A 142,209-nucleotide genomic window follows, 5' to 3' on the forward strand; every position below is an offset into this window, starting at 1 on the left:
TCAGCAAAGTTTTAATGGAGTTTTATTTCTGTTGCTTTTCTGTTTTAAAACAAGTCTCCAGCTACTTCAGTTGTTGAGGAGAGTTTTACTGTGAAGCTCCAGAAATGTTTTGTGGACTATGAAACTTCACCTGACTTTACATCAGCACGAGGGAGGAGATGATGACTGAGTGTTTGTTTTGTTTGAGTGAACTGTTCCTTTAACTGTATTTCCAACAAACCACTTTGGTGTTTGTGTTGACTGAATATGAGGAGGGAAGCTGGGGATTTCTTCAACATTAGTGTTTTTGTGTGAAATGTTTTGTGGACTATGAAACTCGGGGGCTGAGTTACACTCTTCATCACAGCCTGTTTCTTCCAACACGTCTGGAGCGGATCTTTATTTGCTTGTGTTGGAGGAACTGCAGAGATGTTTCACTGCTGCTGATCAGGTCGCTCCAGGTCAGGAAGAGAAGCAGCTTTTACACATGAACAGTGAAGCTGAAGCTGAATTTGAGGCTATAAAGTTGATTTTTTTATACACAGTTAGTGTGAAGACAAAGTGCAGACTTCATTAGTCATAGTGAAATATGTGGTTTGTACCGGAAGTGGCGCAGCTTCAGGCTGAGGAACAGAAACAGGTTGTGATGAAGCAGTCAGGGTGTTGAGGAGTGTGTGAAGCTCCGTCACATAGAGACATCATCAGTGTGGTGAAGTCCTCAGAGGACATCGACAACTATGGAGCTTGTTCCTCTCGTGTGTCTCTGTCTGCTGAGCTGCTCTGGAGAAACGTCTGCTGCTGGAGACGGTAAGAAAACTGATCATCACTCACTGAGAGTTTTTAATTCTCACTTTATTTCATCTGAACAGCGGAACAATGTGGAAACATGCTGGATGTTACAGTTTTTTTCCAATTGCTAAAACACAATTTTGCAAACTAGGCTGGTTTCATCAAAATACTTAACACAATTCACAAAACCACACACCCAAACTGCAAAATACCTCATATATCCTGCAAAATGAAGCACTGCAGCCAAAACTACATATAGCATTGTCAAAATCAAACTTTTGCACCAAATGGCACACACTTCATTCATATTACCAGATTTTTGTCTAACCAGCTACACACGGTTGGGCATAATGAAATGCACTCTCATCTTTAGTATGCTTTGCCATAATACTAAAATAGTCCAAATTGTTCACATGCACAGAAATATTTGCAGATACACACACACGCTGTTGAAACATTTATTTATTTTTCACCAAACAAGTCAGTGCAACATATGCACAGCAGATATATTTACACTGGAGTGAACAAAAATATGCTCACAAAACAGCAAACTGAAAAAGAAAATTGCAGAAAAAAGAAAAATAATTAGGCAGCATCTTGCCGGACAGCTGGGTCTGACCACAACGCCTCGTCCACATCACAGGCAATATCTTCCCTTGCCAGACATCGAGGGAAGAAGCGCCTTGAGTGCCTTATCCATCCCTGAGCCGGTCGTATACCTTCCACCGCCATGCCGAAAAGAACACTTCTATGGGGTTCAGAAATGGAGAGTATGCTGGGAGGTATTGCACGAGAAATGGAGGGTGGTCAGCAAGCCAGTTTTGGACTGGGGCTGCACGACGGAAGCTCTCGTTGTCCCATACTACAACGTACCGGTTTCTTTGATGGTCTGCATCATTCATGCGCTCTGGTGGTGTGAGAATGTTGTGGAGTCTGTCCAGAACTGAGAGAGTTTGGGCTGTGTTGTATGGTCCAAGGTCGGCAAGGTCTTCCATTGTTGTTGTAAAAAAAACTGGTGTTGCTCAACTGTGGTCTTTTAGTGCTTGTTCCTGATTGAAGTGGTAACAATTAACAATTGTTTGGCCAGGTGGCACATATATTGGCCAATTAGCTCATGTAGTGTCATTTTGAATGGTAGACATGTGACTTTATGTCAGATTGTTGTGTCTTATGCAGAGAACCGTGTTCAGTGCATTTAAAAAGTGCCAATTTGAATTGCAAAATGTGTCTAAAGCAGAGAATGTGTTTAATGCTTTGGAGACTTGAGAAGAGGTTTTGCTCTCTGTGTGTCAGTTTAAATATTCGTGCTATGCATGTCATTTTAGAGTGTTAGCTGGAATCAGCTGCTTCCTGCTTTAGTGTGTACAAATACCTGCTCAGCACGCTGTGACGTCACACATGTACCCTGATAATCAGCACACATTGATAGTATTGATTGGATTGATGCTCTATAATAGGGTTTCTCAACGGGGGCATTGTGGGGGGCGCTGGGAGCGTGAGGCACGAATGGCGGGCGCCACAACTTGGCTTGTACAAAGTTCATTTGAACTCTACATGTTAAACTTTCATGGTTTCCCAACTTTTTTAGTGCAAATAACCGACCTAAATAGTCTACGTTATGGGTGTTTCAATAAATTCTACTGAGCTACATGTTATGAGACCGGTGTGTGTGTGTGTGTGTGTGTGTGTGGTCGAGAGAGGTGAGCCAGCGAGAGTAGAAGCGGTCGAGAGGAAAAAGTGTATCTTAACGTTCAGATAGGCTATAATTTAATAAAAATAAAGCTGCTGTCTGAGACCGAGAACCCGAGTCTGCTCCCTGACCACGATCGGACGAGCCGAGCAGGAACGGTCTCCATAGTAACGCCCGTAAACAATAAATAAATCAATAAATAAAGCATGTACAGTCCTATATAGTCCCCCTATTTAAAATAGGCTTTTTTTCTTCTTTTTTTCCTTGGTTCATGTCAGCGTCAGTCCTCAGACAATGACCGTTGCTTTTCAAATGTTTATAAGCCTAGAGCGCATTAAACGCACGGGCGATTTCTGTTTTTTTATTGGTTATTGGTTTTATTGTTCACGTGAAGTGTGCGTGTTGTTGTCATCTCTGATTACATTAGCCTACTAAAACTAATTTTCAACAAATTCTGCTGTGGTGGTTCTTTCTTCCCAAGTTACACCTGGGTTTATTTTCAAATGTTGTGATATTGTGAAGTGATATAAACGTTAACCACTTCTATTCAGACTTAATATGCAATTCATTCATCATCCTCAAAGGCTGTGTGGCCTTTCTCTCAGTAGAAACACCAGTTTGACTTAAATTCTATCTCACAGCTCTTTGCAGAAAGATCCTAGCAACTCAAGAGCTCAGGGTCCCAATACAACTGAAATAACATGTTGTTTACCAGTTTCTCCAGGCATAGTGTTGAGTTATATACAAACATGACCTACTATATGTGTCAAAAACATACATTTTGGAGGCAAAGTTTAAATTAAAATCCATGCTTTCATTTCCTATAAATTGGCCAGATTTGCTCAGCTGCACATCATGTTGTTGGGGGCGTAAATACAACTCCAATCCAATAAAAACAGGGACTTTAAAGCAAACAACTGGCTTCCCTCATCATACAGTTTAGAAACATTATTTTAAGGCCGAAAAACTGCCTAGTGTTGCTTTAATCTGAAAAGGTTATAAAACAAACTCTGTGCTCTCCTTGAGTCCGGGGGTTTATTCCTCCAGAAGCTCTGTGCTCTGCCCACAGCTGTCTCCTCCAGAGCTCCACAGCTCCAGCTGCTGTCTGTCATTGATCTGAAACACCAGCATGTCCCTGCGCTCCTCTTGTCTGTTTGTGCAGTTAACCGCACAGCTGTTGACACAGATGTTTGCATTAAAAATGATCTGAACGACATCAACACCACAATCAGGCCGGGAGGTGAAGATCAGTGACGGCAGTTAGCTGAGGTGAAGCCCAGCAGACAGCTCGTGGGTACCTGTCACTCAAAGAGGCCACACCCCTGATTATGTTTAACTTTAAGCCTTGAATATAATTTAAATGAGTGAGTTATATAAAGATGCTCTTCCACACAGTTGTCATGAAGGGATAAATTAAGTAGAGAGACCAAAACTGTTTTTTTACACGTTTATTTCTGCTGTAAAGTCGGACATTGTAACATGAGCTCTTATGGGGATTGACTCACTTTTGGAGCCTCAAGTGGCCATTTGAGGAACTGCAGTTTAGGTGCTTCAGTTAGCAACATGTTAGCATGCTAACACACGATTAGGCCTTAAAATAATATTGCCATATTTTCAGGATATATCTTGATATTTTCGAATACCTCTATATAAATACTGTGACAATATTGTAGAGATGACTATTGATACTTAAACAATCAATCTTATCAATAATCATCATTAAAAGTGGATATAATGACTAAAGTATTAGAACAAACAGAACAGTCTGGTAAGTTCAGAAAACTTCATCACTTTACTGTAATACAGCCTTTAAAAGCTCTTATGACATATCATGATATAATGACATCATCAGCTGACCATACACAGTTTAGTCTCATATCACAATAACAATATAAAACTGAAATGTAGCCCAGCGCTAGTTAGCATGCTAAGCCTCACAGAGCCGTTAGCTTAGCTGAAGACTTTCAGATTTCTCCAATAATAAATCAGAGAAACATCAGTAAACATAATTCTGTTTAAAAAACATAATTCCTCTGACGTGAAGCTTTAATCTGATGTCCTTAGAAAGTACAGTGAACATATTTGAATTACAAAGTTAAAAACAACCTGTGTGTTCAGCTGAGGAACAGGATAGTTTGGTGGTTAGTTGTGTCTTTGAATCCAGTCCAATAAATCAAACATTCAACATTGAGCTTGTTGTTGGTGAGTGCTTTCATTAAACAGTTAAAGATGTCCGCTCATTTACTGCTGCGACTGGTTCAAGAGTCCCAGATGGACTTTTGTTAAGTGGTCAGAAGACACATCTGGCAGGGCCTCGAGCCCACAGAGCTGCAGCCACATCTGGAGAGATGACCTCTGTATCAAACATGCCTGATATCAGAGACACGCTGCAGATTATGTCTCTCTGTACAATGAAATTTCAGCCGTCTTTAGTAGATGAAATATGACTTTTACACAGTATTACCTGTCTGTTTCAAAACAATCTAACATGTGTTTGTTTTGCCTTTCAGATCAAGTCTTAACCTCTTGGGGTTCATTTTGATTTTGTGCGTCTCTGCCTCTTAATATTTACTCATTTTAAACTGTATAATACAAAGACCACAAGGAGCTGATACATGTCCACTACATCACTGTAAAGCAAACACTCTGAGGTTTATCAGGTGTGTTGATCTGATTTAAAGCTCAGAGAGAGTTGAACTGGTGAATGATTAAACAGAGAAAAAGTAAAAGTTTTATTTTGTTTGTTTCTTTCATTTCATTTTTTAAATTAAATGAATAAGTTATAATCTGGGCCATCAGGCTGAAATTCACAGGATCTCTCCCTCAACTTGTCTCAAATGTCTGAACCAAATTTTAGGCTGACAGACAGAAGAGGCGCTGAGATATTTTAGAAAGTGCAGTACAGATTATCTCCAGCAGATGTCCACAGAGCTCTCTAAAACTTCTCCAAAGTTACCAAATGATGATAATAAATCCCTTTAAGATGCTGAAAAATGTCCCTCAGTGTTAAAGTTGACGATAAAAAGATGTTGTGAGTGTTTAAATAAAGATTTACATATTTATTATCATTGAATCATGTCTCCTTAAACATATCGATAAAGTTTCTCTGTTATGTGGGTGTCCCGCTACCACAGGAAGTCCGACAACACTCACTTCCATATATGGTCACACAGGTAATTTAATTGGCTGCTGACTCAGAGTGTTTTCACGGTGCTGACTTACCATTGGATGAGAGCAGCTGTCAATAACACACATGTGGCGCTCGCGCAAAGATGCTGTCCTGTGATTGGCTGATGGAGTTAAAAGCCCGTTAGGTTCGTCCCTTTAGGTCGTAGAAATATGCTGATTGGTTGGTTTTGTTCCGGGGCGTTTACTGATTTCAGAGATACTGAACATCATTGGTCAAATCTTTTGTCGATACTTTAAATTGATTAAAATGAAGTTGTTTGGAAAGTTTGACGAGCGGCGCTAAAAATAAACGAGGGACACAATCGACTTTTATTGTGGTGGTTTTAACTTCCGCTTCCGTTTAAACGCGCTGGATTTAATGGGTGGACTTTTGTCTTTAAAACGAGCCGCTGTTCGTCTATAAATGTCTGTTTTTACACCTATAAATACATTTTAACTGCGGCTACACAGGCTAGCGAGTAAGTAGCTAACTGTTTACTGCCGTAAAGTGAGACGCTGCTGTTGTGATGTCGTAAATCTTTATCTTAGGTTCCTAAATGTGTTGATAAAACGAACATGTCAGCTTTCAGATGAGGTGTAATATGTGTGTGTTGACTTCTGTCGTCAACATGAAAATATGTTTTATGTTTATTTATTAACTTTACACGTAAATATCGGGTCGCGTGCATCCTCCGCACCTTATAACATTAAGAGACAGAACAGGTGAAAAAGCAGGTGAGTCCTGATTCTGATGACGTCACTCTCCACCTCTGCAGGTGTTTCTGTAAATGTCTTCTCAGGCCTGTCAGTCTGAACACTAACATCTGTGGGCCTGAACCTCTCTGTGTTGAACTGACTGGGATCACTCGTCACTTAAAGGTGGACACGTTTATTATATTATAGTTATACAACAACATCTTTTAAGTCCAAGAAGCCTGTGTGTTATTTAATCTAATGCTTTTATTCAGATTGTCTAATTACATGAAGAAGTAAAATAATTAATTACTGCATTTCCCAAAAAGCCTCCATATGAAGTCTTTTTACTGACGTGACAGAATAATGTAATCTACTTTATTAATGTAGTTTAGTCCCAGGTTCATTCTGGGTTCATGAATTTTAACTTCATGTTTAATATTTATGTCACGATCCTTCTGAGTCCCAACATCACAATATTCCTTTTATTCTTTTTTATCTCAGTAATGATCAAATAGTTTCGCTGTGAGCTGAAAGAAGCTCTTTCTGAAGCAGCAGTGACATTTGACGCCTCTGACATCATCAATATACTCGTCATCATCAAACTTCACCTGATATTCTTCACCTGACACGAGCTCTGACACAGCGGCAGCCATCATTTGGTCTTTTTGAGGTTCCCTAACTCAGGACAACAACTCCTGCACACTGTTGACCTCAATCAGGAATTAATTTAATAATGTTTTGGTACAAAGAGCTTCATCAGGTTCCATCAGGGAAATGCTGAATGCTTCAATGTTGCCTTTTGTTTCCTCCTTAAGTGTAAAGATACACTGAACTAGGTTTGTTATATTATTTTTATAATCATTAAAATATACTGAAAACTTTTAAGTTGGCTCTAAAACAAACTGAAATAACTTTTTCTTATTTCTTTGTTCAGAAAAAATATATTTATTGCATCACAGATATTTTAGTATCACAGGAAAGATGCAGACTCATCTTGTGACAATTCAAAATAAGTCAGGAAATCAAATAAATAAAACAACCCAGTTAAATCTTTCACAACCTTCTCTTGGCAGAAGTTCAACTAACTTTCTGGTTAATTTTTCTTTCAGGCAGCATAATTAAAGTAGTTCTCACTAACATGTGACACATCAGGTGTGTTTACCTTTGAACACTATGTTTTATATTTTATTACAATCTTTATAGTTCAGTTTAACAAGTTGACTGTATTTGTGTGTCTGCCTCAAACTGGAAACAGTTTAAAATGTTTGAAATATCGTCCCATAAAATGATGCTGGAGGCTTTTATTGTGTTTTTCTCTTCACACTGTAAACTGTATACAAGCAGAGTGTGGATGAACTAAATCCCAATGTTACATTAATAATGCTGAAACTGTCTCTTTATAATCTGTTGTTTATAATGTGTTCACAGGTTTAGCTCCAGAGCCAAATATCAAGATACTTGCTCATACAAAGGACCAGGCGCTGCTGCAGTGTGAAGCTCGTGGCACTCCACGTCCTACAGTTGAGTGGAAGGACAGTGATAATATCATTCTTCCTGCTGAGAAGCCACAGACCTCAGAAAGAGAGGGTCGTTCATACATCACTGTCAAGACTACTGTGACCAAGACTGACACCTATCGCTGTGTAGCTACGCAGGAGGAAAAAAGCCATCAGATTGCTGCTGTGATCCCTGTGTATATCCAAGGTGAGATTCTTCCTAGTTGTGATTTAACATGTAAATAATTTCAAATGTTTTACATCACACACACACACACACGCACGCACGCACGCACACACACACACACGCGCGCGCGCACACACACACACACACATGCTGATGGTTGTACACTGGGTGTTTGTGTTGAATAAACAAGTTTTCAGGATTAAATAGAGACAGAAAATAACTTTGTGTTCAGTCTGAATTCACCTTTTAGGAGCATGAACATCATTAATTATTGTCTTTGTGACGATGAACAACGTTTATTAATTATTAACACTATATGTGCTGTATGTGATACGCAGTTAGATTCCCAGTATTACACTCACTCTCTTTACAGTAAATATGTTTCAGAGGAAACATCTGAGGACAGTTATGAAGCTCATTGAGAAGTTTTGTGCATCATGAATCTCATAGTATCAAACTGCAACACACACAAATCTTTATTTTACTTTATATTCATCATAAAAGTGAAGTTTGAGTCAGAACAGTTGTGTTGGATTGCATCAGATCATTAATGTGTGCCTAATAAAGTGGCCACAGTGTGTTTGTTAGTCTGTGTGTAATTATACATGACTACAATATGAGCACATACACTTGATTCATGTGTTCATTTAGTTAATTAATCAGAGAAACTGTGTTCACTGAGAGAGAAACACATCTGAGCTCTGTCTCCTCGAGTCACACTGGTGCTGCTTCTGGTTCTGATGCCACAGGATCTTCATCACTAAATCTTTGTCTCAGTGACATAAAGAATGATGTTGGTACCAGCTCAGGTCCACTGAGGAGCTCAGACTGAAAGTTGTTGTGATATACCATATGTAACTCAATGTTTTGAATTCTTCTCAAAAGCACTTCATAAATGTTAGGACGGAGCCACAAAATCAAATATCAAAATATGTTTGACCAAACATGCACAACAGTGATATCAGTATTGTGGGGATGTTCTGAAGGATTTCTATACATGGAGCACATCAGGCCCAGGTGTGTCCCATGCTGCTGATGAAGCTCCCAACAGGTGTGCAGCCCTGGAGACAGAAAGCACAGCAGCAGCAGAGTGAAGCCGTCAGAGAGGCCGTCACTGTTAGCTCTGTTTAGATTAGAGAGATTAGAGAGAGACTTTATTAATCCCAGTGACAAACTGCAGCGTTACAGCAGCCGAGTTACACATGAATCACACAACAAACAGCATGAAGACACTCAGACAGGAAGAGAAGAGTTTACTCACTGATGACTTTATTATTTTATTTCTCAACTACAAACTGAACTCACACTGAAAACTAGGAGCAAACTTTAACTCTGAATATACACAATGATAGTTCCTGTAATAATATGAGATCATGGAGGCTTTGAACTGAGTTTTACTGGACAGTTAACACTTGTCATTAGTACCATTGTATTCAGGCTGTAACTACGAGTCTCCAACATTAATTATCAGTTTATAATTGTAGTCATTGTGACTATTAAAGCAGCAGAAGCTGATCAGAGATCTCCTGAAGGATTTGATGCTGAAGGATGAATTCAGATTCAGAAATCATGAGCAAACCTGATGTTTCACAGCAACATAAATGATCCAACTCTTCAACATGTTCCTGAAATAAAACATGGATCCTGCTGTGATCTTTAGTGAGCTTTTGTTAGCTGAGACAGAAGAATTGTTCTGATTATATTATTTAACATCTGTGTGGAGAGATGTGAAACTGTGTCTCAGTCTATATGTGTCTGTAAGAATCTCTAAATATTGATTCTGTTATTTTATTAATGAGTTAAAGTATATTTATGTTTAATAGTCGGAGCTTCAACAGACTCGCGCTTCATAAAACCTGCGACTGTGTGTTGATCTGCTCCCATCAGGCCCAATAACTGTGGAGCCGACCAGCACCAAGAAGCTCACAGTGATTTTAACCTTCATGTTTCTGGACAGTAGTCAGTGGTGGAAGAAGTACTCGGATACTTTACTGAAGTGACAGAAGCAGAAACACAAAGTAAAAATACTCTGTTACAAGTAAAAGTCCACCTGAGTAAAAGTGTAAAAGTATCAGTAAAAGTGTTGTGAAGAAGTTTTATATTTTATCAGATGATCCTGTGTTTTTACTGTCAGATCAAAGTGATGAATGTAACTAAGTCCATTTATTTCTTCACTGCTGGGACCAGAACCAGAAGCAGCCTCTGAGCTGTGGAGCCCAGCAGGAGGAAACTGGACCTGAGATCAGAGCTAACATCACTGTTCCTGCTCACATTCATCCCAGTGGAGTTTTCATGTGAAACAAGTTCAGGTTTCAGGAGCAGACTCACCTTTAGTTGTTCTGTGTGAGCTGTGAGGTCCAGTCTGCTGTTTATCATCTGCACTGACACTCTGACTGATGCTCTCACTGTTCATCTGTTTCAGGGTCGTCTGTTGGAGCGATTGTTGCTGCATGGATTGTTCCTGGAGCTGTTGCGATTGTTGCAATTGTTGCTCTAGTTGTGGTTGTAATCATACTTGTATGCTGCATACCTAGAGGTAAGTAGTTGTTAGTATTGTATCAACATATTATATAACATTCTTGGCACTCTTCTTAGTGTTGTTATTCTTCAATGTGTGCTTCACGTCACGGGTTGCATCACACTAAATTGTAAGAAGGGTTAGTATCAACATATTAATGATGAACAGACACCACAACTCATTCTTTATATGTATCTGATGTTCAGAGTCTTGACAGTTGTTTTATCCTCTCTGACATTAATCATTCTGTGTGTATTTACACTCAGAGTAGGATCAAGACTTTTGGGAGTATAAATTTGTTTTGTTTCCTTCTGATCCAGGTTCACCACCAGTCAGAACCAACAGACAAACAGACGCTGAACTGAGCCCAATTAACCCCAACCCCAATTAATTAAAATTACCATTACAATGCTGGATGACGGTGAGGATATCTTGTCTGGACTTATTTCAGGTGGAGAAGTAAAACCTGGTTTTAACATTTAAATGAATCTGAGGTTCAGGTCAGGATTGGGGTTGTGGTAAAGCAGATAGTTGTGATGGCAGCAAAGGAAGGTTGTTTGGGTGACGATGTGCATGTAGCTCATTCTGCCTTCATCACTATGTCCCATTACCACGGCAACAATCTCTCCCTGAACCGTCCTCATGTCCTGAACCTCATCCAGATCATAGACAGTGAGATCACAGCATGTCTGCTCCCTCAACTAACGAGCTAACTTACAATTAATATACAAAATATACACATATACAGTCCTCGCCTTTATCTCACAGCACTCAGTCACAAATAGTGTCCAAGTCAAGTGTAGGACACAGAATCCTGCCATTAGGGACCTAATGAAACCAGAACAAGACCGTCCAAGTTTTATATAAGTGTTCAGAGCCGAGGGGCTCGGACCAAAAAGTGCCGTCACAAGTAGCTGGTTCGATCCCCGGCTCCTCCCGTCCACATGTCCAAGTGTCCTTGAGCAACAGGCTGAAGCCCAAACTGCTCCCGATGGTCAGACCAGCACCTTGTATGGTAGCTCACTGCCATCGGTGAGTGAGTGAGTGAGTGAGTGAGTGAATGGATGAATGAGGGCAGCAGTGCTGTATAAATGCCGTCTATTGACCAAATATTATCAGACTGCTTGTAGCGCTTAAAGCTCCTGACTGAGCTCCACATGTGCTTTAAAACCATCAGACTTCACTGAACTAAAGCCTGCTGTTAACACTGTCAGTCAGTGTGAACACTTTGTAGCTACAAGTAAATATAATGTGACTTATATTTTATATTCTGGTTGTTGGTATTATTGGACCATTATCTGGCCCAAAAAATATTTCCATGTTAAATCAGAATTATGAGATAAAAGAAGTAAAGATTATGACATAAAACGTCAATATTAGTAAATGAAAAGTTCAAAATTATGAGAAAATGAAGTAAAATGAATCGACATAATTCATTAAAAGAATCAGAATTATGAGATAAAAACTCTATCTCATAATTATGATTTACCATGGGAACATTTTATTTTTATGAAGGCTTATTTTATTTTTTATATTTCTATGCTTCTTTGTACTTGTTAAGGTTCTGATCCAGAGTCTGTCAGGTCCATTTACACACTGAACTCTACACTCAGTGTCCAGTTTATTAGGTGCAGCAGCTGAAGCTAATGCAGTCTGATACAACAGTCGTGCAGTAAATCCTCCTTCATGAAGGTTTAATGTTCAGTTTGTTGTTAAAGATTCGACTTCATGATCAGTTTGGAGGCTGCAGTTTGTGCAGCTGTTGAACTGTTGTGTCTTATTCTGGCAACTGTTTTTATTATTCATATTTTAGTTTGAGCCGGGTGTCCCTGATAAACTGGACCCTGAGTGTTTACTGTTGGTGACTGATGTTTGAATTGTGGCTCTCAGAGTTCATGTATGTTTCTGTTGTTCACTGATGATGCACTTGTAGTGTATCAGGTCACTTCAGGCAGCGCTTCATCATTTCTATACAAACGTTTGAATAAAACTGCCATGAAAAATGAAAAATGCCAAAACTGTGTGTTGTGACTGTTTCTGATGTTTCTGTGTTCAAACTGTGATCAAAGAAATAAAAGTGATTTTAATTTCTGGGTGTGATTCTGAGATGATCTGTATTTTACAGCAGCTGTCAGGATACCAAAGAGACAACAGAGCAGATAAATCCTCTTTAAAACAAGTTTCTAGAGACAGTTTACCTCCCTGACAGCTTCATGAATGGAGATTACAGCTGAATGTAAAGAAATCCTCATGTCTGTGTGACGAGGCCTGAGTCTGTGAGGAGATAACATGATCCAGACCTGCTGACGGCTGCTTCTTCTCAGGACTTTGTCAGCAGGATTGAGAACAGGGACTTGATCTTCTGCTGCCAGAGGTAACAGCTGTTGATGAGGTCAAAGCATCTGAGAGAGAAACAGCTCCATGTTTTAATTACTATCATTTATTTATTCTCACAGCTGGAGCGTTAACTGTTCATGCAAACCAAACATCTCCTGTTGCTGCTCTGCACCAGGTGTCTCTCTTCATCAAGCAGCCACAGGAAGTGAAACCTGTCAGAGACATTAGCGCCACCTGCTGCTGTTTGACTGAAGTGTTTTGAGCTCCTTCTGTTTGTGTGTCAGGTTGAATGATGACAGGAGGAATCTCAGGAGGACAAACACACTCAGTGAGGCTGTTTTACACTTTTATGGAGAGCTGATTGTGATGTGTGTTGTTGTGGCATCATTACTGCTGCAGATGTGTGTGTCTGAGTGTGTGTTTGGTGTTTGTGCCTCACACAGCTCTCTTCTGGAGAAGAAGGGTGATGTTAGCTGAAACACAGAACTGACTGAATAACTGTGGCTGATGAAATACTCTGACAAACAAAGGCTGCTTTCAGAAGACTTCAACAAGTACATTTGACAAATAATTCATTGATCCTGTTTGAATTGTGTCATGAATCTCTCATATGATGTTTTTCAGTTTAAAAGATAATTTTCCAAGTCAGTAAAGTTTCAGTTTGTCATTAAACTAATTAAATATCAGACGTCATTATAAAGACTACACAGCCAACAGTGTCGTTAGTGACGTCGTCTCGTAACTTTAACATTGTAGAGCTGCTCACAGAACTGAACCAGAACCAACTCTCTTTTTTACGAGCTCTTCTGAGCCCAGTTGGCTCCATGTTGGTGTTGGTGACGTGTGTTGATGAGACGATGTAGTTCACTGAGCGCTTTAACACAAAAGTACATGAAATTTTACTTTATTAATAATAAACTGCGATTTTAATGTCTTGAAAAAATGTTTTTCATTGACAAATATGTTGTTCATGGCACAAGCGGGATTAAAGGTGTATTTTACTCTTGCCATTGACCACAGAAGAAGAAGAAAATCAGAAGAAGGAAAATAATAATAGAAGAAAATCAGAAGAAGAAGAAGGAAAATAATAATAATAAGAAGAAAATCAGAAGAAGAAGAAGAAGGAAAATAAGAAGAAGAAGAAGAAGAAGAAGAAAATCAGCAGAAGAAGAAGAAGAAGAAGGAAAATAAGAAGAAGGAAAATAAGAAGAAGAAGAAGAAGGAAAAGAAGAAGAAGAAGAAGAAGAAGAAGGAAAATAAGAAGAAGAAGAAGAAGAAGAAGGAACAGAAGAAGAAGAAGAAGAAGAAGAAGGAAAAGAAGAAGAAGAAGAAGGAAAATAAGAAGAAGAAGAAGAAGAAGAAGAAAATCAGAAGAAGAAGAAGAAGGAAAATAAGAAGAAGAAGAAGGAAAATAAGAAGAAGAAGAAGAAGAAAATCAGAAGAAGGAAAATAAGAAGAAGAAGAAGAAGAAGAAGAAAATCAGAAGAAGAAGAAGAAGAAGAAGAAGAAGAAAGAAAATAAGAAGAAGGAAAAGAAGAAGAAGGAAAATCAGCAGAAGAAGAAGAAGGAAAAGAAGAAGAAGAAGAAGAAGAAGAAGAAGAAGAAGAAAATCAGAAGAAGAAGAAGAAGGAAAATCAGAAGAAGAAGAAGAAGGAGACTGAACAACAACACAGATCATATTCACCTCCTCCAGCCTAAAAACGTCTTCTGAGTGAGTCCATCAGTAACAGAGAGAAGTGGAGACTCCGCGCTGCTGCGGACACTCACACTGGAGGTTAGTGACGCTCAGTCAGCTGTGGCGCGTTAACGCTCCGCCATGTTGGACTGTACACACATCAAAGTGAACGGGGGAGCTGCGTCTTTCTGGATAAAAAGTACTGTAACGTTTACATTCCTCAAACTACTTCAGCGAGCCGGTTTCATACTGAAGGAGGTGTAATGTACGTGGAGTAGAGACAAGTGTTGTGTTACTATAAACTCGGTAGTAGAGAGGAGTGTGAATGACTAACATGGTGGAAAGTCACTGTCAGAGGGAGATAGTGGAAACTGTTTTGTTTCTTGGTGTCTTCCTACTTGTTTTAAATGTCTTTAAAATGCTAATTTAATGTCTTTAAGTGTAGTTTTATGCCCCTGTAAAGCACTTTGCCTTGTGTCTCTTGTGAAGTCATGAAAGTCTCAGTTTGTTGTTAATAAAGTAAAACCTCATGTAGTTTTGTGTTAAATTGTCAGTGAACTACATCATCAACACACGTCACCAACACCAACATGGAGCCAACTGGGCTCAGGAAAGGTCGTAAAAGAGATGAACATCACAATAAATCTGCTCATATTGACTTATTCCAACATGGAACTTATTCATTATCAAACATTTTTAGTTATGGAATTATTATTATTATTATTATTATTATTATTATTATTATTATTATCAACAAATACAACTATTAAGTATTATTTTAGGAAAGTTAAGGGTGATTTGCATATTGTGTAAAAAAAAATTAATAAAAATAGTTTTCTTTAATACAAATTGCTCCTTTAATCACAAGAACAATTCACATTAGTTCTTAAAAGTTCTTTTACATCCTTTGATCCTGGTGTAGTTTAGTTAAATTTAGCTTTCAGTCCATGTCATTATTTATAATGCTTTAAAAATTGTGATACTGAGTTTAGCAAACCTACATTTTAAGTGTCCCAGATTATCAAAACAAATTCAGACACATTTTTTATTTTTCTTTGGCACAATGCTCACTGATGGATGAGGCATATCTCCTCTGGGTATGATATGTACATTATTTCTTCTGGTGTGAACTTAAAACATGTTAAGGGTTTCAGAAAGGTATCATGTCTGTTTGCCGTGTTAGATTGATATCACGATATGTCCCTAGAGTCAAAAGTTCAAAAATAATGTCCAAGATTGCCAAAATTCACCTGCAGATATTTGTTATTAATGGATTAAAAGTAAAAAAAAACAGACACCTGAAAATCTACTTAAGTACAGTAACAAAGTATTTGTACTTCGTTACTTCCCTCCTCTCAGTGGGCCGACACCCAGACAAAATATGACAGCTGCAGGCCTGGTGATGACGCTTTTATTCTGAAAGGTTTGTACCGGAAGTGCCGCAGCTTCAGGCTGAGGAGCAGAAACAGGTTGTGATGAAGCAGTCAGGGTGTTGAGGAGCGTGTGAAGCTCCGTCACATAGAGACATCATCAGTGTGGTGAAGTCCTCAGAGGACATCGACAACTATGGAGCTTGTTCCTCTCGTTGATGCTCTATAATGATGTGGCGTCTTCACTATTGTGTCTGTGTGTGTGCGTGCGTGTGCGCGCGTTGTCTCCTTCCTCCTCCTTCAGAAGCTGGAACCAGAATTCTGACTTTCTGTCTGAACTCGAGTTGATTATAAAAAATATGTAGCAGCTCGAGTCCTGCTCGAGTTTCTTCAGTTGGTTTGTGGTGGGTGGAGCAGGGCTTTATGTTTGATGAGATATTACATACAGGGCTGACGCTACCATCGAGGTCACTGAGGTCGTGTCCTTTTCTGGGTCTTTGAAAATCTTAATACATTTATTTCTTTGGTAAAACTTTATAAAATCTATCACATCGTTAAAATAAACAATTATATATAATTAAAAACGGCAAATTCATAGTTAATTAAACTTTATTTAACAGTTATTTCACTGTTAACAAGCAATGAAACGCTTTATAAACGACTTATTAGCAATTGTTTATTGTAATTGATGTTAATAATAAATACTGTATGGTTCATTTATAAACATCATTTGGATGAATTGCAGCTGATGTTTTTAACCTTTACTTAATAAATGTTATATTACTGCTACTGTTATATTGCTACTATTATAAATATGCACCATGTATTGTGGAAGTCAGTTGTCCATATTTAAAGTTAAATTAAATGAAACAAGCTGACAGTGGACAGTGACATGTAGTAACACTGGTCTGGTCCTTTAAACATTCAATTCAATTCGAAATACTTTATTTAATTTAAGGCACGTGGAGTAGTTGTACACAGATACAAACCAGTCAGCACGTTAAGTACACAGCAGGTTAAGTACTCAGACAAAAAACAAGTAACATAGAATAAAAAGACTAAACAAACTAAAGGATATTTACAGTATTTACATGATGTGCAAGGTAGCATTGAGGTAGGTTGGGTTGTGCATGAAGCTGCTCGCACACATGGAAACATGCTGACACTTACAACACTTACTGCACCAAGTGTGTGTATTTTTCATGTGGCAGCCTTTATGTACCGTGTATTTATACTCTGTACTGTGTATTTATACTCTGTACTGTGTCCTGCTCAGAGGCACAGGATCCATTTCAATTCGCAGAATGAGTTTATATATTAATTCATTATTTCCTCTGTATCCACAAATAGGAGAAATGGATGAACCCTATGTGTCTACGGCTATACGGGTCTGTTGATGCCGCCTTTATACTGAAAGGTTTCTTACCGGAAGTGTCGCAGATTCATCCTGAGAAACCGAAAGTGTTTTGTGATAAACCACTCAGGGTGTTGTCGTTTGTGCGAAGTTCCGTTTTTTAGAGACATCATGTGGTGAAGTCCTCAGAGGTCATCGACAACTATGGAGCTTGTTCCTCTCGTGTGTCTCTGTCTGCTGAGCTGCTCTGGAGAAACGTCTGCTGCTGGAGACGGTAAGAAAACTGATCATCACTCACTGAGAGTTTTTCATTCTCACTTTATTTCATCTGAACAGCGGAACAATGTGGAAACATGCTGGATGTTCATCAGCTGCTTCCTGCTTTAGTGTGTGTGAAACACCTGTGCACTGTGACGTCACACGTAACCTGATAATCAGCACTCATCGATAGTATTGATTGGATTGATTACAGAAGAATTACAGCTGGATGATGCCGAGTTTTAATCTCGAGAAAGTCCAACAATATGACGTCATCACTGCTGTGTGTGTGTGTGTGTGTGTGTGTGTGTGTGTGTGCGTGTGTGTGTGTGTGTGTGTGTGTGTGTGTGTGTGTGTGTGTGTGCGTGTGTGTGGGTGTGTGTGTGTGTGGGTGGGTGTCGGCTCCTTCCTGCTGCGACACTAAACGTTTCTAATAAACTCTTGTGATGAACTGAAACCTTCCGGATGTTGTGATATTGTTGATATTGTATGTTTTGTGATACTTTTCTCGGCGGTGAAGTTAAACGTGTGTGTGTGTGTGTGTGTCTGAAGCCTCCTGAACAAACTAAAGTTGTTCCTGTAACTTTTTAAGATTGTTGTTCCTAGTTTGTTGTTCCGGGGAGCGTTTTGAGTGTGACGCACATGTAACCGTGTAGTTAATATACAGTAACGAGTGTAACGCTGTCACCGTCCGCTCTGTGGTTTAGTTACGGACCCTGGACTGTCTCCTGTAGTCCTCTGTGTTATTCATGTTCCGGGGTGAAGCGCTGTGGACCCGGGAATCTGTATAACAGACAGATAAACTAGAGGAGGAAGTAGCGGGAGCTGTTTTCCACCTCAGTGTTTATCAGCTGATTGAGGAGCGTGGACAGCTGAGTCAGTGTGCATCAGTGTGGACTCTGCATTAACGTTACATTACATAGTAACGCTGAAGCTGCGTCTGATCCACATCTTCTTATTGAGATATTCAGTAAGAAGCCTGCAGGTGGCGCTGTTCAGTCATTTTCAAGCCAGTTCATGGACACACGTGATAAATATGGAGGAGATGAAGTGAGAATGAATTATACAGTGACACGGTCTGTAATTGGTTCACAATCAAAGTTTTGATCATTTTCAACTGTAGCATTTTTTCTAACGGTCCTTGCTCATGGTGAACTGATGTTCAGTCTTATTTCTATTCCGACCTATTTGCTGTGGTTCGACCTGCTCAGTATTAAAACGTCTCAAGAAACCGACGCTCCAGTATGACAGGGGACATCACAGGGTTTGATTGTCCTGACTTTTATTTATTTGTACTGTAGCATTTATCTCCTGTTCACCTAAAAACCTTTATTCTATTTGTGAAAATAGAAAAAAGGGCATTTTCACTGCTTTTTACACATCTAGACCACATTAGACCAGGTCCAGATCAAAAACCACTCTGGTTAAACTGGACTACTGCTGTATCTTCTCTTTTTTCCATCTCTGTTTTACATGTTCATAAAGTAAAGTACATTTCCCTCCATTCAGCAGTCAAAGAAGAGAGTTACAGTACAGAACAGAGAGTAAAAATAAATCCACGTCTTTAATCTGAAAAGGTTATAAACCAAACTCTGTGCTCTCCTTGAGTCCGGGGGTTTATTCCTCCAGAAGCTCTGTGCTCTGCCCACAGCTGTCTCCTCCAGAGCTCCACAGCTCCAGCTGCTGTCTGCAGTCTGTCATTGATCTGAAGCACCAGCATGTCCCTGCTCTCCTCTAGTCTGTTTGTGTAGTTAACCGCACAGCTGTTGACACAGATGTTTGCATTAAAAATGATCTGAACGACATCAACACCACAATCAGGCCGGGAGGTGAAGATCAGTGACGGCAGTTAGCTGAGGTGAAGCCCAGCAGAAAGGAGGTGGTGCTTGTTAGCAACATGTTAGCATGCTAACATACTGAAGTGATATGAATGACATGGTGAACACATTATCTGCTATCCACCAGCATGTCAACATTATGAGCATGTTAGCATGCTGACGTTAGCATGAGAACTGGGCAATATGACCTTTAAATAATATTGCAATATTTTTAGGACATATCTCAATATTTTGAACCCAATACCTCGATATCAATACTGTGACAATATTGTACAGATGACTATTGATCACAATAACAATATAAAATTGAGATATAGCCCAGTGTTAGTTAGCATGCTAAGCCTAACAGAGCTTAGCTGAAGACTTTCAGATTTCTCCAATAATAAATCAGAAACATCAATGAACATAATTCTGTTTAAAAAACATAATTCCTCTGACGTGAAGCTTTAATCTGATGTCCTTAGAAAGTACAGTGAACATATTTGAATTACAAAGTTAAAAACAACCTGTGTGTTCAGCTGAGGAACAGGATAGTTTGGTGGTTAGTTGTGTCTTTGAATCCAGTCCAATAAATCAAGATGAATGAATAAAACTACAACTTCTCCTGGTGTTATAAAGCTGAAGAGTTTCCAGCTGAATACATTTTGTAACATTCAAACACAAGGCTCAATAACAAACCTAATAAACTATACTGTAAGCTTAAATATACTTAAAATATGTCAGTACAAGCACGACACAACCAAAACTATTATGTCAGAGGAAACAGGTGTTGAGTTATTGTTGTGGTGTGTAAAGTTGTTATCTGACTTTGTTTCCTGATGACTCTGCATGTTAACATACTGAGTAACACATGTTTTTATCTTCCAGGTGTCAGAGTGGTCGTGGAAGAAGACCATGATGCTGTTTTACCCTGTTCCCTCAGCACCAAGGAGGACATCACAGTAAAGACCTTTGACTGGAAGAAAGACGGTCAGAAGGAGGTGTTCTTTTATAATTCAGGCATCTTCACAAGTCAAGATCAGCAGTTCATAGGTCGAGTCTCACATTTTGAAGATCAACTGAAGAACGGCGACGCCTCCATAAAGATCACAAAAACAAAGATGGCCGACAGTGGGACCTACAGCTGCGATTTCCCAAATCTTCAGCCGAGACAAACATTCAGGATTGAGCTTGTTGTTGTTGGTGAGTGCTTTCATTAAACAGTTAAAGATGTCCGCTCATTTACTGCTGCGACTGGTTCAAGAGTCCCAGATGGACTTTTGTTAAGTGGTCAGAAGACACATCTGGCAGGGCCTCGAGCCCACAGAGCTGCAGCCACATCTGGAGAGATGCTGATTCAGTGTTGTCGTCAGTCTGGAGCCTGTAGTTTGTGTTAGTTTTAAATTGCATTGTTGGTGTAGTGTGTTGGGATACTGAGAGGTGTTTCTAATATTAAGTCCACCCTAATTTGAAAGAATTGATTGAGCTTGATTAAAATATTTCTTAGTAACACAGTTCAGTCCTGATAACACATCAGGTGTGTTTCCTTTGACCATCCAGTCTTTCCTTCAGTCAGAATCTGCCTCAAACTGGAAGAAGTTAAAAATGTTTGAACTTTCATCCAGTCAAACAACGCTGGAGGTTTATATTGTACGGAGTACGGATCCACTCAGTGGACACTTTATTAGGTTCACCTGTACAATCTATTAATTGCATCAGATTCAATACATCTTTATTTACACAGAGTAAATTAACGAGACAAAGAAATTCAGTTTGACGTCCAACCAGAGGTGTAAAAAGCAGCTGTGAGCAGATTGTGTACATACAGTATGTACAGGTGTAATAAAGAGAATAAACTGTGAGGGATGAAGACACTAAGATATAAACAGTGTGAACACGTGCAGCAGCACAGAAGGCAAAATATACAATGCAGGTATCAGAGCAAAGTAACGTCAGTGAGATGTTATATAGAGAATAAACAGCTGGAGGTCTGATATGAACACAGTGTTCACACTATAGATCACATATATACAGTATGTACAGCAGTATAAATATGTTTATGTATATATTGTAATTTAATACAGCAGCTCTGCCACTAATTCTGTTTTTATGAACTTTATAATGTTCAGTTTGTGTCGACTTTGTCTGAAACGTGTAAATGAAAGTGTGTGTTTATTACTGAGGTCACAGTTAAAGGTGGTGTTGTACTGAACTACATCACACTGAGAGGTGTTTCTGTTTTTTTGTCCTCCCTGTTCACAAACATGACGGGTCAGAACATTAGAAACACCTCTGAATATAATACAGTCCAGTTCAACACCGTCACTAACTACGAGCTCAGCGATAAAGATTTTATTTAACTAACACCTCGATGACAGCGTCGACAGAAACTGAACATTAATTCATCATAAAAGTGAAGTTAAAGTCAGAACAGTTGTGTTGGATTGTTTCAGATTAGAGCTGCGAGGTACGGCCTGAAAGTTATATCATGATATTTTTCTGCCACATCCTGATATACGATATGTAACTGGATATTTTAAATCTTCTCTAAAGCGCTTCATAAATGTTAGGATGGGCCACAAAATCATATATCACAATATTTTTGACCAAATAGGCCCTACTGTGATATCAGTATTGTGATAATATTGTAGAGATGACTACTGATACTTTGACAAAATATGAACACAATGAGATTTATGATCAATAATCATCAGTAAAGTGGATATAATGACTAAAGTATTAGAACAAACAGAACAGTCTGGTAAGTTCAGAAAACTTCATCACTTTACTGTAATACAGCCTTTAAAAGCTCTTATGACATCATGATATAATGACATCATCAAACTGAGATGTAGTCCGGCGCTAGTTAGCATGCTAAGCCTCACAGAGCCGTTAGCTTAGCTGAAGACTTTCAGATTTCTCCAATAATAAATCAGAGAAACATCAGTGAACATAATTCTGTTTAAAAAACATAATTCCTCTGATGTGAAGCTTTAATCTGATGTCCTTAGAAAGTACAGTGAACATATTTGAATTACAAAGTTAAAAACAACCTGTGTGTTCAGCTGAGGAACAGGATAGTTTGGTGGTTAGTTGTGTCTTTGAATCCAGTCCAATAAATCAAGATGAATGAATAAAACTACAACTTCTCCTGGTGTTATAAGGCTGAAGAGTTTCCAGCTGAACACATTTTGTAACATTCAAACACAAGGCTCAATAACAAACCTAATAAACTATACTGTAAGCTTAAATATACTTAAACTATGTCAGTACAAGCACGACACAACCAAAACTATTATGTTAGAGGAAACAGGTGTTGAGTTATTGTTGTGGTGTGTAAAGTTGTTATCTGACTTTGTTTCCTGATGACTCTGCATGTTAACATACTGAGTAACACATGTTTTTATCTTCCAGGTGTCAGAGTGGTCGTGAAAGAAGGCGATGATGCTGTTTTACCCTGTTCCCCCAGCACCAAGGAGGACATGACAGGAAAGGTCTTTGACTGGAAGAAAGACGGTCAGAAGGAGGTGTTCATGTATGTTTCAGGCACCATCACAAGTGAAGATCAGCAGTTCAAAGGTCGAGTCTCACATTTTGAAGATCAACTGAAGAACGGAAACGCCTCCATAAAGATCATAAAAACAGAGATGGCCGACAGCGGGACCTACAGCTGCATTTTTCCAAATCTTCAGCCGAGACAAACATTCAACATTGAGCTTGTTGTTGGTGAGTGCTTTCATTAAACAGTTAAAGATGTCCGCTCATTTACTGCTGCGACTGGTTCAAGAGTCCCAGATGGACTTTTGTTAAGTGGTCAGAAGACACATCTGGCAGGGCCTCGAGCCCACAGAGCTGCAGCCACATCTGGAGAGATGACCTCTGTATCAAACATGCCTGATATCAGAGACACGCTGCAGATTATGTCTCTCTGTACAATGAAATTTCAGCCGTCTATAGTAGATGAAATATGACTTTTACACAGTATTACCTGTCTGTTTCACAACAATCTAACGTGTTTGTTTTGCCTTTCAGGTCGAGTCTTAAAAGACAGAACAGGTGAAAACATCACAGGTGAGTCCTGATTGTGATGACGTCACTCTCCAGCTCTGCAGGTGTTTTTGTAAATGTCTTCTCAGGCCTGTCAGTCTGAACACTAACATCTGTGGGCCTGAACCTCTCTGTGTTGAACTGACTGGGATCACTCGTCACTTAAAGGTGGACACGTTTATTATATTATAGTTATACAACAACATCTTTTAAGTCCAAGAAGCCTGTGTGTTATTAAATCTAATACTTTTATTCACATTGTCTAATTACATGAAGAAGTAAAATAATTAATTACTGCATTTCCCAAAAAGCCTCCATATAAAGTCTTTTTACTGACGTGACAGAATAATGTAATCTACTTTATTCATGTATTTTAGTCCCAGGTTCATTCTGGGTTCATGAATTTTAACTTCATGTTTAATATTTATGTCACAATCCTTCTGAGTCCCAACATCACAATATTCCTTTTATTCTTTTTTTATCTCAGTAATGATCAAATAGTTTCGCTGTAAGCTGAAAGAAGCTCTTTCTGAAGCAGCAGTGACATTTGAAGCCTCTGACATCATCAATATACTCGTCATCATCAAACTTCACCTGATATTCTTCACCTGACACGAGCTCTGACACAGCGGCAGCCATCATATGGTCTTTTTGAGGTTCCCTAACTCAGGACAACAACTCCTGCACACTGTTGACCTCAATCAGGAATTAATTTAATAATGTTTTGGTACAAAGAGCTTCATCAGGTTCCATCAGGGAAATGCTGAATGCTTCAATGTTGCCTTTTGTTTCCTCCTTTAGTGTAAAAATACACTGAACTAGGTTTGTCAGTATTATCCAGAAAATAAGTACAATTCATAATATTATTTTTATAATCATTAAAATATGCTGAAGAACTCTTAACATGTCTCTAAAACAGACTGGAATCACTTTTTATTTTATTTTTATTGAATCACAGATATTTTAGTATCACAGGAAAGATGCAGGCTCATCTTGTGACAATTCAGAATGAATCAAGAAATCAATATGACTGTACGTTATTGAGCTAGACATCTTCAATTGAATACATTTTATTCATATAACCCAAAATCACAGTCACATTGCCTCAGTGGGCTTTACAATCTGTACGGTGAAAGACATCCTCTGTCCTCAGACCCTCGATTCAAGTGAGGAAAAACTTCACATATTGAGAAAAAAAACCTTTTAACAAGATGTTAGAAACCTCAGGAGGAGCTACAGAGGAGGATCCTCTCTCAGTAATAGATGTCACATGTACAGAAACAACAACAAAATCACAGTTTACAAGTTGCACTGACAGAATATCTGATACAAATTATAATATGTAAAGTGTGTGGATCCAGGAGACGACTGAGCAGGACGAGGCATCGAGCCACACGACCTCCTCTCCATCATGGTGACCTGGAAGAGGGCAGGACACACATAATAGCAGTAAAACAGAGAAGATCAGAGTGAAGAGGCATCAAATGTTACAGAAATACAGATATAAGGAGAAGAGAGCAATGATCCAGCAGAGCCCAGGGTGTGACAATCCAGATCCATCAATATGTGAGGCAGCAGGAGCCAGGAGAGGTAGATGTTCCCAGGGGCCTGTGGTCCATCAGAAGAGAGCCTGAGTGAAAAGAAAGGAGGAGGAGGAGGAGGAGGAGGAAGCTGTAGAGAGTGAGAGCGACACAGCTTGCAGCTTGTGTGGACAGAAAACAAAAACAAAAGTTAGAGAAATGTGATGTTAATCAGAATAAACAGATTGTTTCTGGTCGGCAGGACAATGTGAATTCTAATACTAAAGGTGACTCATCGAGACTGAGACCGACCCACTGAAGAAGCTAGCAGTCGAAGTCAAGGACTATTTAAAGGTTAAGTCAAAGAAGCGAGTTTGAGTTTAGATTTAAAGGCGTCAATGGAGCCAGATTGTCTGATGTCAGCTGGGAGGTTATTCCAGAGGAAGGGGCCCGACAGGAGAAAGCCCTGCAGCCAGCTGACTTCTTCTTCACCCTGGGAACCACCAGGAGCCCTGAGCACCTGTTCAGACTGTAACTGCAGCACTATGAACCATCTGAAGACTTTAAGTGCTCTCACACTGCAGACCCTAAAATAAGGGATTGTGATTATCCAGCCTAGACGAAATAAAGGCATGAACCAGGATCTCTGCGTCAGCCGTGGACAAGAAAGACCTAATTTTACTCCTAAAAAAATGTATATTCACATTTATCCCAATAATGGTCATTCACCATTATCAACTTATCAACTAGAGTTTTTATAGCAAACCACAATCAAAGTCTTCTGTCCTCCCGTCCCTTCACTGGACCAACCTTTAGGGAAGAAAAGATCATTTAATTTAAAAACATTAAAGCGATGCACCAATCATACGTACGTAGAGTCAAATGTAAGTGCAGCTGGATCCTGTTAGAAACAGTTGTTTCTGTTGGAAAAGTTCACGTCACAGAGTCAAACAAGCTTTGGAGCTTCAGTATCATCTGCTCATCTCTTGGTGCTTCTCAACCGTGTTGTTTGTGTAGATACTGAGAAGAGTTTCTAATGTTCAGTCTGCCCTCGCTGACATTAAACACTCTCATGTTTAAATAAATGAAACAACCCAGTTAAATCTCTCACAACCTTCTCTTGGCAGAAGTTCAACTAACTTTCTGGTTAATTTTTCTTTCAGGCAGCATAATTAAAGTAGTTCTCACTAACATGTGACACATCAGGTGTGTTTACCTTTGAACACTATGTTTTATATTTTATTACAATCTTTATAGTTCAGTTTAACAAGTTGACTGTATTTGTGTGTCTGCCTCAAACTGGAAACAGTTTAAAATGTTTGAAATATCGCCCCATAAAATGATGCTGGAGGCTTTTATTGTGTTTTTCTCTTCACACTGTAAACTGTATACAAGCAGAGTGTGGATGAACTAAATCCCAATGTTACATTAATGATGCTGAAACTGTCTCTTTATAATCTGTTGTTTATAATGTGTTCACAGGTGCAGCTCCAAAGCCAAATATTGATACACTTGATCATACAAAGGACTGGATCCTGCTGCAGTGTAAAGCTCATGGTGATCCACCTCTTACAGTAGAGTGGAAGGACAGTGCTGATAACACTCTTCATGTTGAGAAGCCTCAGACCTCAGAAAGAGAAAGTCGTTCTTACATCACTGTCAACATTAATGTGACCAAGACCGACACCTACAGCTGTGTAGCTACGCAGAAGAATATCAGCCATCAGATTGCTGCTGTGATCCCTGTGTATATCCAAGGTGAGATTCTTCCTAGTTGTGATTTAACATGTAAGTAATTTAAACTGTTTTACATCACACACACGCACGCACACACACACACACACACACACACACACACACACACACACACACACACACACATGCTGATGGTTGTACACTGGGTGTTTGTGTTGAATAAACACGTTTTCAGGATTAAATAGAGACAGAAAATAACTTTGTGTTCAGTCTGAATTCACCTTTTAGGAGCATGAACATCATTAATTATTGTCTTTGTGACGATGAACAACGTTTATTAATTATTAACACTATATGTGCTGTATGTGATATGCAGTTAGATTCCCAGTATTACACTCACTCTCTTTACAGTAAATATGTTTCAGAGGAAACATCTGAGGACAGTTATGAAGCTCATTGAGAAGTTTTGTGCATCATGAATCTCATAGTATCAAACTGCAACACACACAAATCTTTATTTTACTTTATATTTCATCATAAAAGTGAAGTTTGAGTCAGAACAGTTGTGTTGGATTGCATCAGATCATTAATGTGTGCCTAATAAAGTGGCCACAGTGTGTTTGTTAGTCTGTGTGTGATGATACACGACTACAATATGAGCACATACACTTGATTCATGTGTTCATTTAGTTAATTAATCAGAGATACTGTGTTCACTGAGAGAGAAACTCTTAGTCCTGAAACACATCTGAGCTCTGTCTCCTCGAGTCACACTGGTGCTGCTTCTGGTTCTGATGCCACAGGATCTTCATCACTAAATCTTTGGCTCAGTGAAATAAAGAATGATGTTGGTACCAGCTCAGGTCCACTGAGGAGCTCAGACTGACAGTGGTCCTTGTCTCACAAACAGCTGGAGGAGTGAGTGCAGTCAGTAGTGTAGCAGTGGATGAGTGAAGATGTGCTGTGTGGATGTTGAGCTGTAAAAACAAACCAAAGGAAACCAAAAGCCACGACACAAAGATGTGTGAGCAGATGTTCTGAAGGATTTCTATACATGGAGCACATCAGGCCCAGGTGTGTCCCATGCTGCTGATGAAGCTCCCAACAGGTGTGCAGCCCTGGAGACAGAAAGCACAGCAGCAGCAGAGTGAAGCCGTCAGAGAGGCCGTCACTGTCAGCTCTGTTTAGATTAGAGAGATCAGAGAGAGACTTTATTAATCCCAATGACAAACTGCAGCGTTACAGCAGCCGAGTTACACATGAATCACACAACAAACAGCATGAAGACACTCAGACAGGAAGAGAAGAGTTTACTCACTGATGACTTTATTATTTTATTTCTCAACTACAAACTGAACTCACACTGAAAACTAGGAGCAAACTTTAACTCTGAATATACACAATGATAGTTCCTGTAATAATATGAGATCATGGAGGCTTTGAACTGAGCTTTTACTGGACAGTTAACACTTGTCATCAGTACCATTGTATTCAGGCTGTAACTACGAGTCTCCAACATTAATTATCAGTTTATAATTGTAGTCATTGTGACTATTAAAGCAGCAGAAGCTGATCAGAGATCTCCTGAAGGATTTGATGCTGAAGGATGAATTCAGATTCAGAAATCATGAGCAAACCTGATGTTTCACAGCAACATAAATGATCCAACTCTTCAACATGTTCCTGAAATAAAACATGGATCCTGCTGTGATCTTTAGTGAGCTTTTGTTAGCTGAGACAGAAGAATTGTTCTGGTTATATTATTTAACATCTGTGTGGAGAGATGTGAAACTGTGTCTCAGTCTATATGTGTCTGTAAGAATCTCTAAATATTGATTCTGTTCTTTTATTAATGAGTTAAAGTATATTTATGTTTAATAGTCGGAGCTTCAACAGACTCACGCTTCATAAAACCTGCGACTGTGTGTTGATCTGCTCCCATCAGGCCCAATAACTGTGGAGCCGACCAGCACCAAGAAGCTCACAGTGATTTTAACCTTCATGTTTCTGGACAGTAGTCAGTGGTGGAAGAAGTACTCGGATACTTTACTGAAGTGACAGAAGCAGAAACACAAAGTAAAAGTGTAAAAGTATCAGTAAAAGTGTTGCGAAGAAGTTTTATATTTTATCAGATGATCCTGTGTTTTTACTGTCAGATCAAAGTGATGAATGTAACTAAGTCCATTTATTTCTTCACTGCTGGGACCAGAACCAGAAGCAGCCTCTGAGCTGTGGAGCCCAGCAGGAGGAACACATTGGTGAACACATTATCTGCTATCCACCAGCATGTCAACATTATGAGCATGCTAGCATGCTGACGTTAGCATGAGAACTGGGCAATATGGCCTTTAAATAATATAGCAATATTTTTAAGGACATATCTCAATATTTTTGACCCAATACCTCGATATCAATACCGTGACAATATTGTACAGATGCCTACAATAACAATATAAAAATGAGATATAGCCCGGTGCTAGTTAGCATGCTAAGCCTCACAGAGCCGTTAGCTTAGCTGAAGACTTTCAGATTTCTCCAATAATAAGTCAGAGAAACATCAGTGAACATAATTCTGTTTAAAAAACATAATTCCTCTGACGTGAAGCTTTAATCTGATGTCCTTAGAAAGTACAGTGAACATATTTGAATTACAAAGTTAAAAACAACCTGTGTGTTCAGCTGAGGTACAGGATAGTTTGGTGGTTAGTTGTGTCTTTGAGTCCAGTCCAATAAATCAAGATGAATGAATAAAACTACAACTTCTCCTGGTGTTATAAAGCTGAAGAGTTTCCAGCTGAATACATTTTGTAACATTCAAACACATCTGTGAAACAAGATGTTGGATACCTCAGGAGGAGCTACAGAGGAGGATCCTCTCTCAGGACAGACAGACATGTAATAGATGTCACATGTACAGAACAACAAAATCACAGTTTAAAAGTTGCATTGACAGAATATCTGATACAAATTATAATATATGTAAAGTGTGTGGATCCAGGAGACATATGAGCAGGACGAGGCATCGAGCCACACGACCTCCTCTCCATCATGGTGACCTGGAAGAGGGCAGGACACACATAATAGCAGTAAAACAGAGAAAATCAGAGTGAAGAAGCATCAAATGTTACAGAAATACAGATATAAGGAGAAGAGAGCAATGATCCAGCAGAGCCCAGGGTTTGAAGATCCAGATCCATCAATATGTGAGGCAGCAGGAGCCAGGAGAGGTAGATGGTCCCACGGGGCCTGTGGTCCATCAGAAGGGAGCCTGAGTGAAAAGAAAGGAGGAGGAGGAGGAGGAGGAGGAGGAAGCTGTAGAGAGTGAGTCAGCGACACAGCTTGCAGCTTGTGTGGACAGAAAACAAAAACAAAAGTTAGAGAACAGATTGTTTCTGGTCGGCAGGACAATGTAATTTCCGACCCACTGAAGAAGCTAGCAATGGAAGTCAAGGACTAATTAAAGGTTAAGTCAAAGAAGCGAGTTTGAGTTTAGATTTAAAGGCGTCAATGGAGCCAGATTGTCTGATGTCAGCTGGGAGGTTATTCCAGAGGAAGGGGCCCGACAGGAGAAAGCCCTGCAGCCAGCTGACTTCTTCTTCACCCTGGGAACCACCAGGAGCCCTGAGCACCTGTTCAGACTCTAACTGCAGCACTCTGAACCATCTGAAGACTTTAAGTGCTCTCACACTGCAGACCCTAAAATAAGGGATTGTGATTATCCAGCCTAGACGAAACAAATAAAAGGCATGAACCAGGATCTCTCAGCTGTGGGCAAGAAAGACCTAATTTTACTCCTAAGAAAAAAAAATGTATATTCACATTTATCCCAATAATGGTCATTCACCATTATCAACTTATCAACTAGTGTTTTTATAGCAAACCACAATCAAAGTCTTCTGTCCTCCCGTCCCTTCACTGGACCAACCTTTAGGGAAGAAAAGATCATTTAATTTAAAATCATTAAAGCGATGCACCAATCATACGTACGTAGAGTCAAATGTAAGTGCAGCTGGATCCTGTTAGAAGCAGTTGTTTCTGTTGGAAAAGTTCACGTCACAGAGTCAAACAAGCTTTGGAGCTTCAGCATCATCTGCTCATCTCTTGGTGCTTCTCAACTGTGTTGTTTGTGTAGATACTGAGAAGAGTTTCTAATGTTCAGTCTGCCCTCGCTGACATTAACACTCTCATGTTTAAATAAATGAAACAACCCAGTTAAATCTCTCACAACCTTCTCTTGGCAGAAGTTCAACTAACTTTCTGGTTAATTTTTCTTTCAGGCAGCATAATTAAAGTAGTTCTCACTAACATGTGACACATCAGGTGTGTTTACCTTTGAACACTATGTTTTATATTTTATTACAATCTTTATAGCTCAGTTTAACAAGTTGACTGTATTTGTGTGTCTGCCTCAAACTGGAAACAGTTTAAAATGTTTGAAATATCGTCCCATAAAATGATGCTGGAGGCTTTTATTGTGTTTTTCTCTTCACACTGTAAACTGTATACAAGCAGAGTGTGGATGAACTAAATCCCAATGTTACATTAATGATGCTGAAACTGTCTCTATAATCTATTGTTTATAATGTGTTCACAGGTGCAGCTCCAGAGCCAAATATCAAGACACTTGCTCACACAATGGACAGGGCGCTGCTGCAGTGTGAAGCTCATGGTGATCCACGTCCTACAGTAGAGTGGAAGGACAGTGCTGGTAACACTCTTCGTGCTGAGAAGCCACAGACCTCAGAAAGAGAAAGTCGTTCTTACATCACTGTCAACATCACTGTGACCAAGACCGACACCTATCGCTGTGTAGCTACACAGGAGGAAAAAAGCCATCAGATTGCTGCTGTGATCCCTGTGTATATCCAAGGTGAGATTATTCCTAGTTGTGATTTAATATGTAAATAATTTAAAATGTTTTCAACTGAAATTTTAACTTTAAAAATTCCTTTATAGAAATGATGAGGTTGGTTCATCAGTCACCAGAGATTTGAGAGAGAATGAACTTTTATTAATTATTAACACTATATGTGCTGTATGTGATATGCAGGTAGATTCCCAGTATTACACTCACTCTCTTTACAGTAAATATGTTTCAGAGGAAACATCTGAGGACAGTTATGAAGCTCATTGAGAAGTTTTGTGCATCATGAATCTCATAGTATCAAACTGCAACACACACAAATCTTTATTTTACTTCATATTTCATCATAAAAGCTACAACTTAGCGTTGTAAAGATAATGTGTAACAGTAAAATACAACAATAGGCTAGTGATCAGAAGGCTGAAGTAGGACCAAAGGAGGGAGCAGACAGAGACTGAGTTTTGCTGGTAGATGATACCATGTATTTTTAGCAAAATAGTGAAACGACAACCCACAACAATAAAAGTGCGATTATATACAGTGAAGCAACAGATCTGGCTAAGGACAGACAATTAAGGTAAGTTAACTTCAACCACTTGCATATGCACAATCAGATAATCGGGATTCAGAATCACATTCATAAACAGATATATGTGAGTCAGCGATGCAAAACCCTCCCAAATGCTTGGTTCGCTGCCCACCCACAGTTCATGTGAACCCACGTCTGGGTTGGGGAACTGAGTCCAGGGGGAATGAGTAGGAAAGTGTGTAGGGGAAGGTGTGTGTGTGTGTGGTGGGCAGTGGCTGAGCGAGTGGGGTGAGAGTTCTTTTCCGGGCTACAAGGAGCCTCCTATCGGCCTGGCAGGAGGGATGCGACTCATTCAACAATCTGTCAGTCCGTGGGCTCCTGTAGCTCGTCTCTCATGCAGCTTCCCCACTGCTCTCACTCTGAGACTGAACCACAGCGGCTCAATACTAAAACGCAGTTGATCGCGCCGACCCACATGACCCCGTCACGTCACCGCCAACGTCAACGATGATTGGCCCAGGTGAACCAGATGACCATCCCACGAGATTTGGGCATAATACCGCGAGAGTTGAGAAGTAGATTCCCCGTGAGTGAGGGATTTTATCACCCGGTTACACACTTCATAAATGTTAGGACGGGCCACAAAATCATATATCTCAATATGTTTGACCAGACAGGCCCTACTGTGATATCAGTATTGTGGGGATGACTATTGTTACTTTCACAAAACATTAACACGATGAGATTTCTGATCAATAATCATCATTAATGTGGATATAATGAGTCAGTGGGTAAAGAAAGTATCAGAACAAGTAGATCAGTCTGGTGAGTTCAGAACATGACGTCACTTTACTGTAATGAGCCTTTAAAACCAGGAGCAGACAACAGTTATGATATATCACCATGTGAGAATATCAAATATCTAAGACAACATATAGTCTCATATCATGATAACAGTATATATTGTATATGTTGCTCAGCCCTGCTTTAGATTGTACAGGTGTTCCTATTAAAGTGGCCACACCCGAGCCCTGTTAACAGAAGGGGACAAGCTTTTAATGACCCTGTGTTTCACATTTCATGACACATTTTCTTTATTATTTAATGTAAATAGACGACAAAGTTCACATGACGTCCTTTAATGTTTTTTTAAGCACAACAAATGTGTAAAAGTTCAGGAGCTGCTGTAAAGTCTTCACTGTTGATGTGTTTCTGTCCTGATGTGAGTCAGAAAAAGTGTTTCAGTTGTAAATAGCTACAAACTCTTTAAGGAGAAGTTAGAAAAGTTGTACTTGTCTTGTTCTATCTAACGATGTAACGAGGTGTAATTAAGGCTTCTGTTTCTCTGTTCTTCATGTTTCTCTCCTTCTTAAACACACTGTAATCCTCATGTACAAGCAGAGAAGTGATGAACAGGAAACATCACCATGTTTCATTTATAATCCTGTAATTGTTCTTTATAACTGAGTCAGGTGAGATACTGTTCTAGTCGTGTTGTCTCACAAACAGCTGGAGGAGTGAGTGCAGTCAGTAGTGTAGCAGTGGATGAGTGAAGATGTGCTGTGTGGATGTTGAGCTGTAAAAACAAACCAAAGGAAACCAAAAGCCACGACACAAAGATGTGTGAGCAGATGTTCTGAAGGATTTCTATACATGGAGCACATCAGGCCCAGGTGTGTCCCATGCTGCTGATGAAGCTCCCAACAGGTGTGCAGCCCTGGAGACAGAAAGCACAGCAGCAGCAGAGTGAAGCCGTCAGAGAGGCCGTCACTGTCAGCTCTGTTTAGATTAGAGAGATTAGAGAGAGACTTTATTAATCCCAGTGACAAACTGCAGCGTTACAGCAGCCGAGTTACACATGAATCACACAACAAACAGCATGAAGACACTCAGACAGGAAGAGAAGAGTTTACTCACTGATGACTTTATTATTTTATTTCTCAACTACAAATTGAACTCACACTGAAAACTAGGAGCAAACTTTAACTCTGAATATACACAATGATAGTTCCTGTAATAATATGAGATCATGGAGGCTTTGAACTGAGTTTTACTGGACAGTTAACACTTGTCATTAGTACCATTGTATTCAGGCTGTAACTACAAGTCTCCAACATTAATTATCAGTTTATAATTGTAGTCATTGTGACTATTAAAGCAGCAGAAGCTGATCAGAGATCTCCTGAAGGATTTGATGCTGAAGGATGAATTCAGATTCAGAAATCATGAGCAAACCTGATGTTTCACAGCAACATAAATGATCCAACTCTTCAACATGTTCCTGAAATAAAATATGGATCCTGCTGTGATCTTTAGTGAGCTTTTGTTAGCTGAGACAGAAGAATTGTTCTGATTATATTATTTAAAATCTGTGTGGAGAGATGTGAAACTGTGTCTCAGTCTATATGTGTCTGTAAGAATCTCTAAATATTGATTCTGTTCTTTTATTAATGAGTTAAAGTATATTTATGTTTAATAGTCGCAGCTTCAACAGACTCACGCTTCATAAAACCTGCGACTGTGTGTTGATCTGCTCCCATCAGGCCCAATAACTGTGGAGCCGACCAGCACCAAGAAGCTCACAGTGATTTTAACCTTCATGTTTCTGGACAGTAGTCAGTGGTGGAAGAAGTACTCGGATACTTTACTGAAGTGACAGAAGCAGAAACACAAAGTAAAAATACTCTGTTACAAGTAAAAGTCCACTTGAGTAAAAGTGTAAAAGTATCAGTAAAAGTGTTGTGAAGAAGTTTTATATTTTATCAGATGATCCTGTGTTTTTACTGTCAGATCAAAGTGATGAATGTAACTAAGTCCATTTATTTCTTCACTGCTGGGACCAGAACCAGAAGCAGCCTCTGAGCTGTGGAGCCCAGCAGGAGGAAACTGGACCTGAGATCAGAGCTAACATCACTGTTCCTGCTCACATTCATCCCAGTGGAGTTTTCATGTGAAACAAGTTCAGGTTTCAGGAGCAGACTCACCTTTAGTTGTTCTGTGTGAGCTGTGAGGTCCAGTCTGCTGTTTATCATCTGCACTGACACTCTGACTGATGCTCTCACTGTTCATCTGTTTCAGGGTCGTGTGTTGGAGCGATTGTTGGTGCAGTTCTTGGCCCTCTTCTTGTTGTTATTATTCTTCTAGCTGTGCTTCACTTCAAGGGTTGCATGACACTCAATTGTAAGAAAGGTAAGATTAAATATTGTATCAACATTTCATGATGAACAGACGCCACAACTCATTCTTTATATGTATCTGATGTTCAGAGTCTTGACAGTTGTTTTATTCTCTCTGACATTAATTATTCTGGGTGTATTTACACTCAGAGTAGGATCAGGTCAGGTGGGACTTTCACTTTAACTTTGTTTTTGCTTCCTGCAGACAAGAAGAAGAGTGTTGGAGCAGAACTAACTCAACTGAATTCATCTGATCCAGAAAAGTAACCTGCTTTAAGTGTGCTGTGAAGGTTTCTGCTGTGTGTGTTTCCACCATGCTGGATGATGTTGAGGACAGTTTGTCTGGTCTTCTCTTATTTCAGGCAGTTTGCGGATTAAAGCTTGGTTTTTAAGTTTAAATTAATTTCAGGTTCTGGGTTAAGGTTGTGTTCAGGCAGATAGTTGAGATGGAAGCGAGATAAAATAAATGAAGGCTGTTTGTCGATGTGCATGTATCTCATTAACACGACCTCAATCTGTCCCTGAACTAAACCAACTGTTTTTATAAGACGACCTCATAATCTGAACCTTATCAGAAGTATTGAGAAGAGTATTATAACAGCATGTCTGCTCGATGATCTACAGAGCTAATTCACAATTAATATACAAAATATACACATATACAGTCCTCGCCTTTATCTCACAGCACTCAGTCACAAATAGTGTCCAGGTCAAGTGTAGGACACAGAATCCTGTCATTCGGGACTTAATGAAACCAGAACAAGGCCGTCCAAGTTTTATATACGTGTTCAGAACCGAGGGGCTCGGACCAAAAAAGTGCCGTCACACGTCGGTGGTTCGATCCCCGGCTCCTCCCGTCCACATGTCCAAGTGTCCTTGAGCAACAGGCTGAAGCCCAAACTGCTCCTGATGGTCAGACCAGCACCTTGCATGGTAGCTCACTGCCATCAGTGAGTGAGTGAGTGAGTGAGTGAGTGAATGGATGGATGAATGAGGGCAGCAGTGCTGTATAAATGCCGTCTATTGACCAAATATTATCAGACTGCTTGTAGTGCTTAAAGCTGCTGACTGAGCTCCACATGTGCTTTAAAACCAATAATATTTGTGTTGTTGGTATTACTTGGGATTTATGGAAGCCCCCAAAAATATTCCCATGTTAAATCATAATTATGAGATTAAAAAGTAAAGATTATTACATTAAACATCGTAGGTATTGGATTAAAAAATGAAATTAGTCAATGAAAAAGGTCAAAATTGTGAGAAAAAGTCAAATATGAGATCAAAATAATTAAAATCTGAATCATGAGGAAAAAGTCTTATTTGATAAAATCTTGAAATTATAAGGTTTAAAAGTAATAGTAAACAAATTCATTATAGGATTTAAAAAAATGTGAGATTCAAAAAAACTCTTATGAGTTAAAAAGCGAGAATTTTCAGATAAAAATTCATAAATATGAGAGAAAATTGAAAAAGGTAAAAATTACGCATTAAAAAATATATAATTTTGAAATAAAAGAGTCGGACTGGTAAATAAAAATTCATAAATGATAGATAAAAATAAAGATAAATCCTATTTGTGAGATAAATTTGACTTTTTGTCTGCTAGTGATGACTTAAACTCACAATTATGATTCATCTCATAATTATGATTCATCTCATAATCGTGATTTGCCATGGGAATATTTCATTTTTATGAATGCTTAGTTTTCATTATTTATTGTCTTCAGCTTTCAGAAATGATCTTCTGTAGGGACGAGTCTGTCCTGCTTCTTTGTACTTGTTAAGGTTCTGATCCAGAGTCTGTTACACACTGAACTCTACACTCAGTGTCCAGTTTATTAGGTGCAGCAGCTGAAGCTAATGCAGTCTGATACAACAGTCGTGCAGTAAATCCTCCTTCATGAAGGTTTAATGTTCAGTTTGTTGTTAAAGATTCGACTTCATGATCAGTTTGGAGGCTGCAGTTTGTGCAGCTGTTGAACTGTTGTGTCTTATTCTGGAAGCTGTTTTTATTATTTTATTTTAGTTTGAGCCGGGTGTCCCTGATAAACTGGACACTGAGTGTTTACTGTTGGTGACTGATGTTTGAATTGTGGCTCTCAGAGTTCATGTATGTTTCTGTTGTTCACTGATGATGCACTTGTAGTGTATCAGGTCACTTCAGGCAGCGCTTCATCATTTCTATACAAACGTTTGAATAAAACATGAAAAATGTCAAAACTGTGTGTTGTGACTGTTTCTGATGTTTCTGTGTTCAAACTGTGATCAAAGAAATAAAAGTGATTTTAATATCTGGGTGTGATTCTGAGATGATCTGTATTTTACAGCAGCTGTCAGGACACCAAAGAGACAACAGAGCAGATAAATCCTCTTTAAAACAAGTTTCTAGAGACAGTTTACCTCCCTGACAGCTTCATGAATGGAGATTACAGCTGAATGTAAAGAAATCCTCATGTCTGTGTGACGAGGCCTGAGTCTGTGAGGAGATAACATGATCCAGACCTGCTGACGGCTGCTTCTTCTCAGGACTTTGTCAGCAGGATTGAGAACAGGGACTTGATGTTCTGCTGCCAGAGGTAACAGCTGTTGATGAGGTCAAAGCATCTGAGAGAGAAACAGCTCCATGTTTTATTTACTATCATTTATTTATTCTCACAGCTGGAGCGTTAACTGTTCATGCAAACCAAACATCTCCTGTTGCTGCTCTGCACCAGGTGTCTCTCTTCATCAAGCAGCCACAGGAAGTGAAACCTGTCAGAGACATTAGCGCCACCTGCTGCTGTTTGACTGAAGTGTTTTGAGCTCCTTCTGTCCTAATTTTTAAGTGACCCATATTATCAAATCAAATTCAGACACATTTTTTTTTTTTTTTTTTCTTTGCACAATGCTCACTGATAGATGAGGCATATCTCCTCTAGGTATGATATCTACATATTTTCTTCTGCTGTGATCTTAAAACATCTTCAGGGTTGCAGAAAGGTATCATGTGTGTTTACTGTGTTAGATTAATGTCACAAATGTCTCCAGAGTCAAAAGTTCAAATAATGTCCCAGATTACCAAAATGTACCTGCAGATATTTGTTATTAATGGAGACAAAGTCAAACGTCCCTCAGTGAAGTACAGACACCTGAAAAATCTACTCAAGTACAGTAACAAAGTATTTGTACTTCGTTACTTCCCTCAGTGGGACAACACCCAGACAAAATACGATGGCAGCTGCAGGCCTGGTGATGGCGCTTTTATTCTGAAAGGTTTGTACCGGAAGTGGCGCAGCTGCAGGCTGAGGAGCAGAAACAGGTTGTGATGAAGCAGTCAGGGTGTTGAGGAGCGTGTGAAGCTCCATCACATAGAGACATCATCAGTGTGGTGAAGTCCTCAGAGGACATCGACAACTATGGAGCTTGTTCCTCTCGTGTGTCTCTGTCTGCTGAGCTGCTCTGGAGAAACGTCTGCTGCTGGAGACGGTAAGAAAACTGATCATCACTCACTGAGAGTTTTTCATTCTCACTTTATTTCATCTGAACAGCGGAACAATGTGGAAACATGCTGGATGTTCATCAGCTGCTTCCTGCTTTAGTGCGTACGAGACACCTGCTCGGCGCGCTGTGACGTCACACGCACCCTTGATGATCAGCACTCATCGATAGTATTGATTGGATCGATTACAGAAGAATTACAGCTGGATGATGCTGAGGTTTAATCTCGTAATGCTCTGTAGTGATGTCGTCATCACTGCTGTGTGCGTGTGCGTGTGCGTGCGTGCGTGAGTGGGCGTCGTCTCCATCCTGCTGCAGACACGCACAGTTTCACAGAAAACCTCGTGCAGACATGAAACCTTCAGGGCGGATTGGCCATTGGGAGTACCGGGACTTTTCCCGGTGGGCCGATCAATAATGGGCCGATGGCCGCCCGTTTTTTATTTTTTATTTTTCATTTGTTTATTTATTTTTTGCTTGCCTCGCCTCTCCATGGTGTCTCTCCCGGCCCACAGAGCTCCGCTGCAGCCTGCAGACACAGCAGAGGCCCACTGGCTTGTCGGTCCAAACAATACCTGGCCCAGTGGCCCTCTGATAGGCTACAGAGGCCAGGAGTCCCACCCACGCATGTTCTGGACCCCCCCTCGTCCAATCACCTTCAATGACAAGCAGTCATGATGAGAGAGGGAGAGAAACAGAAAACCTCCAGCACTGCTCACACTGCAGGAGCCTGCTGATGTTTGACACTCAACAACAGGTCCAACACTGATGTGAGCAGTTATTAAGGAATGAACCAGGAAGGACCAGTTAATGACTCGTTAATGATAAACTATATAGTAGATAATGAGTGACCACAGGACAGACTGGGAGACACGTTATCGATCAATCATCAGCTGATGATGAGTTCTTGATGAGGTTCATTACTGATTAGCTTCGGCTATATGCTGTAGTGTAGAGACAGCTGGAGATATTAAATCCACAACTATCAGATACATTGATATTGCGAAGACATTAATATTAATTAGTTTTATTCTGCACCAGCTGCAGGTCTTCTGGTTATATTCCTGCTTTAACTCACTACATTATATCCAGCTTATTTCCCACATCACATGTTTTCCATGTTGGTGTGATCATATAATCACTCTGACACTATTGTTGTGTTGTGTTTTCCCTTTTAGATCGACCAAAGCGCTCTGTGATAAGAGACAGAACAGGTGAAAACATCCCAGGTGAGTCCTGATTGTGATGACGTCACTCTCCACCTCTGCAGGTGTTTCTGTAAATGTCTTCTCAGGCCTGTCAGTCTGAACACTAACATCTGTGGGCCTGAACCTCTCTGTGTTGAACTGACTGGGATCACTCGTCACTTAAAGGTGGACACGTTTATTATATTATAGTTATACAACAACATCTTTTAAGTCCAAGAAGCCTGTGTGTTATTAAATCTAATGCTTTTATTCACATTGTCTAATTACATGAAGAAGTAAGATAATTAATTACTGCATTTCCCAAAAAGCCTCCATATAAAGTCTTTTTACTGACGTGACAGAATAATGTAATCTACTTTATTAATGTAGTTTAGTCCCAGGTTCATTCTGGGTTCATGAATTTTAACTTCATGTTTAATATTTATGTCACGATCCTTCTGAGTCCCAACATCACAATATTCCTTTTATTCTTTTTTTATCTCAGTAATGATCAAACAGTTTTGCTGTAAGCTGAAAGAAGCTCTTTCTGAAGCAGCAGTGACATTTTAAGCCTCTGACATCATCAATATACTCGTCATCATCAAACTTCACCTGATATTCTTCACCTGACACGAGCTCTGACACAGCGGCAGCCATCATATGGTCTTTTTGAGGTTCCCTAACTCAGGACAACAACTCCTGCACACTGTTGACCTCAATCAGGAATTAATTTAATAATGTTTTGGTACAAAGAGCTTCATCAGGTTCCATCAGGGAAATGCTGAATGCTTCAATGTTGCCTTTCGTTTCCTCCTTTAGCGTAAAGATACACTGAACTGTCCATCAGTGCTTGTGCCATATGAGCACTGCCTTCCTCGGCTCAAAGACCCGCCCACTCTGTGAAGCATGTGAGTGCTGCCAGGGCGAGCCAATCAGAGGCAGCGTAGGCTTAGCATGTCATGATGTGTTTCATGCTTTTTTTTTTCAAAGAAAAACAAAATTTATATTTTTTATAAAAAAAAAATATTTCAGGTTATTGGCCAAAACTGTAGTTTGTAAATTGAGTAGTTAAACTACAAAAAAATACGCAACTACCAGCAAATTACAGCAAATTGTAGTTAAACTAGTTCAACTACATGTAGTTTAAGTCTCCCCAACACGGACTATTTTTTATAATCATGAAAATATGCTTAAAACTCTTTCACAACCTTCTCTTGGCAGAAGTTCAACTAACTTTCTGGTTAATTTTTCTTTCAGGCAGCATAATTAAAGTAGTTCTCACTAACATGTGACACATCAGGTGTGTTTTTACCTTTGAACACTATGTTTCATATTTTATTACAATCTTTACAGTTCAGTTTAACAAGTTCACTGTATTTGTGTGTCTGCCTCAAACTGGAAACAGTTTAAAATGTTTGAAATATCGTCCCATAAAATGATGCTGGAGGCTTTTATTGTGTTTTTCTCTTCACACTGTAAACTGTATACAAGCAGAGTGTGGATGAACTAAATCCCAATGTTACATTAATGATGCTGAAACTGTCTCTTTGTAATCTGTTGTTCATAATGTGTTCACAGGTTTGGCGCCAAAGCCAAATTTGAGGACACTTAATGCTCGACCGACCTGGTATCGGCTGCAGTGTGAAGCTCACGGTGATCCACTTCCTACAGTAGAGTGGAAGAACGGTGCTGGTCACACTCTTAATGCGCAGCCGCAGATCTCATTAAGAGGAGGTCGTTCATACATCACTATCAAGATATATGTGAACAAGTCCGACAACTACAGCTGTGTAGCTACGCAGGAGAAATACAGCCATCGGATTGCTGCTGTGTCCTCTGTGCATATTGAGGGTGAGATTCTTCCTAGTTGTGATTTAATATGTAAATAAGTTTAAACGTTTTAAACTGAAATTTTAACTTTAAAAAATTCCTTTATAGAAATGACACACACACACACACACACACACACACATGCTTTTTTTATACTCAGCCTAGTTAAATGTATGTATGTATGTACAGGATGTAGTGCGACACACAGTTGAGCTTGTTGTTTACTACATGTGTTTGTATCACTGACACAGTTGAACTCTGATAACACAAGAGGAGCACATGTTCATTATTTTATAACACATTTTTATGTTATTTCAGTGTAACAGAAAATGAGTTAAAGTATATTTATGTTTAATAGTCGGAGCTTCGACAGACTCACGCTTCATAAAACCTGTGACTGTGTGTTGATCTGCTCCCATCAGGCCCAATAACTGTGGAGCCGACCAGCACCAAGAAGCTCACAGTGATTTTAACCTTCATGTTTCTGGACAGTAGTCAGTGGTGGAAGAAGTACTCGGATACTTTACTGAAGTGACAGAAGCAGAAACACAAAGTAAAAATACTCTGTTACAAGTAAAAGTGTAAAAGTATCAGTAAAAGTGTTGTGAAGAAGTTTTATATTTTATCAGATGATCCTGTGTTTTTACTGTCAGATCAAAGTGATGAATGTAACTAAGTCCATTTATTTCTTCACTGCTGGGACCAGAACCAGAAGCAGCCTCTGAGCTGTGGAGCCCAGCAGGAGGAAACTGGACCTGAGATCAGAGCTAACATCACTGTTCCTGCTCACGTTCATCCCAGTGGAGTTTTCATGTGAAACAAGTTCAGGTTTCAGGAGCAGACTCACCTTTAGTTGTTCTGTGTGAGCTGTGAGGTCCAGTCTGCTGTTTATCACCTGCACTGACACTCTGACTGATGCTCTCACTGTTCATCTGTTTCAGGGATGAGTGGATGGATGGTTGCTCTCATGGTATTCGGCCTCATTTCATTTGGGTATGCTGTTCTGCTTTACATCAAGCTTCGCATCAGACACATGTGTGCTGAAGGTAAGATTAAATATTATATCAACATTTCATGATGAACAGACACCACAACTTATTCTTTATATGTATCTGATGTTCAGAGTCTTGAGTTGTTTTATCCTCACTGACATTAATCATTCTGTGTGTATTTATACTCAGAGTAGGATCAAGACTTTTGGGATTTTGTTGAGTATAACTTTGTTTTGTTTCCTTCTGAGCAGGTTCAACACCAGTCACAACCAACGAACAAGGAGACACTTCACAGGGAACCCTAATTGATAAAAACCAGTCAGCAACAGTTTGAGTCTCAGTTGAACCAGGTTTTTAACAGGTTTAGCTCACCTCCTGCCACCCCTCCGACACCCCCCCACATCCTCCTCCTCCTCCTCCTCCTCCTCCTCCACTGAAGACATCTGTACCAACCCCCGCCCAACGGTGACTACAGGCCAGGTTAAGAGGCAGCTGGAAAGACTACATCAGCGAAAGGCTGCAGGCCCTGATGGCATCACACCCAGGATCCTGAAGACCTGTGCCAGCCAGCTGTCTCCTGTACTGGGACATCTGTACAACCTGAGCCTGAGTCTGGAGAAAGTCCCAATGCTGTGGAAGACATCCTGCTTGGTTCCAGTCCCCAAGAAGTCGAGACCATCCGACCCGGCAGACTACAGACCAGTCGCCCTCACATCTCATGTGATGAAGGTCCTGGAGAGACTGGTCTTAGCCCAGCTGAGGCCACAGGTGAGGTCGTTTCTGGCCCTTTTGCAATTTGCCTATCAGCCTCATTTAGGAGTCGATGATGCTGTCATCTACCTGCTGCAACGAGCCCATATGCACCTGGATGGTGGAGGAGGCACTGTGAGGATCACATTCTTTGATTTCTCCAGTGCTTTCAACATCATACAACTTCTGCTACTGGGTGAGAAGCTGCAGGTGATGGGTGTTGACGACGCATGGATCTCCTGGATTACTGACTACCTGACAGGCAGGCCACCGTTTGTCCGTCTGGGCAGTGTCCTGTCTGATGTGGTGGTCAGTGATACAGGAGCTCCACAGGGAACTGTGCTTTCTCCCTTCCTCTTCACCTGGTACACCACTGACTTTCAGTACAACTTTGAGTTGTGTTACCTGCAGAAGTTTTCTGATGACTCAGCTGTAGTCGGGTGTGTAAGAGAGGGAGAGGAGGGGGAGTACAGCACACTGGTAGACAACTTTGTTGAGTGGTCTGAACAGAATCACCTGAGGCTGAATGTCAACAAGACCAGAGAGATGGTGATTGACTTCAGGAAGAAGAAGATGCCTTCACAGCCACTATGGATCAGGGGGAGGTGGTGGAAGAGGTGGACGACTACAAGTACCTGGGAGTGGTGATCAACAACAGACCGGACTGGAAAACTAATACCGAGGCTGTGTACAAGAAGGGGATGAGCAGACTCTATTTCCTGAGGAAGCTGAGATCCTTCAACGTGTGCAGCGAGATGTTGGAGATCTTCTACCAGTCTGTTGTTGCCAGCGCCATTTTCTTTGCTGCTGTGTGTTGGGGCAGCAGCATCAGAGCCAGCGACACTAACATTAGTATTATTACTAACCCTAACCCCCTAACACTAACAGACTTGATAAAATCATCAGGAAGGCTGGCTCTGTACTCGGTCTCAGGCTCGACTCTTTTGAGTCTTTTGTCTCTACGAACTTTATATGTTTTACACTGTTCACTGTTCTGCACCTCATCTGTTCACTGCACCTTATATTTTATTTTGCACCACAATCAATACTGCTTATTTTATACGTTTTTATACATATTTATATATATATATATATATATATATACATTTTTTATATTATATTATTTTTTATTATTATATTTTATATTATATATCATTGTGTTGTCATTGTCTCTGTGTGTAATGCTGCTGCTACACTTTAATTTCCCAGCTTGGGATCAGTAAAGTCTATCTATCTATCTATCTATCTATCTATCTATCTATCTATCTATCTATCTATCTACTGTATCTGTCTGTCTGTCTGTCTGTCTATCTATATATCTGTCTGTCTGTCTATCTGTCTGTCTGTCTGTCTGTCTATCTATATATCTATATATCTGTCTGTCTGTCTGTCTATGCTGGATGACGGTGAGGACATTTTGTCTGGTCACTTATTTCAGTTGGAGAAGTAAAACCTGGTTTTAACATTAAAATGAATCTGAGGTTCAGGTCAGGATTGGGGTTGTGTTGAAGCAGATAGTTGTGATGGCAGCAAAGGAAGGTTGTTTGGGTGACGATGTGCATGTAGCTCATTCTGCCTTCATCACTATGTCCCATTACCACGGCAACAATCTGTCCCTGAACCGTCCTCATGTCCTGAACCTCATCCAGATCACAGACAGTGAGATCACAGCATGTCTGCTCCCTCAACTAACTAACTAACTAACAGTCCTCTCCTTTATCTCACAGCACTCAGTCACAAATAGTGTCCAGGTCAACACAGAATCCTGCCATTGGGGACTTGATGAAACCAGAACAAGGCCGTCCAAGTTTTATATAAGTGTTCAGAACCGAGGGGCTCGGACCAAAAAAGTGCCGTCACACGTCGGTGGTTCGATCCCCGGCTCCTCCCGTCCACATGTCCAAGTGTCCTTGAGCAACAGGCTGAAGCCCAAACTGCTCCTGATGGTCAGACCAGCACCTTGTATGGTAGCTTACTGCCATCGGTGAGTGAGTGAGTGAGTGAGTGAGTGAATGGATGAATGAGGGGCAGCAGTGCTGTATAAATGCCGTCTATTGACCAAATATTATCAGACTGCTTGTAGTGCTTAAAGGGGAAATACCGTTTTTTACAACCTGGACCTTATTTCTAGCATAAAATACGATCATTTACTCACCCAGATAACTTTGGTGTCATTTGAAGTCGTTTGGACGAAATTAGATCCAGTGTAGCGCCGCGTATATCCATATAATGCGAGTGACGGGGCACCGAAGCGCAGCCTCTATTAGCATTATCTGCCACGAAACTAGTTCATTTGACCAATGTTTTGTTATGATACGCTCGTGCTATTCCCCTCTGAGTCCTGTTACCAACATCCGGGGTCTGTAGGTTGACCTAGCCGTTTAGCCTAGCCGCAGCCGTTTGTTGTTCTTTGGCCAGCTGTTCCCCTCTCTCTGCCTCCGCATCCTCCTTTCAACGAGCTCCTCATCCTTGTACTCTGGCTGAAAACGGTAAGGACGTCCATCATAAACAAAGTCATCGTCCACCAGCTCAGAATCGGAAAAATATTCAGCCATGTTGCAAAAAACTAGCAGTAGCAAACTACAGGTAAACAAGCCGGCTGTCGCGGGTGCGAACAGCTTTCAGAGATGACATCATCCAGGTCAGAGGTTAGTAGGTCAACCTACAGACCCCGGATGTTGATAACAGGCAACTCAGAGGGGAATAGCACTAGCGTATCATAACAAAATATTGGTGAAATGAACTAGTTTCGTGGCAGATAATGATGACACCACAGTTATCTGGGTGAGTAAATGATCGTATTTTATGCTAGAAATAAGGTCCAGGTTGTAAAAAACGGTAGTTCCCCTTTAAAGCTGCTGACTGAGCTCCACATGTGCTTTAAAACCATCAGACCTCACTGAACTAAAGCCTGCTGTTAACACTGTCAGTCAGTGTGAACACTTTGCAGCTACAAGTAAATATAATGTGACTTTTATATTTGTTGGCATTATTTGGGACGAGCCTGTATTGGTGCTTAATTATGTTTCCAGGTGCTCAGGCAGTCTGTCAGGTCCAGTTACACACTGATGTTTCTGTTGTTCACTGATGATGCACTTGTAGTGTATCAGGTCACTTCAGGCAGCGCTTCATCATTTCTATACAAACGTTTGAATAAAACATGAAAAATGTCAAAACTGTGTGTTGTGATTGTTTCTGATGTTTCTGTGTTCAAACTGACTAGTAACAATACAGGTGTACAAATATCGATCTAAGAATTAAGCCAAAGAAGGAAATAAACAGATTAACAATAAACAAATAAATAAAATATAATAAACAAATAAAAAGAAGAAATATCTCGGTGACAGTTCTTGTAATCCATGAAAATTGCAATTATAATTGTTGTGACAGATTATTGGTTAAATATTTTTGAGTGTATTTTCATTATTGATATACATTTCTCATTTGTAATTAATTTAAGAGACTTAAAATAATAATCAACCTCAATCAAAAACAATTTAAATGATGGTGAAGAATTCTGAAATTTTCCTAATAAAATATAAAGGTTGGCTATAGTACATAGTTTCTTATCTTTGAATTCAAAATACGTAATAATGTTCTTCCCCTCAATGTTGATTTTATGTTTTGTTTGACGTAATATATATGGACTATCTTCATAAAACAGGATTGTACAAAAGGATTAGACGTAGGTCTTAATAACAAACAGTGGGGGCAGCAACACACCATAGCTGTGTCCAGTCTGCCTAACTACAGAAGAAGAAGAAGAAGTAGTAGAAGAAGAAGACTGAACAACAACACAGATCATATTCACCTCCTCCAGCCTAAAAACGTCTTCTGAGTGAGTCCATCAGTAACAGAGAGAAGTGGAGACTCACGCTGCTGCGGTTAGTGACGCTAACGCTCCGCGGCCGCCATGTTGGACTGTACACAAATTAAGTGAACGGGGGAGCTGCGTCTTTCTGGATAAAAAGTACTGTAACGTTTACATTCCTCAAACTACTTCAGCGAGCCGGTTTCATACTGAAGGAGGTGTAATGTACGTGGAGTAGAGACAAGTGTTGTGTTACTATAAACTCGGTAGTAGACGAGAGGAGGTGGGAGGTCACTGTCAGAGGGACTTCAGTGAAGTTGGTTTGAAGTTGGATATTCGACAGACATTCGGGAGAAGACGGCTACAGCGTGTACCGACTTCCTGTTTTCAAAATAAAAGTGTGGGATATTTAAAGCAGAGATGCTGTGTTTAAAGCTATTGAGAAGCTATTCAGCTAAAAGGCTAATATTTACATGTAGCCTAAAAGTTAATGAAAATTATGAACAGATGTAAAAACAAGAGGTGTATCTCATGCAGCCAGTGTAGTTACATGATCCCACACTGATTTTGAGTCAATTGATCACATGACCTGGAAGCTATTGAGCTAAAATGCTAATATTTACATATAAACATTAATAAAAAATATTGAAAGATGTAAAAACAAGAGGCGTATCTCATGCAGCCAGTGTAGTTACATGATCCCACACTGATTTTGAGTCAATTGATCACATGACCTGGAAGCTATTGAGCTAACATGCTAATATTTACACGTAAAAATTAATAAAAATTAATAAAAAATATTTAAAGATGTAAAATGTAAAAACAAGAGGCGTATCTCATGCAGCCAGTGTAGTTACATGATCCCACACTGATTTTGAGTCAATTGATCACATGACCTGGAAGCTATTGAGCTAAAATGCTAATATTAGCATTTTCTGTCTGTTCTATCTGTTCATAATTTTATTAATTTTTAGGCTATACATAAATATTAGCATTTTAGCTCCATAACGTCTCAATAGATTTAAACACAGTATCTCTGCTTCAAATATCCCACATTTTTATTGTGAAAACAGGAAGTCAGTACACGTTGTAGCAGTCTTCTCCATGTGTTTACTGTAAAGTCTGTAATACGGGTGCACTTGAAATGTCCAACTTAAAACCAACTTCACTGTAGTGTCAAACTGAAATAGTGGAAACTGTTTTGTTTCTTGATGTCTTCCTACTTGTTTTAAATGTCTTTAAAATGCTAATGTTATGTCTTTTAGCTTAGTTTTGTGCCCCTGTAAGGCACTTTAAGTTGTCTAAATGTGTTATGCAAATAAATATTACAGCACCTCAAAGACAAAATAAGTTCTAGTGACAAAGTGGTGAAATAACAGTATGACATGTTGGCATGATATGGTAGATAATTGGGAAAAAGTGGAAAATACAAATAGTATGTAACCTAAAATGTATCATAGTATAAAGTGAAATTAACAGAACATGACTGAGTGTACGTTCTGTCTGCTGTTTTTTCAGCCTCACACGGAGACAAAATGGCCTCCAGATTAGAGGAGGATCTCTGCTGTCCCGTCTGTCATGACATCTTTAAGCATCCTGTTGTCCTGTCATGTACTCACAGCTTCTGTAAAGACTGTCTGAAGAACTGGTGGAGAGAGAAACGATCACGGGAGTGTCCAGTTTGTAAAACAGTATGTTCAAAGGGAAAACCACCTGTTAGTCTGGTGTTAAAGAACCTGTGTGAGGCCTTCTTGTTGGAGAGAGACCAGAAAGCTTCAGATGGTCTCTGCAGTCTGCACTCTGAGAAACTCAAGCTCTTCTGTCTGGACCATCAGCAGCCGGTGTGTCTCGTCTGCAGGGACTCAGAAAAACACACCAACCACACATTCAGACCCATCGATGAAGCTGCACGACAACACAAGAAACTTCAGGACACTCTGAAGTCATTAAAGGAGAAGTTAAAGGTTTTTGAAGAAGTTAAGGTGGAGTTTGAACAAACGGCAGAACACATTCAGCACCAGGCCCGACACACAGAGGGTCAGATCAAGGAGCAGTTTAAGAAGCTTCACCAGTTCCTTGTTAATGAAGAGGGGACCAGGTTGGCTGCACTGAGGGAGGAAGAGGAGCAGAAGAGTCAGATGATGAAGAAGAAGACTGAAGCTCTGAGTAAAGACATAGCAGCTCTCTCAGACGCAGTCAAAGCCACAGAGGACGATCTAAAAGCTGAAGACTTGTCATTCCTGCACAACTACAAGGCTGCAGTGGAAAGAGTCCAGCAGCGCCCCCTGCTGGAGGATCCACAGCGGCCCTCAGGAGCTCTGATAGACGTGGCCAAACACCTGGGCAACCTGAGCTTCAACATCTGGAACAAGCTGAAGGAGACGGTCTCCTACACTCCTGTGGTTCTGGACCCAAACACTGCTTTTCCACAACTCCTCCTGTCTGAAGATCTGACCAGTTTGAAAAAAGTAGAGGAACAGCAGCTTCCTGATAATCCAGAGAGGTTTGACTCTTCCTTTTACGTCGTGGGCTCTGAGGGCTTTAACTCAGGGACTCGCAGCTGGGATGTCGAGGTTGGAGACGGTCATTGCTGGTCACTGGGTTTGTTAGCCAAGTCTGTCCAGAGGAAGGGAGTGGTAAAGTCGGGTTTATGGGTACTGATGTTTCATAATGGTAAATACATGGCACGGTCACGACCAGGTCACCTCACGCACGTCTCAGTGGAAAACCTCCGGAGGGTCAGAGTGGAGCTGGACTGGGACAGAGGACGGTTGTCTTTCTCTGATCCTGACACCAACACACACCTACACACCTTTAGACACACGTTTACTGAGAGGATGTTTCCCTTCATTATCGCTGAGGGCGAAGTGAGGATATTACCGTGTGAGATCCGTGTGACAGTGGAACAGAGCAGTAACAGATGAGTATATATCCAACAGTGTTTGGTCTTTAGTGACGTATTTCATGTTCTGGAGCAAACTGGAAATAACCACAGAACTTATTTCAGGCAAAAACCCACTCAAAAAAACCCAATGACTTTGAGGTGAGGGAAGAGGAAGTACACAAATCTTAACTCAATCTGGGTTTTAAGACTCATTTCTGTGGCTCTGTTGAGTCTAAATCTGCCCCCACTGGGAGCATGACTTGATATTTGCCATCTCAGGTGACCAGTGAAGTGACTCCACCTGGTGGATTCCTCATCGATGTGTCAGACACTGTTGTAGTGCCAGGCGTGTCACTTCACCAAAGATAAGTATGTAATGAAAGGATATTTTCGTCATTGAAGCGATTCTGGTGACAGATTTCCAGCTGTTTTAGACTTTGGTCCAATATATCTGCATTGTTGTTCTACAAATACGTTTTATCTTTGGTTTGTTGAATACATCGCCAACAGCTGAAAACTCAAGGAAAAGATTTACTTAAAAAATGTTACTGTGTCAGAATAGCTGATAATGTCAGATATTTACTTTCACTGGAAGTGGACATGTTTGATTCACTGGTTAATGTTGCCTTCGGTCTTTGATTAAAGATACTAATGCAACATTGTGCGCATTTCCTGTATCCTACATCTTTTGCTGTTTGTGGTCCGGTCTGAGAAACTACTAATTTCTTTGTGGTTCATAACTTGTTTCCGTCATCAGGAGGAGGCAGGAAGAAAGCACAACAAAATGTTCTGTTATGTTTTCTGTTTCTGATCTCGCACAACCTGAAACCAGAGAACTAACACACAACTGCCATGAAGATGTAAAATTAGGGAGCTACAAATGGGAGACACAGTAGACTGTGCTTTATTCATGGTATTTAGTAAAAAGCGAAGCTTTTGTTTGTTTGTACTTTTATTCTTAACCTGAACATCTACAGTGTCTTCTTGATGCGTCCACTAGGGGGCACCAGCCGTTGAGACGGTTGCTGAATGTTGCAGGTGTCCATAAGCACAAACAAACTGCGCAAGGTGTCGAATTATAGCACGACCCCGCTAACTGTAGATCATAACTAAAGTTCTCTTTCCAACAGCGCTGTACAAAGTGCCCACAAGTCATGCTTGAGTAAAAGTAAAGATGAATCTTTAAATATTACTTTGGTAAAAGTGAAAGACATCCATACAAATAGCTCTTGAGTAAAGTAAAGTAGTAAAAGTCTGAAAGTATCATATTAAATGTACTTCAGTGTCAAAAGTAAAATTAAAAGACATATATTTACATGTATGTATATAGTATGGGTCGATCGATTATCGTTCTGGACAATTATCGGATGCAATATTCTGCATTTTTGTGATAATTGGAATATGTTTTTTTTTTTCTTTTATCAGGTTGTTGATAAAATAATTTAATTTAAACATGCACTCATTAGCACTCAAAATTTAGTGAGAGGAAGTGTAAAGTAGCAGAAAATGGAGATACTCAAGAAAAGTACAAATACTCCAAAATTGTACGTAAGTAGAGTAGTTGAGTAAAAGTACTTCCATCACTGATTTTGAATGAACAGGGTTGTGTTAACCCCACTGAGTGAGACGAGGGCGACACTAGAGGCTTCTGGGTAGGAGTCCCCTGCACCACTCATTAGATTAAATACAAGTTAATTCAAAGCTGTTTCAAAACGTTTCCTGTAAACTGAATGTTTGATGCTGTCTCAGCTCATTAATAAGAGGTTGGACCAACATGTTTAACTAAATATCTTAAAAAGTTTCAGTTACGGCTGAAAATGATAAGTTTACCAATGTCTCACATCTCCATGATTTAAATCAACGGCCAGTTTTCTACCCAGAAGACACTGTTGTTACCAAGACGTCACCTGATTCGGTCTAGGCAATCTACTTCCTGTTAACAGCATGAGCACGCTGAATGTTAATGGCCATGAGATATGTGTTTTCAGGTGCGTTGTATGGACAGAGATAACTTTTTTTTCCAAACCCTGTTTATAAAATGAATCGTGTACGTGTAGATGAGGCCTGAGACAGACAGGTGGGAAGACCAAACAAAAGCAAACTTTATTGAACAAGCTGAATTAACATATGAAACAGAAAGAAGGTGGGAGAAGACAATGACAGGAAGTACAACGCAAAACATGACACAAGGATAAAACCTTCAAATAAAACAGGAAAAAAGATGACACCAACACCCTGATCTTCTGTATACTTTTAAAATGCATGAAAACAGTTGAATGAAGCCGATGAATTGTTCGCTGTGATGGATTTATTGTACAAAAATAACCAAAAATCTATGGGAAGTTTTTGGAGAATGCACGTCAGTAATTCAAAGTACACACTTTATGTTGTTAATGGGCTAAAACATTCAAAAACACTGATACATGGTCCTTCCTGCTGATCTTTGTACTGTTACAGAAGACATATTTCATTTAATCGACCTTAAAATATCCTCAAAAAGTCTGTTGGGTTATGATGTCATCATGTAACACTGATGTCATGGATCAGAGGCTTTAGGCGGTGGGGAAGATCAGGAAGCCGGTGAAGATGTGGCTGGTGCTGCTCTGGCTCGTGACGATGCTGTTGTACCTGGTTGCCTCCAGTGAGACCGTGTCTCCGACCTCCAGGTCCAGGACCGCCGAGCCGGAGGTGACCAGGAAACCTTCGGATGTGTCACACATCGTCATGTGACCGTCGCCTCCCTTCATCAGCCTCAGACACACCTGGAATAAGACAACAAATACAGCGAGAAGCGCAGGCATCAGGTTTTCAGTGTCGCACCTCGACACAGAAAGAGACATCGACATCCACTGAGGGGTGAGGGTCCAAGTGTATTTTACAGAAATACAGAAAGTGCCACAGAGTATCGACCGCTGGTTAAATCCAGCTCTAGAAGACAAAATGAAGCTAATCGACATGATGACATGGACTGACAGATCCACAGATCAGGTACAAACTCTTCAGACTCACTCTGCTCCGTGCTGAAACGTGGTAACTGAAGAAATAGATGCCTTTGACGACACACGTGAACGTTCCGTTCGTCAGCAGTTCCCCTTGAAACTGTTGATCCAGGTCGGGCAAGATCTGCCTGTGGGAAGAGCACCAACACACTTTGAGTGTTTCTGATGTAGTCCTGCATGTTGGATACAACAGAAGTATTTACACAGCACTGACCTGTTGAAGTTCATGGCAGCGTCGACCTCTGGTACTTGAGATATCATCCGTTTGTAGGAGAAGAAGGATTTCTGCTGGCTTGAAGGGTTGAAGGGTCTCCCCTTCTCCCCCGGCCGGCCTCTTTCACCAGGACGCCCCGCTAGACCCACGTCACCCTTCATCCCAGGCCGTCCCGGGGGGCCCAACGGACCTGCCTCCCCCTTCTGGCCCCTGACAGGCTGACCGTCCTCACCTGCTCACACAGAGAAGCACTCACTACATGTCAAGAGGGAGTTTGAGTGAACTGACACTAAACATCAGGGTTTTATGTAACTGTAAATTGAATGTCAACAATGTTTTTGTAATAAAAGGAGAAAATTTACGTCAAGCTCTCCCACTGTGACTAAATTAAACAAATAGATGAAACAACATCAAATGAATAAAACATTTTCACCAATTTGACAACACGTGCCGCAAAACAGACAAATAAATACAAAAGATGAAAGGTGAACATGTTCTTTTAATCTGCCTGTGTTCTGTTTAAAAAAAAAAAGTTTTTCACTAGTTTTGTTCTTTTCAGAGTGGGGAACAAATGTCATGTGTGACACAGAGTGACCTTTTTTTTTCCATGAGAACATTTTTCTTCATGTGAAAAAAATGCTTTCACAAGAATTATTTAGTGTTTTTTTCCTGTGTGTGAAACTACGGAAGCCCTGAGGGGCAAGTGGGATTTTTCTTTTCTGATGCTCCATTTTCTAGGTTCTAAAATTTTTTTTTTCATGTGTCAAACCGAGTGGAAAAAAAGGTTTTCACAAACACACAACACTTTCATGCGTGGAAATGTTTTTTTATGAGAATTTTTTTTTTATGTGTCGACCCGAGTGAAAAAAAATGCTTTCACAAGATCTGTTTTTTAGTTTCACACACGGAGAAAAAACAAAACAAAAATTCACAGGAAAGAAAAAAAAAATTTTGTTTGTATTCTAATTGTTTCTCTGTGTGTAACAGAGTGGACATTTTGTTTTTTCATGAGTGTCGAGTCCAGTGGAAAATAATGTTTTTCACGAGAATTCTTATTTTTTTACTCTTTGTCTGTGAAACTGTGGAAGCCCTGAGGGGCAAGTTTGTTTTTTTCTTTTCTGGTGCTCCATTTTCTATATTTTAAAATATTTTTTTGCATGTGTGAAACCAGGTGGAAAAAATGTTTTCACTCTGTTTGACCCATGAAAACATTTTTTTTAGAACTTACTGGGCTTCACACATGAAAACATTTTTTTTTTCATGAAAAGTTTTTAATTTCAGTCTGTTACACACAGAACAAAAAAAAAATGTGGACTCACACACGACAATTTTTTCTCACTAATGCATGTCATGCAATGTCAAAGAAAAAAAATCGTGAAAAATCTTTTTTCCACTCGGCTCAAACATGAAAAAAAAATCCAGTAACAAAAATGTTTCCGACCGGTTTCACACATAAAAAAATATGTTAAAACTTAGAAACTGGAGCACCAGAAAAGAAAAATCATACCTGCCCCTTTTTTTTCCGAGTGAAGAAAAATGTTTTTCACAAGAATTTTTGTTCTGTGTGTAACAGACTGAAATAAAAAAAATTCTTTATGATCAATATTTTTACGTGTCGAGCTAAGTGGAAAAAAAAGAGTTTGGGTTTTTTTTTCGCTGTGTGTGAAACTACGGAAGCCCTGAGAGGCAATTATTGTCTTTTCTGGTGAAAAAATTTTTTCCTGAGAAATTTTTTAATGTGTTGAGCCGAGTGCAAAAAAATGCTTTCACAAGAATTATTTTTTCTGGTTCTCCAGTTTGTACGTTCTAAGACATTTTTTTCATGTGTCAGAGTGAAAATAAGTTTTTCATGAGGATTTTTTAATTTCCTTAAAAGTAAAACTCTCGCCAAAATGCAAACTAGGCTATTTTTTGTGAATGTACCCCAGTCAAACCTTCACGTAAAAGCTTAAATACGACGAAAAAGCCACTTTTAAGATTTACCGTAATTTCATTTTCGGGTCAAAATCATTTTCAATTGCGTGCTCGGGGCAACATTACGGTAGCATCAAAATCAATATTTTTAAAAAAATTAAGAAGACTCGACATAACATGAAACTTTGATCGTAGCATCACCAGGGTCTCTACACATGAACAGGAGCATTGAGAACATCATTTGTGTACACAGAGCTTACTAAAAAGAAGGTTTTTGAACAACTCATGCTAGCAGTAGCTTGCTCCGCTCGTCGCCGTCCTGCCAGTCGAGAAGAGTCGATCCCCGAGTGCGACGCTTTAAGGAGCTTTCCACCTTTACTGTCCTCCACGGTGCACTCGAGGATCGACGCTCCACTTTAAAAAAAAAATGTTCTTCCCACTCTGTTTAAAACAACTCCCATGTGTGAAAAACAAAATTGGTGAGAATTTTTTTCCTCCGTGTTCTAATTTTTTTTCAGTGTGTAACAGAGCGAACATTTTGTTTATCAGGAGAATTTTTTTTTTTTTTCTCTGTCTGTGAAACCACATGAGCCCTGAGGGGCAAGTGTAATTTTTTCTTTCCTGGTGACCCATTTTCTAGGTTCTAAAATTTTTTTTTTCATGTGTCAAACCGAGTGGAAAAAAAGGTTTTCACAAGATTTTTTTGTGTGTGTAACAGAGTGGGAAGAACACTTTCATGCGTGGAAATGTTTTTTTATGTGTCGACCCGTGTGAAAAAAAATGCTTTCACGAGATCTGTTTTTTAGTTTCACACACGGAGAAAAAACAAAACAAAAATTGACATGGAAAATTTTTTTTTGTTTGTTTGTATTCTAATTGTTTCTCTGTGTGTAACAGAGTGGACATTTTGTTTTTTCATGAGTGTCGAGTCCAGTGAAAAATAATGTTTTTCACGAGAATTCTTATTTTTTTACTCTTTGTCTGTGAAACTGTGGAAGCCCTGAGGGGCAAGTTTGTTTTTTTCTTTTCTGGTGCTCCATTTTCTATATTTTAAAATAATTTTTTGCATGTGTGAAACCGGGTGGAAAAAATGTTTTCACTCTGTTTGACCCATGAAAACATTTTTTTAGAACTTACTGGGCTTCACACATGAAAACATTTTTTTTTCATGAAATGTTTTTTATTTCAGTCTGTTACACACAGAACAAAAAAAAAATGTGGACTCACACACGACAATTTTTTCTCACTAATGCATGTCATGCAATGTCAAAGAAAAAAAAATCGTGAAAAATCTTTTTCCACTCGGTTTCACACATAAAAAAATATGTTAAAACTTAGAAACTGGAGCACCAGAAAAGAAAAATCATACCTGCCCCTCAGGGCTTCCGTAGTTTCACAGACACAGAAAAATAAAAAATTATCATGAAATATCGTTTTTTTCCGAGTGAAGAAAAATGTTTTTCACAAGAATTTTTGTTCTGTGTGTAACAGACTGAAATAAAAAAAATTCTTTATGATCAATATTTTTTACGTGTCGAGCTAAGTGGAAAAAAAAGAGTTTGGGTTTTTTTTTCACTGTGTGTGAAACTACGGAAGCCCTGAGAGGCAATTATTGTCTTTTCTGGTGAAAAATTTTTTTCATGAGAAATTTTTTAATGTGTTGAGCCGAGTGCAAAAAAATGCTTTCACAAGAATTATTTTTTCTGGTTCTCCAGTTTGTACGTTCTAAGACATTTTTTTCATGTGTCAGAGTGAAAATAAGTTTTTCATGAGGATTTTTTAATTTCTATAAAAGTAAAACTCTCGCCAAAATGCAAACTAGGCTATTTTTTGTGAACGTACCCCAGTCAAACCTTCACGTAAAAGCTTTAATACGACGAAAAAGCCACTTTTAAGATTTACCGTAATTTCATTTTCGGGTCAAAATCATTTTCAATTGCGTGCTCGGGGCAACATTACGGTAGCATCAAAATCAATATTTTTAAAACACTAAGAAGACTCGACATAACATGAAACTTTGATCGTAGCATCACCAGAGTCTCTACACATGAACACAAGCATTGAGAACATCATTTGTGTACACAGAGCTTACTAAAAAGAAGGTTTTTGAACAACTCATGCTAGCAGTAGCTTGCTCCGCTCGTCGCCGTCCTGCCAGCCGAGAAGAGTCGATCCCCGAGTGCGACGCTTTAAGGAGCTTTCCACCTTTACTGTCCTCCACGGTGCACTCGAGGATCGACGCTCCACTTTAAAAAAAAAATGCTCTTCCCACTCTGTTTAAAACAACTCCCATGTGTGAAAAAAAAAATTGGTGAGAATTTTTTTCCTCCGTGTTCTAATTTTTTTTCAGTGTGTAACAGAGCGAACATTTTGTTTATCAGGAGAATTTTTTTTTTTTCTCTCTGTCTGTGAAACTACATGAGCCCTGAGGGGCAAGTATAATTTTTTCTTTTCTGATGCTCCATTTTCTAGGTTCTAAAATATTTTTTTTCATGTGTCAAACCGAGTGGAAAAAAAGGTTTTCACAAGATTTTTTTGTGTGTGTAACAGAGTGGGAAGAACACTTTCATGCGTGGAAATGTTTTTTTATGTGTCGACCCGTGTGAAAAAAAATGCTTTCACGAGATCTGTTTTTTAGTTTCACACACGGAGAAAAAACAAAACAAAAATTCACATGAAAAAAAATTGTTTTTTTGTTTGTATTCTAATTTTTTCTTTGTGTGTAACAGAGTGGACATTTTGTTTTTTCATGAGTGTCGAGTCCAGTGAAAAATAATGTTTTTCACGAGAATTCTTATTTTTTTTCTCTTTGTCTGTGAAACTGTGGAAGCCCTGAGGGGCAAGTTTGTTTTTTTCTTTTCTGGTGCTCCATTTTCTATATTTTAAAATAATTTTTTGCATGTGTGAAACCGGGTGGAAAAAATGTTTTCACTCTGTTTGACCCATGAAAAAAATTTTTTTAGAACTTACTGGGCTTCACACATGAAAACATTTTTTTTTCATGAAAAGTTTTTAATTTCAGTCTGTTACACACAGAACAAAAAAAATGTGGACTCACACACAACATTTTTTCCTCACTAATGCATGTCATGCAATGTCAAAGAAAAAAAATCGTGAAAAATCTTTTTCCACTCGGCTCACACATGAAAAAAAAATCCAGTAACAAAAATGTTTCCACCCGGTTTCACACATAAAAAAATATGTTAAAACTTAGAAACTGGAGCACCAGAAAAGAAAAATCATACCTGCCCCTCAGGGCTTCCGTAGTTTCACAGACACAGAAAAATAAAAAAATTATCATGAAATATCTTTTTTTTCCGAGTGAAGAAAAATGTTTTTCACAAGAATTTTTGTTCTGTGTGTAACAGACTGAAATTAAAAAAATTCTTTATGATCAATATTTTTACGTGTCGAGCTAAGTGGAAAAAAAAGAGTTTGGGTTTTTTTTCCGCTGTGTGTGAAACTACGGAAGCCCTGAGGGGCAATTATTGTCTTTTCTGGTGAAACATTTTTTTCATGAGAAATTTTTTAATGTGTTGAGCCGAGTGCAAAAAAATGCTTTCACAAGAATTATTTTTTCTGGTTCTCCAGTTTGTACGTTCTAAGACATTTTTTTCATGTGTCAGAGTGAAAATAAGTTTTTCATGAGGATTTTTTAATTTCTATAAAAGTAAAACTCTCGCCAAAATGCAAACTAGGCTATTTTTTGTGAATGTACCCCAGTCAAACCTTTGTGTAAAAGCTTAAATACGACGAAAAAGCCACTTTTAAGATTTACCGTAATTTCATTTTCGGGTCAAAATCATTTTCAATTGCGTGCTCGGGGCAACATTACGGTAGCATCAAAATCAATATTTTTAAAAAAATTAAGAAGACTCGACACAACATGAAACTTTGATCGTAGCATCACCAGGGTCTCTACACATGAACAGGAGCATTGAGAACATCGTTTGCGTACACAGAGTTTACTAAAAAGAAGGTTTTTGAACAACTCATGCTAGCAGTAGCCTGCTCCGCTCGTCGCTGTCCTGCCAGCCGAGAAGAGTCGATCCCCGAGTGCGACGCTTTAAGGAGCTTTCCACCTTTACTGTCCTCCACGGTGCACTCGAGGATCGACGCTCCACTTTAAAAAAAAAATGCTCTTCCCACTCTGTTTAAAACAACTCCCATGTGTGAAAAAAAAAATTGGTGAGAATTTTTTTCCTCCGTGTTCTAATTTTTTTTCAGTGTGTAACAGAGCGAACATTTTGTTTATCAGGAGAATTTTTTTTTTTTCTCTCTGTCTGTGAAACTACATGAGCCCTGAGGGGCAAGTATAATTTTTTCTTTTCTGATGCTCCATTTTCTAGGTTCTAAAATATTTTTTTTCATGTGTCAAACCGAGTGGAAAAAAAGGTTTTCACAAGATTTTTTTGTGTGTGTAACAGAGTGGGAAGAACACTTTCATGCGTGGAAATGTTTTTTTATGTGTCGACCCGTGTGAAAAAAAATGCTTTCACGAGATCTGTTTTTTAGTTTCACACACGGAGAAAAAACAAAACAAAAATTCACATGAAAAAAAATTGTTTTTTTGTTTGTATTCTAATTTTTTCTTTGTGTGTAACAGAGTGGACATTTTGTTTTTTCATGAGTGTCGAGTCCAGTGAAAAATAATGTTTTTCACGAGAATTCTTATTTTTTTTCTCTTTGTCTGTGAAACTGTGGAAGCCCTGAGGGGCAAGTTTGTTTTTTTCTTTTCTGGTGCTCCATTTTCTATATTTTAAAATAATTTTTTGCATGTGTGAAACCGGGTGGAAAAAATGTTTTCACTCTGTTTGACCCATGAAAAAAATTTTTTTAGAACTTACTGGGCTTCACACATGAAAACATTTTTTTTTCATGAAAAGTTTTTAATTTCAGTCTGTTACACACAGAACAAAAAAAATGTGGACTCACACACAACATTTTTTCCTCACTAATGCATGTCATGCAATGTCAAAGAAAAAAAATCGTGAAAAATCTTTTTCCACTCGGCTCACACATGAAAAAAAAATCCAGTAACAAAAATGTTTCCACCCGGTTTCACACATAAAAAAATATGTTAAAACTTAGAAACTGGAGCACCAGAAAAGAAAAATCATACCTGCCCCTCAGGGCTTCCGTAGTTTCACAGACACAGAAAAATAAAAAAATTATCATGAAATATCTTTTTTTTCCGAGTGAAGAAAAATGTTTTTCACAAGAATTTTTGTTCTGTGTGTAACAGACTGAAATTAAAAAAATTCTTTATGATCAATATTTTTACGTGTCGAGCTAAGTGGAAAAAAAAGAGTTTGGGTTTTTTTTCCGCTGTGTGTGAAACTACGGAAGCCCTGAGGGGCAATTATTGTCTTTTCTGGTGAAACATTTTTTTCATGAGAAATTTTTTAATGTGTTGAGCCGAGTGCAAAAAAATGCTTTCACAAGAATTATTTTTTCTGGTTCTCCAGTTTGTACGTTCTAAGACATTTTTTTCATGTGTCAGAGTGAAAATAAGTTTTTCATGAGGATTTTTTAATTTCTATAAAAGTAAAACTCTCGCCAAAATGCAAACTAGGCTATTTTTTGTGAATGTACCCCAGTCAAACCTTTGTGTAAAAGCTTAAATACGACGAAAAAGCCACTTTTAAGATTTACCGTAATTTCATTTTCGGGTCAAAATCATTTTCAATTGCGTGCTCGGGGCAACATTACGGTAGCATCAAAATCAATATTTTTAAAAAAATTAAGAAGACTCGACACAACATGAAACTTTGATCGTAGCATCACCAGGGTCTCTACACATGAACAGGAGCATTGAGAACATCGTTTGCGTACACAGAGTTTACTAAAAAGAAGGTTTTTGAACAACTCATGCTAGCAGTAGCCTGCTCCGCTCGTCGCTGTCCTGCCAGCCGAGAAGAGTCGATCCCCGAGTGCGACGCTTTAAGGAGCTTTCCACCTTTACTGTCCTCCACGGTGCACTCGAGGATCGACGCTCCACTTTAAAAAAAAAATGTTCTTCCCACTCTGTTTAAAACAACTCCCATGTGTGAAAAAAAAAATTGGTGAGAATTTTTTTCCTCCGTGTTCTAATTTTTTTCAGTGTGTAACAGAGCGAACATTTTGTTTATCAGGAGAGTTATTTTTTTTTTCTCTTTGTCTGTGAAACTACACGAGCCCTGAGGGGCAAGTATAATTTTTTCTTTTCTGGTGACCCATTTTCTAAGTTTTGAAATATTTTTTTGCATGTGTTAAGAATTTTTTTTCTTCATGAGAACATTTTCTTTTATGTGTCGACCCAAGTGAAAGAAATGCTTTCACAAGAATTATTTTTTCTGGTTCTCCAGTTTGTAAGTTCTAAAAAAAATGTTTTCATGTGTCAAACAGAGTGCAAAAAAGTTTTTCATGAGAATAAAACAAAAAAAATGGATGCTGTGTGCTATTACAAACAAAAACTAAAAAAGATTTTCAACGATTTGTTTTTCACAGAGTGGGACTTTTTTTTTTTGACTGTTTTTTTTCATGTGTTGAGCCGAGTAGAAAAAAAGATTTTTCACAAGGATTATTTTACTTTTTTCGCTGCGTGTGTGAAACTACAGAAACTCTGTTTCACACATGAAAAAAGGATGTAAAATTTAGAAAATTGATCATCATAAAAAAAAACGGTCGGTGCTTCTGTCGTTTCTCACACAGAAAAAATAAATAAAAAATTCTCCTGAAAAAATAGAACTTAACTTGGCTCGACACATAAGAAAATGTTCTCATGAAAAAAGTTTAAATTCACGCATGAAAAATGTTCTTCCCACTCTGTTACACAGGGAAAAACAATCTTGTGAAAGCATTTTTTCCATCCGGTTTCACACATGAAAAAAAAAATGCTTTCACAAGAATTATTTTTTTCTGGTTCTCCAGTTTGTACGTTCTAAGACATTTTTTTCATGTGTCAGAGTGAAAATAAGTTTTTCATGAGGATTTTTTAATTTCTATAAAAGTAAAACTCTCGCCAAAATGCAAACTAGGCTATTTTTTGTGAACGTACCCCAGTCAAACCTTCACGTAAAAGCTTTAATACGACGAAAAAGCCACTTTTAAGATTTACCGTAATTTCATTTTCGGGTCAAAATAATTTTCAATTGCGTGCTCGGGGCAACATTACGGTAGCATCAAAATCAATATTTTTAAAACACTAAGAAGACTCGACATAACATGAAACTTTGATCGTAGCATCACCAGGGTCTCTACACATGAACACGAGCATTGAGAACATTGTTGTGTACACAGAGTTTACTAAAAAGAAGGTTTTTGAACAACTCATGCTAGCAGTAGCTTGCTCCGCTCGTCGCTGTCCTGCCAGTCGAGAAGAGTCGATCCCCGAGTGCGACGCTTTAAGGAGCTTTCCACCTTTACTGTCCTCCATGTTACGGCGCACTCGAGGATCGGCGCTCCACTTAAAAAAAAAAATGTTCTTCCCACTCTGTTTTAAAAAACTCCCACGTGTGAAAAACAAAATTGGTGAGAATTTTTTTCCTCCGTGTTCTAATTTTTTTTCAGTGTGTAACAGAGCGAACATTTTGTTTATCAGGAGAATTTTTTTTTTTTTTTCTCTTTGTCTGTGAAACTACACGAGCCCTGAGGGGCAAGTATAATTTTTTCTTTCCTGGTGACCCATTTTCTAAGTTTTTAAATATTTTTTTGCATGTGTTAAGAATTTTTTTTCTTCATGAGAACATTTTCTTTTATGTGTCGACCCAAGTGAAAGAAATGCTTTCACAAGAATTATTTTTTCTGGTTCTCCAGTTTGTAGGTTCTAAAAAAAAATGTTTTCATGTGTCAAACAGAGTGCAAAAAAGTTTTTCATGAGAATAATACAACAAAAATGGATGCTGTGTGTTATTACAAACAAAAACTAAAAAAGATTTTCAACGATTTGTTTTTCACAGAGTGGGACTTTTTTTTTTGACTGTTTTTTTTCATGTGTTGAGCCGAGTAGAAAAAAAGATTTTTCACAAGGATTATTTTACTTTTTTCGCTGCGTGTGTGAAACTACAGAAACTCTGTTTCACACATGAAAAAAGGATGTAAAATTTGGAAAATTGATCATCATAAAAAAAAAACGGTCGGTTTCTCACACAGAAAAAATAAATAAAAAATTCCCCTGAAAAAATAGAACTTAACTTGGCTCGACACATAAAAAAATGTTCTCATGAAAAAAATTTAAATTCACGCATGAAAAATGTTCTTCCCACTCTGTTACACAGGGAAAAAAATCTTGTGAAAGCATTTTTTCCATCCGGTTTCACACATGAAAAAAGAAAATGTTTTCATTAGAAAACAGAGCGCCAGAAAAGAAGAAATCCTACTCAGCTTCCGTAGTTTCACACACACAGAAAAAAAATAATTCTCGTAAAAAACTTATTTTTTTCACTGGGCTCGACACATGAAAAAAAATCTCACAAACAACAAACAAAACTTTTCACTCTGTTATGACTCTGAGTCATTATTGTGTATTGTGTTGTATTTGCTGCTGATGTGTCTCTCTTCCTCTGTGTGTGTGTGTGTTTCTGATTGAGAGCAGGTTGGACCTGCTGATTGGCTCGCTCAGCTTGATTGCTGACACGGGATTGGTCAGAGGGAGGAGAGGAGCCCTTTCTGAACCACCGGCTGACTGCAATCTACATCTCCACCAATCGTCCACTTTCAACATGGACCAGTGTCCAGTCTGACTCGTGTTTTGTTTGTGATATGTTGAGAGTGACTCAGCTGCAGTACAATCTGTAAATGTGTAAATAGACAGACGGTGTGAAAGCTTAGAAGGAGGGAGAAGCCTTTTTCTTTGATAACCCCTTTTCTCCTGTTTATCCTGATTCAGGAGTTAGGTAAGATTTTGTCTTTTGTTTATATTTTTGATTTGTGGCAGGAAGTTAAGGTGACAGATTCGTTTGTGTTGGCCTCTGAAGAAAAATAAATGCTACTTTGAATGTAACTACTCTGCAACACTGGCTTTCTTGGAGTGGAAAGAATGGGCTTCCATAGTTTCACACACACACACAAATAAATAAATAAAATTCTCTTGAAAACCATTTTTTTTCACTCGCTTGACACATGAAAAAAGTGTCCACTCTGTTTTACGAAAGATTTTTTTTCCCACTCTTTAAATTTTTTTTTTTTCAAAAAATCGTTCCTTTTTTTTTTTCCACAGAATTTTTTTTATTCTCATGAAAAACTTCTTTCACTCTGTTTGACACATGAAACATTTTTTCTTTAGAACTTACAAACTGGAGAACCAGAAAAAAAAAAATCTTGTGAAAACTTTTTTTTCACCCATGCTTGACACACACAAAAATTTTCTCAAGAAGAAGAACATTTTGTGAAAAACATTTTTTCCTCTCGGTTTCACACAAAAAATATTTTAAAAATTAGGAACTGGAGCACCAGAAAAGAAAAAATCCTACTTGCCCCTCAGGGCTTCCATAGTTTCACACACAGAGAAGAAAAATCCAAAACATTTTTTTCATTTTATTTTCTCCGTTTTCCCGTGATAACAAGTTAATTTCATGTGTTTCGAGATCTCAAATTATTATCTCGAAATAACACCTGCCATTTCCCCGAGATAACGGGATAATTATCTCGAGATCTCGAGATAACGAAACTTTGTTTTCCCGAGATAACGATATAATCAATTTGAGATCTCATCAGACATCAGGCTCACTTAGATTGCGCTGCCGATATAGCTGAAGCCTTGCTAACTGTCTTTTTAGATTATGCACACTAACGTGTATATTATCTGTAATAGCAAGGCATAATGCTTTATGTGACGTGGTGATCGATATGCTCCTGCTGCTCTGACATTGCTACACTGAATGATGTTTCCTGCAATGATTTAATGTACTACACTATCGTTTTGTCTTCTCAAGATCTCGAGAAAATTATCCTGTTATCTCGGGAAAACGGCAGTTGTTATTTCGAGATGATAACTCGAGATCTTGAGAAAACAAATGAATGAAATTAAACAGAGGAAATAAAATGTATGAATGCATGGCCCTTTAGGGCTTCCGTAACACAGAGGAAAAAAATTACAACTTAAAAAAGATTTTTGATTCTGTTTGACACATGAAAAAAATGTTTTAGACTGGAAAAAAAGATATTTCATGAGATTTTTTTTTCCTTTTGTCATGCCCAGTTTGCTCTGTGTGTGTGAAACTACGGAAGCCCTGAGGGGCAAGTAGGATTTTTTATTTTTTTTCGTTCTGAAATATTTTTTTTCCCATGTAACAGAATGAAAAAAACATTTTCATGATAATTTTTTGTGTGTGAAACTACAGAAAGAGCTTCTGTAGTAGGAGATTTATTTCTGTGGGAAAATTACAGAAGCATATTGCTGCCACACCAGAAGAAATAAAAACTGATCAGTTTCACGTTATAAAGTGATACTGATCATGAAATAATGTGAAACTAATCATGTCATAACATGGTAAATAATGGTCTCGGACAGAGGTATAGTCCCCACATGATCTACTCTGGTTGTGAACTGCCAGTCGGTCTTTTGCAATGAACTGGCATCACCATGGCCCCAAACACGGGTAATGTTACCCCACTTTTGTGATTTCTACGAAATCGCGGTGTACCATCGTGCTAAATAACAGCAAAATATCGCCGTGTCTCAGCCCAAGCATGAAGTAGAAATTAATCAAATTGTGTACATGAGCCATATTACTCAAGCCGTTCTCCGCACTCTGTTTCATCATCAGTTTCATGTTATTTCATGATCAGTTTCAGTTTTTATTTTTTCTGCTGTGGCAGCAATATGCTTCCGTACTTCCATAGTTTCACAGACACAGAGAAAAAAAAATTTGTTTTCTTGAAAACATTTTTTTCCACTGGGCTCGACACATGAAAAAAAATATTCTCATGAAAAAACAAAATGTTCACTCTCACACACTCTTCATGTGTGAAAAAAGTATTTCACTCATTTTGACTTTTTATCCCAATCTTTTTTTTCTGAGTGAAGAAAAATGTTTTTCACAAGAATGTTTGTTCTGTATGCAACAGAATGTGTCTGAAAAATATTTCATGAGAATTTTCTTTTCATGTGTCGAGCCCAGTGAAAAAAAAAAAGGTTTTTTAATGTTTTTTTTTCTCTGTGTGTGAAACTACGGAAGCCCTGAGGGGCAAGTAGGATTTTTTTCTTTTCTGGTGCTCTGTTTTCTATGTTTTAAAATAAATTTTTTCATATGTGAAACCGAGTGGAAAAAACTGTCTTTCACAAGTTTTTTTTCCTCTGTGTAACAGAGTGGGAAGAACATTTTCATGCATGACTTTTATTTTTCACGAGACATTGTCGAGCCATGTAAAAAAAAGTTTTCACGAGAATTTTTTTTTCTGGTTCTCCAGTTTGTAAGTTCCGAAAACAGAGTGAAAAGAAGTTTTTCACGAGGAATTAAAAAAAAAAAAAAAAAAAATTCATGATTTTTCATGTGTGAAAAAAATAATTGTGTGTGAAACTACGGAAGCCCTGAGGGGCAAGTAGGACTTTTTTTTGTGACGCTCCATTTTCCAAGTTTAAATCCTTTTTTCATGTGTGAAACTGTGAAAAAAAACATTTCATGAGAATTTTTGTTTTCTGTGTAACAGAGTGGGACAAAACATTTTTTTCCTTTCAAGTCAAAAAAATATTTTTCATGATCATTTTTTGTGTGTGAAACTATGGAAAGGGAGATTTAGTTAAGTTCAATTTTATTTTTCATGTGTGTATCAGAGTGGGAAAATTTTTTGTCACTGGATTTTTTTTTTTCTTGCGTCAAGCTGAGTGAATAAAAATGTTTTTCACAAGAATTTTTGTTCTGTGTGTAACACACAAAAAATATTTCATGGGAATTTTTTTTCATGTGTCGAGCCCAGTGAAAAAAAACCCCCATTTTTTCCCTCTGTGTGCGAATCTACGGAAACCCAGAGAGCAAGTAGGATGTTTTCTTTTCTGGTGCTCCATTTTCTAAGTTCCAAAATATTTTTTTTCATGTTGAAACCGAGAGAAAAACACTTTTTCATAAGATTTGTTTTTTTCTCTGTGTAACAGAGTGGTAAGAAAATTTTCTTTTTTATGTGTCGAGCCGAGGGGGGGAAAATGTTTTCACAAGAAATGTTTTTTCAGGTTCTCCTGTTTGTAAGTTCTAAAGAAATAATTGTGTCAAACAGAATGAAAATAAGTTTTTCACGAGAATTAAAGAAAAAAAATTGTGTGAAGAAAAGATGTTTCACATTTTTTTGTGACGCTCCATTTTCTGAGTTCTAAATTATTTTAACAGAGTGAAAAAAAAAACATTTCATGAACATTTTTTGTGTGTAGTAGGAGAATTATCTTTTTCTTTTTTCATGTGTGAGCCGAGTGGAAAAAAGATTTTTCACATTCTTTTTTTTGAAAATAAATTTCATGTGTAAGTGAACTTTTTTTTTTCATGTATGAAGCCAAGTGAAAATGTTTTATTCCATTTCATGGGATTTTTTTGTGTGTGTGAAACTACGGAAAGGGCTTCTGTAGTAGGACGTTGTTTTCTTAAGTTCAACTTTTTTTTTCATGTGTGTTACAGAGTGAAAAAAAATAAGATAGTTTTTTTTTTCACGTCTCGAGTGGAAATTTTTTTTTTCACAATGTCATTTTTTGACAGAGTGGGGAAAATAATTAATGTGTGAGTGAATTTAGAGTTTTGATTTATAAGTTTAGAAATTAGAACTTAGAAAATGAAGCATCAGAAAAAAAACTCCCACTTGCCCCTTTAGGGCTTCCGTAGTTTCACACACACACAAAAATCTTTGTGAAAAACTTTTTTTTTTCCACTCGGCTTGACTCATGAAAAAAACATTTAAACTCAGAAAAAAAATAAATTCTCACTTGCCCCTCAGGGCTTCCGTGTTTTATTAATATGACCATTAATTTAATCAACAACTGCTTAAACTGACACATGTTGCAGTCAGATTTACATTTTCTCAAATCAGAAATGTTGTTAACCCGACGTCTTCATGTCCAACATGAGCTCACCTGGGTCTCCCTTCTCTCCCTTGGGGCCGTCTATCCCGTTGAGCCCGTGGGTGCCGGGTATCCCAGGAATCCCCGGGGCTCCACAGGACTGTGAGGCGGCCGGGCCGACGTGAACCAGGAGGAGAAACACTGCAGTACTGCAGCTCAGCCACTGGGGGGCCTGAATGAACGCAGATAACTGAGTTAACCAGTGCATCAACGCTCCGCTCTGTGGGGACCAGCTGCTTGTCCCGAAATGGAGGGTTTTCCTTTTGCTAACTCAACAATCCTGAGTGTAATTATTATAAATAGAAATCTGATCTGTAATTTCAATGTTCGAGCCAGTTATCGACCCAATCGCAAGAATAAACGTGCAGACTTCATATTGCTCATGTTTCAACTTTAAGTTTCTTTAAGCTCAGCTTTCAATATTATGTTGTGACAACATTGTGTTTACGTTCTGGTTAGGTTTAGGCATAAAAGCACTTGGTCTGGGCAAGAAAATCGTTGTGGGAAAATACTGCACATGTGAGGTTTTTTAAGTCACTGACATTTTTTACATCACCTGTCTGGCCTTTAATGCTATTTGGGACATAACCCTGGTTCCTGTATGGAGTTAATCCTGAACACAGTTGTTTTTGTGTTTCTTGTGAGTGTAAGTTAAGGTTGTGTGCAAACCACAAGAAGGTGTTTCACGCCTGCAGCCGAGCATCTCATGTTGATGGTTGAATAAATAAAGAATAAAGAAACGACCGCTCAGTCCTCTGTTCTCAAGAAATCACCACAGACTCTGTTGGAGGATGTCCTGACGTCTCTCTAAAGATATCCAGTGGTTTTGCAATTACAAATGTTGAAATGCAGACACCACCACAAGCATCCCCTGATATTAAAGTCAGCTAATAAAGATATAATGTGAATGTGATCGGACATGCAGACAACTTAGCTGGACAGCAACAACTAACTATCCTGATCAAGCTGGCAAATAAAACTTTAATATTTGAAGGTTACACAAAATGAGACAGATATAGATTACAGACATCACGAAGCATTAGGCAACAAGAAACCGTCAACAACGCTTCTCTCTCTATCTATCTCTGTTTGTTTGGTTACGTAGGACACAGAAGTCTCACCATTTGCAGGTAACGCGGTCACTGGTCTCGTGGTTGAAAGATAAGCTGGCGGCGAGTCGAGGTGAAGAGCCGTCCTGCTTCACAGCCACAGCAGCAGCAGCAGCTCAGTCAGGAGAAAACAGGAAGTGAAAGGCTTCAAGACAGCACGACCGCTGCTCTATTGGTGCTCATACTGATCACTGTGAGGACACCACAGCAGGGGGCCAAGACACAAACTCTGCTTGTGACAGAGGGGAATAAAGTTCAAAGTGCATCCATTTATCTAACGGCTGGAGCCGGTTAGATTTTAGATTAAATGACTTCTGAGGTCATGCTACCAGAGTCACCGCCAACCACCTGGTCAGGGTTAGAAAAACATCACTGTTTGGCGTAAAATCCCTGTTTTGGACGTCATGATCCCGGTCGGAAATGTTCGCCACAGAAACAGTTTGAAATTGTGGCATATTGAGCAGATCTCGATCAAACTCTTTGACTGATTTATGTCCAGAGACCCAACATTTACCCAACGAGCGAGCATGTCAGGACAGTGGCAGAGACATGATGCATCAGTAAATAATATTGAATAGTGTAACACTCACATGGGACATTTTTCTTTATTATAAGTACTTTTCTTTGGATCCTTTAAGTACATTTTACTTCCATATTAGTGCAGTGACAGTCTGTTTATTTCAGTTTGTTTATTTCCACAAGCCTCACTTGTACTGTTGTTTTTTTTGTTTAAATAAAAATGATTCATAATTCTCCTTCCACCATGTTTCAGCTTTGTGGGTTCACTGCCTTTTCCTGTAAATCTGTAATTATTTTTATTGCATTAATCTGACAAAGCAAATTGCTCATCAGAGGAAGTGAAACAGTTTCACAAGAAGTCAGGAAAAACTCCACCTGATGAAGAACTGATGACGAAGCATCACTGAAGTATCTGATTATAAAAATCTTTCCTCCAAATTAACATTTTGTTCTGTTTTTTTCTGTGAACTTCCTCTGTCGTTGCCTCAAACACAAACTGGTTTCCTGGCAGTGTGTGGCCGAGGCTCCTAACCTCAGACTGGATGTCAGTATCTGTTCCACAAAATGTTTAATTTCCTCAACAGGGTCCATCAACAAAGAGCTGATGTACATTTTTAATCATTACATCCTGTTAAATATGCCAGCCTGTCATTTTCTGCACTTTCTCAGATCCTCTTTCCATTTCTTCCTCCATTTTGTCTCATAATCTGCAAATGTCTTCCGATAATTACTTTTTTTGGGGGGTAATCTGGATGATGCTGTCAGGCCTCATAAATTAATACATTCATTAAACTTATGACTATAGTTTTTGTTGTTAGTGGCTGGGTCCGCCATTCTCACACTGGACTTTAATGACCTCACTGTTCAGTCTCTGCACTCTTTATACCTTCACAGCTGCATTAATGCAAACGTGACATCCCACTGGAGCCGCTTCACATTTAAACTTCTCAGCTGGTTAATGAAACGACCAACGCTGTTCAACAACCAAACAAACAAAAACATGAATTGATAAACAACAAAAAGAACCCGTTCTAAAAATTACATTTCTGATAAATCATTTCTGGTCTAAGAAACATTAAACCAGTATCAGGATGTTAAAGTTGTTTCTTTATTTCTCAATGTAAAACTATTCACCTCTGCTGTCTTTAAAGGAGCAGTCTGTAGTTTTGGGGATGAAATTTTAATAAGAAAGATCTTAATTTTTCTGCCTAAACAAACTAAATAAACTTTTTCACGACTGAATAAAGTTCAGAATGTGTAACCATGACAACACTTCAGTCTCACACTGTGGTCCGACGTGAAGCTGAACACGTTTGTGTTAAAACAGAAGACACTCGTTTTGTTAAGATGAAATAAAAGTCATCTTATTTTAATTTATCTTCTTTATTTGCATGTGTTTGACATTGAGGCGATCCAAAGGTAACAAAGTAATCAAGTTACATTACTTTAATATTATTACATTCATACAGAAACATTTTTTTTTTTTGGAAATCTTTACTTTCTGTGATCTTTATGGTATTTAAACGTGACGCTGTTGTTTTAGTGGCATCTGGCAGTGTGTCCACAGATTGCAACCAACTGAACATCCCTCGTGTCATCCTGCCCTGTGGTGGCCACTTGGTTTGTCCATCAGAAACATTGTGGAAAAATAAAACTCCTGCTCAGTGTGTGTTTTTCTTTTAACTTTTATTGTTTTGACATCATTTCATAAAGTTTACACACAGATATTGGACATTATTTTGTAGGGGTGTAACGATATATCGAGTCAGTCAATCAACGATCCAATAGCACCAATGCAAAGTGGAAACATCGATTCATATCAACACCATCATTAAGATATGCTTTTACTGTTTTGTAGCATGTGACAGTTTGGTATTTATTATTACAACACTGTTTTAATGCTTCCTTGTCGGCGAGGTCTCTCTTGAAAAGAGATTTTTAATCACAATGAGACTTTACCTGGTTAAATAAGGTAAAATGACGCGAAAATAAAAAGGTAACCAACATGTACTTGTTTAAAAAAGGGTCAGTGTGAAGGAAGGAAGACGTTATTCTCCTGTCGGTCAGTGAGAGTGCAGCAGGAAGCCAGAGAAGATGCTGTAACCAGCCGGTTTTCCTCTCATCCCTCTGTAGTCTTTAGTCTCCAGCCAGACCTCCTGATCCCTCGACAGGTAGACCGCCAGGCTGCCAGACGTCACCTGGAATCAGTGGATGCATCGTTTAAAACCAGAGACGTAAAACACCGTAAATAATTGGATTTTGAGGTGCTGTTTTCATGGACGTGCCGAGTCTTATTTGGTTTTTTGTGCTCAACAGAACTAAAGAAGTTTTACTGAATTTGGTCGTATTGTTTTATTGCACCTGTCTCCTGTTGCGGCGGTGATCGCAGAACGGTGCCAGCAGATTGTTGTCCAGCTTCATCAGAACACACAGTCGGTCCTCCAGAGAGGCGTGGAACACAAAGTAGTACGTCCCAGCAACCCGACACCTGCGACATGCAAACTGAACTTATTCTCCCAAAAACTGCAGTTTTATAAATTATTTTCGAAGTGAATTTCCCCGTTGTGGGATTAAAAAAAACTATCGATCAATCCAAAATAATTTAGTTTGACCTCAACAAGAGTAACAAATATTCTGACTCTGACAAACACGATCATCCGTTTCTGTACGATATGATAATACAACTGGGGGCTTCACACCTGAAGCGTCCCGTCTCTGTGTTGTAGTCATCGTTGAGGTTGGTGATGACGTTGGTGAATCGGATGACGCTGGACTTGTCCGGGTATTCGTTGGTTCCTCTGGCGACGCTGAAGGCTGCTTTCAGCTGGACTGCGGCAGTTCTGCACAAACAACACAGAGTGATGCTCAGAGTTACCCGGGACAGTAAGTGAACTGTGGGTCTCTGCTGAACCTCTTTAGTCCCTCAGCTTAATTAATGAACTGCAGTTATTTAGGAAAATGAACCATGTCAGTATGATATTAAAGGTGGTAAAGTTAGATTTTTGAAACATGACCGCTCAACGAGACGAGCCGTAAAGATCAAGTAAAAATGAGCTGCCACACAGTGATGAACAAAAACTACTCTGCTGTCCTCATTAGGACACCTGTGCCTTGCTCAAGGGTTTGTCTGATCACCTACCCTGGATCTCCTGGAGCTCCTGGATTACCGTGCGTCCCTGGGAGCCCAGATACCCCCGTTTCCCCGCTCTGACCTCGTTTACCGGGCCATCCCATCTCCCCCGACTCCCCCTTCTCTCCCTTCTGAGGGCCGAGGCTGCCGTCCCACGGCGTTCCTGCAAACGGCACCAACAGGCTGGTTATCATGTACAATCCAGTGCAGTTTAAAGGAACAGTTCAACATTTAGAGAAACACTCATTTTCAGTGACAGTGACCTAAATCTCAAGCTAAGTTTGTTTCATCCACACACAAGGAAAAGTGAAATGGCCGCCGCCCTCGGATCCATTTTAGACCGTTTTTACGTCCTTTGACGCAAATTTGATATTTAGCTTTCTTAGCATGCTTTCAACCATACACTGTATTTCTGTTAACTTTATGAAAAATTTGATTTTTTTTCTCTTCTATGATCAAGAACACTTGCTCGGTGTGTTTTTTTTTTTTTAGCATTTTGTCTTTTTTTATTGAAAAGCTGACAGTTAAAGAGGAAAACGAACGACGCAGTGAGGGACATGACAATCAACAAACAACAACAGCTGGAATCAAACTGGATGTTTTGTCCTCGTGTTGCATTTTAATCATGTAAAGATTAATTTAAGTAGTAAAATTAAACCCTTTTTAATGATGGTTGATGTTGATAATTCATTTTAGATTTGACACATTTTGTTGTTATTTTGGTACACGCACAAATAAATGTACACGTTTTAACCCAAACAGACTTTAATGCATCTCTTCGTTCACAATCGTTACTTAAGGGTAAGGGCGGGAACACCTGGTGACGCAACCAGGAAATACTCCGAAGGCTAGACCGTCCCATTTAACAACGCTGGACGTGGCTTTCGAAGGTCTCTCCTTCAGAGGCCGCAAAGGCAGCGTCCTTTGACGGACGCAGCCGCTGAAGTGAGCCAAAGACTTTGTGTGTCGGATACCTGACTGTCCTTTGTCTCCTTTGTCTCCGTCACGACCGTCTTTGCCGGGCATCCCAGGAATACCTGAGGAAGGAGAGATGTGTAAACAAACAACAACAACAACAACAGATAAACACATGCACAGATACTGCATGTATACACATGTACAAACCTGGCATCCCTGGCATCCCTGATGCTGGGCAGGTCTCCATGGCAACCAGCAGGGGTATGGCCAATGAGAGCAGGGCGCCGATCACGAGGACACAGTGATGGAGCATGATGGAGGACCTGACAGGGAGACGAGGAGAGAGGAGAGGAGGTGAGACGTGGAAAGTGGAGAGGAGATGAGGAAACAAGGAAACAAGAGAATGAAAAGATGTGAGGATGAGGAGAAGAAAAGAGATAAAAGGAAGGAGATTAAAGAAGAAAGTAGAAGGAGAGAAGAAACAAATAGAAATGAGATGAAAGGACAGAAAAGACGAGACCAGGAGAGGACAGAAAAAGACTTGATGAACAAGGAGGGATGAGAAGGAGAGAAGACAAGGACAGAACAGAGGAGGAGGAGGAGATGAGAAAAGTAGGGAGGATGATTTGGGGAAGGAAGACGAGGTAGAGGAGAAGGAGAGACAGAAATGGGTGAAGGGAGGACAGGAGGAGAAAAAGGTTTAAAACTAGATATGGAAAGAAGAAAACGAGGTGAGGAAGGAAACGAGAGACCAGAAAGGAAACGAGGAGCAGCTTTTCTCACTAGCTTCTTTATTTAGACGTGATGATGTCGAACGTTTGTGATAAACTGAAGGATGAAGTGTTTCTTCACGTGTTGAGAAGATTCTCAGATCACAGAGGACAGCAGAGCGACGCACAAACACACGATGGTCTCAAAGAATATTATACACTGCTGTAGATCAAACAACCTGAAACATCTCCAGCATTAAAATACAGCAGATATGTTGATATTTTGGCTCAGTCTCTTGTAACAATACTTAATTCTCCCACATCGCCTCTGAACAACTGAATCCTCTGCTGACAGGAAATGAAACTAAATATTCTGTCAGATTTTTCTGATCAAATATCAACATTTAATTTAAAAAACACACAATCACAATAAACGGAGTGACAGGAGATAATTTTGTGAACAGAAGCAGATTCGTAATTACACAAATAAATGTAACTGAACTCACTTTATTCAGCTGTAAAACTACACATACTGTAAATGTGGAAATTTAAAGAGGCATTGTAGTTTTGGAGAAGAAATTTAACTCAGAATTTTTATTTTTTATTTACAATATTAATGACATAATAAAACACACCTTTTTCCATAAATGAATAAACAAGCTGTTCTCATTTGAAAATAAGGTCCCAGAACACTGTTTAAAACTAGAAAGGTGGCAGGGTCCGCCACATATAAACACAGTAAAACAGTATAAGCTGTGTTGTCCTTTAAGGTCAGTTTGTTTATTCAGTCATGGAAACAAAGAGTTTGAAGTGAAGATCTTTCTCTTCTCATTAAAACGTCTTCCTCTGAACCACAGAATGCTTCTTAAATAATGAATAAAATAAATGTAAGAAATGATCCAAACTCACCTGAGAGCACAGCACAGGTAAATAAAAAACCCACCACGGTGAGTTCAAAGCAAACTGAAGTGAAGCAGCGAGTCCTGCAGCAGCAGCAGCAGCCGGGGGAGGAAGGCGACACGGAAACCAACGAATCAGCAGCTTTTCAGTCGGAAATGATTTTCTGAGCCGCCTGAACGTAGTTCTGCAAATCTGGGAGGTTACTGAGAGCGAGTGAGTGAGAGGATGAACACAAATCCTGAAGCATTAGAGGAGTTTTTAAGTCAGCTAAAGTATGTGGACACCCAGGTCAGACTCCAGGGTTAAATGTTGGCAGTTAATGTTTCTGAAAACCGCTGACGAGTTCATATTTCGGCTACATACTGTATTGAGATTTCTGCAAAACATCATGTTCACTTACTTCCATCTCAGGAGGTGGAGTCCAGGGGTTTCAACATTTGTAAGCGTAACTGAGTTTGAGTCTTTCCGGCTGTGTTTTGCAGTTTTTCCATCACATCTGCCGGCCTGGCTCTCCTGGAGCACTTTATAAGTGAATAAACAAGCTGCTCTCAGAGGAAAATAAGGTCAAAGAACACTGTTTGAAGCTAGAAAGGTGGCAGGGTCCGCCACATATAAACAAAGTAAAACAGTATAAATTGTTTTCCTTTTGAGGTCATTTTGTTTATTCAGTCATGAAAACAAAGAGTTTGAAGTGAAGATCTTTCTCTTCTCATTAACATTTCTTCCCCTAAACTACAGAATGCTCCTTTAAGTAATACATTTAAAAAAATGTAAGAAATGATTAAAACTCACCTGAGAGCACAGACTAACAGGTATAATAATAAACCCACCAAGGCGAGTTCAAAGCAAACTGATGGAAAAACAGCAATTGTTGCGACCAAAACAGGTACTTTAGGCCACAACATGTTCTTTTCCAAACCTGAACCAAGTGGATTTTGTGCCCAAACCAAACCAGAACATAAGCACAACGTTGTCACAACATAAAATTGAAAACCTTAAACCACATAAAGTTGCAACATGTCTGTGGTTGCAGGAAAGTGGGTTTGAACACCTGGACCTTCGGGACTCCTTCAGCCCGGTCACAGGAATAAAACGTTGGCTTTGTACATCCGCCACTGAAAATAGTCCCCAAGAAATAAACAATTTTTCATCTGTTGGCGTCACGTGACGTTGGCGTCACATAAGGTGAACCAAAATGCATCAGACAGCAGGCAGGAAGTACAATGGATGAGGTTTAATGAGGAAACCAAACAGCAGGATCACAGAAACAAATGACTCGTCAATGACTGAAACATAAACTAAACTCACGAGGAAATGAGGTGCAGGTGGAGTGAGGCAGAGAAACACAGGTGAGGGAAACACTAGAGACAGACCAGGGGCTGAAAAAATCTGGAGAAACACTGGAAGGAGTGAAGAGCTGACGAGGGAGATGCAGTGCAGGTGTGGAGGGAGAGCAGACTGAGGAAGTACTCAGGTAACAGGGCGGGGCTAATTAAACTGATACAGGACAGGTGTGGAGGGAAACTCAGGCAGGTGAGGAGCTCAAGAACACAGGAGGGGAAACAAGACAAGGCGAAGACACAACAAAACCCAGAAAACAAACACATACTGAAACAGTCTTTTTAAAAACAAAACTTCTGTAAAGATAAAGTTTTTTATTGACATTTTTATTTTTATTTAACTTTTCATGTTGTTGCAATTGGTGTGCATGAGTCTCTAAACCTGTTTTTATACCATGGTCTTTTTTCAGTCACTCATAAAACACTTTGATTTGTTTGAAAGGTGCTTTATAATAATATATAAATAAAGTTTGATATGTTTGTGAGCCGTTATTAAGATTTATGACAGGAAACATTGGACTTGAGAAACTTCAAGAAGCTAGAAAGTATTGCGAGATGAATAAAAACATTGGTGGTGTTGGTCTTTTCCCGGATTGTGAATGTATTTCACAATCAAATCTTTGAAAGCTGTGTTTACTACAGAAACTCCCCGCGAGCTGACGGTGCACCTCCAACACTGGAACAGCTACAGTTTCTCTCCGACCATCGCAGTTCAACTTCTGACTCCTGACAGGATGTGTTCTTACAAGAAGCAGGTTTCAGCAATTTGATCCAAAAATAACACAAACTTCCAAAACACACACATTAATGAGAGGAAGAGGTCAACTGAGGACGTGCCAGAGTGGCAAAAGTGTAGAAGAAAGAAGAAGTGCAAGAGCCAAAGAAATGTTTCACTTCCAGATCCTTCAGAGGAGGGTCGCACGAAGAAAACTGAAAAGTGTGCACGTTAAACACCACGAGGAAAACTCTTCATGACCTACATCAGCAAGACGACTGTTTATACTGTAGTTACTGTTAACACCTGTCACCTGGAAGGATTCTGAAGATGAAACCCATCATTTAGTCTGGTGGTGCAGCAGCAGAACCGGACCTCAGTTTTATATTGGCCTTGCTGCCGAGCTTTATCTTGCAACTTTAGCTCAACAGACTTAGTCTTATTCTTCAGCTGTAGGATTACATGTTGCTGAGATGTTTACAACCCCTAACAGATGTTTATCGACGTTACCATCCTCTGCTAAAGTGATCGACATGATAACTAAGAAGGAGAGATAAACACTTTTAAAGTGGTTCGTGCAGGGATGAAACTGTGGATGAATGTCTGTTTCATCTCTGAGTGGCTGGAACAGGATGTGGTTAGCCTAGCTTAGCATAAACACTGGATGCAGGGGGAAACTGCTAGCCTAGCTCTGTCGATTTTCTGACCTGACCCATTGGTCAAATGTCAGTCTGCTTTATTCAGTATCTTCCACATGTGGATGTGAGGAGATGTCTTGGCTCGGTTTGTTCAAGGTTTTTAAAGATGTTGTTACAGTTTAGTGTAAAAAAGGTGAGAACTCAAATGTAAAACACGAGCGAGGCAGTCAGGATACAGAACAAAGGCAAAGGAGCTTTATTTAACACAAGCTGAGTGACAAAAGTGTAAATCCCAAAAATACAAAGTAGAAACACAAAAGCTAAAACAAAGTCACAAAGTACAACTCAGGGAAAAAAAACAGAAATGTAACACGAGGAAAGACAAAGTCTGAATACAAACAAGACACAGGTGAGCACAGGTGAGCACAGGTAAAGGGCAGGAAATCAAACAACGGGAGGAACTGAAAAGCAACACGAGAGCACAATTTCAAAATAAAACAGGAAATAACAGAATCACAAGCTGAGTCGTGAAAAAGGTTTCAGGTGCACTTTGGGTTAAAGACTTCAGCGAGTTTGGTGAAAAAGTCAGGACCAAGTTTTTTTAAGTTTCTTCACATTAAGTTTTTGAAGACTTTCTTCTGAACCGCTGAAGAATAAACTGGCATGTAATTTAAATTCATGTGTATTAAGATTTAGATCTCATGGAAGTAAAGAAAAACAAAAAAAGATCAAAATAATCATGATCAATATAAATGCGTTTGTCAAAAGTGTTACATTTTTTATTCCATAGTTCAGATTTACCACAAACTTTTCTTACTAAATGCATTTTATAAATTTTTATTATGACTTTTACTTTTTTTCTGGCAGAAATGAGCTTCCTTAAGATCTGGATCCAGATTTATATTAAAACATTTAGAGATACTTTTCAGGATTATTTGGGGGAAGTATGAAAACTCTGAGTGTATTCAGGTGAAAGCAAAGATTTTAATCAACAGGAAATTGACTGAATTAAACAAAATTATTCTACAATAACACAATAAAGTGTGCTTACACTTCAACAGCAGGAGGCTCCATCAAGAAAGTTGAGCCTGACTCTTATTTTTGCTGATTTCTGTTAATGTTGCAATCATATCAATGAAAAATATATCTAATGATCAACCTTTCCCTTTAACAAACACATTCATTAGTTTTTATATTATGAAACTGTGAACTTGCGTTTCGAGTTCTGGGAGCTACGACAAAATCAGCGAATGCCTATAAAATCTGCGTATCATTCCTTTAATCTTACAAAACATGCCCACATTCAGTGATAAGACTTTCATTTTGTTTTAGTTGCACTCACAGACAAAAACAACATTCAAAGACGGTTACATAAAGGGGGTGCAGTCTCAGGTGTTCAGCACCGACTCCACGTTGCTGTGACTGAACTTTACTCCGAGAAGAGCAGGAAGCCGCTGAAGATGATCTGCTTGTCCTGGGTGTCCCTCGCGTCAGTGTCTCTCTGCTGGTCCTTGAAGGACTCGAGCCAAACCCTCTGTCCGGCTCTGAGTTGTAAGACCGCGCCGCCCGACAGCACCTGGAACACAACACGAGGTTTCAATAAACGTACTATGCTATAAAATAAATCACTTTTAAACATTATGATGTCCTGTGAACCATACGTGGTCCCAAAGCAGCCAGTGTGCTGTTAGCAGGGCGTGTTGTGCAGGTTGCTGCTGCACACCACATTGACTTTTTCTCAACTCGAGACTTTTAAGAGTGCTGCAGCTAAAGCCAGTCCAGTCCCCAGGATGTAATGTTAGCAGTTCGGGGGGATTGTTGTGGCGTTATTAAAAGCCAACAAGGCTGCAGAGAAAGGCCGACTGCAGTTTGAGTCACCCCACTGTGACCCATTTTTTTAAGGAGACTTGTGGATGTGTCGGCTAGTTTTCACTGGAAGTTGGTCCGTCTTCATCTGTGATAGTGGCGCGACCAAAACAGGTATTTTAAGCTAAACCAGGGTTGTGACAAGACAGAAACAGAAAAATTCAACCTAAACAAACATAAAGTAAGAACAAGTCTCAAGATGTATTCAGTATGAAGCTACCTCACAGACAATTGAAGGTGTCAAGAGAAATTCGGATACTTTTTGTCCCTATGTTGTCGCCTGACTCTTGTATTCTCGTCATACTAGCTGCTGCCACTAGAGGGCTTTTTCACCAGAGGGGCGCAAGTGTAATGAGTTATATATCAAATGAAAGCTCTTGATGAGCTCTTTCTCCTGTCAAAAGGGCACCAGAAGTCGTAACCAATCCAGAGTTACTAATCAAAAACAAAAATCACCTGATCTCCGTTCCCTTTGTAATCACAGAAGCCCAGCTTCTCGGCCGGAGGGTCTCTGGCTATACGCAGACAAATGCTGACCTAAAACACACAAAGCAACTGTGATGCAGACTGATGATGACAACACAAAACATGTGCAGAGATATCTTTACAAAAACATCACATCATGAGGCAGCGCAGCAGGAGGACGGACAGCGGCGTCTCACCTTGGCGACAGAGTTGAAGGTGAAGTAATAAACACCAGGAACACTGCAGGTGAAGTGACCCGTGGCTGCGTTAAAGACCCCACCTGTGTTGACCACAGTAGTCTGGTAGGTTACGATCTGATTCACACACACACACACACACACACACACACACACACACACACACAAACATATTACAGATTTGAAAGGATTTCAGAATGAAACGACAGAGCGTGTGATGGACGACAGACTGAACCTGGTTGAATGCAGGATAACTGGAATCAGTCCTCATCACTGAGAAGGCTGAACGGGCCTGCTGAGGGGAGTGTACGCCTGAGAGGAGAGAGGACACACGGGGATACACATCTGTTTATTCAGGCGTCTTTTTCTCATAATCATTAACTGACCAGAGGCCTCTAGTACAGGCAGGCCTATTCAACGTCAAGGAGGCAATGCACCATTCATTCCACTTTGTTTATTAGTTTTCACAATTGAAAAAGAAATACAATCATTTGTTATTCTGTGATTTGGACATAAATAACCGTACAGGGCTTCCAAAATGAGCAAAGGACCGGACTGAGGTTGTTAAAGGTCTGCTCTCGTTTGTGCTCATTGTGTAACGAGTAATGTTTAAATCATGGATGTATCATAAGAACTAGATGCTGGACTCAAAGATGTCTCCCTCTCACTGTGGTGAAACTTGCTCACTGAGTGTACGAGCCCAAAAGGTGTTCTGGCTGCCAGGTGTATGTCCGTGTAACTCAGCCCACTGGACATGTGCAGTAATGTCGAAAAAACCTTCATGGTTTGAAAATATCTAATGCAAGCAGTGATAGTTGACTTTGGCTGCAGCTGGAGGTGTCATGCAACAGTTTTCGACCTTGTCCACACGTACACGGGTATTCACAATGGTAAGACATGCAAAAGCAGGCTGTCAAGCGCACACCAAAGCAGTGAGGCACAGAGGGAGAGAAAACAAAAATGTTTTCTGAAAAATAAATCAGAAACTTACAGGACCTGTGTTTTATCATTACAAACTAAGCTGTAGGCCCGTATCATTACCTGGGCCGATGTTCTTCCCGTCTGGACCAGGGCGACCGGGGAATCCAGGGTGACCCGCTGGTCCCACTTCTCCTTGGTAACCTTTAGGACCCATGAGCCCTTGCCTGCCCCGACTCCCCCTCTCCCCCTTCAGCCTCAGCAGGACGGCTGGATCCACCGGACCGCTGGCCATCACAGCTGGAGGAACAGACGGATGATTAAGACCAATGAATAACTGACTTTTTGGCCAAAACAATGAGCCGAAACTCACTATAAAGGACGAAGCAAACAAACCAACACATACACCTTAAAAAAAATAAGTTCTGTCCGACGCAGAAAGCTGTCAGAACGACTAAACTGCAGGTCGGAGCAGGCAGTTGATCTGTGTTTGACCTTTACCTGGCTCTCCTTTCTCTCCCTTGGCTCCAGCCCGTCCATTTCTCCCGGGGATTCCTGCTTCTCCCGCTCGGCCGTCCCTCCCCGTGCAGCTCACATCACATTGGCCGGTCGTCAGAAGCAAGGCAACGCCCACCAGAACCAACAGCCCATAATAACCTCCCATGGTCCAAAACAGTGGATTGAACTGTCGGTGATATTTTGAAGAAGAAGAAGGAGGAGGAGGAGAAGAAGAGCTCTTAGTATTTCTCATTGAGGAGACAGTGAACTCTTTGAAACATCATTAAATCTTCATGTTAAGAAGCAATTTTACAAGTGAAGATTATTTAATTATAAACTAGAACGTCACACTTTTCTCATACCAGCCACCTAAAGACACCATCAAGGTCCATGCATTATTCTCACAATGTTAAAGAAAGTGAGAAAACATTCCTGAATCCGTCTCTTAATCTGGATCCACACCAAAAGTCAGTGAGGTCTATTCTGGGCAGAGACACATCCTCTGTCCAAGTTTTGTTGAAATCTGTTCGGTAGTTTTTTAGTAATCCTGCTGACAAACCAACATAACGAGGGTGAAAACGTAATAATCTCATTCTAGATTCTTAAAATGTAAGAAATGGAGTCGTCAAATTGCAGATTTTGTAGCGAGGAAGCGTTAACGGCAAAACATAACTCAAGCGTTACATAATTTAAAGATAAAAGTAAGCAGATAATCACCCAATAACGTTGTTTTTCACAATAAAATTTCTGTCACAGAAACCAGAAAAACAATCTTATTTAAACTCTGACGTCTTTGATTATTTGTCTGGTTTGCAAAATATACAGAATGCATTACAATCTAAAAATACAAAATGTGTGTTAACAAGTTGAGACCCGGCATCAGTTGCTGAACAACAGAGCCCAACAGGACAAAAGCTAAAATATAACACAATCTAAGACTCGTCTGTGTGAAGCATCTTTGATCATCACATCTGGAAACATGTCGATAATCTTTTATACAGATTTTCATCCTTTTCGACAGAAGATGTTTGAAGATCGCTGCAGAGAAATAATCCATGACACAGACTTCTAGTTAAATTACCTTCAAATGACAAAATGTTTGTGTCATGTTGTTGTAATGTTGACAGAACAACATAAACAAAACAAAAAGCTGTCAGCATGAAACGAACGTTGATGATTTTTTACTCACCAGACGAGTTTTTATGTCTCACCGGCTGAGATCCTGAGCGGCGATGAACGGACGGGATTTCCTCTTTTAGTGAACAGATCGAGAAATCTTACATGACACACACACACACACACACACACGCACACACACACACACACACACACACACACACACACAGCAGGGAAACGAAACTCCTGATCTGACTTTTTTCTTAAATTTGTGACCAGTTTGATATTTTTGATCAGGCTGTAGTGTCTTAATTTTACCTAAATCCTAAAAATGATCCACCCTACAGTCAGGCTACCTCAGTGCCCTGTTTCCATGGTAACATCCAGTGACACCTGTTGACCAGTCACACTACATCTTACAGTCAAGAGCAACACATGGCTCATAAGCTGTGATTTATTTCAGGATGTTGTGCTGAGTAATGAGGAGAGAAACCAGATTTGATGGACAGAGGAGAGGAAAATATCCCGAGTCGGACTTCGCTGCTCTCGTCGACTCCTGGCTGAGTTTTCTCTGTATGTTTGTTGTATGTTTGTTGAAGTTACACCCTGAAAAACACTGTGTTGTTGAGACTTTGGTAATTCATTAAAGCATGTTTTATATATCTTTGCTCCGAGTGTGACTATCTTCCTTCACACCTGGACTTCAATTCCCTCCAAACACCTGAACAGACTTTCCAACATGCTCTAATGAATATGAGGTGGATGTTAACTCTGCTCCAACAGCAACTACTCATCACATTACCACCATCTCTTCTTTATCCTCCCCGGGCAGCAGAGGGCCGTGATCAGCTGGTGTTCACGTCACCTGTCAGTCACAGTTACACTACAGTGTGATACTCAGACTCCAGTCTCATTAAGAGGAGGTGATGCACCGTCTGATGCTGCAGGACACTTAGAAAACAGGCATTTTTAATAGGTTATGAAGTGATGTTGTTAATAATGTTGATGTTTTTCTTTCTTCCCTCAACTGTGGCCCCTGTGGATGGATGACGCCTGAGCATTGGCCTCGGTCTATGGAGGACCACAAGTGTCACGGAAATAGTGATAAAGCATTTAACTAATTGTACAATAAAAATAGATTAATTTGTTAATAGATTACAAAGTCATTCATTGTTTGATATTTTAATGGGCAATAAAAAGAGGAATTACAAATGAAAAAATAATCCATCAATAAATAGTTCAAATTTTAAAAACAACATTTCACAGTCGATAAGAAGATCATTTAAAAATACATTAATGAATTCATAAATAATACAGCTGTTGTTTAAAAAGAGAAATAAATAGCTGGATTCACATTTTGAATAAAGAAGACAGATTTTAATCAGGAGTTTTCTGTATTTTCATTGACCTGCTGCTCGTCTGATCTGTGAGTTTGTGGCGCCACCATGTGGTCGTATGATACAACTGCAGCAGGCTGATTCACAAAGAAGTCTGTAAATACAGAACAAGGCTGAAATAACTTTTATTTAAACTACATTTATATTGCATTATATTCACTTTCGTTTAAGTTTACAGTAAAGTCTACTCTTAATTCTTCGTCCAAAAGGTTTAAGTTCAAGTGTTTGTTTTTTTCTAAAAGGAGATAAATATTGGACTTAAATTCACTCCACTGGACTGATATGTTACGTATATACGATATGTCTTCGATGAATGTGTAAATAGGCGACTGTTTGGTTAATATCACACCTTTATAATGGTAAATTACACACCGATCAGCCAGAACATTAAAAGCACTGACAGGTAGAGATGCTATTTGTACCTATTTGTGGCTTCAGTTAAAAAACTGGCTACAGTGTTGGAGGTGCATGAAGTAAAAAAAAAAAAAGCTCGACTTCCTGGCTTTAAAAATTACCCGGATCTGCTGCGTTGCGGCGTTTGAGCTAAAGACGACTGACTAACTAACTTGAAGAGAGAAAAACTGATTGAATCGTGTGGTTCTTCTAAACTTTACAGATCTTACTGGACCGAATGGCTCAAATTATTATTGCGGCGCTTAAAAAAAACTGTATCCACCGTTTTACAGCTGCTTCTTTCACAATGTAAGCTTATGAGAAAAAGTTGGCTACAACTGGCACCGAGATGTTGGAGGTGGACTCTTTGGGTCCTGAGGGTTTTGATGTGAGGCCTCCAGGAATTAGACTTGTTCCAGTGCATCACACGTAGGCTTGATCAGATTTGGATCGAGGGAAGCCGAGTCGGCATCATCAGGTGTTTGGACAGGGCCGGGACCAAAGCTTTCACAGCAGAACATCGTATTGTAACAAGACGATCAGTGTTGTTCACGTCACCTGTCAGTGTTTCTAATGTCGTGGCGGATCACTACTGTTTTTCAGACATGCGTTTATCTTTAATGTTTTTCATCTCTGTGCGTTCTTCTCATCATCACGTCTACCTGAGTTATTCTTTGACTACATAGATCTTTCCTCGCGATACCTTCAGCGGGAGTTCATTCAAAGTGCCCATGCATGGAAACAGCTGGTCGGTGAACGTGTGTGTGAAGGTGTGTATGTGTGTGTCAGTATCAGGATCAGAGAAGGACAGTTTTCCTCTGTTCCAGTCCAGATGAACTCTGATCCTCTGGAGCTCCTTCTTCACTGGGAGATCAGCGAGGAGGCATCCTAACGAGCGTGCGCTGTATTTACCGTTGAAGAACTCTATTTGCCAAAACCCAGATTTAATGCGTCCCTTCGTGTGGAGAGACTCTGCTGCCGCACCAACGAACCAGGCCGCACTGTCTCCAACTTCAACATCCCAGCTGTGAGTCCCTGAGTCAAAGCCCTCACAACCCCAGACCGAGCGATGGCAGTCGTTCCTCTCTGGGTTTTCAGGAAGCTTCTGTCTCTCTCCACGTCTCACACTGGTCAGATCTTCCGACAGGATAAAATCTGGATGGGCAGAGTTTGGATCCAGAATCACAGGAGTGTAGGAGACCGTCTCCTTCATCTTGTTCCAGATGTTGAAGCTCAGGTTGCCCAGGTGTTTGGCCACGTCCATCAGAGCTCCTGAGGGCAGCTGTGGATCCTCCAGCAGGGGGCGCTGCTGGACTCTCTTCACTGCAGCCTTGTAGTTCTGCAGGAATGAGACGTCTTCAGCTCTCAGCTCCTCCTCTGTGGCTCTGATTGTGTCTGAGAGAGCTGCTATGTCTTTACTCAGAGCTTCAGTCTTCTCCTTCATCATCTGACTCTTCTGCTCCTCTTCCTCCCTCAGAGCAGAGATCCTGGCATCTTCTTCTTCTTGTAGAAACTGATGAAGCTTCTTAAACTGCTCCTTGATCTGCTTCTCTGTGTGTCGGGCCTGGACCTTGATGTGTTTTGCTGTTTGATCACAGTTTTCTTTAACTTGTTCAAAGACCTTCAGTTTCTCTTTTAGGGGCTTCAGGGACTTCTGGAGCTCCTCTTTGTGATCTTGCGCAAACTCATGGATGGGTCTGAATCCATGTGTTTTTGAATCTCTACAGGCGACACACATCGGCTGCTGATGGTCCAGACAGAAGAGTTTCTCAGAGTGCAGACTGCAGAGAGGCTCAAGCTCTGCTGAAGCTCTCTGATGTCTCTCCTGTAAGAAGCTCTCACACAGGTTCTTTAACGCCAGGTTACGAGGTGGATCACTCCTCGATGATCTCCTCTTACAAACCGGACACTCCTGTTTAGGTTTCCCTCTCCACCATGTCTGCAGACAGTCTCTACAGAAGCTGTGGCTGCACGTCAGGACAACAGGGTCTTTAAAGATGTCCTGGCACACGGGACAACACAGATCCTCCTCTGATCGGAAAGACATTTTCTCCCTGAGTGAGGCTGAACACACCAGGCTGAATGGTAAACAGGAAGTCGTCTATCGTGGCTCCAGAGAGCTGCCTGAAACGTACATAAACTGGGAGTCGCCCCGCCCTTAAACTCACAGCCAGCAGCGTGTTGGAGGTGCAAAATCCCCAGTATTTCCCGTCTGAAGCTTTCCTCCCTCAGGGGATGTTATGAGTCTGTTGAGAAAGAGATTCTCATTGTCCGTCTCTCAGTGTGTCCGTGTTGCTTCCTGGTGGAGGAAAAATAATCTGTTTCCTGGTTTGTCTCGTGTGAGTTGGAGGTGGAGCTTTGTCTGGCAATCAATGTCAAACGCAGAACCATTAAGGAATGAATAAGGCATGAGTTTCCTTTCACAGCTCTATTTTAGGATTTTTTTATTCATCAAGGATGGCAGTAAAACACTATGCACTTGTATTTTTATGCACTTGCCTCTTGGGTAATGTTGTTATAGAGGACACAGCTCTAGTCCTACAGCCAGACAGGATTGAACTCACAAAGAAAGAAATAATAATGAACAAGACAATCTAATGCTGTTGTTTGGTAAATAAAGTTACAACTTTTAAAAAGGTTAACAATCAAAGTAGGGTCTCAAATACAAATAGGCAACACATGCATCAAAGAAAACCAGGAATAACTACATTTTATAGTTTATATTAGCAAAGTCAGTTGTTTTGGTAAAGTTACCAAATTAACTTTATTTAAAACAAGTGACCAGTAGAAACAATGCTCACACCACTAGCAGAGAAGCTTTGGACCAGGACGGGCCGGGTCTAGCCGGTTAGCATGCTAACTTTAGTAAATATCTCTTCAACGTAGGCTGATACATCATACTGTAACATCAACACTGTTATTCCTCAACATTCAAATCAAATCAATTTTATTTTTATAGCACAAAATCACAATCACATTGCCTCAGTGGGTCTTCTGTGGAAAAGTCCTGTTTAAAGGTCATTTTTTGCAAATGTTCAGGTTCATATTTTTATTTGGGGGTCGTAGTAGAATAAGTTTACATACTTTAATTTTCAAAAAACACGTTATTTTTCTCATATGGTGCATCGCTGCTGCATCCCTTTACACACTGCGTCTTGAACGCTCCGTTTTAGCTACGGGGTGAGACATCTCACCTCTGTTCAAACTTTGGTGAGAGTTGCACATCACTTAACAGGCAGGATGTAGCCAATCAGAGGCAGAGTAGGGCGGGGCATGCCGAGCAAGGTAGTGTGATATAAAATAACGCCGTTACAGCAGTAGCAACTGTCTGCTGACTGACTGCAGTGTATTTATTTTATAATATATGTGTAAAAATATATACATTTATATAACGCCTGTTACATAGTGACGCACATAACTTACAGACAAAGGCTCGACTCTAAACCAGGTGTTTCAGGCACAACAATGCTTCGCAACACAATAAAAGAAAGGCAAAAAAAAAAAAAAAAAGCGTAATATGACCTCTTAATGTTTTCAATTTAAATTCTTACATACTGCAATAGAAAATTAAATGCTTGTGGCACAACCTTCTGTCCACTAATCTGACTGCATATTTAAGACCTGTATAATAACAACTGACCCAGAAAGTGTTAACTACTAATATTACATAATATGTCACCTCAATTAAATATGTGAGTGAAATTTCTTTTCTTTTTTTTTTGCCTCAGTGAACATTTCTCGAGTCGACCACAGCTCTCTGAAAAACACAGCTCAACAGTGGAGAAGCTGATGTTGCACAGGAGGTTTGAGAAGATGATGTTCTTGCTGTAACATTGAAATCTCTTACAGGCACCACATTGTAAGGATAAAGGAGGCGAATATTTGATATATGAAGAATAAAAATGTATCTACACATTCGATACAATAAACTGAACATAGAAACAAAAATAACCAGAAGCTTTTCTGTATTCCCTTTTTACAGATTGGTGATATTCATGCCACATCATCTTCACTGACTGGCTTGTTCAGTTGTCACACAGACGTTCACTGGTAATATTTTCAGTTGGTGTTCACTCTTATTGCTAAAGTATGGAAACAGTCCGTCAGTGAAGGTGTGTGTGAAGGTGTGTATGTGTGTGTCAGTATCAGGATCAGAGAAGGACAGTTTTCCTCTGTTCCAGTCCAGATGAACTCTGATCCTCTGGAGCTTCTTCTTCACTGGGAGGACCGTGGAGGGATCTGATGGGGAGACGGCTGCATATTCGCCATCAGATAACTCTAATCGCCACAATCCAGACTTAATGTCTCCCTTCCTCTGGGCCGACTCTGCTGCCACGCCCAGGACCCAGTCTGTACTGTCTCCAACCTCGACATCCCAGCCGTGAGTCCCTGAGTCAAAGCCCTCAGAGCCGAGGACGATGCAATCAAAGTCGAACCTCTCTGGATTATCAGGAAGCTTCTGTCTCTCTCCACGTCTCACAGTAGTCAGATCTTCAGACAGGAGGAGTTCTGGGTTGGCTGTGTTCGGATCCAGAACCACAGGAGTGTAGGAGACCGTCTCCTTCATCTTGTTCCAGATGTTGAAGCTCATGTTGCCCAGGTGTTTGGCCACGTCCATCAGAGCTCCTGAGAGCAGCTGTGGATCCTCCAGCAGGGGGCGCTGCTGGACTCTCTTCACTGCAGCCTTGTAGTTCTGCAGGAATGAGACGTCTTCAGCTCTCAGCTCCTCCTCTGTGGTTCTGATTGTGTCCGAGAGAGCTGCTATGTCTTTACTCAGAGCTTCATACTTCTTCCTGATCACTTTACTCTTCTGCTTCTCCTCCCCCCTCAGAGCAGAGATCCTGGCCTCCTCTTCCTCCTCTAGAAACTGATGAAGCTTCTTAAACTGCCCTTTAATCTGCTTCTCTGTGTGTCGGGCCTGAAACTTAATGTGTTTTGCTGTCTGATCAATGTTTCCTTGAATTTCTCTGTAGACCTTCAGTTTCTCCTGTAATGGCTTCAGGGATTTTTGGAGCTCCTCTTTGTGATCCTGTGCAGCTTCATCGATGGGTCTGAATCTGTGGTTGTTGTGTTTTTTTGAGTCTCTGCAGACGACACACACCGGCTGCTGATGGTCCAGACAGAAGAGTTTGAGTTTCTCACCGTGCAGACTGCAGAGAGCCTCTGGTGAAGCTGAAGCTCTCTGATCTCTCTTCAGCATGAAGCTCTCACACAGGTTCTTTAACGCCAGGTTACGAGGTGGATCACTCATTAAAGGTCTCTCCTTACAAACCGGACACTCATTTATCTGTTTCTCTCTCCACCATCTCCGCACACAGTCTCTACAGAAGCTGTGGCTGCACGTCAGGACGACAGGATCTTTAAAGATGTCATGGCAGACGGGACAGGAGAAATCCTCCTCCGAACAAGAAGCCATTTTCTCTTTGAGTGAAGCGCGAAACTACACACCGTGCAGGACGCCAGAGCAGGAAGAGAGACAGTTGTGTTTCCTCTCCGGCTGTAACAACTTCCCTCAGTTACTTTCTGTTTGTTTTCCCAGTCAGCAGCATTTTGAAGTGACAGAAGTCAGTAATCCAGTGTTGCGTCCACGTTCCTCTTCCCTCAGTTATGCAGATTCATGCTAACATGTTTCTCAGTGTGTCCGTGTCTCCTTTGAGGGAGAAAACAGAAACCAAACTCTATTTCCTGTTTGTCTCAGGTGATGTCAGGTGAGAGGTGGAGCTCTGTCAGTGTGTCACAGTTTGTGATTTACGATGAAAGCAAATGATAAACAAGCTGGATACAATCTATCACACCTCATTATGTCGACATACTTTTCCTGAGAAGTGCACAAGAAAAAGATGGCAGGTTCTGGCATGTGGGCTGTCTGTGTATTAGAAGAAAAACATATCAGATGGCAAAATTGTTGTGACCCAGATCTGGCTCACATCCACCAAACACACCGTGTGGAAGGACTGGGCGGTTCACTCATGTCAAGTTCACACATATGAGGAATTTTCTGTGGTCTGTTGGTGCAGAACAACAAACAACACAAGCAATGATGAAAGATATAATAAAAATATAAATACAGATGAAAAACAGAAAAAAAGTGGGAGTGCAAATTGTTTGCCGTGGATTGTGAGAGGTCACAGTAGAGATGGATGTTGCAATGTGCATTAATAACAGGTGTTTGGTATCTGAGCCCACCACATGTCAGCCAAGAGCGAGCCAGACTTGGGCCAGATCCAGATCCAGAACCAAACCCAGCCCGTCAAAACAGCCAGTGAACCTCTAAGTGAGGAGGAGTCATTAGAGAAAACAAAAGCTGGAGTTTATTTTGGCTGCTCAGCTTCCACCTTTTGGTTGAGAGTCATCTTCACCACGTCTACACCAGCGACACACCTGAAGTTTCCCCGTGTCAATTATAATCCCACATTATGAATTTCTTGTTTAAACAGGACATGAAATAACACATAACACCAGGACAGAGAGACATCAGGGAGGCTGATCAGGAAAGTGTATCCTTTCCAAACAACCGTTAAAGAAGGGACTTCCCGACAGACTGCAGATGTAAATGAGCTCTTAGGTAACTGTGGTGCACATCACATGGCAGCATTCAGGGTTAATATCGTACATGGTCCCTCTACAAATAAAGATCAATTAAATTAAAGTGCTTCACACCAACGGGCAAATAAAAGAAAAAACATTCAATATAAAATAAAGTCAGCAGTCAACAAATAAAGACAAGCTAGGCACAGATAAGAACAAATGAAATAGTTGATCAAAAGCCAAACGGAGGTGAGTTTTGAGAGATGACCCTAACAGCAAAATCCCCGTCACCCTCGGTCTTCAGCCACGACCTGGGAACATGTGACAGAGCTTTTTCAGAGGATCTCAGGAGGTGAACGGGTGAATGAAGATGTAAAAAAGCTCCAACGAGTACCAACAAGTGTTGTTTTTCAGCCCTCAGGGTGGTTTCATGGTGAGATAAGACGTGTGGGCAGTCGGGGGTCGGGGGTCGAGGGAGGCGACGCTTCTGCTGATCATGTTAAAAAACAGGTTCAGCTCATCAGTGCCGCGTCTCTCCGCCCGTACTCCAGGCTGTTTGGTTGATTGCAACCTCTCCACGCTTCCTTGGTATCCTTCTGCTATTTAACTGGAACGTGAGAATTTTCTTCCTTTTTTTAAAATGACTATAAATTCGCTCCATGTGAAGTTTTCTCAACCATCAGAATCAAATCAGTCCACAAATAAGAAAAGAAACAGAGATTTCATTGTTGACCTTTAAAAAAAGTTGACAAAACTACAAAATAACTAAAAAAATCTTAATTGTCAATTAATTGTGAAATAGTTTAAGATTACTCAAACACTGAATAAATGATTTTTAGGATAAATCAATATGCTGCTGTTTAATTTAGTTTTTAAATGACACAAAAATATTAAGTAGCGAGCGTCTCAATTCTCAAAGTAACTGTCAAGTAGTGAATTATTTCTTCATATGAGTCAAGAAAACATGTTACTGGTCACTTTTCCATTTCCCCTCTGTGTTTATTGAACTGTAAGGTGTGTTTAAAGGGTTTTCCCATAATAAAGTAAAAATAATTTAATAAATATGAGAGTAAAAGTCACGTTTATCACAGTAGAGTAGAAGTTGGTGATAAAGGTGAACGTGATAGAGTGATGTGATCGAGCGAGTCTGAAGATAAGCTCTCTGACTGATCAAAGGTTTCCTGTTACAGTTAACGACTGTCTGATGAAATCTCATTATCTCAATGATCATGTTAATTTAACTGATTTAACTCCTTGTGACCCTGCTGCAGCCTGAAACTCACCCACAGATATAACTGCTCAGTTTGCAGCTTATTGATTAGAGAGTCGAGAGTCTAATAATAAGAAATCACACAAACAAACAGAGAAATCAGTAATCAAGTACGGCCTTCGTATTACTGCGTCTCTGGTGGTGGAAAGTAAAAGTACTTGCAAACAGCAGGAGGATTTTATAAAGGCATTAAAATAACTACAATAACGATAATTACAGTCACATTTATTTGACGTTGTGACCTTTAAGTTGAGCCTATAGAATAAAAGTAGATGAAAGATGTACATGTAATTAAAACAGTCTCTAAGTTTAATTTGTCTCATCGTCTTTCTTTGTCATCTTTTGTCCAAAGTGTCACCAGAATCAACAAGAACGTGAAAGTTTCTTGCAGCAGCTTTAAGTTAATTACTCTGTAAAGTCAGTTTTATATATATACAAATATTTATAATATAGACAGACAAAAAATAGTCAGCAAATAATATAACATCTCATATATCACATTTTGAGTTATTGTACAAATGTTTCTTAATATCTTTAAGGCCGAGGAACACAAACTGTTTATTTGTTGACTAGACTTCAGCTTTTTGTTTTTCAGCTTTTTGTCGCAGCGAAGTCAAACGAGTCTAATGTGTTTTTTGGAAACATTTCCTGTGGGTGTGATAAAGTGTCGCTGTGTTGTTGGTTTATCTTGTTTGGTCGCTGCTGAGCAACCGAGAGCAGACAAACATCCTCTCTCACACACACACACACACGTTTTAATGCTTCAACGTATGGCCTCTTTTTGTTTTGAGATCATAAAGACCACATGGCATCCTCTGACACACACACACACACACACACACACACACACACACACACACACACACGGTATGTTCACAGATGCAAACATCATGGAGGGCGGTGTCCTCGCTTTGTTTTAGCCTCTCTCTCTCTCTGTCCTGCCCCTACTATTGGTTGGCTCTCGACCAATCATATTGCATGTGGTCGCCCACTATACAACGTTTTGCCCCCTGAGCAGTGACTTCAGTGTGAAGTTGTCTCTTCTTCTCTACTTCATTGACTCCTCAGTGAGACTCAGACTCACCTGATCGACGGTCCTGTCAGCAGCAGCAGCAGCAGCAGCAGCAGCAGATCTCCTCCTCCTGCAGGTGAGAAACAACCCGGCCTCTTGTTTTCTTTGCCTCACGTTGGGCTGCATACCTGAGAGGCTTTCCACGTCTGCAAGACAATGAAACAGCTTAGATCCCTCTGTGGGCCTCAAACAACAACAGGTGGACAATCGCAGTGAAGTCATTCAGGTACAGGTGGTGGAAGTTTACCAGCTTTTTTCATGACACTTTGTTTGTGTTAAACGGTGGAAGAAGGATTTAAATGCCTAATTTAACAACTAAAACTGCAACGGGAAAATAGAGTTAAAACTGAAGGTGTAGGAATAAAATGTGACTCAGCATCAGCAGTAGAAAGTCTAACTTCAGGTGTCTCAGCTGTGAAATTAAACATAAAGCGTGTCAGCACTTTAATGTGGCTCTGTACAGAAATTCACACACAGTTGGATGAGATTATTAACCAGGTATCATCTAGATTACATTTTCCTTTTGAGTTTAATCCTGTGTAATGTATCTGTGACGTACACGCTGCCTCACCTGAACTCAACGGATAAACTGTCAGAGGATCTTCTGTGGCGCCGTGAGTTGAAGATGACGACATCTGTTTCAAATCGTCTTTATTATGCTCGACGACTTCTCCCATTGAGGCTCACACATGCCTGAAAGAGGCGTGAGTGGGGTTTCCTCTGCAGGGAGCCCCGTTATAGATTTAAAAGGCGATGACGAGGCTGAAATCGTATTAAAGTGCTCATTAACATTTCTGTGGAGGATAGAGATTCATGTTTGTGTTGCTGTCTGGTTGTTTTTGCGTCTGTTAGTCTGATTGTTTGCAGTCAGCTGTTGTTCGGGTCAGACATTTGTGTTTGTGCCTCAACTGTTGAAGGTAAATTTTAAAAAAAAGGACTGAAAGAAAGAAAAGTCAGCACGGATACTGTTAAGAAGGGTGTCAGAGTGAATTGATCGATGTGATACGGTGTCTGTTGTTGCACCAATAATACAAATCAACTTGGAGTGAACAGTTTGAAAGAAGTGTTGAAGAATTATATGATTTGTCTTGACAAGCTGAGTTGTTGGGTCAGTGATGTTCAGACTTTTTGGAGAAATAACATGTTTTATGAGCAAATAAATGTTCTCATTATGACCTTTAGAGATGCAAAATGTGAGAACTGTCAAATTCATACTGCAAATAGGAGAAACTGCTGCTGCCGTAAATATTCAGAATATAATAAAATGTAAATTATGATGTAATTTCATACTTTAAAGTACCCTGCAGTATTTAAAGCAGTTAAAATGAACCCAACTTCCCCTTTAATTATAAATAATTATCCGGTTCTATTATATCTGAAATCTGCCATCCACAGAACGAGTACTTTTACTTTTAGTACAGTAAAATATTCAAAGAAGGATTTAAGTATTTCTTGACTGTTGAAGACCTGAGCTCTTCTTCACCCACTGAATGAATGTGGGCCGTGGTCAGAGAGATAATAACAGTGAAACCTGAAGCTCCGGCGAGCTGCTGGACGTGCAGTATGCAGCGTTTCACAGACTGTATCTCTTTGTTCAGATATTTGAGCTCTCATGCACAGTTTTCCTGCTGGCGACAGGCAGACGATCAGGTGTTCACGTCACTACATCGTGAAAACAGGTGGATTAAAAATGGAGATACAACTTTGGAGTTCAGAGATCCGTTGATCCCAAATATTAGTGTGAGTTTGTCCTGAGGCCTGATTGAAGGGTTTATCCTCATAGTGCCCACTGTTAATGTAATGTTTAGCATTTGTTTAGCAACAAATCTCTTTAGCAGCTGTTCAAAAAGAAATCGCAATATTGATTCTGAAGGTGTTGATAAATTGTAGTAACACAGTGTAAAATCATATTAGGTCTGCCAGACACTTCCTGGTCTGCAACTATTTAGCAGATATTTTATTTTTCCGAATAAGTTTACCTCCCGGGGGAGCAGAGCGAGAGACAAATTTAAGAGACTTAAGACTTAACATGTGTAAATTCCTTTACAGAAGAGAACAACAACAATTATGTTTTATTGTTTAGTTTGGAGGAAAAGCCAAAGGATCGCTAGAATAATGTGGATTCAGCCTCTGGGGATCATGAAGACCGACTTCTCAAAAACCAACAGACTTAGACATCCAGACTGGTTAACACGGATAATAACAAGAAGATTTTCTGGAGCTGTTCATTGTGGGTTTACCAACAGAAACACAATTAGATCATTACATTGAATTAAGGGTCACAATTAGACGCCAGACTGAGGAAAATGATGGTTCCCTGAAGTCACAAAACATTTCATTAAGCGTCATCAGTCAACACCATCAGCTCTGAGAAGCTCTCTCAATTATTTATGTTGATACCGATCCAACCAATCCTTGTTTGTTTAGAGGCTGAAGGAATGCTTTGCACAAGTTGCAACAGTCTTCGGGTTTTGGTTTCACCTCTACCCATCCTCGAAAGTACAACCTAAAACTGGTTCTGTTCCTCCTCCAGCCGAAGAGAGATCAAAATCAGACATCACGTTCACAGTTTCAGCCTGCAGGACGTCACTCGTGTGTGAATCACCGACGAATGAAAACAAACGGCTGCAACAGTCTTGAGTTAACACAAGAGGTTGAACTGGTCAGGCGGACACTGATATCTGATCCCGGTGTTGTAAAAACATCATTATGTGTGAGCTCTGACTTTGTGTGTGTTGACATGTTGTGGCTGGAATCAGCTGCAGTATTAGGATCCTAATCACCCGACTGAGGAGCAGGACAAATACAAACCAGTCTGACGACCTCTGCAACACACATGCAAACACACCGCTACAGGGCATTTTGTTGTTTTCCTAAGTTTTCACATGTCAACCAGGGGGGGACAACAGGGGGGGAAACAACGGACGTGTAGCTTCAAGGCTGCAGCTGAGACTTACTTTCAATATTTGTTAATCTGCAGCATTAATTAAAGTTTATTCTCTATCAATCTCAACTCAAACACCAGAATACATTTAGGAATTTACAATAATGCAAACCACAAATATACTGAAACTTCACCTTTAGGTTCAATCTTCAGCGTCATGTTGTGGCTACAGTCGGCTTCTGGTTGGCTTTAGACACAAAAACCACTTTGTTAGCGTTCGGAAAAGATAACTGGTCCTGTCTCTATAAAAAATATCCATTTATTTTTCTGCAAATTGTCCCAACAAAAATAAATCCAGTGGTTTCATGCTTACGAATGTTGAAATGTCGCTCGAACAGTGGTCTCTCAGTAAAAGCAAATATTTAAATACTGCCTTGAACTGTGGTTCCTCTCAAAGAAAAACATCCAGAGGTTTCACGTTTCCAGATGTTGAAAGCGTCTTTAGCAGTGGTCTCTCATTAAAAGAGATATCCAGTGGTTTCCCACTCACGAATGTTGAACACAATCTTGAACACCTGACCCTCATTTAAAATATCCAGAAGTTTCACAGATGTTAAAACAGCATCTTGAACAATGTAAAAAATATCCAGTGGTTTCATGCTCACCAATGTTAAAATATCATCTGCAACAGAATTATTTAAAAAAATATATATTTTTGAAACTTTAATATCAGAAACTTTTAGACTTCCACTGAAGAACTTTTCTCACGGCTGACTTTCACTTTCACAAAATTAATATTTGGACACGATATCTTTACTTTTACTCAAGTACGACTTCTTTTACTTCCAGTTTTACTTTAATTTCCTTTTTTTTTAACAGTCCTGAAACACATTTATTCACAGACTGGTTGTTATTTGTACATCTGTGTGGTTTTTTTTTCACCAACAGATTTTTTTTTTAGAGATGAAAGCTACATACCAGGGTGGGTCGAGTCTATAGGGGACAGACTGGTGCTTAAAGCTCAATATACAGTGTTTCAGTGCAGCACATCGTGTGTTAACATAAAGCAGATGGCTGAACAAAGATCACAGGAGACCGGCTGATGATGGGGGGATTTGAGAAGAGGCCCCTTGAATACGTGGTGACCTGTTAAAACAAGTCCTGAGCCGTTCCCTCAGCTGTGTTTGTTGAAGCATCGCAACAGGAGTTCATTTAGAAAGAAGCTAATTACTGTAATTACTAACAACTGTATTAATTTATCTACTTCTGTATTTTGTTCTGATTATTCATGATATATAGTCCAACATGTTACTTACACTGCCATGTTTCTACAGTAGCCCAGAACGGACAAACCGAACACGAGCCCGCTGCTGAGATGAGAGATGAACACACACTAAATCTCACTGACTGGACCTTTAAATTAATTGAACATGAACCTCTTTTCTGTGATCCATTGTAATTTTTCACCCTCATCTTTTATCTTCAGCTGTTCCTGGGTTCTTCTTCTCTGATGATAATTTAGCTTTTTAAGCAATTATTGAGAGAAATTACCCCAAAAACTGTTCTTCATTAAAACCACCTCTAATTTAATCAAAATGTCTGAATGCCTTCATATTTAAACTTGCTTATTTTCACATGAACAGCGTTGTCAGCGTGGTTTGTTTCGTACCCTGAAGTTATGAACACACACATCTGCTGTGTAAAGTCGGCCTCAATGAAACAGTGCCAATGTTTTTATAGTGTGTACTTATCACTATAACAAGCATGTTTTCATTGTGCACAGTGTGAAGACTGTAGCCTGTTAGACGGGCCTCAGGCGAGGCCAGCTGAAGGAGCTGTCGGGTTTCATGAGGCGCTGTTAATACACACCTGTCTACAAACACACACGCACACACACACACACACACACAGGCATGACAGCGTGATGGAGTAATACGACACATGCCTGAGCATGTTCAGGCACAAACACACTCATTAGCATGCCAATAATGTTTCTGCTCGCTTGTGTCTTTTTCTCTGCAGCCAACATGAAAATAGCATCTTTTAACATCCAGAAGTTTGGAAGAAACAAAGTGTCAGACCCAGATGTGCTGAATATCCTGACTAAGGTAACACACACACACACACATTTTTTTTATACTTTTTGATTGATCTGTACCCGATAAAGAGCCAATCTGATCTCAAAATGTTGCAGCAGATGAGACTACTGAAACACACAGTGAGCTTGTTGGGCTAGCTGTAAGCCCATGTCAAACATTAGCTAAGAAAAACAAAGCCGCATATATTCAGCATCGTACCCTGATGTCACTCTGATGTCACTCTGATGTCACTCTGATGTCACTCTCTCTGTCTTGTCCCCCAGATCGTGTCCCGATATGACATCATAGTGATCCTGGAGGTGGTGGACATCAGCGGAGAGTCTGTAAAAACCTTCCTGGAGGCTCTCAACAAGTGAGAGACAGTTTGTTTCTGTCTTTGCTATATTTACTACGTTGTTGTTGTTGTTGTTGTTGTCGTCAGGAGGTTTCTATCACGTATTGCAACGTATGGGAAAATAATACAAACAAAAGAGTCAGTCAGACGTTTTTTCACTCAAAACCACAAACATCAACCTCCCGGTGGTGCAAGAGGACAGAGTGTGTTAACGTTGAAGCTCTAAGAGGAAACTGAATTAAATTAATATCACATCTGTCTTTTCCAGAAGCAACAGGGAGCATCACTACACACTGAAGATCAGCAGTCGTCTGGGCCGAACGCGCTACAAGGAGCAGTTCATGTTCCTGTACAGGTGAGTGCTCACCTGCAGCACATTCACACTGACTGCTTGATTAGAGAAGCGATTTGACACAAGCCTGCATGTCTCTCCTGGTAAAGGCTAGCCCGAATGTCCGACTGTCCAAAATACCAGTAAATGCTCATTTCTTGGTTTTCGAGCCTCACAGAGGGTCAACTTTAAATTAACTCCTGCGGCTCAGCAGCCCTCAACAAGTCAGGCAGCTGGATTAATACTAATATGTACTGTATTAAATATGTTTATCATGTTAGCTGGCGTCTCATTATCTTGATCTAGTTAATTCATCGTGGAAGAAAAAGGCCCTCATACCGACAGATATCTGATCACAGGGACAGAAATACTCAGCTGATCTGAAACTGCACAATCAAAGTATGATGTGTTGATTTACGTGTGTGTGTGTGTGTGTGTGTGTGCAGGGATGACCTGGTCGACTTGGTGGGCTCCTATCAGTTTGATGACCAGGTGACTGAGTGCGCAGACGTTTTCTCCAGAGATCCTTACATCCTGCGGTTCAGATGCCTCACTACAGGTAGAAGACGTCCGTCATGCACACAGAGAACGCTTGTGTGTTTTTAAAGAGGAGGAAACACTTTCAGAACGATGCAACAATTAGCAAAACGCAACAACACTCACACACACACACTCTCACACACACACACACACACACTTTATGTTTGGTTCAATTTAGATGTAATCAATGTAACAAAGCAGTTTATGGGAGGGAACGACTGCAGGGGGCTTTCTTCCAGTTACAGCTGTCTAAAGGTGTGTGTGTGTGTGTGTGTGTGTGTGTGTGTGTGTGTGTGTGTGTGTGTGTGTGTGTGTGTGTGTGTGTGTGTGTGTGTGTGTGTGTGTGTGTGTGTGTGTGTGTGTGTGTGTGTGTGTGTGTGTGTGTGTGTGTGTGTGTGTGTGTGTGTGTGTGTGTGTGTGTGTGTGTGTGTGTGTGTGTGTGTGTGTGTGTGTGTGTGTACCACAGTGCTGAAGGACCTGGTGATGATCCCAGTTCACACCAAGCCGGACGACTCGGACAAGGAGCTGGATGAACTCTTCGACGTCTTCCAGCACGTGAAGAAGAAGTGGAGGACTGATGTAAGAACATGACACCATCACAGACACTGACAGAGCAACAGCACAATCAAACAACAATGTGATACAGTGACGCTCAAACAGGGGAGCCTACCTGTATCTCAGAAGATGGAATAAACTAGAATAAACGTGGTTGTTTGCTTCACGCTCAGTCACGCTGCTGCTCCTGAGCTGTGGTGTTGATTATCATTCAGAACATTTAACATGATGTTTGTCGTCTTACCTTAGAGCAGCTCTGATTGGTCGTCGGCTCCCTGTAGACACACGCGCTGATGCTCCTCCACCTCTTTCGCTCTAGAACGTGATGATCCTGGGCGACTTCAACGCGGACGGCTTGTACGTCTCCAAGAAGGAGATGAAGACCATCCGGATCCGGGCCGACAAGAACTTCCACTGGCTGATCAGAGATGATGTCGACACCACGGCCAGCAACAAAAACGACCACACATACGACAGGTAACGCACACAAACGCACACAAGAGGTGGAATATTCTTTCACTTGATCAGAGGATTTTAATCTCTACAGATGAAGACACAAGCTCACGTGTGCCTGGATAAAATAAGATTAAAAGGACAAGAAGACCTTAAACTTTCACCCTGAGATAAAGCTTTAAGGAATAGTTTGACAATTTGGGAAGACTGAAACCAGCTAAACAGCTGTTTCCTGTCTTTACACTGAGTTTAAGTCTTCTTGCTATAGTTTTATAATCAGTGAGTACATAATAAGAATGTTTCGACCTTCTCGTCTGACTCTCAGTAAGAACACAAATAAGCCTTATTTCCTAAAATGCCAAATTATTTCTTACGTTACCAAAATTTACAACCCAACCGGCAGAATAAATGTTAGCCAAGTCAAGACTGAATGTTTCTTTCTGTTGCAACTTGACTTTTATTTATGCTCCGTTAAGGTTTAGGCACAAAAAACCCACTTGGTTAGGAAATCATCATCGTTGGACTTAAAACATCTGTTGTGGTCACCACAAAAAACGCTGGAAATTTCTGCAGATCTCCTCAAAAATCTTGGATGTGGTTTGCAGAAATGTTAACTGCTTTATATTCAAACACTCTTTGCATTATATCCTGACGACTGTAACAGTCAAAAAATCCTTCATAATTTAAAGGTTATGTGTCTTTTTTTGGTTTGTTTGCTTTAAATTACGAGTTTTTTGTAGGTCCATTTATTTGTTTGCACCTTTTGTCTTATGAAACGTACATGTATGATTTTTTGCATGAAAGTGTTGCATGAACATCTCAAGAACTTGGTAACAAAAGTGAAACACATACTGTACGTCTCTGCTCAGGATCGTGGTTTACGGAGACGACATGCTCCAGGCTGTGGTACCAAACTCTGCCAAGCCCTTCAACTTCCAGAAGGCATACGGCCTCAGTGATGAGCAGGTCTGTTGCTGTTGTCACGCTCTCACTTCACAAGGCCCGACATGAATTACTGAGCCTGAGTCTTTAAGTCTGACCTCCAGAATCTGTTATAATATCACCAATTCAACTGTCCAGCACCAGCTAGTCATTATTTTCACAAAACAGTTGCACTTGGAAGTTAGTGGGCGTTGATATCTAGAAACAACTAACACATAGGAACTAGTTTATGTGGTGCAACTTGTCTTTATTTAGCGACACGTAAAACTCCTCTTTAAGCTTGAAATTACGGTCAGTTGGTTTGATTCTGTTTGGCACAACTCGAACAAGACGATGGTCAGTGAATAAATAACTGTTTGTTTTCCAGGCTCTGGATGTCAGCGACCATTACCCTGTGGAGGTGGAGCTGAAGTCCCTGAACACGACAACGCAGGAGGAGGATGGTAAGCAGCACAGTTATAAACACTTGTCATAATGTGTTGCTGCTAATTGTAGAATCCTTTAATTCTTGTAAATTGATGTAGAAACACAGCCTGCAGTGCATCAGTGATCCGATAAGGGCTCGGTTCAGGACTCAGTGGGTTACATGTTGTTTCTCTGCAGGTCAGCAGCAGCGGGGGCTGGTGCTCGTGGACCCAGACCTGCTGGAGCTGAAGAGAGGAAACCTGCTGCTGGAGAGGGAGAAGCTCAACCTTGAGATACAGATCCTCCGAGCGAAGTTGGCCAAGAAGAGTCTTGGAGACGAAGTTTGAACATAGGAGGTCCAGATCCTTTCAAAAACATCCAACAGAACATTAAACTCCTCACATAACCCGTTACCTACAGAACCAGTCTGTAGGTAAACAAACCAGTGTTCAGTCTGACCGTCACACCGGACGCTGCAGACGTTCTGGGTGCACGAATCCTGCATCGTTGCTCACGTTTGAGTCTCTGGGCGACTGCTGGTGTACCTCTCCAATATGAACTCACACATGTGAACTAGTGTTTTGACTTTTTGACTGATTCAAGCCATCAAGTTGTCCGTCCTGTTTCCTCTACGCTGCACACAAGATGAAATAAATTATAATAACTGTCTCATTTTTTAAAAAGCCTTTGTTTGGCATGTTTTCATTTTATCCATCTTTTTTTAAAACAATGTGTTAGATCAGCAAGTGGATTTAGAAACTTAAAACATTATGTAGAAATTGGCATTTTGTGTGATGCGGCGCCCCCTACAGTTTTCTGACTGCAACGCCACGCTACGATCCTAACCTCTCACTGAAGTTACATAGTGCAGAAACAAGTGAGACGCCATTCACCCCGTTACAACACACCAAGCCATCAACATGATTTTAAAGCGGTTATCTTTAAAAGGTAAAAAAGTTACATAATGCTGCTTTAAAAATCAGTTTCTTGACAAGTTTCATTGAAAGAGCCTTACTGTTGTCCATCAGCTGCATTAACTGCACTGTACAGTACTCAAACAATCGCCCTTGTGCCTCTGTAAAGACTGTATATCCACAAACCCAATTATGTTGTAAAAATAAACTCATCTTAAGCTATATTGTTACTGTTTTTCCTAAAGTGTCTCTAATATTTAGTCTGGCCTCAAACAATACAACTGTAATGAAGGTAGGATTCATTGCAAGCTCAAAGCTACTGTGACAGGGCGAGGTTAAATGTTAATCTGCAATTTTCTGTTGATGTCCCGGTAATATTTGCCTCGTAAATAATGTGTGTTACTGCAACATCTGCTATAAAACTGGTGGCAGAATAGTTGCATCTCTCGTGTGATCGATTACAACTTAGCTAACCTAACAGGCTGCAGCACGCTGTATGTTGAGAACCATCAGTTACTGATGAGCAGAAACAAGGATGCAGGCTGAATCCCAGTGAGCTTAACTCGTCTCCCGTTGCATCGTCCACTAGACCATTTCGACAGCGGACATTTAGGTGTTCAAAGCAGGAAAAGCACAGGTGCAATTAATAACAACTCACCCTCAGGCTCCTGGTGTTGTGTGTGTGTTGCCTCACTGGGATACTGAGCTGAGCCATCGTTAACAAAGTTAGTTTCACCTGTGCTTTTCCTGCTATGACACGTCAAAATGTCCGCCCTAAAAAAGGTCTCTTGGAGCCACCAACCCAAAGCGTATGTATTTGACAACCTGGCGATGAGACACAGCAATCAACTACCTTTCTCTAGAATCAGTTGCTGTGAAGTTATTGTTGATACTCCTTCATGGTCTCAACATCCGACCGTCCTGAGTCGTTGTTTCCAACAAATCAGGACGGTCAGGAACCCAAAACTTGAAAGGGCCTTATATAGACTATATCCCCATCATGTCATTTTTTAAGTTATGCTGTGTTATTTGATTATCCAGGAGACCCTTCCAAAATGACCATGAAACAGAGTCAACATCTCTCTAAACATTACAATCTTTAAGATATGAATCATTCCAGGACTGATGTGTTAGACTGTGTCCAATAAACTGGTAAATTAATGTTTCTTTAAACCAACGAACATGCTGTTTTTTCCCTACCAGTTTATACAAAACTGACACTGTGGCAGTTCTGCAGTCAGAGTGAAGTCACCCTGTGGTGTTGTGTTTTTATGACCAGGTGAAGTGACACACATCGTTTTACCGCTCGACAGTTAGTGGTGGTAATACAAGAAATAAAGCAATGTGCAAACCACCAGATATGAATACAGAAGCAATGATGGTCTCAAAATATTCCAAAAAGCTTCTTTGCAAATATGTTACCAGGGTGGAAATGTTTGTTCAGCCTCAGGGACACACCCCGAGCGTAAACATAACTATCTTTAACACAGACACGTAAATCAAGTCTAATGTGTCTCAAAAATACACCTGCTGGTTGTTGAGACTGTTGACGGATTAATTTCCAAATAACAAAAACTAAAATGACAAGCAGTAATTACAAAAACTTTATTAGTATCTCCCTCTTTACAATACAACAAATATCTGAAGAAAAAAAAAGAAGTTGGGGTGAGTTGTGTTTCTGATGGTTAAACATGGGTATAAAACAAAAAATGGAGGAAATCAGGATTATTTTTTACGCTTTACGTTTCTAAAGCCGCAGACCTTTAATTGTAAATTGCAGATTTTGGTCAGAGTGTACGACTGAGTGACTGTTCTCAACAACAAACACCACAGTGTGACACCTGGACTTACATCCCATCAGGAGTTATGATGTGTGTAGCAGGCCTGGCTGGCGACAGATATTCCTGTCCTTAAAATCCTCAAAACTAAATTCAATTTCTGTACATTTTCACTGGTGGAGGGGGTCGTCACCAGGGCAGGTTTTGAGTTTGATGAGGTTCATGTCAAACAGAGCAAAACAAACTAGAGTCTTCTTAGCGAGCATACGCACATCGCAGACGCAGGAAGCGAGGCCGGGGAGCAAACAGACATCGTCGCCAGATTCAGGTTTTACTTCTTGCCGGATTTCTTGATGCCACTGCTGCCTGTAGGAACAAAAAACAGACAGGAAACATAAAATATTTGGGTGTGTGAGAAAACCTCTGACAAATTAATCCCAGCGGTCAAAATTGTGGACGCACATTTTGCTTCAGTTTCTGTAAATTTCCAAGAGTTGTTAATGTGTCGTGGTCACATAAACTCTACAAGCAACCTGGAAATAAACTCACGATCCCAAGGTTGTGATGTGACGTAGGTTTAGAGTTACAAGTCACTGTAAATGGCTTTATAAACTCCAAATGGATGTAAACTCTGTCCATCTGTGGGAATCTTTGCTGATACGAGAAGATGATTAAATTTAAATCACTACAACTACCAGGACAAATATAAGCACTTAATGCGTCTTAATGAGACTACTGAAGCCTCATATTAGCTTCATCTTTAGATTGCATTTTTGCACTAAACGAGGACTGTGGATTCGGTCACTCATCTTTTGGAGTCGAAACTGTCACTGAACAGATACATGGCAACTGCACAGGAGCAGTCTGTTATTCAATAACGATACAAGGAGGAAGATGTCATTTGGTTGGATCTACAATTCTATGTGTGTATCCCATGGTGAGGTAATGTAGTAAAGAGTTACTGTGGGGATTGTAATTCAAGAATGATACGGTCCGATCACGTACCATACATCATCAGTGCTGCAGGTAAAATCTGACGCTGAACTATGAAACAAAAACAACGCCATAGGGACCCATAGCACTACTCCCATAACCTCCTTGTATGAAGTGTGAGCATAAACCCAGCTCAACTCCTGTACATGTACATATGGTATTTACTTGTTGTATTTAGATAGACTTGAAAAGATTCAGGAACTGTAAGGTCTTACCTAGAGGTCCTTTTCCTCCAGCTTTGGCCTTCAACGCATCCATGGCCTTCTGGTCTTCCTTCTGCTTCTGCTTGAAAGCCACGTCATCCTGCAGAAAATAACCCAGACAGTTCAAATGCTGACCAAACTCTGTCCATGACATCACTTCTGTCTTATGTTTGTCATCAGTTTGGGCCTAAAAATGTACAAATTACTATCATGTGTTCCCGGAGCCAAAAGCCAAAGAGACAGGTTGCTTTAGAGAAGTTCTTTATATTCTTTATCATTATTTATGACCAACACGATATTCAACTAAAGATATCATCTTGTGCTATGGGGAATAGTGTATAATATACAGAGTAATAATAAAACATAAGTGAAAGCAGTCGTACAGGGTTTATGTACGGGTCAAGTTTCATGTGGGAGAGAATTTATCAGCTATATAAACTGATAAAGACAGTAATCAAACAGCCTGATACAGTCTGTGAGCACAGAAAGACACACTTACGTCATCCAAGTCCTTGTTCTGTTTCTTAGGCGCCTTCAGCGGTTTCTTTTTGCCTCCTGAGGACAATAAATGAACAAACAGTTATCACATTATTCGTAGATTTTCTTTAAATTAGCTGCTACTTGGACAACAATTTACTAGCCGAATGCCCCCGGACGATCACACTGACTCGTCCATGGTCTTAATAAACTGTCTTTCTGAAAATATTCCCCGCAAACGAGAAAAACACATTTATGCGGCATATTTTTAATGAAGTTTGGCTGAAGAAAGAGACGTTGTGGACCTCGCGCTCTCTTTAGCAGCCGGTAGCTAGCTAATCCACGCAGTGAAGCTAGCTCCGCTCAAATCTGTTACACTGTCAAAATACTCTGTTTTAACATGACGACAGTTTTCTGCTGAACTTTCAGATGAAGCGACGTCTCACCTTCTCTGCCAGACATGATTAAACCGGGTCACAGTCGTCCAAAGGGAGGAAATAAGTGTATCTTTGTCGCGCACACGGCCGTCTGTCTGTCTGTCTGTCTGATCCGCGCTGCTAGGACCCCTGTGAACTCTAACCCGGAAGTGGAATGACCGTTGTGCGCCTGAACTAAAACTCGGCCCGGCTCTTTCATTTGGCATCAAGATGCTAACTAGTTAGCCAAAAGAAACTACCATCGTGTGACATGCGTGCTTCGACAACATTGAAGACGACAGGTATATATATTGTCATACCTTGTTATTTTAGTGAGTGAGCCTGTTGTTGTACGTCACAGACTTTCACACAACTAAAAGTCAGTTAACCGGCGACTGTTAGCAATGTGGAGCTAAAAGCTAGCTAGCTGTGAATGGAGTAGGGGAGAGGACAGACCAGTCAGCTAACCTTGGGGGAAAAGTTGTAACGTAGCTTAAGTTATACTAATGAAGTTAAACCCTGTAAGCTGTATCCTCCCCCAGTCTGCCTAGTTTACATATGAGGACAGTTGTATTGGGAAATAAATCACACATCATGCTGTAATCAATCAGAGTGCACATCATATGAGTTTTGTAAATTTGGGAGCAGTGATCATTTTGAAAGTTGTGGATGCTGTGTAATTAAAATGTCTCTAATCTACTTTAATTTGAAGTTGTGACACTTAAATGAACGTGACACAAACAGTGGACTAAAGTTAATGTTCTTTATCTTTATGGCTTCTCTGTTCACAGTTCAGTTTTGCAGTTGATAGTAAAAATAAATGACTTTCCTCTCAGATCCGTTTTCATTAAATCATGTAATGAATGTTGTTTGTTCTAATAAGTGTCCATTGCCCTGCCATCTCAACATGTTTCTTTTGTTTTACTGTTGTTCTCACAGGTGCCTGTTCCAGTGTCAGCTCTGTAGCTGCAGTGAAACTGAAGCTCTGACAGTTTTCAAGCTTTGACTGCATCACTTCTCAATGAGGTACATCTGCACAGTCGGAGCATAAAGGAGACCTGAAGTTTTTGGCTGGCTCGACATAAAAGTCCCCAACTGAAGCTGATGATTAACAGTTTGCTTACTCTGTCAGGTACAGAGGAGCTCAGATCTGTCTCAGGGCTCATGGCTCCTGCTGTGTGTCCCGTCTGTCAGCGCCTGGCAGAATCACTCTGGTACGAACCTACAGTGCTCAACATCAGCCCTCCCCACCCACTAACCCCACCCCTCCTGATGGGAAGGGTGGAGGAGAGGTAGTGAAGGAGCGTGCCCTGGCTGCCTTACAGGTACAGTTCATCCCTCTTCTAACTGTTTCTGACAACTTTATAGACCATAAGCACACTACCAACATGTTTACTACTACTGATTTTCAAAAACTCTTTTAACATATAATCCCTCCTCCAGTATGCAGGGGAGTTGGGGCGGCAGTGGGGTCAGAGGTCAGCTCAGACAGCCACCGCCTCAGTCAACTACTGGTGGGGAAGGTACGAGGAGTTTGTCGGGCTCAACGAGGTCCGCGAGGCCCAGACCAAGGTCACTGAGGTCAGTAGACAGTTAGAGCAGACTCCAACAAGTCATGGAGGTCAAATGATGTACACTAAGAAAGATCCTGATTCTCAGGTGTGTGTTTCTTCCAGGGTGAGGCAGCGTTCATGGTGGCCAGAGGGATGGTGCGCGAGGCTCATACTAGCCTGGAGGCCCTGCAGGTCAGGCTAAAGGAGGTCCGAGACCGGCTGGACCGAGTCTCCAGGGAAGACGCTCACTACCTGGAGCTCGCCACGCAGGAGCACAAACTGCTGCAGGTGAGCTGAAGCAATCGAAAATGTGTAAAAAACAGGTGGAGGGAAATGGAGTGTGTTCAAGATGCAGATAGTCTGAGGTCAGAAGAAGAAGAAGACAACATTTATTCTGCTGAATAGTATCAAGAGGCAGCAGCAGTGACACTGTGCTAACTGGCAGTTTTATATTGATTTCCTGATTTATTTTGGAATAGCCACAAGGGGGAGCCCACATCTTTCCAGTAATCCCACAACTCAACGCCTGTCGCCATGGCTGGAGGCTCGGCTTGCCACTTTTATCCTCCACACAAAAAAATTACATCAGATGAGAGGAAATACTTTTGATTCCAAACCAAAGAAGTCTATCTGATCTGTGATCCAATAATAATGTTTATGGAATAACAGATGTGGTGACTGAATTTGATTCACAACTCCTCACCTCTGTGATTGCAGGAGGAGCGTCGTCTCCGGACGGCCTACGAGAGCGCAGAGAGTTCTGAGAGGGAGAAGTTCGCCTTGTTCTCAGCAGGCGTCAGGGAGAGCCACGAGAAGGAGAGGACGAGAGCCGAACGCACCAAGAACTGGTCCGTCATCGGCTCGGTGCTCGGAGCGCTGATCGGGGTCATGGGATCGACATATGTAAACCGCGTCCGCCTGCAGGTGAGGAGGGTTGATGATAGCAGTGAGATTCATTATCATTGTAACATGAAACAAGTACAGCCTCACAGAGCTGCTAGCATGGCTGTCGAATATGATCACCAGTTATTTTTGTTTCAGCCGATAAATCCTCTCCTCCCTGATCTGTAGGAGCTGAAGACCCTGCTGCTGGAGGCCCAGAAAGGTCCAGAGAGCCTGCAGGAAGCCCTCAAAGTCCAGGCGGGAAACCATCGCTCCCAGCAGGACGAGCTCCGGATGCTCATCGACAGCCTCAGGGGCGCTCTGAATGACGCCTTCACACAGAGGGACATCGTCCTTCAGGACAAGCGAGGTCCGACCTCAGACTCACCCATGGTGCCTCTTTCAGCCTTAACAGACCTCCGCCTCAGCAGCCAAAAGACAGAGTCCCTCCTGGAGTCCCTTCCACCACAGCTGGGACAACTGGAGCAGGGACTGGGGAGAGTTGAGGGCGAATTGTCAGTGGTGAGGAAACTAATGGAGACCAAACCTCAGGCTGAACCTCAGGCTGAACCTCAGGCTGAACCTCAGGCTGAACCTCAGGCTGGACCACAGGCTGTTCAGCTGCAGGTAGCAGCACCAGAGAGACCAGAGAGAGGGGACCAGTGGGAGCCTGAGGCGGTGGTGAGGCGTCTGGAGGAGACCCAGAGGACGCTGGGAGAACGAATCAGGACCAACACTCTTTATAACGCTGTGTTTACCTACACCGCCACCGCCATCACCGTCTCTGCTGTCTACCTGCTGCTCAGAGGAGCTGGTTAGACAGGATGCCTCCAGTTTAAATATGTTCACATGCACTGAAACAATATCAGTCACTGGGGATAATAATCTAAATGAATTATGACTGAGTAGAATATTTACTGAGTTGGAAGTAATGAACTGGTTACGGGTGCTGATTCAGGCTGCTGCTGTTTACTGTACTACTGAGTCAAAGAGCGACGTTGGTTCTTTCTTAAATGTTATAAATTCTGGGATGTCAGGATAACACAGTAACAGGAGTTTGATCATAGTAACATCTGTGCTCAATTAACTTCCAGCACTGGGAAACATTAGCATTTATTCTATTACATAGGATCCATGAGTGCAACTTGATTTTATTTCTTAATTGTTGAAATGATAATAAGGTTCAGAATTAGATTAATCCAGAATCATAAACCAGGTAAGGCACCTTAGGGCTGCATTGTTAAATACTTTTCATCATTTACTTTGTTAAGTGGTCACATATTCAGATTCCTTGTCTTGTCCATCCAACATTGCCAGATTAAAACCACTTAGAGGCCCACTGGGGGCAAACGTGAGCTGTGGGCTCCTATTGACCACTTACTTACTTGGTAAAAGACTCTTTATCAGGAATATGGAGCATATGATTTATGACATGGGCCCTCTCTAAGACAGATAATGATGCAGCTGCCACATTGAAGCTAGACAAGATTTTTTTTTCAATTCAGTGATTAAACAGAGAAAAACTTGAGAAGCTGGAACCAGAGAGTGTTTGTAACTTGTTCTTGATAAATGATTTAAATGAGTATCCAAATGTTTCTTGATGAATTTTCTGTCATCAACTAATCCACTTAAACCTCCCTGTTGAGTACTACTGAGCGTTTATGTGGCAGAATGAAAGCATTGTTCCTGATAAGAATTCAGCCGTCTGACACTGCTGAATCTGGAGAGCAGCTTCAGTGTCCGACACTGATATAAATCTTACATTTTTAATCAATTTTTAAACAAAAAGTTTCATGATTCTTCATCTAATAATCACTTCCAAACACCTTTCAACACCTATGACAGTCAAAACCTCAGTTCTCGACGGGACTGAGACATAATTTAGCTGCTAAGTATCTTATTGAATCGTGATTGATTTAACTGCTGTAATCGATGACTGTGTGTCCAAGTAAGTCCAGTGCCAAGTGAGTTTTGAACTTGAGTAACTTAAATCAGCCTTCTCATCAGCAGCCTTCTCATCAGCAGCCTTGTCAGCAGTTGACTCAGCTGAACCTCAGAGGGACCACGTTCATGATCCCACTGCTGGGATTCATCAAACAGTGCGAAGGATCAGTATAAACGCCTGAAGGAGCAATAATGAGAATAAATGAACCGTGACTTCTCTTTACTGTTAGAAAACGACGTCTGAACGGCCTCGTAGAAAGCTCTGAGCCGGCCTTCTGTTGGCTTTAGTTGCTGCAGTCCTCACTGTTCTTTGGATGAGTAAAGTGAAATTCCCAAACGTTAATTACATGAGAAAATGTAAAAAAAATCTTAATCTGTTGTTGTCTGTTTGTCATGTTGTTGACTGTGCACTGAGCTGGATGATGATGATCACTGTGCATTAAACTGTTAGTTGAGGGACTGACTAATGACTTGTGGCATAACTGAGCAATCACCTGTCTGTTTACCTGAATGACTGAAGGAGATAGATACATTTATTTTTTACACATTCTAAGTAATAGATGTTTTCTTGATTTTTAAAGTACAGGATAGCAAAATGTAGGTCAAAATGTTAGAAAGTAGTAAAACATACCTGACAAAAGTCAAATATGAAACCTTTAAATGCTTCTTGTGTCAGAACAGTGATTCAGAATCCAAATATACTCAGTTTACCATCACATGAGACGTGTGAAAACAGGAAATCTTATCTTTTAAGAGGCTGAAATCAAACATTGTTTCCATTTTTTCAAGTGATTACTTTCAGACATATTATGTAAGATCCAGCAGAGGGCAGCAGCTGAACGTGTGACACAAGGAAATCTGATGTTTGAGTCCATTTCATTTATTCTCACCTCATTTTTTCAGCTTCATCAGTCTGCTGCACTTGTTCTGCTCTGTCCACATACTTTTGGCCACATTGTGTATGTATCCTGTCTCCTCTGGCCAGTGTTCCTCTGTCCTGGTAAATCCACTGCAGCAGGTGTTGAGTCTTTACTTAGCACAATGACGGACATGAAACCACACACACACACACACACGCTCTACATTTAGATGGCTGATTGTGATGTTGCTCTGGAAACCTTCTTCTTATATAAAGCTCTTGATGGCTGAATAAACAGCGAAGGATTACATCTCCAACAAGGCTGAAAAACACCAACACGAAGCACACAAACAGTATGTCGTCACTGCTCGTACATAAACACACACGTATCTGGATTAAATCTCTATTCGTGCCGTCTTTGTGCATTGATTTATTTGGAGACAATGTCCTGTACTAAAATGATGTTTCTTGGCGTTTTGACCCCAGAGGGAGCGACGGTGTGTGTGTGGACTGGGTGTATCTACTAGATAATATTTCAAACACGCACACGATGACATACAACACTGAACAAACAGGACGAGACACATTATATTCAAAGAAACTGTTTGATCCGGTGCAGGTATGTCAGCTATGAGAGCTTGTTTGAAGGGGGGGCGGCACTGGTTCAACACATTAAAGCGTGGTTGCAGGTTTACGGGAGTTCTGATGATTCCAGAGAGCTGCTTGATTATACACATTTAAAAGTATGCTATGCAGTATTTTTCTAAAGGACGAAGTGTAGATTCATACGATAATAAGCCCTCTTGATCATCACTTATGACCCAATAGAAGTTTGTCATGATGCTGTGGTTTGGTGGCTGCCAACGCACCTCCACCTCTCTACCCCAGAGACACCCCGGTAGCAAAGAGCAACTTCAGGGGAAGAGTATAACCCAAGACAAGCAACAGCTGACCAGTCAGGAGGGACTGCAACAGTCGAAGAGGTCGGTGTGTTTACTGGGGAAACTACAGGTCACAGTCCCCGGTATTAACACCACTGCAAGCAGACCTATTATAGTCATTGTGGTCATGCGTCGCTGCGATGTGCAGTTACACTTCTGGGGAGGTGTACGTCAGGCATCTACACAGAGGCTATGCCATAAATATGGTGTACATTCAACGCAGAAGCATGAATCAAGCCTCACACGTTGTGCTGCACACATGACGCCTCACACAGCCTTTTAAAGAGGTGATGAGCAGACAAAATGTCTGACACTCTTACAAGGTGTTAAAATCAAAGCGCTCGTCAAAAAGACCGAAGGACGACGGTACACACACACACACACACACACACACATTTACAGCTCTCGTTGTGAAGTGAATGACCTGGTTTCTTTTTTCAAGTGATGAACCTGAAGACAGGTCTCCTCTGGTCCAGGTCAGTTTTGTCTTGTCCTCCAGGTAAACATTGATTTGGTCATGTGATTGAGTAAATTAGTGACCAGTTCTGCACTGAAACACCTGTCGACTGACACAGTTTTCAAACAGAGTGGACATAAGTTCATAAACACTGAACTGTCTCTATAAAATCTTTCTGTAAAGTCAGTTCGTAGTTACGTCCTTTGGCTTCGCACACGTCTCGTCTCTTCCTGTATCATGACGTGAAAATGCCTCTGTGTCATGGTGAAGGATCAATCTATGACCCCGTTCCCTCCACATCTCCCTTGGGCCCCATGTACAACACAAACATGGGTGACATTTCAAATCAAAACAGCACGATTTACAGTGTCGCTTTTTTCTTTTTCCCACAAAGAGTGGGAGAAAGAGTGTTTTGAAGGACCGGATTGAACCGCAACTGGGGGACAATTCAAAGGAAAACAAACGGTAAAAATGGAGTCAGTCGCCTATTTTGAGCAGGTTACCTGCCTTTAAGAAAAGTAGCATATACACACTACTTTCAGTGTAAAAGTGGTATTTGACGAGAGCCTAGCTACCGCTCAACAAAATCCAAACTGTTTGTCTGTTGTCAGCCGCGGTGGAATGAGCTCGGTTGACATCGTGAGAGCAGAAGACGCTCTACACACCCAACCATCAGCTCAATCGACACTATGAGTTGGCGAGCCGTCAACCGAAAGCCTCGATGTTTGACAACCATGACACTCATCAATCGACTATGTTTGCCCAGAATCGGTGACACATCTGGCATCTCTGCAGATACAGTCACTGCCACACACACCACAGATTCATAACAAGGAAGAGATGGTGAGTCTGATCCTGCACCTTTAGTTCAGTTGATTGATAACTCTTAATTAAAACCCTGTGATTGACTGGTGACAGCTGGCGTCAGCGCCCAGTCTCCTGAAAACCCTCTAATAAAGTTCTGGCTAATGGTTGGATGGAAGTTCTCATAGTGTTTGTTGATTTCATACGTGAACACATTCGGTTCTGTCAGTCAGAACCAGAAAGAAAAGGAAGGAGACAAGAAGAAGAGGAGATAACAACAGAGTGTGAGGGGGAGACGGACGGGAGGAGGGGGAGGCAATTAACATGTCTCCTCACATGACAGCGGTATCCAGGTCACTGACTTCACCACACTGTGCTGTGCAGTGTGTGTGTCGGTGTGTGTGTGTGTGTGTGCACTCACAGGCTGTCATTCATCACAGTACCTCACGTTATCGTCCTCTGAAATTTATTCGGATTGATCCTTTTTTACAAAACCTACAGACCTCAAGACACGTGCACACACAGGCCAATTCTTACGTACAATTACCTTAAAGCAGCTGTTCATCATATTTTTATAATAACGATGCATGTGATGTGATGTGCACAGGGATGGACTGTAACTAAGGACATTTATCCCTCCCCATCACCTTTAAACAGTGAAATACTGACAGCCAGACAATAAAACCAAAAAAATGTAAAACATCAACTGAATGCAGACAAATTATTCAAGTCATCATGTCTTAAGTCAAGTTCCAGTCTCGAACCTCCAGGTCCAAGTCGAGTTACAAGTCAAGACAGTGGCTCGAGTCCACATCTCTGCTATCTTCAGAGAAAAAAGCTTTAAAATCACTGACACTTTGAGACGAGCTCAGACTGGAGAGGCGCCTGAAATAAAGTGAGAGAGGGACAATGTCCTGTAAACAACAATGTGAAGTCACTAATTGTAGTTTGATAGTTGCAGCAGCAGCTCACGGAGATAATTCTGGTTACACAAAGAAGCAAAAATCTAACAACTTTTGGATTAATCGCAGCCTGAGCGGCCTCAGTGTGCGACTTGTGAAGAAGTCTGAGCCGATGAAAGAATGTGACCTGAGCCACAAGCAGAGAGAACAAAGACCACAGACTCTGTGTTGCATTCAAGGAGACTCTGATGAACTATGACTGAGCACAAAGAAGCTGTGAGAATGACTCAGTGATGGTCGAGCTCCAAAAAACCCACCCCGGACTTAAATCTATGTCACCGTGACATCTCTGTGGAGCTGCCAACATTCTCCTTCAGGACCGCTCGCTGGACGGGTGAATACCTTTGCTGATCTCACAGTGGGAAAGATCTGAGCACACAACCACTTAATGAAAGTCTGAGAGTGTGTCCGGGGGGGGTGTTGGAAATGGGTCAGTGTGATGAGGTTGGGCTTTAATGCACAAGAAGTGGAAATTTTTATAAAACCAGCAAATGCATCATCATGTGACAATGACATCATCATTTTATAACACCAACAACAGACGGAGGAAAGGTTTTATATCCCCTGACTGTAAAAACTTTGACCCTGATCTCCTCGTTATCTTCGTGGATCAAAACATCTCACTGATAACTAACTGTGGAAAAGTTTAAGATGCTTCAGCTGTCAACACAAACAGCACGTCAGTCACGTTTCTTTAAAAACAAAAAAACCTTTATCTGTAGGTCTGTATGTTTGAGAGCTTTTTCCGGTTACAAGCGTGTCCTGAGCACCAGCAGGTCAGCTCATTAACTTCACGTATGTTTGATGTTATGAAAGATGATGAGTCACTGTGACTTGATTCAAGAACGTAACTTCTGTTTAGTCATCATGAGACATAACTTAATGTAAAAATAAGTGACCGATGGACCTGCTCGCCTCCAGGTCATACAAACAGTATTTACACACACACAAAGCAGTTTATTATAAGATAAGGCTCATTCATCTGAAGCTAGCGGCAGAATTTATTATCAGCTGGTATATTTCCAGAAGTAGTCGCACAGAGTTCAAATCTCTTTTCTTTCCTGTGAGCCAATTTCAAACTTTAAATCTGATCAATTTCTTTCTGTCCCTGTTTTCAGTTCTTTGCTGCTTCTGATTCATTTTATTCATTTCCCACTTCTGCTGCAGAAGATTGTTGTTATTGAAGACTGCAACTTGAATCATGCTCGTGTGACGTAAGAGATTGTTGTGGTGGCCCCCGAGGGTCAACACAGAAAACAAAACGATAATTAAGCTGCACTAATCAATATTGTATCCCCGCTAGAGAAGAAAGACGATAGCAGCATTAGTTCTTCTGAACACACGAAACATCTTGGATTGATTTGTAGCCAAATTTATGACATATCCTAAATCCTGAGCTGTTCTTTGGTGCTTGTTGGTAAAATGTTGGGCCCAGTCACCAGGACGTTTCTGCAGACCACAGTAACCTGGTTACACGCTCACAGATAAGCTGACTAGCCACCTTTCACGCCAGGAGGTGGAGAGGCGTCATTACGAGAGGATCTGGACGAACTCCAGCTGTTTCTGTGGCGACCAACACCGGCTATTTCTCACGGGAAGTTGGACCGTCTCAATCCATGAACGTGTCGACCAAAACAGGTATTTGTGTTGTTGCTGAGGAGTGAGACATCTCCCTTCTTCCTCATCTCTGTTGAGACTTTATAAATTTGACTTCTGTTCGAGCGCGACTTCAACTGAGACGGGTGGAAAAGCACAAGCCAACGTGTCCAGTGTGAGTTAGTGATTGTCCTCGCAGTGTTTCTGTAGGAAGGTCTGGGTGTTGTTACAGTAGCTCAGTAGTAGCTCTCTGGTTGTAAACATGAGGATTAAGTTTCTCTTTTCAGACTTTGGCCTCGAGTCACCGATGAATCATTTATTGCAGTGTAACATCCTCCAGGGCTGGATGGGTTTATTACTGTTGTGTTATTAACTCATTTCTCTTCAGTCCAGTGATTGAAGAGCACTTTGCGTAAAATGTTCTCCTACAAAACATCCAGATGTGTCGTGCATACAAATGTGTGTTAACGCCGCGGGCCCTCGTCAGAAATATCCAGCAGCTTCCAAATGTCTAAATGCAGACTTTTTATATACGATTCTTATAAACGAAGTCTTTTTTGCAATTATAAAAACATACATGATAACACATTGATGATTGATTATTGATTATCCATACAGTATGTGTATTAATTGGTCACAATTGTGTACAAGTATTTCTTGACCTCTCCTGGTAGTTTCACCACCATCCTCTATAGTTAAAGACGTTTACATTGTTCGGTAGCTGATGTCTTCATTGGAGATATTTACCTTTAGTCCTGAACTTAACTTTTTATATAGAAATGAGAGTAAACTGCTGTGTTTTTGCAAAAAAGGGACCAAAATGCAGGACAGATGGAAGAAAAAACAAAACAAAAGGCAGGCGTTAATAATGTAAACTGAAACAAAAGGCAGGAAACAAAACTACAAAGGAAAAACAGGCTGGGGCAAATCACAAAGAGCAAACAGACAAACTGACAGAGAGAGAGAGAAGAAGACAGACTGAAACACACAAAGGAGGGAAGACAGATAACGGACAGGTCAAACTAAATTAAAAAAGGTGGGAAAAACACGAAGACAGGAAGTGTAAATCACAGCAAGACAAAAGCTAATAAACCCTTCAAAATAAAACAAGAAACACTGAAAACCCAAACCATGAGAGAACAGGTTAAAATGTTTCCCATGGTATCACATCAAAATGTCTGCAGTATGTCTCATATCATGTTCTCATTACATTTAAATGAGCTGAGGTTCATGTCAGGAGGTGACGAGCCAGAGACCACTGTTCAACACGGTGTCTCAACCTTTGTGAGCGTGAAGCCGCCGGATAATGTTGACAATATATTGGGACAAATTCCAGATGTGTTTGTGGCGACAGGAACAAGTATTTTAAGCCAAAACATGATCTTTATCTAACTCTAACCGAGAGTTTCATCAAAAGATCTGTGTTGCAGACTGAGAGGCAATAACATGAAAACATCGGCAGCAGACGACCTGACAACAAACAACGACAAAGTGCTTAAAAAAGCAGATGAGCGTCTGTTTCAGTGATCACTAAAATATCATCAGAGCTACAGACGGATGTCAGGATCCGTAAAGTAGACGTGCGTCACCTGAGCTGTAAAAAAACACAGTAAATATTTCAAATGTCTTCTGAAAACACTGTGTACTCGAAGGCAAATTCTCTTTTCTAGCTCAAAAATGTGCCGTTGTGTCTGCTGGACCTCGACTGAGCCCATAATTCCCCCTGAAGACGCTGAGAACAGAATCCAACACGAGGTTTAATTCTGCAGAAAAGTTTTATTCATTCGTTCAAAGAGGCTTAAACTGAAACCGACCAACAAGGACGAGTGAAGCAGGACTCAGAACATGTTTTCAGCTTGTGGCCTGTGAGAAGCAGCGGAGTGGCCATAAAAAGAAGACTTTCCAAAGATCTGCAGGCAACGACTTCACCAGCTGCTGAGAGCGCCGCCTTTCACATCCAATGTTTGCATCTCGTAAAAAAAAACAACAACGCTAAAATGGGAACGAGTGGATTCAAACAACGTAAGCGAAAATTGATGAAGACAAAAACATAAAAGCAAATTAATCATTTTCTATTCAAGTTGGTTTGAGTTGGAGGTCTGTTGGAGGTCTGGGGTGAACGAGTTCAGCCGAGGATTAGAGAGAGAGTGTGTGTGTGTGTGTGTTTGACCTGTGGAGGTCTGCTCATTGGGTCACAAGGTCAAACACGCAAGAGAGTGTGTCTAGACATGTCCGTGTGCGCTGACGTGTGTGTGTGTGTGTGTGTGTCTTCCTTTGTACTCTTGTGCGACCCAGTTGCAGTTGTGAACGAGGACTTTTCTGTCCGCTCGTCACTTCTTCAAACAGCCATCTGAGGCTTTGAGCAGCGGTCGTTAGTTCTGCGTGAGCGATCGCGGCTCTCGCAAAAAAAAAACGTTGAACTTTGCTCAACTTTTGCCACAAAGTGATGTCATCTGGCAGGCTGCTGCATCGACCAATCAAAATGCATCCCAGCACACATTCCTGGTGGTTTTTACTCTGTAACATGAAGGCTGTCACTTTTATCTCAGGATCGCTGTGATGAAAGAAAAAACAGCTGCTGCCGTGACAGCCTTGGATCCTATCGGTTACAGATAACAGAGTCCAGTCCAGTTTTTTTATGGTCAGATTGTATTTTGAAGGTTTCTCCTCAGCACAAGATATTTTTTTTACTTTTTTTTAACGTCAGTGTTTTAAATTTGTTCTGCTTCATGTAAAAGTTCTTAAAAAGTTAAAAAAGATCCAAGTCTGCACCAACAGAAGCTCCTCGCCCCCACAGAAAACACTGCTCCTGAAACGCCTCGTCACAAGTCCCGCCTTTAATTCCGTGACTTTATGACATCACACTACGTCACCATGTCACACATTTGCACGATTAATGCCTAGTTGGCTAGTTTGGCACATGTGAATCGATTTAGCACCGCTGCTCTGTTGTTGTTAGTTGTTGCTGGCTCAGACGTGTGTGACCTGACCAATCAGAGGAGAATGGGGGTTTCTTAAAGAGACAGGAGCGTTTCAGACAGAGCTGCAGCACTGGACAGTCTGACAACAACTGATGTGTTTTTTGAGCACTAAAGCATGTGAACTATTTTAGTAGTAACCCAAAATACAATTATTAACCTGAAAATAAGCATCACATGTCTCCTTTAAGTGGGGTCAACGCAATAAAGAGGGCAGAAAAAAGGTTGCAAGGCCCAAAGTTATTACTTATTTTTATTCAGAAAGCTGCCAGAAGGTCTATATTTATATTTAGAGCTGAGATACATGTCCTTTGACAGTGAGATTATTTATTTGTTCGCATTTTGGGGAAATCCAGCTTGTAAACAAGTAAAAATGCTGGAAACGGCAGCGTCATCAACTGAAGTTTAACAGACGAACAGTAAAAGACAGATTTTACCTTGAGTTACTTCAGCCTTGGTAACTGAAGCGTTTATAAATCTGTCCCTTAGCAACGTGGTCGACGGCGCTGTCGGCTTTTTGTCTGGATTTGGAGCAAACAAAGGTTTTAACAAGAGGAGACAAAAGAGCAGGAAGGCAGGTAACCGGGCGCGGCTGAAACGCAACATACAGACTAACAGAAGTCAAGCTTCAAACATTCATTTATTATTATCTGCCTCCGTCTGTCACCTCGAATGTGAACGGCTTTGAACAATTGAGCTGGAGAATATTTAAACTCTTGAGACGCGTTCGGCTCATCCTCTCTGTTCTTGTTTGGCGAAAAAACTGATTTTAAGGATTATTATTACAATTGTTCAATGTTGCTTCGAAACAGCTGTGCTTGCTCTAATTATTTCACTGCTGTTATCGCGATATCGCGAGTTAATTATTTGGTTATCTTGAGACAACAATCTTTGTTATCCAGAGGTAACGAGATAATGGACCCGTTATCGCGAGGAAACAAAACCGCTGCCGTTACAACGGGTTTTATTGAAGCAGCTGCCGGCTGAAGGCGGTCGAACAATCACCTCTGGTTTCTATAAATGTTGATGGTCTCCTGAATTATCTCATGAGTCTTTTGTTTTCCTGAGATAACAATATAAATTAACTACTGCTTCTGTCATTTTGGGTGAACCATGAACTGAACCTGAATTTCCTCATGTTTTGTAAAGGGAAGTCCATGTCCACTCACTGTAGATATGATTTTATCATTTTATCATCCTCTCACTTTTGTTTTTGCTTCCTGCAGATGTATTTCCTGCAGAGAACACACATTAACTGTCTCGTTACGGTTGTCTTCTCCACACGGTCCATTGCCACTGTCCTGTGACCTTCACTGTCAATCCAATCGCCAGAATAAATGTCCAAAACCTCTCTTTTTCTCTCTCATCACAGCATTGTGCTTATAATCTGCTCAGGTTTAGGCACAAAAACCACAGAAGACATCGTGGTTTGGCTTAAAATATCTGTTTTGGTCGCCACTAAAACAGCCGGAAATGTCCCCATGTCTCATTAAAATAACACACGGTTTCATCGGCATAAAAATGGCCTAAGATGGTCCACCTTCCCGCAAAAAATAACTGTTTTCAGTCAACACAATAATTGCTGGAGATCATCCACACAGAGTCCAACTGTGGTCGGCAGCGAATAAACATTTAATGTGAAGGTGATGTGCGACGTGCCGAGTGCCAACGTTGGATGTATCTGCGGTTTGCAGACACATTAATAATACATCAGACAGACGAAAACAACAATCGCCTGAGATCATCTGTAGCAGCAGCATCACGTGCAGCCCAGACATGAAACTGTCTGAGTGACCCTGACCCAGACCGACCAGAACCAGACACAATTTTTATTTGGTGTCAGTTGAACTGTTTTTGTAGATCGAAGCATCAGAACAAACTGACCCACAACATCATAGTGAGGGAAGGTAACTGGGATATGATAGTAGGTGCTGGGCAGACCTAAAGTAAAGTATCATAATAACTGACACACGCCACAACAATCGCTCTAAGAACGAAGGCTAGCGTCCTGTTACCGTGGAAAACGCCTCTTCAGGTTCAGTGACTGATTAGCTGGAAGTCGCTCCCATAAATTCTTGGAAGGTTTCACACGGTCGGGAAAGAGGTGGACGAGTTTTGAGCCACGACCTTCTGCAAACAAACTTGGAACCAACTGGTTATTTTCACAAGCAGCGAATGTTTCAGAGCTTCTGGTTTAGCCAGCAGATATCCAGATAACGTACATGAGGGCGAACACTTCCTCTCACATGCACTGCTCATCTTTTAGTTGAGCAGCAGGAGCGGAGCTGGAGACGATGTTTGGGCTGATCTGCAGATATCAGACGATAGCGGATCGGTTCTGAGATTACACTTCTGCCGAAGCGTTCTGCCTCATTTGCTCTCCACATCTTTGTTCACCTGCATGAGAACCAAAAGCCAGCTCAAGCGTGATTGGTCAGCGCTCTGACTGCAAACAGAAACCAGATCGCCTTTGATACTAAAACAGGACCCTGAACCAGTCGAGATTATCCCTCAACACATCAGCGTGTCATCAGTTTACATACAGAGGAAGAGTCGAATATTTAAAAGAGAAGGTCACATAACTCACACTGACATGAGAGGAGGGCTCAGAGTCAGTCGATCCACACTCTTCTTACATATTATATAATCTAATTATATGAGATACTCTGTGATTTGTTGGTCTGTTCCCTCCTCCGTGGCTCTCCTTGAGGTTCCCTCCAATTTTTTTATTGTTTATTTATTCAGTTTTTCTCTACTTGAGTCGAGGGTCTGAGGACAGAGGATGTCGTTCACTGTGTGAAAGTCAGTGAAAACTGACTTGACTTCATCTGTCGGGGAGTTACAGATATATTTGTATATCAGTGTATTTTTGTACAAGTGTCTTTTAATTTGGAGGTTTTGTTGATGAAAATGGACGTTGACATGTTTCTTTTTCAAAATGTGAACAACATAAGTACACAAACAAAACTATTTGAAAAACACATATAAAAATGAACATCCATGGACGAGCAGTGATGGAATGTACCTGAGTACATTTACTCTATTACTGTATTTAAGTACAATTTTGAGGTATTTGTCCTTTTCTTGAGTAACTCCATTTTCTGCTACTTTATACTTTCGCTCAACAATATTGTACTTTTGACTCCACTACATTTATTTGAAAACTTTAGTTACCATTTACGCTGCAGATTACCTGCTGCATCAGAATCATAAAAACCAAAGCATATAGTGCAGTATATACATGTAAATAGTTTACTTTTACTTACTTTTTATAATTAAGTACATTTAATTTAAGATACTTCTACTTTAACCAAAGTAATATTGTAACATAATATCTTTACTTCAAGTATGACGTTTGGGTACTTAACACAACACTGTGCATCTGTAACAACTCATGAACTCGGGAATCTGTCGCCACCATAACGAAGGGACATCAATTAAAATAAACTTTAATGAGGTTGTAACAAAAACAGTCGTGTCCTCGAATGGAAGAATACAAGAAAATAACGTCTCGATGACTAAACGAACTCCTATCGGGGGAAAATGCACAAATGGATTGTAAAGACAAGTTGAACTTTAGACTCTGAAATGTGTCGGAGCAGACAGATAACTGGGTGAAGGGGGAAAATTACCACAGAGATAAGAACAAACTGGGGCAAAAAGGGGGAAAATAGGGTTAAAGATGAGGTGAAAAGGTGAAGAATCAGTTGAGTCGGAGTCAGATGAGAAAAAAGGAACAATGATTTATATTTTTGCACATTTGAACACTGTTTATCCTTAAACCAATATTAATTGGCATTAAACTTTCTTGTCTAAGTCAAAAAAAAGTTTTTTCCGTTTTCCCTTTTCAATTTAAGGCGTCTTGAGAGGCCTCGTGTGAGTGTGTGGGGGGAAAGTAAAGCATTATGAGCAATATGTCATGAACATGAACACACAGGTATGTTTGTTTTAGTCTGAAAGATGTCCGCCCTCCTTTGTGTCAGAGACAGAACCGCCTGTGGGTTTTTTTTTAAACAGACACGTACGTTCACATAGAAACTCCATTCAAACTTTGAAACGTTCACAAACATTAGGACTTCATCATATTCATTCAATTTCTTCATGTCATTCACACTTTTTACACAGTCATGGTTCAAAAATTCATAATTTTTCAGCCCATTTTCAGATTTCTACATTGGTGTGTAGGTGGCAGACTGTTGACAGCCAGAGTGGAGGGGAGCTCTAAACAAAACCTTGTCTTCAACTCGCTCTCATTCCCACAATCTTCACTCCACCTGCATAATTTCAACATCAGCTTGTAGGTAAATCTGTGCTGGCCGCAACCACGTGGCCCTGGAAGCAGTCGGACCAACACTTTTGGCTTGGTGGGCTGAGCAGTGACAGGAGCGCTGACCGGCTGATTTGTTGGCTCCCATTAAACTGAGAGGAAAAATATCTGGAGGCGTGGAAACATCAACTTTCCTGAACTGCTCCACGAGCCACATTTTAGACAATAAACACACAATAAGTTCACAGTGTGCTCAGTAGACGCTCATAGTTTCTACCACATCATCATTTAAGTGATAGTAGTTACTGTCGTTCAGGGAGAAGCATGATAATGAGAGGGGAGACTCAGCTAGAATCTCTTTTCCAACATTTTAACCATATTCAGCTGTTATCTTTTCATTCATTCAAGGCAGAAACTCCATCTAAATATTTAAATGTTCCCAATCTTTGAGACATTATGAGAGTATTTGACTCATCCTCACTGTAACTTCTCTTAATACTCCACCAGCTGCTTCTCGACACAAATTCAAGCCAGCATTGCAGATCTGCACACAACTTATATTTTTAATCAAAATATGTTAAAGCCACCAAATCAAAATTCTTAAATATTCCACATTAGCCAGCAATGTGCATTTCGTGTAAGCTCTTCAAAAAAACACTTTACGGCCAACAATGTGCATCTGTCGTCAGCATTCACACCCACAAGTTCTTCAGAACTTGTCTTCTCGAGTTAAATGTTCTGCAACGTGACTGCACAATCGTTTGGAAAGCGAGATGATTGGCCAGCAGACACAGTTACTGACGCCTTCATTCCTCACCACAGCAACCCCTGCAGGTAAGTTAGTGACACCTTGGCACAAAAAATCTGATCTGAGCTCTTGTTGATAATCGAGCTGACAGTCTGTCTTCAGGATGTGATATGAAAAAACAAATCTGAATTGCCTGCAGCCTGAGCAAAGGGAATGTAATTAATGAGTGTCAGTTGTCTAAAACAGTTCGGGTCTCTGCACAGGCATGACGTGACCAAACCTGGCGCCCTCACTGTGATGGCTTCAGTTCAGGACGCTGCCGATCAATGAACTCAGCTATTAGCATGAACGATACACACAGCCACTTGGCATCCTCACCGTGACAACGCTGGGAGGTCAAGAAGTGCTTTTAGTCCTCAAGCAAACTGTCCTGAGCTGCAAATTGTTCTTTTACATTTTTCTGTTTGTCTGTGGATTAAATTAATGACATAGAACGAGAGCGTCTAGTCTTTATGCTAAGATAAGCTAACCACACCCTGATCAAACACAAAGACTAACATCCATCTTCTCATCTCAGTTTGTCCTAGAGAACATCTCCCAAAATGTCAAACGATTATTTTCAGAAGTAAACTGGATTATCGGTTATAACGATCCTAACGAGCGACCTGTGAACAGCAGTCACACCTTCAAACTTTTAACATTCCTTCATGTAAATCCTGCTCACCGTTCTGGTAAATGCAGCTCCTCTTGCTGACAGAAACATGCCGTGCGAAATAAAAATCGACCTGTGAACCTCCCCGAGGGGGAGAAGCTCTGGTTACAACACTGGAGTCCAGTGTTTGTCCACAATGTCCTTTAAAAAGTGCAACATGTAAAAAATTGTTCATGCTCATAACAAAAATATCAGCATATTAGCAAAGTAACCGCTAGTTAGCTCGTTAGCTGTGCAGATAGCAGCAGTCTACTGAAGGTGCAGTATGTAAGAATTTCAGTTTAAAACATACAAACGTCCATTAACTACAATTATCAACAGAATGTGAAGAAATATCTGTTTTCACGTTATATCAAAGATGTTGTGTTGAAGTGATATCTGCTGAAGCAAGCGTGCTAACGAAAACCTCTTCCTCCCAGCAGCCAAAACATTTGTGTCAACCATAAGATGACAGTGGTGGGTATTTATCGGCTGTGATGGAAACAACACCGAGGTGGACACGCTCATTTTCGCCCCTTACGATGGGTGTTGAAATTAAGGACGTTGGCGCGTAAACTACTTTTCCATCCGTCTTCATTCAGGCAGCACTCGTCGTTGTGTGCTGAGTTTGAAAGAGCGACTGAGGTGAAAGATAAAGTCGCACTAGCTGCTGTTACATGGAGCTGAATGCTCTGATTATAATCAGTTTAGACAGAATAAAACATTCAATCAGCATAAACAGGTCCGGTTAAACAGAGAGGCAGTTTAAACATTTCCTGACTGATCAAAATAAGAAAACAGTCACATCCAAACAATATAACCTGATTATTTGCACATGCCGTACACACGTACCACTGAGAGTTTGTTTTTATTACAAACTCTTCGAGAACTGAGCGTAGATGACAAAAGACATCTATCTTCACGACAGCGAGCTGATCCAACTGCTTAAATGTGCTAGTTTGGGTGTAAAAATGGCAAAACTTCAGTTAAAGTCAGTTGACCACACAGCCTTGGGTTTTCCCACAGGGACAGGTGCATGCTGGCGTTCTGTGCACAACAGGAAGTGGGTTAATGTGGTTTGACCGGTTAATTTGGCTAACTTGTCTGCACGGTCAGCAGTTGTAGCTGCAGCAGTGGCTGTGCGACGCGGCTCATGGAGGAAGGTTTGTTGAAAGATGTTTCTCCTCCTCTGAGTTATAATCTGTGAACAGACAGACATGATACATGTACTTTTAGATCCGGTGTGACGTTCTGAATGGATACATGTGACCATCCATCGTTAATCCACTCAGATAACTCCAGGACTCGTCTGACAATCATCAGGTTTTGTTCTAGTTTTCTTCAGTTTCCATTAATACACAGTTACATTACAAACAGCAGCTGCTAATAGTTCATTCTGAATAGTTTAAAATGTTGCAAATGTACCAAACTGTGAAGAAAAATGTAGGATTAATACAAATTAAGTTGTAGTCTTTAGCTAACTCTCCCTGTTTCCAACACCCAAAGCATTGTGGGAGTCCATAACTCACACCATGAGGTGACATGTTTTTATTTTTGGTCTGTTATTTTCTGTTTTATTCATTATTGTTTTATCTGGTTGTATCCTCTCATGTCTTGTTGTCACTTCCTGCTTCCTGCACACCTGTTGCTCCTGTGCTCCCCCCCACCCCCTCACACCTGTCTCACATCAGCCTCGTTCGCCCTGCCCTGTTGTTCCCTCACGCTTTCTCCCTCTCCTGTGCCTGTTCCCCGGGCCTCGTCTGTTCCCTGCCCTCCTGATTTGCCCGCCCTTTGTTGGTTGTCGGTTTTGGACTCCAGCTCGTTAAAGCTCGCCTTTTGTTTTCTACCTGTCTGCATCTGTGCGTCTTGCATTTGGGTCATTTTGTGTAAACTGTGACATGATTATCAGACAAATTGAAGTAAAAACAATTAATAAACTGGTTTTACTATTTTCTTTGTACTTTTGCTGGATTGCACCAACAAGGATTAACAGTTAAACCTGATTTAATCATGGCTTAAGTTTAACTTCCAAAGAAAGATTCAATTTAAACCTCAGATTAGTTTTTTCTCTAAACCTAGATTAAAGTTAATTCTGTTACACCAACATTTCAGCAAGATAAACCAGTGACCGTAATAAAATGAAGGGACAAGCTCAGACCAAATGAGTTTGATGATGCAGCTGGATACTAATAGGACGTTTCCACATGTGCGAGCTTGACTCGTCTAAGTTTGACTCGACTCAAGGTGTGTCTTCAACTGAACAGCTCCTGTGTTGAGCAGAAGACGTTAAAAAGCAGCAGACTGACTGGTGATCGAGCTGTAATCACTTTCCCTCCCTGCTGTTTTATCTGCACTCACTAATTCAGTCAAACATACATTTAATTTCTCCACAATAAAAGTCTTATGTCCTCTCATCATTTAAAAGCTCTTATTATGAAGCAGGAAAATTCAGGAAATGTTGAGTTTTCACCAGCAGTAAACATCCCGACAAGATCCCGATTTTAATTAATATATTGATTTTTAATTTGTGTAACATCTCTGTTTATGTTTGGTTTGCACAAATAAACTTTTAGAGATTATTTTTAACTGGTTCTGCCTAATTTTGAATGTGAATTTTTTAATGAATTTTAATCTTACGTGAATTAAACTAATCCTTGTCAGTTCAACGCAGCCGTAGACTTTCAATGCTACTTGAACTTTGCATCCTGGTGCTCAAACTTCACTTCGTTCAGCTTGTGATTCAGGCGTCTGGACCCATCCCTCTCTCCGGATGACATGACACATCGCACGGTTATTTGAGTTCTTGCTAAGATAAATCATTGTTACACAACACTCGCAACACATCCTCTGAGACAAAAAGTAGATCTGAAGCAACAAAGCTACTTTCACAAAGAGAGCCTTTATTCAAAATGTCCCTGAACCTGCAGCCACCACCCACTCAGACCTCAGACTGACACTGAAACTAATTATTGGACAGAAACAAAAGCTGAACACAGCCTGAAGGACGCTTGTGCCACCACACATTTGTTTCTACTCAGCTCACTTTGTCAATATTCAATATAGTCATCTCAGTGAAGGCTTTATAAACCTTTTAACCCGACTTTAATATTCCCTACACCTTAGAGCACCTTCATCACATTGTGTTTGAACGTCCTGAGCGATCTCGCCTTTTTCTTTCTGAACAAAGCTTTAATGTTGTTCAGTAACCTTGCAGACTTGACGTGCGGTAACTGACATAAATGTTTGCTCTGGTTGCTACTTAATTCTGGTCGTGATAACTGAGGCCGTGGTCCGCTCCACAAAAATAGTTTTATAGTTTTGAAGAAGAGATTTAACTGTTGTTCTGTTGTTCAGGTGTTTCTCTGTGCACAGACGTCTCTACACAAATCAGCCTAGGAACACTAGCTTTATATTGATTTATTTATAATTACCTCCTCCATGGAGGTTATGTTGTTGACCGTGTCAGTTTGTTTGTCAGGATTTCAAAAGACTTGGACAGAGAATTGGTCATAACTCAGAATAAACCCCATTAACTTTTGGTGCAGATCCCGATAAAGAGACGGCTCAAGGAAGTTTTTCTCACTTTCTTTAATATTATCGATAATTTTCTCACTTTTTCATTAATTTCCCAGGGATGGATCCTGATGCAAAAACTCTGGCGTATTGTTGTGGTGTGATGTGGATCCTTAATTAATACTGGATCAGGCTTGTTGGGCCTTGGTGGAGGTATGCGCTCTACTGAGTGCCATTTTAGATGGCCATTTCCTGATTCTTATTATTGTAACACACTTATAAACCGTGCTTTAAAAGTTCTTTATAAATAGTTTAATATAATTATTATGATCACAGAATATTTGTCGGGTAAACCCTGATCTAAGAATCTCCCGAAAAGAATAAAGAAATATGTTGTGAAGGCAGAAACAAACATTAATATTTAAAACAAACACAAACTGAATCCTTCATCCTTCAGCCTGAGTTCTGTTGAGCAAGGCACCAAGGCGTCTGATAATCCCATCTGTCACCATAATGCCGTTTCAGCCCCGTCGGCAAAGTGTTGCATCACGACCGATCAGCGGGCCTCCCTGCACAAAGACAAAGTCTTACATAATGTTATTTATGTAATATTTTAATCCAATTGTCAACAAACGCCCGAGTCGACAGGGAGGAGTGGACCGGACCGGGGGCACTAACGGGGTCAAGGGTTGATTCCCACACACGTCTTAAAGCTTTCACTCAGTGTGAGCGGGTTCAGCGTCGACAACTGAATTTAAACGATGTTATATTAATCTTAAACTTAAGCAAAGGAACTTTAAACTGGTTATGAAACAGTCTCAGTTTATAACCGATGCCTCTATATGACCTACATAAGATAACAAGGCCATCAGCCAGACGTTTGGCTAATTCTCCTGTATGTAGTTACTGTAGTTATTCTGTAGTTCGTCAGCAGGTCGGATAAATCATGAGATTAAAACTGTCTGAGTCTCACAAGCCTGAGAAAAGAAGCTGCTCTAAAAACAAAGTTTTCTTTGTTTCACCATCGTTTTCTTTACAGTTATTATTCTTACAGAGCCACAAATAAATACACCACCTCATCACTATGCATCCTGCAAACGACTGCACTGAAAAAAGAAAATAGTGTTGCAAATATGTCGGCTTCATTTTTTTTTTAAACTTGCTTCACACACGCTGGCTCGTTCAAGATGTTCGGACACGAAGCTGGAATATGTTCACATCTTCCTCCGTGAACTGAGGCTTTGTTCAGAACAAACAGACGACTGTGGAGAAAAAACAAAACTGATTTCATGTTTCTTTGTTTTGTTTGTGTCAGTTCGAAGGATTTAACATTTACATTTATTTTTGAAGGTTTTTTGTTGTTAATTTATGACACTAAAAGCAAAGAGAGTATGTACAGAGTACAGACAGGCGGGCCGGAGCTAGCTGGTTAGCATGCTAACTTCATTAGACATCTCTGCACATCCGTCTTCGACATAAACTGCTGTTTCTCCACATTCTGCTGGTAACGGTCCAGTTTTTAAACTAAAATTCAGTCCATATCTTATAAAACTTCTTGAATTTATTTACAATCCCATCACGTTACTCTGAGTCTCGTCCGTCTGCACATTAATGTAACATGTCTTACAGCTCGTCCGCCGCTGTTTTCTTTGGTCTGTGTGAAGTTTGAAACCCTGTCCCATGTCTGCGTCTCTGTCTTGTTTAAAATGTTCCCTCCTTTCCTGGAAAACAGGAGGAATGTTTTGTGTACTTTTAACCCTTCACAGGCGCTTTTGTCTGGCTCTGATCTGTTCATCCTCTGCCTGTGATCTCTGCTGTTGAAAGCAGATCCCGGTGACGTTGACGCTCGAACACTCACACACAGACAAAGAGGAGCTTCCTGGACGGGATTAAACTGTGACTCACACGCCGGCTTTGGGTTTCCCAAAGGCATCTTTAGTCTCGCACCGCTCTGCTTTCACACCACGAGCTGTCGGAGCCGCTTATTTGATATCTGATGCTTTATCTGTCGACATCAGGTCACATTTGGTGCTCTGTCCGAGGCCATTTTAACCAAATATTCCCACCAAGACTCTCAGGGGTCAAAGGAGTGAATTTATTTTACCATTTCTAATTGATCCATTGTAAAAGGATTTAAAGCCTCCAGCTTTGTTTCACATTTAAACCCACAATTAGGGCGCACTCACACTCGGCCCTCTGAACCGTGCCCCAGATAGATAGATAGATAGATAGATAGATGGATAGACAACAGACAGACAGACAGACAGACGGATAGATAGATAACTTTATTAATCCCTAAGGGGAAATTAGGTTTAGTCACTTAGTGACTAGTGTGAGCACAGCATATCGTGCCCAAGCACAATACACTTCCTTCCTGGCACAGTTGGAAGATGTTGCGCTTTGGCACCGTACGGTTGTTCACATGCGAGCAGAAGCATGGGTGCGCAACCTGGACATGAGGTATAATCATGCGTATTGCGGCGCCTTGCATAATCAAGAAATCCATGTGAGAGGGCCGTCTACGACCAAAACAACACAAAATAAGCCACAAAAAGTTAGTGAAGTCTTGTTCTCTGTGTTGTTCTCTGTTGTGCTGCGACCGCACAACGATGTGATGACATATGTACAAGAGGTAACCGGCTCAGGCCCGGTTGCGGCGGGGGCAATGTGAGTGCAGGTCAGCGGGGGAGGGACAGTCGTGATGCGGCACGCCACGGAGCAACTGGGCCGAGTGAGAGTGCGCCCATCAAAACAAAAGATGCAAGTGTGGGGTCATTGTTGTCTTCGCTGTGAAAGGAGTACTCAGAATTTTAATATTTACAACATTAATGAGGTAATAATACATATTCATGAATGTTTATCTTTCCATCAGTAAGATGTAGGAGTTTAAACACAGAAGAACACAGATCAACTAAAAAACAAGATGCCGTCATCCTACAAAAGAAGAAAAGATGTTTCAAAAATCAGAGCAACTCTGGTGCTAAACGCTGGATCACATTACCGATCGTGGCTCAGGCTCACACAGCACACTGGCCCACTGACCCCGCTGTGAGTTAACGCGGCACTTATAAATCACCGTGGCCTCAATGGTGAAGGGAGATCAGGTGTGATCCTCCACTCACAGGTGAGGAGAAGGGAGAGAGGACGGCACCTGAGGGCAAACACACCCACAACACCAGGGCTGTAACAGTTTGACAGTGAACCATTTTCCCTGTAAATATATATAGTTTGTCACTTCACTTATAGAAGTAAAGATTTGTGCATATTGTAGCGATCAGTCTTTGCCGTAAGAGCGAACAAGTCTCCTGAAAACGTCTGTAAACACGGATCAACCTTTTGAATAACTGAATCTTTTCCGAGAAAATTCTACATTTCTGCAAAAAACAACGTTCATCTCATTTTAATTTTATGTCGTGGCAACGCTGTGGTATTTGTCTGGTGCGTCTACGCCTAAAATACCTGGTCGGTGTGAAAATCAGCTCACATTTCATCTAAGCTACATAACTTTTCCTTTATGTAATGAAAAAATTGTGATATGATGTGCTGGAGACGGACAGATGCGTGCCTCTTCTTCAGGTTTTAAATGCTTCCCTCCAGTAATCTTCCAGAGTATTTTGAGTATTTGCCAAAGGCAGAGTTAAGTGGATCATGCGGTGACTTTTTCTCTTTAACTTCAGGACCTTCTGCCTCGGGCCAACGACAGCACAACTGACTTATGACTTTGAAAACAAACAGCCGCTCTTCAGATATGCAGCCTGACCCAGAAATGTATTTCCTCGTTCCCAACTTAACTGTGTCTCTCCGTCTGCTTTGAATTGTACTCACTCACAGATACCACACACCGTACAGTGTCCTGTCCCTTTATCTGGATCAACACCAACAGTTATATATAGTTGGGTTAAATTTAAAGTTGCACCAGAGAAAAAATCTTTTTAAATAAACAAACTCTTTTTGTTTTCATGACTGAATAAACTGAATTTATACTGTTTTACTTCAAAGCTTCAAACACTGTTCTTGGACCATTTTCCTCTGAGAACAGCTTGTTTATTCACTTGTGAAAAAAAAAAAAGTTTGTATCATTACCTAATAATGTAAATAATAAAATTCTGAGCTTGAATTTCTTCTCCAAAACTACACAGTGCCTCTTTAAATGTTCATAAATTGTTTTCCACGCCAGTGAAACAAAAATCAGCTAATTTTGTGATTGTTTGTGAGACAGCTGATTTAGAAATGAGTAATTAGCTGACCTATTTCTGTCTCTCTGTCACTGCAAAACACATTTACAAAAGAAAATTATGGGGGGAACTTAAATATCCTCAAACAGGAAGTACTGGAGCACTTATTGATGTTTATAACGTGTTACTTTTGGTCATGTCGCAGTATTAGGCTGTAAAAATAAAGTAAAACTACTCCAGAGTTGACTGAACGAGCCACCTTCAGGACATTCTGTACAATTCAATATGTGCTTATCTTATGTAAGCGTTCAGCCGTCCTGTGTGCCTCAACACGTCTGTAAACCATATGCACAGCTATAGATGCATACTTGTCTTTTTTTTGCCTTTTCCCCCAGAGGCACAGCTGCTTCACAGTTGCTCTTGTTTCTCATAATGCTGCTATTATCTCACACTGAATCCATATTACGTATGTTCGGCCGCGCTCACAGCTGGGATGGAAATGTCGCTCCGTCCGTCCACCAAATACCTCAACGATTATTAGATGGACTGCTGTGAACTTTTGGATGGTGTCTAAGGTCACATTCAGACCATCTTGAGCTCCTCGTCATTCATTTCAGTAGCCCCGTTCACACTCCCTTTTCTCAGGGGGGGCAGTTGTGTTCTGTCTCTGATCCGCCAGCGAAGGTAGTAACGCAGTAAACAGATCCTTCACTCATCAAATAAAAGAGAAATGTCCCAAACTTCAACCCACAAAGCAACATTACAGGACCAAACAACAGTAATGTGGTAGCAGATTGTGTCTTCAGCATCTTACGCTGCATTTCCACCAAGTTAGTGGATCTACACGGGTTTTTTAAACCAGGGCACACCCGCTAAAAATCACGTATTGACCCCATTCCCGCATCCTACATGCAAGGCCGTACAACATTTGGAAAGTCTAGAAGAGCCGCACAATTACATTATTTTATCCCCATTCAAATTGGCCGGGCGCTAAACCGGCAGTTAGCCGGCTCAGTCGGCGATCCAGATACTTTCACATCCAGGAAGTTGAGTTTTGTTGTCTTCAAAACACCACTGAGCAGCTTTCATAGGAACGAAGGTGGCTCCACCTCCAACACTGTGTCCAGTAATAAAACCTCCTTGAATAGACAAACTCCTTCTTTATTTACGTGAGCCAAGGTGATAAAAACCCGGGTCTACTGCAGAGTCAACCGACCCAGAGTTTACACATTCCCATTGCACACAAAAGCCTGATGTTAGTGGGTTTAAGTGGGATTTTTGGCCAGTGGAAAAGGGTTGTTATATATGGAAAAAGTACCAAATTTATACATGGTCCTACCGATTCTTCGTCACATTTCTGCCTGTAAAACACAACACAAAAATTGAAAAATCAACGTGACGATCAGCCCTCCTGACCGAGACTTCAGTGAATTTCCCCCCGGAAAAAACAGCATCCCTCATCGCGAGTGAGAGCCAGACAGCGTCCGCTATTTACTGATGCCGATTATGTAATTCAGAGCAAAAGACTTGAGTCAGGATCTCAATCACAACACATTATAACAGAATTCATATGATTATAAACAGGTTTCTGTATGAAATGACCCACTGGAGCGGCTTTGTGTCGGCGCTGCTTGGTTCTGTGTGAACAAACAAAGGCGAGCGTTCTTGCGGTGATAATGTGAAGTCTGTGTGTGAACAGGACTGATGACGCAGGACCAGTGAAGCGGTCGAGGTGGACAGTTGAACTGGTTTCTACTTTGCTGCAACACCGCATGACGTCAGCTGACGAGGCACTGCAGCAGCCAATCAAATACAGGCAAGCTCACATTCCTGATAAATGACTTTACCACCGTCACATGTGACATTAATGGTGTATTTCGACTGTTTTTGTGTGAGGAAAGATAAAATGTCCGCAGCTGGAATAAACATTTAGACCTGAATTAGTTTTATTTTTATTCTTTTGTTTCAGATCTCCTACAACTTTTCCTTTTAGCGCCATAATCAGATAAAAATTTCAGCGTAATCGCATTGAACTGATGCTCATTCATGATCCTAATTCTGATGATCCAGAGCGATGTCACCGGTTTTATTTATCTGGTTTCATTTCATTTTTTTCTAGTCTAGTTATTATATTATTTCTTTACTCTCAGTTAAAATGAGTTAAAGTTTCAAGCAAAGCTGAAGTAGAAGATATTTTCATTCCAGTCTCTGAATCAGGAAGCTGCTGAGTGAATGTATCTAGAAAACATAATGCAACCTCTCAGTATGTGTCATCATACACACTCGTCTCACACACAGCATGTGAGGGTCTTATGTGAATCCTCATCACGGATTGGCTCCCTCGCGCTGAGCTGCGGTGACATCACCGAATGACCGACATGAGTGATGAGGAAAGCAACTCAGCAGTGAGCGGTCAGGAAACCAGAGCCATGATGAGACAAGAGTTGTGACAGGCGAATAAAAGTGTGAGAACAATTAAATTTAATAATGAAGACAACAATTTTCAGCAAAAATAAACCCAAACTGAAGTGAATAACACCCAGGAGTTATTACAATTATTACAATTCATCCTCAGGGGAAAATTAATATTTACCAAATGTCACAGCGATTTATCAAACAGTCATGGGGACGTTTTTCTCAACAACTAACCAAAACTAAACCACAAGCCTGCTTGTGGCACGAGATAAAAGATCTAGTGGATCATCGGAGTCATTAGGATTCATCGTCTCGGCACCGTGGGTGTCTGGAGCAGAGTTTGAGCAGATGGACATCAGATAAGTTAAGATGAGATCATCTTTTATTATGCCACTTTCCACCAAAATTAGCAGATCTACACAGGTTTTTTAAAGTGCGTCAACCCGCTAAAAATCACGTATTGACCCAAGTCTGTGATTTCTATCTGAAGCACCACGTGTCACGTCACAAACAGTTGTAACAGAAGAGAAAACAACAACAGGCCCATCGTGAAAGAAGCGTCTGTAAAACGGTGGATAAATTGTTTTGAGCGTCAGAAACCCCGAGACGCGACTCGATTCACTGTCAGGATTTGAGCCATTCGGTCCAATAACATTTGGAAAGTCTAGAAAAGCCACAGGATTAAATTATTTTATCCCCCTTCAAGTTAGCCGGGCGCTAGGCCGGAAGTTAGCCGGCTTGGTTTGCGATCCGTGTATTTTCACAGCCGAGCTTTTTCAGCTTCAAATCACCACTGAGCAGCTTTCATAGGAATGAACAAGCTCCACCTCCAACACTGTGTCCAGTAATAAAACCTCCTTAAATAGGCCACATATCAAATTACTTCTTTATTTACACGCCACCACCGGATGTTGATGACATGTCATCAGCTCACACGGCGGAGTTTAGCGTGTTCACCCGGCTCTTTCGTTTAGATCAAAGCTGAGCCGAGGTGATAAAAACCAGAGTCGACTGACCCGGGTGTGAATGCAGAGTGTACACATTCACACTGCACACAAAAGCGGATCTCAGTGGGTTTAAGAGGGATTTTTGACCAGAGGAAAAGGGGTGTCAGTCCCACAACGGGGAAATTTGCATTATTACAGCAGTAAAGGGGACATCAAAAATAGAGAGCATCAATTTAAAACAGTAATAAGTAAGTAGAATAAGTATTGTGTAAATATATATGTATATATAGTAAAAGATGTAAAAGAATATATATAAAGTAAAAGAGCAGTGAGAAGAATATAAACAATATGAATAAGAAACAAAACTTAAAATATTTACACCATTTAAGAGCGGTTGTTGGAAAATTGACCAAACTGGATTTATACACCACTCTGCCTCTCACCATCTGAGAGAGGAAGAGAACAGGAGCTACCACTCTGTTGACATTTCCAGACACCACCACTGCCACACACAGACCTACTGTTAGTTCTCATTAAGTTCTGTAGAAAAGTTAAAATAACTCGACATCATCGTCATCGCTGCACATTAACACACCTCTGGCGGCCATTTTAGAGGAACTCATCCGTGTGCCTGAACAGAACAACCTGTTCAACTGTTTTTAAACTGATCGTGTAGATGAAAGATTTTGACCTGTACTTCTTGTTTGATATAAAATGCATCACGTCATCGTGTTTGTTGAAATAAAATGGTTTAAAGGAGCATTACGTAGATTTGAGGAAGGAATTTTAATCAGAGGAGAAAGATCTTCATTTTTCTGCCTAAACAAACTAAATGATCTTTGTTTCCATGACTGAATAAACAAACTGACTTTAAAGGACAACACAGTTTATACTGTTTTACTTTGTTTATATGTGGCGGACCCTGCCACCTTTCTAGCTTCAAACAGTGTTCTGGGACCTTATTTTCCTCTGAGAGCAGCTTTCACATGGAAACAAATACATATTTCTGAGTTTGTGTTATTACCTCATTAATGCTGTAAATATTACTGCATAGTGCCCCTTTAAGTTGCATATGAGGTAGTCCAAAAGTAATAGAAAGTAATCAGGTTACATTACCTTAACATTGTCATACTTGGATTAGGTTATTGTCTACATTTTTTTTTACAGGTAATACATTTTTAGTTTAAGTAACCCTCTCATCCATGATTGCGTTACATCACTGACATTAATGCATCAATTATAATCAGAAACATGATTCAGAGGAGGGTTACATAATGAGTACTGTAATGAGTCGAATGCAGTACTTTTACTTTTATGAGTACTTTACACTGTAGTACAGCTACTTTTTATCCAGTTATGACAATATTTTGTCATTTATTCTATATTATTATTAGAGGACAGTTATGTATTCCTTCTCTAAAACCACGCAGTGCCCCTTTAACTTAAATGTTGCAGTATAAAGTCGCACAGAAATGAAAACACAGTATAGAAAGTATATTATCTTAGTATCTTGAGGAGTGTGACTGCAGATTAAAGTCAAACTGACTATAACTGGCTGGTCTTTGTGTTTTAGGTCGCTCTCCTTCTCATTGGTCCGATCTCTTTGTTACTTAACAGCAGCCACTCGTGTTACGTCACCCTCGTCCTGCTCGCTCCTCCCTCGTAGACGATCTTCGTGTCTTACGCCAGCGCGGCTCAGCGGCAGGAGGAGGAGAGGGGGGGGGGGGGAGCGGGGCGGCCTCTGATTGGCCGGCGGGCGGGCTGTCTGTAGCGGTATATAATGTGAGCGTGCGGCGCTGAGCGGCAGCTGGAGGTCTGAGCTGCACATGTGCGGAAGAAAGCGGATAAAAAAAAAAGCGAGAAACAAAGCGGCCAGATGAGTGAATGAGAGGCGGCGGAGAGGAAACACGAGACCAAACACCCAGTCCGTCTCCGCGGGACGACGCAGAGGGCCGCATCTCCACCGACACCCGCATATCTGTGAGTAACCTTCATCTCGGAATCCAGACAGAGCTGCGTGAAGCGCATGCGGGAGAGTGTGCGGGGTCGGAGGGTTTCGTATGAGTCAGTAGTGCGGTGTTAAAGCTGGTTAGTGCAGGAGGTGTGTGTGTGTGTGTTAACGGTGCAGTGAGAGCAGGTCGGTCCGCTCACACCGAACAGATGTGACTCATTCAGTCCACCGGCCGAACCGGCGGGAGGGTGGGAGGGTCGGCCCGGCACGCTGACTGACAGACGGCTGCATGCAGACACTCAGCCCGGTGTCTGAGCGACTGCAGACGGGCTGGAAGGAGTGTTCAGATAGTCTACTGCAGCAAAAAGTAGCACTACTACACTGTAAAGTACTCTGTTACAAGTAAAAGTACTGCATTCTCAAGTTACATCAGCACCACACTCACTACTCATTACAGTACTGATTATGTAATCCTCCTCTGGATCATATGTCTGATTATAATGACCGATGCGTTACTGTCAGTGATGTAATGTAACTAGAGTTGAGAGGATTACTTTAAAAATGTATTACCTGTGTAAAAAAAAAAAAGAAAAAAAAAATTATATCACAATGTAAAAGTAATGTAATTTGATTACTTTCCGTTACTTTTGGATTACCTCCATACCAAACATGTGCAACTTAAAGGGGCACTATGCAGCAAAATTTACAGTATTAATGAGGTAATTTTTGCCCAAAACTACGTAATGCACCTTTAACCTGGTGTCTGTGTGACTGTAGACGAGCTGGAACAAGTATTCAGATAGACTACTGCAGTAAAAGTAGCACTACTACACTGTAAAGTACTCTATTAAGAGTAAAAGTACTGCATTCTACAGTATCAGCATCACAGTGTATTACTCATACATTACAGGACTCATTATGTAACCCTCCTCTGACCGTGTGTGTGTGTGTGTGTGTGTGTGTGTGTGTGTGTGTGTGTGTTAGGGGTCAATCAATATGGCTTCTTCAGGGCTGATACAGATTATTAGAAATCAATGAAACTGATATTTGGGATCGATATTCATTCGCAGTAAAAACTAAACCCTTTGAAAATGTATTCTGACACAGTTACTGATTACCTGGAGTCCAAGTATCACAATATTAAAGTCATGTAACCTGATTACTTTCTGGATTACCTCACACCAAACATACGCAAATAAAAGACAAAAGAAATAAACATCTAAAGATTACTTGTATTTAATCTCAATACAGACCAGAATACCGTTCTTCATTAAAGAAAACGTAATCCTGCGAGTTATCTTCGGACATTTTTCATCATTTAATCAGATTCTGTTGATCGAACAGCCGATCGATTAATCGAGAAAGTCTCACAGACTCGTGTTTATTAGGTTTCAGTTTTCAGCTCCTGCCTGGGCCTCGTCTGTATCCACAGACTCCTGCGGGCGGTTTTCCGTTCAGTGGGCTGATTATTAAAATCTCATTAGCCGTCTGGTCGGCGCAGATGGCAGATGGGCCGGTCGGCCTCGGGACGATTTCAGTACGGCGTCAGCTCAGGTGCCATATGGAGCGTTTCTGAAGTGTCGGCCGGTCGTTAGAGAGACGGAGTCAGAGCGGCGTTACAGTGCACGGCGTAAAAGATGGCTTAAATGAAAGAGGCGTATTAAAATATCACGAGCAGCTGGATGAGACCTCGGGCTCTGCTATATTTGCAGCAGAGGAACATGACCCCTGTGCGAGTCACACTGACGAGCCGGCTGGGATCTTCTAGAGGATTGTAAACGTTTTCTTTCAGAATTGAAGAGGTCAGAAGGAGGGTCAGGGTCAGCCGTGGAGGTGTGAGGGAGGTCACTGAGGGTTGTCTTTCACCGGTCGCCCTGCTTTGCCTATTATCGTGATGCAGGTAAAGGTTATTCTTCATTAAATAGCACGTGCAACAAGGAACTCGGATAAATCAAAATATGTAAGCGTCGGAGCGTTTCCCAGACGAAAGCCCGGCACCGAAACACCGTCGTTACTTTGTCACTTTGTTTTTGAGGTCTAACAGTAGTTTAGTAGTTTAAAAGAGAGGGCTGATGAGGATATTGCAGTAACCTCAGTTTCAAACATAAAGTTACAAAGTGTTGATGTTTGAGTGACAAACTCAAATAAATAAATTAACCCATGAGTCAAAATAATCAACAGAAAATGTTTATAGGCTAATATTTCTTCAAAGGTTGTCACAATATCGTGATATTAAAAGTTGAAATATTGATATTGTGTCAATAATCCAGCAAAGAAGTTGTTTTTTTGAGTTCATCTGGCTGCTTTTTCACCTGTAATCGGGTGTAATTGTTCTTCCTGTACAGTTTAACAGTTTTTTAACTCCCTTCACTTGTATTTTGAGTAATTTACTCACCAAAAGAGACGAAACACACAGTAAATAAAGTTAAAGGTAGATTTGATTGGTAGCATTGTTTTTCTTTAAATTTCTACAGATATCGCGATAACATCATGATCGTGAATTAATTTGGCCACATTAATCGTGTAGCTAAAGTCTGATATGGTGGCAGCTTTACGGTCTACACACCCAGCAGGTATTTATTAAAAGATATTTACATTTTCTTAACTCCACCTGCAAACATCAGGCACGCCGGTGCACCATGAGCACCCTGGAGCCCTCACCTCGAAGTCTTGAAGTCTTTATCTGTTCTTGAGTGCGAGCGTCTGATTGCCAGATTTAAAACACGACTCACATCATCATCGTCACAGGAAGTCAAAACATAATGAGTGTTTATGATTGTTTGTGATGATTGAGGCTAAGATAACAAAGTAAGCTGATTGCACTTCGCACAGTCATGCACGCACAGCGAGGGAAGAAGTGCAGCGTCGCGTCGTCAGGGCCGTGTCGTCATCGTGTGGTTCACCAGTCGAGGGAGGAAATGTCGCTGACGGTTAACGAGGGTCACTGCTGATACTTTTCGGCTCGTTCCTTCGCAGGTGTGTTGATGCAGCAAACACAACGTCAACCATTGTTTGTGTTTAAAAAATCACGTTGCATCATCAAGTCTGAGAAGATGAACCTGTCCGACAGCTCGATCGCAGCCAGATGTGGTGTGATTTTGTCAGACACTAATAAATCTAAATATATTTTCCCCTCTGATATCAAGACATGCAGGGAGTTAGAGCTTTATTTTCTTTCTCATCGTCACAGCTTAAAAAGCACACACAGCTTTTGTGGAGGGAGGTGTCAATGGGAATAGATGTTGCTGGTGATTTGAGT

The 142,209-nt window shown here is 40.5% G+C and overlaps 12 protein-coding genes across 18 annotated transcripts in view; 6 read left to right on the forward strand and 6 right to left on the reverse strand.

Annotated features, from left to right (window-relative positions):
- The first annotated feature begins 608 nt into the window (after positions 1–608).
- On the forward strand, positions 609–12,579 carry LOC311254949 (uncharacterized protein). Its single transcript, XM_084349032.1, has 4 exons — positions 609–786; positions 7,751–8,026; positions 10,428–10,541; positions 10,844–12,579. Exons 1-4 carry the CDS (start codon positions 717–719, stop codon positions 10,912–10,914), a joined length of 531 nt encoding a protein of 176 aa, XP_084205158.1. The 5' UTR covers positions 609–716; the 3' UTR covers positions 10,915–12,579.
- Positions 12,580–14,621: 2,042 nt separating this feature from the next.
- Positions 14,622–50,758, forward strand: LOC311254937 (zinc-binding protein A33-like). 4 transcript variants are annotated; one of them, XM_084349012.1, is made up of 2 exons: positions 14,622–14,634; positions 48,731–50,758. In XM_084349012.1, the coding sequence occupies exon 2, from the start codon at positions 48,748–48,750 to the stop codon at positions 50,134–50,136; it is 1,389 nt and encodes a 462-aa protein (XP_084205138.1). In that variant the 5' UTR covers positions 14,622–14,634; positions 48,731–48,747; the 3' UTR covers positions 50,137–50,758. The 4 variants fall into 4 exon arrangements, with proteins under 4 accessions (XP_084205138.1, XP_084205140.1, XP_084205139.1 ...); XM_084349014.1 differs by lacking the exon at positions 14,622–14,634 and adding an exon at positions 14,691–14,734; XM_084349013.1 differs by lacking the exon at positions 14,622–14,634 and adding an exon at positions 47,168–47,239.
- On the forward strand, positions 17,361–37,458 carry LOC311254933 (immunoglobulin superfamily member 11-like). Of its 3 annotated transcripts, XM_084349006.1 has the most exons (8): positions 17,361–17,533; positions 20,223–20,537; positions 22,749–23,060; positions 23,367–23,405; positions 26,384–26,659; positions 31,191–31,466; positions 35,068–35,178; positions 35,371–37,458. In XM_084349006.1, the coding sequence occupies exons 1-8, from the start codon at positions 17,464–17,466 to the stop codon at positions 35,430–35,432; spliced, it is 1,461 nt and encodes a 486-aa protein (XP_084205132.1). In that variant the 5' UTR covers positions 17,361–17,463; the 3' UTR covers positions 35,433–37,458. The 3 variants fall into 3 exon arrangements, with proteins under 3 accessions (XP_084205132.1, XP_084205133.1, XP_084205134.1); XM_084349007.1 differs by lacking the exon at positions 23,367–23,405; XM_084349008.1 differs by lacking the exon at positions 20,223–20,537.
- Positions 50,759–52,180: 1,422 nt separating the features above from the next.
- Positions 52,181–69,525, reverse strand: c1qb (complement component 1, q subcomponent, B chain). The gene is made up of 5 exons (XM_084349031.1): positions 69,366–69,525; positions 68,257–68,416; positions 53,310–53,541; positions 53,106–53,223; positions 52,181–52,858 (listed from the first exon to the last, which is right to left on the reverse strand). The coding sequence occupies exons 1-5, from the start codon at positions 69,366–69,368 to the stop codon at positions 52,649–52,651; spliced, it is 723 nt and encodes a 240-aa protein (XP_084205157.1). The 5' UTR covers positions 69,369–69,525; the 3' UTR covers positions 52,181–52,648.
- A 2,014-nt stretch (positions 69,526–71,539) lies between these two features.
- LOC311254944 (complement C1q subcomponent subunit C-like) lies at positions 71,540–76,669 on the reverse strand. 2 transcript variants are annotated; one of them, XM_084349022.1, is made up of 7 exons: positions 76,323–76,669; positions 74,128–74,243; positions 73,977–74,039; positions 73,012–73,165; positions 72,572–72,712; positions 72,234–72,360; positions 71,540–72,070 (listed from the first exon to the last, which is right to left on the reverse strand). In XM_084349022.1, exons 1-7 carry the CDS (start codon positions 76,433–76,435, stop codon positions 71,936–71,938), a joined length of 849 nt encoding a protein of 282 aa, XP_084205148.1. In that variant the 5' UTR covers positions 76,436–76,669; the 3' UTR covers positions 71,540–71,935. The 2 variants fall into 2 exon arrangements, with proteins under 2 accessions (XP_084205148.1, XP_084205149.1); XM_084349023.1 differs by lacking the exon at positions 76,323–76,669 and adding an exon at positions 74,704–75,156.
- A 1,787-nt stretch (positions 76,670–78,456) lies between these two features.
- On the reverse strand, positions 78,457–83,428 carry LOC311254946 (complement C1q subcomponent subunit A-like). Its single transcript, XM_084349027.1, has 7 exons — positions 83,357–83,428; positions 82,171–82,354; positions 81,793–81,969; positions 80,987–81,063; positions 80,752–80,868; positions 80,546–80,626; positions 78,457–79,799 (listed from the first exon to the last, which is right to left on the reverse strand). The coding sequence occupies exons 2-7, from the start codon at positions 82,331–82,333 to the stop codon at positions 79,653–79,655; spliced, it is 762 nt and encodes a 253-aa protein (XP_084205153.1). The 5' UTR covers positions 82,334–82,354; positions 83,357–83,428; the 3' UTR covers positions 78,457–79,652.
- Positions 83,429–85,740: 2,312 nt separating this feature from the next.
- Positions 85,741–87,120, reverse strand: LOC311254938 (E3 ubiquitin-protein ligase TRIM35-like; the record flags this gene model as incomplete). The annotated part of the gene is made up of 1 exon (XM_084349015.1): positions 85,741–87,120. The coding sequence occupies one exon, from the start codon at positions 87,118–87,120 to the stop codon at positions 85,741–85,743; it is 1,380 nt and encodes a 459-aa protein (XP_084205141.1).
- A 1,867-nt stretch (positions 87,121–88,987) lies between these two features.
- Positions 88,988–90,585, reverse strand: LOC311254934 (nuclear factor 7, ovary-like). Its single transcript, XM_084349009.1, has one exon. The coding sequence runs from the start codon at positions 90,487–90,489 to the stop codon at positions 89,083–89,085; it is 1,407 nt and encodes a 468-aa protein (XP_084205135.1). The 5' UTR covers positions 90,490–90,585; the 3' UTR covers positions 88,988–89,082.
- A 3,318-nt stretch (positions 90,586–93,903) lies between these two features.
- On the forward strand, positions 93,904–103,624 carry LOC311254943 (deoxyribonuclease-1-like). The gene is made up of 10 exons (XM_084349021.1): positions 93,904–94,019; positions 98,850–98,935; positions 99,190–99,278; positions 99,529–99,615; positions 100,038–100,150; positions 100,598–100,710; positions 101,006–101,163; positions 102,009–102,105; positions 102,449–102,524; positions 102,685–103,624. The coding sequence occupies exons 2-10, from the start codon at positions 98,855–98,857 to the stop codon at positions 102,831–102,833; spliced, it is 963 nt and encodes a 320-aa protein (XP_084205147.1). The 5' UTR covers positions 93,904–94,019; positions 98,850–98,854; the 3' UTR covers positions 102,834–103,624.
- A 1,367-nt stretch (positions 103,625–104,991) lies between these two features.
- tma7 (translation machinery associated 7 homolog) lies at positions 104,992–107,433 on the reverse strand. Its single transcript, XM_084349034.1, has 4 exons — positions 107,298–107,433; positions 106,874–106,929; positions 106,387–106,474; positions 104,992–105,544 (listed from the first exon to the last, which is right to left on the reverse strand). Exons 1-4 carry the CDS (start codon positions 107,311–107,313, stop codon positions 105,510–105,512), a joined length of 195 nt encoding a protein of 64 aa, XP_084205160.1. The 5' UTR covers positions 107,314–107,433; the 3' UTR covers positions 104,992–105,509.
- A 48-nt stretch (positions 107,434–107,481) lies between these two features.
- On the forward strand, positions 107,482–112,102 carry ccdc51 (coiled-coil domain containing 51). The gene is made up of 7 exons (XM_084349016.1): positions 107,482–107,569; positions 108,207–108,293; positions 108,400–108,592; positions 108,711–108,848; positions 108,944–109,108; positions 109,538–109,744; positions 109,892–112,102. Exons 2-7 carry the CDS (start codon positions 108,289–108,291, stop codon positions 110,519–110,521), a joined length of 1,338 nt encoding a protein of 445 aa, XP_084205142.1. The 5' UTR covers positions 107,482–107,569; positions 108,207–108,288; the 3' UTR covers positions 110,522–112,102.
- A 26,667-nt stretch (positions 112,103–138,769) lies between these two features.
- The window catches only part of osgn1 (oxidative stress induced growth inhibitor 1), a 14,330-nt gene continuing 10,890 nt past the window's right edge, over positions 138,770–142,209 (forward strand). The window contains exon 1 of the mRNA XM_084349005.1: positions 138,770–138,979. Within this exon, the coding sequence (XP_084205131.1) occupies positions 138,884–138,979 (96 nt within the window). The 5' untranslated portion in view covers positions 138,770–138,883. The remainder of the gene's footprint in view (positions 138,980–142,209) is intronic.

This window comes from Pagrus pagrus (assembly GCF_965226575.1).
Source record: "Pagrus pagrus genome assembly, chromosome: 3".
Taxonomy (NCBI): domain Eukaryota; kingdom Metazoa; phylum Chordata; class Actinopteri; order Spariformes; family Sparidae; genus Pagrus; species Pagrus pagrus.

Excerpts from the sequence above, each read along its gene's own strand:
- LOC311254949 (XM_084349032.1), top strand. The coding sequence starts at position 717 with ATGGAGCTTGTTCCTCTCGTGTGTCTCTGTCTGCTGAGCTGCTCTGGA. Across the intron at positions 787-7,750 it reads AACGTCTGCTGCTGGAGACG|GTTTAGCTCCAGAGCCAAAT; the intron begins GTAAGAAAACTG and ends ATGTGTTCACAG. Across the intron at positions 8,027-10,427 it reads GATCCCTGTGTATATCCAAG|GGTCGTCTGTTGGAGCGATT; the intron begins GTGAGATTCTTC and ends CATCTGTTTCAG.
- LOC311254933 (XM_084349006.1), top strand. The coding sequence starts at position 17,464 with ATGGAGCTTGTTCCTCTCGTGTGTCTCTGTCTGCTGAGCTGCTCTGGA. Across the intron at positions 20,538-22,748 it reads GATTGAGCTTGTTGTTGTTG|GTGTCAGAGTGGTCGTGAAA; the intron begins GTGAGTGCTTTC and ends TTTATCTTCCAG. Across the intron at positions 23,406-26,383 it reads AACAGGTGAAAACATCACAG|GTGCAGCTCCAAAGCCAAAT; the intron begins GTGAGTCCTGAT and ends ATGTGTTCACAG.
- LOC311254937 (XM_084349012.1), top strand. The coding sequence starts at position 48,748 with ATGGCCTCCAGATTAGAGGAGGATCTCTGCTGTCCCGTCTGTCATGAC.
- c1qb (XM_084349031.1), bottom strand. Across the intron at positions 53,542-68,256 it reads GGGAGAGAAGGGAGACCCAG|GTGAGGACGGTCAGCCTGTC; the intron begins GTGAGCTCATGT and ends CTGTGTGAGCAG. Across the intron at positions 53,224-53,309 it reads GCTGCCATGAACTTCAACAG|GCAGATCTTGCCCGACCTGG; the intron begins GTCAGTGCTGTG and ends CTCTTCCCACAG.
- LOC311254944 (XM_084349022.1), bottom strand. The coding sequence starts at position 76,435 with ATGTTGTGGCCTAAAGTACCTGTTTTGGTCGCAACAATTGCTGTTTTT. Across the intron at positions 74,040-74,127 it reads AGGGATGCCAGGGATGCCAG|GTATTCCTGGGATGCCCGGC; the intron begins GTTTGTACATGT and ends CTCCTTCCTCAG. Across the intron at positions 72,713-73,011 it reads GGAGCTCCAGGAGATCCAGG|AACTGCCGCAGTCCAGCTGA; the intron begins GTAGGTGATCAG and ends TTGTTTGTGCAG.
- LOC311254946 (XM_084349027.1), bottom strand. The coding sequence starts at position 82,333 with ATGGGAGGTTATTATGGGCTGTTGGTTCTGGTGGGCGTTGCCTTGCTT. Across the intron at positions 80,627-80,751 it reads CCTTCAACTCTGTCGCCAAG|GTCAGCATTTGTCTGCGTAT; the intron begins GTGAGACGCCGC and ends TGTGTGTTTTAG. Across the intron at positions 79,800-80,545 it reads ACAAAGGGAACGGAGATCAG|GTGCTGTCGGGCGGCGCGGT; the intron begins GTGATTTTTGTT and ends GTTGTGTTCCAG.
- LOC311254934 (XM_084349009.1), bottom strand. The coding sequence starts at position 90,489 with ATGGCTTCTTGTTCGGAGGAGGATTTCTCCTGTCCCGTCTGCCATGAC.
- LOC311254943 (XM_084349021.1), top strand. The coding sequence starts at position 98,855 with ATGAAAATAGCATCTTTTAACATCCAGAAGTTTGGAAGAAACAAAGTG. Across the intron at positions 100,711-101,005 it reads AGAAGAAGTGGAGGACTGAT|AACGTGATGATCCTGGGCGA; the intron begins GTAAGAACATGA and ends CTTTCGCTCTAG. Across the intron at positions 102,525-102,684 it reads GACAACGCAGGAGGAGGATG|GTCAGCAGCAGCGGGGGCTG; the intron begins GTAAGCAGCACA and ends GTTTCTCTGCAG.
- tma7 (XM_084349034.1), bottom strand. Across the intron at positions 106,475-106,873 it reads AGAACAAGGACTTGGATGAC|GATGACGTGGCTTTCAAGCA; the intron begins GTAAGTGTGTCT and ends TATTTTCTGCAG. Across the intron at positions 105,545-106,386 it reads TGGAGGAAAAGGACCTCTAG|GCAGCAGTGGCATCAAGAAA; the intron begins GTAAGACCTTAC and ends TTGTTCCTACAG.
- ccdc51 (XM_084349016.1), top strand. Across the intron at positions 108,849-108,943 it reads CCCAGACCAAGGTCACTGAG|GGTGAGGCAGCGTTCATGGT; the intron begins GTCAGTAGACAG and ends TGTTTCTTCCAG. Across the intron at positions 109,109-109,537 it reads AGGAGCACAAACTGCTGCAG|GAGGAGCGTCGTCTCCGGAC; the intron begins GTGAGCTGAAGC and ends CTGTGATTGCAG.